The sequence below is a fragment of the Malaclemys terrapin genome, chromosome 1, assembly GCF_027887155.1.
Source record: "Malaclemys terrapin pileata isolate rMalTer1 chromosome 1, rMalTer1.hap1, whole genome shotgun sequence".
Lineage (NCBI taxonomy): Eukaryota > Metazoa > Chordata > Testudines > Emydidae > Malaclemys > Malaclemys terrapin.
Window position 1 is genome coordinate 325,386,363 of NC_071505.1, and position 144,179 is coordinate 325,530,541.

Here is a 144,179-nt window from a genome sequence, read left to right on the forward strand (position 1 = left end):
TGGTCGGCAACCTTTCAGAAGTGGTGTGCCGAGTCTTCATTTATACACTCTAATTTAAGGCTTCGCATGCCCGTAATACATTTTAACGTTTTTTAGAAGGTCTCTCTATAAGTCTATAATATATAACCAAACTACCGTTAGGGTTAGGGTCAGGCCGGAAAGCAGGCTGAGCAAGGCTGGAGATCCAGACCCCGGCTGGCAGGGGGTCAGTGGCTGGAACCCCAGATCAGCAGCTGAGGTGAGTGGAGCTGGTGGCTGGTAGGGCTGAGCAAGGCCGGAAGCTGGACCCTGTCTGGCAGGGGGTCTTCGCTGGAACTCCAAGGGGAAGCAAGGTGAGTGGGGCTGCGGAGGCGGGGACACTGGATGGCGAGGGGCCAGCAGCCAGAACCCCAGAGCAGCGACTGAGCAGCTCAGCCCACCGCTACTCTGGGGTTTCGGCTGCTGGCTCCTGCCAGCTGGGGTCTCAGCCCACTGCCAGCCTGGGGTTCCTTCCCCCAGGCCAGCAACGGGTGCTGAGTTGCACTGGCGGTGGGACCCCGGCTGGCAAGGGGCCAGCAGCGGGAACCCCAGAGCGGCGGCAGGCTGAGTGGCTCAGCCGGCGCCGCAGGCCATCAAAAATCGGCTCGTGTGCCACCTTTGGCACGTGTGCTGTAGATTGCCGACCCCTGTGGTAGTCCAACAAAGCTCCTGGAGAAAACTGGAGCAGTCAGCCCCATATTGCTAGGTGCAGTACACACATGCAATTAAAAGTCAGAGTCTGCCACAAAAAGCTTACATTCTTAGCATATGGTGAGAGAGAGAAAATAAGCAGGGAGGGAAGGTGGGGAAGGACAAGATAACAGTGAAACTATAGTGTTTGGTACATTAACAGCATGAAACTTTGCAATGATGTTGAAGGCATTTTGGAATACCCCTCTCTGTTCCACCACAACCACCCAATTCAAATAAAAAAGAGTTCCTGTATTAAAGAAACGGTCAGAAGGTTCATAAAAATGGTAAACTTTTTTATTATTATATAAAAGGCTAAATTATACCATTCAGATATTTTATGATTCTATTTTAAACAGCAAACATATGGAAAACAGAAATAAAAATACCTAAATAATGTTGATTTATTTATGGTGCATGATGGGTGAAAGCCTTAACTCTATTTGTGCATAGTACGCAAGCATTCTGGACACATGAATAATATTTAACAAAAAACAAGAGACCTCAATGTTAGTGGTTACATAGTGGAAAGAAACTAGTGTTTAGAATGTCTGTGGTTCCCTGAATGCTATTAGGTTTAGCCAGCTATAAAGGAAGCTTTAAAAGTAATGATTGAAGGAGTGTTTGTGGTACAATGTACAGTAAAAGCTGTTTTATGCGGCACTTCACCAACTGGAAAGCTCTATAAACCAGCATTTCTGATCTTCATTGAAATTCTGGTTTATAGTCTGGTTGGTGTGGAGCCAGCAGGTGGTTGGGGCGCAGGAGGGGGTGTGGAGCGCGGGCTCTAGGAGGGAGTTTGGGCATGGGAGGCAGTGTGGGATGCCAGATCTGGGGGGCGCTCACCTCGGGTGGCTCCCCACAAGCGGCGACCTGTCCCAGCTGCTCCTAGGCAGAGGCGCAGCAGGCAGCTCTGTGCACTGCCTCCGCTCGCAGGTGCCACCCCCACAGCTCCCGTTGGCCGCGGTTCCCAGCCAAGGGGAGCTGCGGAGCTAGTGCTCGGGGCAGGGTGGAGGCAGTGCATGGAGCCGCCTGCCATGCTTCCTCCTAGGAGCAGCCAGGACAGGTCGCCACTGTAACTAGCTCACACAAGTCATTGTTACTGAATGACTTCTTGAATGAGTAATGGTTGGAAGATCAGGCCTCTTATCTAGGAAGTTTTTTGTTTTGCTTTTTAAAGAACCATAAGAAAACAAAAGAATCAAGGAAACACCGAGAAACATCCCGCACCTCAAGGATTTTGTTTAACACCTTTTATCTGTTGGTAATCTGGGCATTAATCCAGAACACCATTAACCTACATTCAAAGTGACTGTCAGTAAAGTTCCCTACAAGGGCGTAGCATATTTTTAAATACAGAAGAGAAAAAATGACGTTATGCACCAAATCGAATTTACACTGAAAATCAAACTCAGTTAAATTATTTCACAGATAAAAGACTGCTTTCGTTCTGGAGTTCATCCACCAGGGTTGTAGGTGATATGAACATCCTTGTGGCAGGAATAAACAATAGCTCATTCAAAATGAGCTGTAAACATTCAAGTATCACTATATATAAGGCCTGATTCTACCACCCTTACTAACACTGAGTAAATACTTAACTTCCTGAGTAGTCTCATTGAAATCAGGGAGTAAACTACTACTCAGTGTAAGTATGGGTCACAGAATCAGGCCCACAATAAGCAGTAGTTATAGAACCAGATGACTTTCTCTTTAGTAACCCAAGGCCATATTTTTTGCTGTGTTTTGGGGGACAGAATTTTAAAGATATTTAGGCACCTAAAGATGCAGACAGGCACCTTGCTACCTAATTCAATGGTAGTTAGGCCTCTAAGTGCTTTAAAAAAATCCCAGAATGCCTATCTGCATCATTAGGTGCCTAAATACCTTTAAAATTTTGGCCCCCAAAACATAGCAATCTCATTTAATAGGATAAAGGAAGAGAACTCTTAAACTTTTGGTAGATTCAGTGGGCCAGATTCTGTTCTCAGACTGTATCAATCCAGAGTATCTCCAGTGAATCAATGGATTTGTTCCAGATTTACACTAGCACAAGCAGAATCTGGCACACTGAAAATAGCTCAACACAGAGATCCCATTATGCAACTGTTTTATCACAAAGGCTATGGGCCAAATTCTGCCCTCACGTACACCCATGCAAACCCATTGCACTCAGTGGAAACACAAAGATGATGAACTGAACGTGAAGGCATCATTTGGTCCTGCGTATTACTTTTTAAGACACAAGATTCTGTTAAAATCTCTTTAAAGTCAATATGTTTGCACACATATTTGGGAGTAATTCACAATTAGAGCTGTGTAAAATTTTCAATATGAAACCAAAGTCACGCAAAACTCACCTGTTTGGGGTTCATTAAGAGCTAGTGTCTGGGGCCTGATCCAAAGCCACTGAAGTCAATAAGAATCTTTACATTGACTTCAGTGGGCTTTGAATCAGGCTCCTCCTCCTGCTCACATTAACTATAGGGGAAGCCCAGTGAGCCCTAGAAAGTTAACCCATGTGGGTCAACATGTTCACTGAGGCTTATCAATCTTTTGAGGGAATCTAGGGCCAATAATAGGTTTTCATAAAAAGAAATGTCTGGGCTTTATTGTGGGTTTGACTAGGTTTCTCAGTGTGTTTTGCTGTTTATTTGAACCAGAATCTCCAAGCACAATGAACATGAACTGAAACAGGAGAAGAGGTTTGCATGGACCCTTTACCCTGTTGAGTTTCTCATTGCTCAAGTCACAACTCAATTCAAATTCTAAAAATAAAATTGTTTGACTACATTTTAAAGCATTAAAAGAATCAGAAGCTTAATGCATTTTATCAGCTCTCGGAGCCAAATCCTGCTTGCCTAACTCAAGTGAGCAAGCTCATTGATATCAGTGGGACCTCTCAAGTATAAGGGCAGGTCTACACTACTGCTTATGTTGATATAATTTACGTCGCTCAGGGGTGTGAAAAAGCCACCCACTAAGTGATGCAAATTACACCAATCTAAGCCCGGTGTGTCCTGAAATTAAGCGGGTAACACAGTTGGTGGGAGACGCTCTCCCGCCAACATAGCTATCACCTCTCACAGAGGTGGAGTAATTATGCCGATGGGAGAGCTCTCTCCTGTTGGTGTAGAGCGTCGTCACCAGACGATGTAGCGCTTCTAATGTACACTAGCCCTAAGTCTGAGCTTGCTCCCACTGAATTCAATGGCACAACTCTCACTGACTTCAACAGAGCAGAATCAGGCTGCAAAGACAAGCAGGATATGGTCATCAGGGCCTAAGCTTGCAGCCTATGTCACACGTGACTTACGGCTGCAGGATTGCGCTCTGACTTTGTAAACTTCACAAACATATATCTTTCCTCAATATGCCAACAATATACAATGAAATCCAACAGAGCTCCATAAACGGTCTCCAAAATACAGATTTACAGGGAATCAGTTGGGAGCGCACACTTGCGTTGCACAGACCTGTAGTGTGTCCTTTTTCTCTGACAAGTGATAAGGATGATGAGGATTAATATTGTTGCCAGAAGAACAAGTCCAACAGAAAAAAGGGCTATGAGCGTTGAGCTAGCTTCTCCTGCACCCAGAGCTTTGCCTAAGAATTTGATTCCTTCTCTGTCATCACCTGTCAAAACGAGAAGTAGCATATGAGAAATCTGTACATCCATCGGCTTAAGTTTATATTATTTAAATAAAAGGAATCCATACCCTTTACAGGAGCCCGGTGTTTTACATTAATGGAGTCATATGCTGTGGTTGTTACTCCTCCTTCTAAAGGAACTTTGTTATCTGTGTAAAAAAATTAAAGCTTACTTAGGCTGAAAACAGTATAAAGAAGCAGATTTTAGTGGTCTGAGAAAACAGTGAATGCATCATTTATTCCGCCTGGGTAACTCAAATAGAAATTCTGATTAGGCCAACAAAGTTTTGTGCAGAGATTGCCAGTAGCTCGGGTAGTTTTAAGGGCAAAATTTCCCTTTCTTATGTAAGCAGAGTCTGAATGAGCTCTCCGCTGATATCTAGTGATGGGCTGTGGAAGAAGACTTCAGGAGCTGATCTCGTTTGCATGGGCACACCCACCCTGCCTAGGTACTCAGCATGATGGGATTGCTTGTCCAAATGATCACTTTTGGCTGGTGTTGGATCCCCAGTCTCCTTGTTATTGGGGCAGGAGTAATAAAGGATTGTTCTCCTTGTGTGAATTGAGGGCAGCAGAACTGTACTTGGCATAGCCCTATGGAGGGAGTCACCCTGAACTCAATGGCACTTGCTAGGTAGGGGACATGGGTTCCACAGCCTAGTGAGTCGAGCAAGGCTAGGGAGTGGGATGTGTATTGGGGGTGGGTCTGGCTTAATGGCATTAGCTGAGCTTTCTCCTCTCCATTGTGTAATAAAAGAGCTAATTTAGATTTATTTGAGAGTCTTGTGATATGCTACAGAGCTGAAATCACTGATACCTACATCTAAGTATTAGATCTGCTTTGGGCTAGTGTGTCTGATGCAAGAGACTACCCACTGTACACCAGCAGTGAGGCTCCCGAACCAAGAACTGCAATCATTGAGAGTTGTGTTAAGTGGTGGGCTCTGAAGACATCTTGGTGAGTGGCCAGCAGGGTGGCTGTTGGAGAGGCGCAGTGAGTGGCCAGCAGGGCGGCTGGTGGAGAGGTGCAGTGATTGACAGGGTGGCTGGTGGGGAGGGCCAGAGCAGAGCCCTGCAGAGAGGTGTGGTGATTGGGCAGCTGGCAGAGAGAGGTGGCGAGTGAGTGCCTGAGCAGTGGAGCATGTAAAGTACCTCCTTGCCTTCCCCCTCCAATCAAGGCAGGAGGTGAACTCTGCAGATGCACCTCTAGGTCTGCGCTGACCAAGGATAGCAACTGTGAGTGTGGTGCAGAGAAAGAATGAGGGACTTTGGGGTTGCTGGACTTAAGAACCTCAGGGGAAAAGGACACTGCCCAACTTACTTGGGGTTGGGTCTTTTGCTCATGGTCTATGTTTATGAATCCTGTTTGCGGTGTTTTCCCGAATTAATGCTGAGTTACTTCCTTCCTTTTATTAATTTTTTTTTGCTACACTCAGACTCAGTGCTTGTGAGAGGGGAAGTATTGCCTCTTAGAGGCGCCTAGGGGGTGATGTGTAATTGTCCCAGGTCACTGGGTGGAGGCTTGAGCTGGTTTTGTGTTGTATTGTTGAAAAGGAACCCCTAGATACTGAACCCGGCCCTTGTTGCTGCCAACTCTGACTGGCAGAAGGGTTACACCTATAAACAGCAGAGATCTCGGTTGCATTAGTTCTGCATGCTTTCACTCAAATCAATAGAAGTTTCACACCCAGAACAAGTGCAAATTACAGAACTGATTCACATTGCACAGTGAAGGGGAATTTCAGCTTAATTACGCAGAACTTTTCTATGTAAAACAGGCACTTCGAAAAAAAATAATTTAGTCAAAACCCCAATTTTCCATCAAAAAAAAGTTTTGACAAATTTTCAGTCAGCCCTAGTCAACATGCAGCAGCTCCCATTTAGTAGCTAAATGTACCGTTCTATTGGTGTTTAAACTGGAAGCTCTCAGTCTAGCCATAACTTGAGGATCTAAGCATCTAATTAAGGATGATTCCAAAACTCAAAGCTGACGTACGCAGTCAAATGGCAACTCTTCTTTGTGCTAACGGCCCAGGCCAACACTGGATGAACTTGTACCACACCTAATGAGCGCTTGATCAGACTGACATTTAGGCTACATTTGCCAGGTATGAAGTCAACATTCCAAAACAATCACTTTGTATCAGAAGCTGTGACAATGATTTATAAAAATAGGCTGTTAATGTACGGTCAAGAGGCGTTTAAAAGAAAATGAGTTTAGAGCAGAAGTACAATGTTCTGAAGCTGCACCTCCTCCCATTTGACATAAAGATAGTGCTGTGCATTTACAGGGACTTTCATCAGAGAGGCTCAAAAGACTTCAGTTACTGAGGACCAGATTCTGCCAGCCTAATTCACAGAGAGCAGTCATTTACTCTTACAATCCTCTGCTCTAATTAAAGAGCCACACCCAATCCAGTGTAAAACTCTCTCTAGTTTTAAGGGCTTCTGTAATGTTAAAATTGTCATGTGTCCATTAATTTTTGGTGCCTCTGTTTCTGGGAGCCCAACTTGAGACACCTGGGCCCAGATCTACAAAAGTACTTAAGCTCCTAGCTTACGCTGATTTCAATGGAAGCTAGGTATCTAAATACCTTTGTATATCTGGGCCCCTGTGCCTGATTTTAAGTGCTGAGCTCCTGCATCTGCAACTGACTTCAATAGAAGCTGAGGAAGCTAACTGGGTCAGTTTTAGATCTCACTCTTGCATGATCTAATAGATTTTGTTCATCTCTAATTGCTATAACTGTATGCACCATATTCACTAGTTGCTTGACTGGTTTAGGCTAATAGAAACTCTTGTGATAATCCCTGGTGGCAAGACTTGTTGCAGGAGCAGGTTATGGTGACACAAAGCAACTTCAGTTCCACCTACAGGAGATATAAAACCAGCACAATCCCCAGAGTGGTTCTCTTCAAGCAGTACCCATTCGAGGAGCTCTTGTGGTTCTCCAAGAGATTTAAAATTTGCAGAGGGCAGCAGTGATAACACTGCCTGTTCACACTGCAGTGTAGGTCGACTCCCTGGAACCAGACATTGGAGGGGCATGGAAGCATACAGTAATTTACTTATCCCTACACTGGCAGTGCTGACCCAAGCCTTATGTTTCTTCCCATCTGCCATTTATCTGAACAGTCGTAATACCAGTGCACAGTCATGAAATGGCATTTTCAAATACTATACCTGATTTGCTGATGGTAAAAGTTGTCTCCATGCCAGCATGAATGTGGTCAGCTACATGACAGTGCAGAAGCCATGTTCCAGGGTTATCCGCTATGAGTTCAATTGTTTGAAATGTCCCAGGGAAAAGGTCATACACATCGGCTCTGTGATCATTATCCGTCTGGGGCAGACAAAACAGCATCATGAAGACTTCCGTTACTACACCTGAAACAACGCATTCATGTTCTGACTAAACTGTAAGCTTTTTGGAGCAGGGCTGCCCTCCTTGTTATGTGTTTGTACAGTGCCTAGCCCACTGGGGATGGGGCCCCGGGGCAATACAGATTAATACAAATGATTTCATGTGCTACGTTAGCAACATCAATTATGCCCTAAAATACCACACCATGGTATTTGTTTTAAACCAAGCTCTTTAAATAGTTCTTTCAACACATAAATACAGAACACGGGGCTTCACTGAACCCTAGAATAAGCAGGTGAAATTCTCACTGACTTCAATTTGTGTGAACCATCCTCCATTGTCCTGTAGTACATGCACACCTTAGCTATTGATATTCATTTATATTTTACCATATAAAGGCATATGAACCATGAGCTTTACAATATTCTAACTAATTCTGCAGTATTCACATGCAAATCTCCCATTGATGACAAAACGTGTGTGTGTGTGCAAAGGCTGTGGGATCAGGCTAGAAGCTAAAAGTTCTTGCAAAAATTTCCCATAAAAATGTAGATTTTACTTTGTTTTTACCAACCTTGAAGATGAAGGTCTCTGCGTGGAAATGGACTGTATGGATATCGATTTCATTTCCCATTCCTATCAAGTACCAGTTTGTGTTTGCACCTTCTTTCATTGTTAGCCCGTGGAGATTGTCATACAACCTCCCATTAATTGCTGAAAGAATTACAAAGTGAGAGTGATTCACACTAGTGGACTAAATGTGTCAAGTGAAGAGAGAGGGTGCTGAAGAGAAACACCAGTACCATACCCTTGTTCTTGCTTTGTCTTTGCAGAGACCAAGGACTGGGTTTTCCATTGTCGTGTGTCAATACTTACATCAGTGCAAAGTGGGTGAAAATGGGAAGTAAAACATTACTGAATCAGACTTCTACCCTCACTTAGGTTACTGGTAGCATTTTACACCCACTTTGCACTCACTGGGCCTGATTCATAACTGCATTACTCCAGTTTTACACCAATGTAAGTCTATTGAAATCCAATGGAGTTATTCCAGCATAAAACAAGTAACAAAGTGGTGAATCAGGGTCACTTTGCTACAGTGCAAATGGCTGCACAAGAAACAAGAAGGTGGAGAATCAGACCCAGGTCTTTAAATGTGAAGGGTTCCTAAAGTTGTTGTTCACATCTCAAAGGTTACAGGCAAAGAGACAGTACAGTTTGCATTTCAGTTTCAACCCAGCACCATAAGCAGTTTTTTGCAATGCATAAGGCAAATTTTAACCTGTCTTAATATAAACTGAGTGAGCGGGCTTTGTGCAGGGGACCAATGTGGGGATGGAATCCCATTCCAACTGGGAGTAATGTGCAGAAACAGAAACTTGGTTTTTCTATGGCTGCTGCTATAGTATCCAATCTGTTCTCTCCCCCACCCAGAGGTTTGGCCAGTCAGTTCTTGCCACTTGGCCCCCAGTCCCCAAACTTCATGATCATGCTGTTGCAAAGTGTGCCAACATGGAGCACAACTCTGCAGTGACAGGAGGTCATGGAATGGCCTCTCCACATACACTGGTTGTTTGGCTGATTTTTCTACCCTGTGCACTCACACAAGGGTGGCGGAGGAGGATTTGGCCCTTAAATAAGAACTACAAAGCAAAGTTAATGAGTGACCCAAGACCAGGAATATATCCTGACTGCTTCAGCTATCAGGGTTTTGAGCCATTCAGCACATAACGAAATATAAACTAACTCTTAAGAAAACTTCTTTCAAGGTCCCCCAAAGTCTGCTGGCTGATTCCAGGTTTGTTGTTGATGCCCAGAATGAACCCTTGTTTCTTAGTAGCAATCCGGCCCAATAATGACCTAGTCTGCTTCGTTTGTTAAGACTGTACAGCAAGATTATACAATTGCAAACCAATCGGACAGTCCTCTGAAAGGATTATATTAAAAAAAAGTATTCATTAGTCTCTTGGATAAATTGCTGCTGCAACCAATGAAACCTACATACCATGCATGATGTTACCCTCCAGAAAGTCCTCGGTGTAATTAAAGTCATCAGGACACTTATGCAGATACTTTTCAATATTTTCATTCAAATACCAGGACTCATTTTCATCAAAGACCATGAACAGAAGAGCAAATTCACGGTCAATATCTCTCCTTAAACCCTTTTCATTTAGTATTCCTTTTCTGCAAATTACTAGCGGCCCAACCAAACCACTGTAAGTGTCCTGCAATTAGATTTTTAAAAAAGACATTATACACAGTACATAACATCGCTATTAACCATAACATTGAGCTATGGTTAAATTAATAATTGTTGATAGTTCACATAACATAACTAATAAATAAATACAGATATAATATATATCAGTTAGAGCTGAACGTTATATTTTCCCATGCAATAAAGAAATGACTGACAGTGGCTATGCTTCCTGGAGTTCAGGCATAGTTCACAGACCGTCAGGACTTCAACATAGTTTTCTACTATAAACTTCCAATTTATCTCTGTTTTATAAAACCTTTTAAATAATAGGCATAAAAATAACTATTCCAACTCCAGGAGTTGTAACTGCCACCATCTTGTAAGAAGTAAATGAAAAATTTAGTTTCCATTCCTCACACCCAAAATGGATGATAACGTTTTCTACTACCCAGTTTTTTGCTATCCAATTTTGTTTCAATTCAATGTGCACATGGGAGAGCCAAGCAAGAATGCATGGAGATATCTGCATGCGGAGCACACATCAGTTCAAAAGGATCAAAGGTCTATCTACACTGCAATCAGAGGTGTGACTGGAGCACCACTAGACATACCTGAGCTAGCAAGCTCAAATAACAATAGTAGTGAAACCGTGGCAGCATGGGCTGTACGAGCCCACCTGGGACATTGGGTATGTACTCGAGACGCTAGCCTGTGCTGCTGTGGTTTCACTGCTATTGTTCTTTGAGCCAGTTAGGTTAAAGTTAGCTTGGGAATGTCTACATATGCTGCATTTCTTCTGATTGTAGACACACCCTAAGAGACAGAATTTCACAAGAGCATTGTGAGATGCTGACTCCTAAGCCACTTCATCAAATGTGGCCACTTCATCAAGGTGCCTGAGCTCTTCTGAAAATCCGACCCCTGCCATGCAACAGACTTTTGGTCAAGTGCTGAAAGGCGAATGGGGATCGTCTGCACTGGGAATCCAAAGACATTTCCATCTGATTACCTAATCAGTAAACTAGAAGCCCTTCTTCCTCTTAGCTTCATGTATTATGCGTGCTATTTATGCCTGTCTGTTACTGCATTTAGTCGACACAAAAGTCTAACATGGTAACAATGACTTTCTACCTTTTAGATTTTCATGAAGTAAAGCAAAGTCCCACACCTCCACCCAAATTGCCCTGAAGATTTTCTTGAAAATAAAACATTAAAGACCAAATTTAGTCCTGGTGTAACTTCCCTGATTTCAATGGACTATACATGGGGACGAATTTGGCCTTATTCATGCATCATCAGTACGGCTGCAAATCTGTTACGGAGGTCACAGAAGTCACGGATTCCATGACCTCCGTGACTTCTGCAGCAACAGCAGTTTGGGTGTGTGGAAGGGCGCTAGAGACAGGGGGTTGAGGGGTGCGGGAGGGGTACTTACTTCAGGGTGGGGGCTTCCACTGGCATGGCCCCACAGCTCCTAGGCGGCCGCGAGGCTGGGGGTGGGGCTCTGCACCGCATGCTGCCCGCGCCCGCATTTCCCATTGGCTGCAGTTCCCAGCCAATGGGAGGTGTGGCAGCCTGCGCTGGTGCCCCTCCACTGCCTAGGAGCTGCAGGGACGCAGAGCCGGGTAGGGAGCCCCTGCCAGGCCTGCCAACCCTCCCCCCCGTACCAGCGGGGTCCTCCCCCCAGTAACCATGGTACCTCCGGACCGCCCCCCCCCCCCCCCAACACCCGCAGCCCCCCGCCCAAGTTTTAGTCACAGGTATTTTTAATAAAAGTCATGGACAGGTCACAGGCCATGAATTTTTGTTTACTGCCCGTGACCTGTCCATGACTTTTACTAAAAATACCTGTGACTAAAACGTAGCCTTAATCATCAGCTGTCATCTTCAAAAGCATGAATTACCCAGTCCTGTAAACCCTTCCTCATGCCAATAGTCCTCAGACAAGTAGTGAATAAAGGTTCACAGGATCCAACCCCAGTTTAGGAAGCCATACATAAAATAACAACCTTTAGTTACTATTTCCCGGTTACCTTGACAAAATTCACTGTTGAATAATAAACCCAACTGATGCAGTTTGGATCAGAAGTACCCGGACCTGACCTTTCTGGGACATTCCATCTGTATGTATTTATTTCCCCTAAAACGGTAGAGAGAAAACAGTTTTACCAACAGGAATTGGATGTTATGAGTTTTTAAAATATAATTCAGATCTGACGGTCCCATAATCAGAAATGTAAAGAGCCAAATGTGCGTCATATGCATTGAGGAGAAGCTGTGTTATAATGGGCTGAGGCCCGTGAAAACAAACTCTGATAATGATGCTGAAAACATTTCTGTTTTTTATTAGACGCTAGAGACAAACTGGAAGATTCTTATAATGATTATATCGCATGAAATGATCAAGAACTATTATAGTATGATATGAGTGTCTCCAGTTGTGTGTTGATCCCTGATTTTAGAAAAACAAAATAATTTGACTGAAGAAACTGTCTGTTGCGGCCACATTAAATTCTCTATATTTAAAAAAAATAATATAGCAGATTAATTATTTTCCTCCTGTACTACTGCTTTTATTAATATTATTTTCTCTTTGTGTTTTCATAGCGCCTAGGAGCTCCAGTCATAGACCAGAACCTGACTGTGCTAGATGCCGTACAAATACAGAATGAAAAGATGGTCCATGGCCCAGAGAGTTTACAATCTACGTATTAGACAAGAGACAACATATTAATACAGTAGAGAGATGGGGGAGTACAAGGAAACAATGAGACAGTACTGGTCAGCATGTTAAGCTGTGGTCTCAGCACACCACAATGTCAAGATTATTAGTAGGCATCACAGCAAAGGAAAGTTTTAAAGTTTAAAATTGGCAAGATTTATTTATGATGTCTGTGTTTAGGGTACGGGTGAACAGAAACCCCATTTACTACTATGTTTAGTTGTATATATTGTTTTATAATAATAAATGTATACTAAAAATGGTGAATCTCAAATATGGCTCCGACCTTTGTGAATGGAAAATGGTTCTGCATAAACTTTTTTGGCCAACTCTAAATGAAGGTTCCATTTGTACTGTTGATGCACAAAGAAGCAGAGTTTATGTTGTTGGAAACCTTAACTCTGAATTCCTTGTTTTTTTTTTTAAAGTTATTAAAATCTCAGCCTTTGACCAAATGCAGCACCGGTATAAACTCTACTGACTCCAGTTGATTTGGGCCTGCTTCTGCCTATTCAGAGTTTGGCCTACTAGATGACATCACTGTTTCCACATATAACATAAAATGCCAATTGTAACACCTTCTTTCAGGTAAACATCATGTTTGGGCAGTATTACTGATCCTGATCCTGCAGCCTTTACCCAGGCAAAACTCCTGGTGTCTTTGGGCCTAATCCAAAACTCACTGAAGTCAATGGGAAGCCTTTCTATTGACTTCACTGGACTTTGGATTAGGCCCTTAGGCCCTGATCGGATTCCTGTTTGAGTAAATGGAAAGACTCCTCTTGATTTCAGTGGGAGTTGGATCAAGCCCTGATTGATTTCAGTGGGAGTTTGCCTGAGCATGGGATCGAGAGAAAACAGAAATATATTGTATACCGATTCCTATATGTTCAAGAGATCTCTTCTACTCGAGCCTGATATCTATTGTTTTTATTGGGTAGAATTTTCAGTTCTGTGTGCCTAAAGTAAAGTTGCTAAATCTATATTTAGGCACCTAATTTTAAAGTTTGAGCCACTGGTAGTATTAATTATTGTTTCTGAGTGTCCAGATGTGTCTCAGCAACAAGTGAAGACATAGTCCCTGTCCTAACAAGCTTATACAATCTGGAGCCTACTAATAATAAGAACCTAGCTAGACAGACATACAGATAGATAAATGTAGAATTTACTGTGCCCAAAAAGATGTGTAGGTGCCAGAAAGTTTGAAAAAAGGAATGTCATTTGATTTTTTAAATGACTTCTTCAGATAAGATTTAAGGAGCTCTTTTGTTGCTCAAGAATAAATGATCAGACTTACCTGGCACAGTGATTAGTGTTCCAGGTCCTTCTCCACTACCCACTTCTTCTATGCCATGTGCAGTTATTGAATAGGGCCTGATAGCTTTATTCTTAAATATAACGAGTATGGAGTCACCGACCTCTGCATGGATTAAGGGCCCTAAATGAAAACAACAAGCTATGGTGACTAATGTTGCTCTTTTAAAATAAAGAAAACTGGAGTTTGTCCAGAAGTCAGCTCAGAAATGGATATTTAATATTACTTTTACAAATTGTAGAATTTGCTCGCGTTTACCTTGGAATTTTACTTTTGTGACATGTCACTGCTGCTCATAATGAAAGTAAAGAGAAATCAGTGTAAATCCACATGTGAAATGCTGTGAGACCAAAGCTGTAAAGAGGCTAACTGCCACTTCAGTGAGAGTTAAGGATGAACGATCATTTCATAGGCTATGTCTATATAGAGACCTTACAGCAGCATAGCTGTACCGATGCAGCTGTAAGAGCTCTCGTGTAGCTGCTCTATGCCAACAGGAGAGAGCTCTCCCCTCAATATAATTAAACCACACCCCTGAGCAAAGTAAGTTTTGCCAACATAAATGGTAGTGTACACATGGCCTTAGAGAAACAATACTCTCCCTCAGAGCCCATCAGAAATGCTCAGATTCCATTAGCCTCCAGGGACAGGCCATCAAAACAGGTCCCTAACCCCAGCAGATGAGGGGTGTCCCAAATATGGTCAGTCAAAAGTCAAATTTTTCCAGTGATTTTCCAGGGGGTTTTTTTGGATTTTTTTAACAAATGAAATGTTAACAGCAATTTTTTTCAGAAACTGAAAACAACTGATTATTTCTCATGGTTTAATAATTCAAACCTTTTTTTGGTTTCCAGTTTTTCATTGGGGGGAAAAAATGAAAGTTTCCATTAACCTTTTAAAAAAAGGAATTGTTTTCATTACTTTCAAAAATGTTCCCAGAAAATCCATAGCATTTTATGACCAGCTCTAGCCCCACCCCTAAATCACAGGAGGTGATGATCATTCCATAGGACACAGGTAACGTTTCCAATTCTCCAACCCCTAATCTCAACCCAAACACCTAACATCCAGTCCAACCTGCCTGCCCACAAGAACATCGCAAAAAACCACTATGCATACGAAACTAAGGTGGATGCCACAAATGTCTGTGTTTGTCCATCCTAGCTGGGTGTACTTGTTACCAGGGACAGGCTCTGGGATAGTTTAATAAAACTTAGCACCCAAAAAACAAACACACACAATTTACACATGCCCAAATTGTGGCTGAGTCCAAATTCGGAGCATACCATACTCTGTTGCTGCAACCACACCCTGCTCCCCAGAGCTGTTCCCATTGACCTGTTCAGCAGATCTTCAATCTTTAAAGGGATAGGTAAATCTTAAACCTGGTACTCTTATATGTGCTACATACTTCCAACAAACTGCTTCCTGTTTAGAAATACCTATCTTTACAATCACTGATTAAAATGTGTGCAAAACCACTGAAAAATCTGGGACCGATCCAAGTGTTCATTGTTTCCTTCTACAACAAAACTGACACAACCTGTTTGGTTTTGGAAAGAGATGCTCTCTTACATTTGATACACTTTGTGAGTTATAAGAGCTACTCGCCTAGGATTGCTAAGTGCTCCTCCTGTGCTGATCTCACTTTGTGCTCTGTAAATTCTCCGTTTGTGTACTCTCTGTAAACCACCTTCTTATATTTTGAACCAATCCGATCTTCACCTGGGCTTACAAAAATTTTCCCGTAACTGCAAATTAAAAAGACAAAAGTTAAAAGTGCAAACTATTTAACTATCTAAAGTGCTAATGAAAGATTTACTTTATTATTACTTGCTGGAGAACACCTCTTTAGCATTCAGTTTAAGGCTTTTATGTCTTACATGTGACAGATCTGTGAATACCTTCATATTCATCATTGTGACCATTTGGGCTTAATAGCACCAGTAAGGTGATAACTCAGAGCCTTTTACGGCAATAGATTTACCTAAATCAGTATTGGAGCCTTACACACACACAATGAGCAGTTCTGATTCCAACCAGAAGAGGGCAGTGATACACACTAACCTGGGGTGGTTAAACTTTTTGGCCACATCAGGGAATAGAAATTGTATGGTGGACCATGAATGCTCACAAAATTGGGGTTGGGGTGTGGGAGGGAGTGAGGGCTCTGGTTGGGGGTGTGGGCTCTGGGGTGGGGCTGGGGATGAGGAGTTTGGGGTATAGAAGGGTGCTCTGGGCTGCAACTGAGAGGTTTGAAGGGGGATCAGGGCTGGGGCAGGGGGTTGGGGCACAAGAGGAGGCTCAGGGGTGTAGGCTCCAAGCGGCTCCCGGAAGCAGTGGCATGTCCCTTCTCCGGCTCCTAGGTGTGAAGAGGCCCCCAACCCTCAGAGCGGGGCCATGCCATGGCTTCTGGGAGCCACGTGGTGTGGCCCCTGACCTGGCTCCCCAGCAGGAACTCATGGGCTGGTTTAAAATGGCTCAGCCTGTGGGCTGTAGTTTGCCCATCCCTGCACTAGATATCCTATCTCCTAGAACTGGAAGGGACCTTGAAAGGTCATTGAGTCCAGCCCCCTGCCTTCACTAGCAGGGCCAAGTACTGATTTTGCCCCAGATGGCCCCCTCAGGGATTGAACTCACAACCCTGGGTTTAGCAGGCCAATGCTCAAACCACTGAGCTATCCTTCCCCCCCCCACTAGCCCCTGATGCTTTTACTATATGTTACACATTTCTGGCTCTGACCATAATGCCAGTATACATAAAGTTCTCCTTTTGGGGATACCAATTATCCAGTCCTCCTACTCCAGGTTTACATAATCACACTGCTTCTCCCCGGCCCCAAACCCCAGCATCTTGGACCAAATGACTAGAAAAAGTGTGGATTGGTCAGTAGGGGGCACTCAAAACAAACAAACAGGAGATTGTTTCCATTCTCTTCTGGGAGCATTGGCCTTTCATTGCAGTGTCACCTTCAAGACAGGTGCTCTGGGAAGAGTCTCTAGGTTGGCTCACAGTATGCTTTTGCAAAATGAAAGCAGAACATGTGCCAACTTTCGTACTTTGCATGGATGTACAAGAGCAATCTTTTGCCAAGGGTGGAGCTGACATTGTTTTAATCACGTTCCCTGTTAGGAGAAAGTGACTCTTTCTGGGATTCTTCCACACTGTTACATAACATACTGGCAATGGTTCTCAACAAATCTATCTTTCTTGGCTCCTTTGTACTCCTCATTTTTGTAACTGGGTACATTTTGCCAGACTGGCACATATTTCTGAAGTGGTTTGTCTTTTTGAAGTTGCCAGGTTCAAACTCCCTTTTATGTTCTTTGGAGGCTTGGAAGTAAATGGGCATTGCCCACAGATGCCTCTGAAATTCTTTGCAGAGTCCAAGTTTCCCTACAGCAGCACAATTCAGGAGAACAGTTAAAAAAAACATGGTTTGGCTGTGGCTATACTGAAAGCCCATCCTGTGTTTTAACAAGGGAGGGGGGGCTACTGTGCTGCAACCAGGGGTGGATTTTCCAATAGACAGGACCTGAGCTGCTTCATCTTCAATAAGGTCTTGTTCCTAGCAGTGGCTGAGTGATTCTGACTTAACTGGGAGTTGAGAGTGCTCAGAATCTTGCAGGATCGAGCTCTAAGGGCCTGATCCAAAGCCACCTGATGTCAACAGGAGTCCTTCCATTAACTATAATGGTAACTGAAGCAATCCTCAAATGAGCCAGTAGAATAATCAGATTTGCCTGAATTCTCGTACTTTGTAGTTCTAGTCCTGTGGCAGATTAATTTATCTGTCCAAGAATATAAAGAACTGGGTAAAACAAAATACTTATTGCTGGCAAAACCAGCTTTAAAAGAATTTAAAAAAAAGTTTGTGGAAAAGGTAAATACTTTTCTTAACCCTAAATATAAGAAAAAAAGGAGAGACAAGGTGGGTGGACCAGTAAAAGATATTATCTGACCCACCTTGTCTCTCTCATATCATGGGACCAATACAGCTACAACAATCCTGTGAACAAAAAAGATAACCAGCATTTCAAACCAAAGTGAGTTTACTTGCACTGTATCTGATTTTTATTTAGGTGATAAAGTAAAATTACTTTCTATACAAGTAAACACTATTCTGACTTCATCTTGACTGTGTGTGATTCTTAATGTCATGTCTGATCCTGCATATATTGAGGGTATGCAACTTTATTCATCTGAGCAATCCCACTGAACTCAGAGGCGGTGCTTATGGTAAGTAAAGTTAACCATGTGTTTAAGCATTTGCAGGATAAGACCTTTAAACTCCTCCAGCCAAAGGTAAATTATTTATTCACATCATCAAAGTGGAGCACCCAGGAAACACTTGCCTGTAAAATAGCATTCATGACAGAGGCCCAGAACCCACCCCCTAAGCAGATATAAAGGGACACCATCTATTTAATAATCACCCTGCTGACTTGCCATTGTTACAAGAACTGTACCTCCTAAGGTTACTAAAACAGAAAGAAATGAAAGAATGACCTTGTCTAAATTTTCAATTTGTTGACCGAGTCAGTTTCACTTTTCTTTCCCCATACTGTCAGTCAGTTTAGCTGTTTTCCCGTTTCGAGTGGGTCTTTCACACAGGAGAGAGAAAAAACATTTGAACAAATAGGAATATATGACTGTAAAAGAAAACCACCAAATTGGCAAGGGGCTCTAGAGACAAGTGTAGTTATACTGCTTAGGTGATCTTGGGCAAGTCTCTTAGGCATCGACTCAGCAAAGTGTGTGTGCGCTTCAATCCCATTTATTTATCCTGGGGTTGTTGGATTTCTTTGTTCAGGCCCCTCTTCCCTGTGTCCCATCTGTTTGGGTATATACAGACCAGAGCATGTAACTGTGTCATCCTGGGCCAGATTTTCAAAGAGCCTAGCACTTAGCAGCTCTCCTTAAGGCATAAATGAAGTGACCACACTTTCCAAAGTGATCAGCACCTACTGCTAATGGGAGCTGGTGGGTGCTGAGCACTTTGAAAATGTATATGCCAAAATGGGAGCAGAATTCTTTTGAAAATCTGACCCTCTGTGACTAAATGTGATACCAATGCGCTGGGCTCAATACTCTATTGCATTATATCACATTACTTCACTGAAGTGCCAGATGGAGATCAGCCTGCACATTGCCAGTTGCAGGATCAGGGCCTTAGATTGTAAGCTCTTCAAGGCAGGGACTGTCTCATGTGTTTGCTCAGTTCAGGGCACAATGGGGCTTCAGTCTTGGTTGGGGTCTCTAGCCACTAGTGAGCCACTACAATAAATAATAATAACGTGAAGATACTTTACATTTTAAAAACTTGATTTATAGATTTTAAGGCCAGAAGGGATGATTATGATCATCTAGTCTGACCTTCTGCATAACACAGGTCTTGGAACATCACCCAGTAACTCCTGCATCAAGCCCATAACTTCTGGCTGAGCTAAAGCCTCTCTTTTAAACAGCTACTCAATGACTAGAATTCATTTTGGTGCTGTTCCTATAATGGAGTGAAACAATACCCTGGATCCATCCCTTTGATATCCCAGCCCCACATTTTGGAAAAGTTCAGATAAGGATCTGAACGCTGTGTCCCATCCCCAGGTTATTAGGCACTACAATATTAAACTTAAAGTGATGATTTCATATTTAGCCACCAGATGCCACTGTTACACTCTCTGGTCTGTGTTTATCTATCTACTGCGCAACAGAAAGGGCTCAGTGAGCAGGGGTAAGGGCACTGAAAAGAGAAATCCAAGGCCAAAACATTGCCAGGGAATCTAAAACCTCAGCAACATCAGCTCACAAGGGAATGTCAGCCAGAGAACCGAGCTGTAATTTAATATCTAAAAATATAGAATAACATTTTCTAAAGTGCCTAACTGAGTTAGGAGACCGAGTCCCATTTTCAAAAGTAACGTAGGTGCCTGATTCCTGTGGGAGCTAGGCGCTTCATACCTTTGAGAAGAGAAGCTAGGCACTTAAATCCCTTTGATGATCTGGGTCTTAGGCGCCTCCGTGCCACTGGCTTTCAATAAGACTAGGTTCCTAAGTCACTTAAGCACTTTTTAAATTTTTACCCGGAAACCACATTATTCAGTAAGAAATAAATATTGTATTATAATTTCTTTGCAGAAAATACCTGTTTTAGCAAACATCTAACACATTCCAAAAGTACTAGCTAGCTTTTCTGAAACCCAAAATATGTTTAGGTTTCCCCATCAGAGCAGGTATGAATACCCATGAATACAGTTTGCTGTTAATTTGACTTCAGTACCTTGCATCTTTGCCACTCAGAGCCCAGGTTTTATTAGGTGCATAATCCCATTCCACTTCTTCCGCAGCAATGTAATATGTTCTCATGGTTCCATAGGGCTGCCCAGGGCGAGCTGTACTGCTACAGCTATTCACTTCATACATCTGTTTCATTCCAGCCACAAAGTGATCAAATGTTCTGCAAACCACTTTAAAAATGCCTGCAAGGGAATGCACTGAGGATTTATATAAAGGATGAAATGACAGGATTAAAGATAAACCCCATTCCTCAGACTTTAGTAACCTGTCCCCAAAGCAAACTAGACCTGCTATCACACTGAGAGCCATGCAGCCAGACCCTTGTTCTAACACAGAGCCCTGCTGAGATAAGTGGAGATCCTCACAGGTGCAGATGTACGCACATGTGGTTTTCAATGCATTCAGTGAAATGGAAATACACCACTTATCTCCTTTTGCCATTTACAAACTATGGTCTTGATCCTGCAATGTAAATCTTTTCAGGATCAATGGGAGTATTCACTCACTGATTCTGGTATGTAATGACCAAACGTGACCACTGACACAAATGTATCCTTGAGAAAGCAAGTAACTGTGTTACCCTCATGAGAACTGTCATAATCTTCCCTAGAAATCCCTAAACATCATCCTTAATTATTTCTCATTATTTAAACCTGGATAAGCCCTTTTAGCTGAGGGAGTACTGATTTACGGTCAACTGTCAATAAGATGGCTGGCTTTTAGAAATGAGCTGGCCAGCAAACCCTCACTATCCTTAAGTACCATCCACTTCGATGCGTTATCTATGGGTATAACACTTCCAACTGCAGAATTTCAAGGCAGCTATCCCAGGAGTAACATCATTTTTCTAATACTACAGTGCCATTTATTTTTCTGCAGCTATTCCTTCAAAGAATATAACGGGGACACTAGGGCATCCTACCCACTTTGTTAGGTGGGATCGGGCAGCAAATCCAACTGCAGGCTGCTGAACACCACTTTGCTGAGAGTTAATGGACTCTTGCTTAGAAGTTTCAGCTCCATTTTAGTTGGCATTCAGCTTCTGCTGACATTGGCTTGTGTTTTAGGCACCTATCCAGTGCCAGAGCTTTAATGTTAATGCCTGATCAACTGTGTAGATGTGAAGTCATTGATCAAATAGTAAAGTGAGGAACAAGAACATAGCACCTTTTATCTAACAGTCTCAAAGTGCTTTGCAAACATCAATACTTGTATTAACTGACAGATTGCACCGTGAAGGCCCAGCCCAAGAGTGGCTAGTGCAAAGCAGTCTTGTCCCAGGGAACGTTCTGGAAGGCACTGTGCCACAATGACTCCCAGAGCTCCTGAGAGCACAGTTGTTGTGCCATTCCTCTGGGCTTGTCTACACTACTGGTTATGTCGGTATAACTTATGTCGCTCAGCAGTGTGAATGAGCAACATAAGTGATACTGACCTAAGCGCTGGGGTGGACAGTGCTAAGTCAGCAAGAGAGCTACCGCCTCTCGCAGAGGTGGTTTTATTATGCTGACAGAAGAGCTCTCTCCTGTCAGCAGGGAGTGTCTTCGATGCAGCTGCGCCACTGTAGCACTTCTAGTGTAGACTAGCCCTTAGTGTGTAAGCTCTTCAGGGAAGGGACTCTTACTAGGTGTTTGTACAGCACCTGGCATAACGGGCCCTGATCTGACTTGGAATTACTGCAATACATAGGGGCCAGTTGTGCCACCCACGTATTCACCAGCATGAAGAAGGGATGAATGCTTGGGCCTATACTAAATAGGAGAGTGCAGCATCTGACCATCCCCACTGGCAAGTGCAAAGAGAGTTAGGTGAAGCCATGACTCCTCTATGTCCTTCTAGAGAGGTTCTCACCCACAGGGGCCTAGCTCTGAGCAGCTCTTGTTCTCAGGACTTACAAGGACAGTGGTGGCTTCCCATAAATGTGTGAAAGATGGGCAAGGCTTCTTGTATCCTCCTTCTGGTGTACCCAAGCAGAGACTGACCACAATCTGGCTCTGAATAGTTACATCTTGCAATACCCCGGTGAGGTAGGTAAATGTTTTCAGATCTATTTGTAGCTGGACAAGCTGAGGCACAGAGAAGTTAAGTGATGTATTCAAGACCAACTCAGTGGCTCAGTGGTCTAGCCAGAATTAGAACCCACGCTTCCTAACTCTCAGAACCTTGCTCTACATACTAGATTCCAATCCCACCCTACTGCTTATAAAGCAAAGGTTATAGAGAAGTAAAACATCCTTTAATTAAGATGAATCACAGATGTTAGAGACTGAAAAAATCCATTAAGCCATTCACTCCAGCTTCTCGTTAGTGCAGGATCATGAAAAAGGTAGATTATTGTTTGTTCAGATGCCCAAATTCTGGCCTAGATTTATACTCTATAATTCCATTGTAGATGATGGCATTGCATAGGATGCACGCTGGAACAGAATTTTCTTTCTAGTCCATACTTACACTCATCACACAATAGACCAAATCCTGCTCGCTAATAAACATTCATAACTCCCATTGATGTCACATCAGCTATGTCTACACTATAGCTACACACAGCTGTGATGGCTGAGAGGTTAGGCATTGGAGCTGAAATCCAGTGGGGTTTCCCTGCTCAGCTTTGAATCCTGCTCACAGCAAGAGCTGTGTTTTAGTTAAGCATTGGAATAAACTGCCTAGGGAGGTTGTGAAATCTCCATCATTGGGGATTTTTAAGAGCAGGTTGGACAAACACCTGTCAGGGATGGTCTAGATAATACTCAGTCCTGCCTGGAGTGCAGGGGACTGGACTAGAAGTCCTCTCGAGGTCCCTTCCAGCCCTATGATTCTATGAGCTAGGGGTGTGATTCCGGTGCTCATATACACATACTCATGAGCGCTCTCATCTAAATAGCAGTGTAGCCGCGGTAGCACAGGTAGTGGCGGAGCAGGCACAACTGAGCCATGAAGAATACAGACCCTGCTGAAACTGGTGGGTAGGAGAGCTTGCACAATTGTGTGTACATGAGCAGGGGAATCACACCCCTAGCTCACAATGCAGGTGTTTGTTAAATGCTCTGGCCAAATTCTTCTCTCAGCTACACTGTTGAAAAACTGTAACAACTCCACTGAAGTTACACCAGTGTAAAGGAAAACAACATTGGACCCTAATGTTTCCAAAGCCTCTCTGAGTGCAGAATTTGTCCCATATTAATTTTGAAAACATCACATCACTGGATGATTAATGGAGAAATGGGAAGACCTTTTATGCACACTCTGTAGATGAAACGGAGTCAAGTACAGAGGCACAAGGCTATGCCTCACTTCAGTCCTACTTAAGACTTCACTATAGATCTTAAGTGGTTGCTGGCCTTGTTCATGGGGGTGAATTTTACCTTTATTCAAAATGTTGTATTTAGAGTTATGGAACATTTTATGATGATCCTCTCTGCCTGCCTGTCAGTCTATCCCATGCCCATCAATGTGGGTGTGCTGTCTTTTGTTCCTTGGTGTACATACTTACCTGAATTCTAGCATCTTGGCAATAAAGAACTTTGGCCTGAATTAAGGCTCCTAGAGTCACACATACTCTATGGCCCCTTCACATTGCCAGAGCAATGTAAATGGGCCTTAACATAAGTGATAATCAAGCCCTTTGATTCCTGTGACCAGAGCAATACTGAGATAAATTCAAAAACATACCCACGTGGTCTGGCTGCATGAGTGCTGTCCCTGACGAGTGTGGAAACAAGGGCAGAGTGTCCCTTGTCGTCCCGCTCAAATGGATGGTGTTTCCTTGGAAATGAACTCCATGCATGTCCGTGAAGGTGCCTAGGCCAATCATATGCCAAGAAACTTTGTCATTCTTGCACATCACCAATCCTGGCAGATTACCGAACAAGTAGCCATTTACAGCTGAAGGAGAAGACAGTCCAGTTAGTAAGATGTGTCGTAATTCTGCAAATATTCTGCTAGCATGTCTAGCCAGGGAACTCTGACTGAGTATGTCACATTAATTAATTGGGAAGGGTCTTCTGCGAAGCACTGCACAGGTGGGACTTATCAACATCAAGTACAGAAGATTAATTGCCTTAATGCTGTTCCTATAAACTCCTGTCTGGGTATCTGAGCTAATGTTAGATTTCATTCTTAGTCTGTGAAATGGGATCTCTTAATAATTCTTTACACTGTGATGGCAGCTTTCATCCAAGCATTTCAAAGTGCTTTCCTAACATTAATTAAGCCTCACAGCAATTAGGAAACACCAATACACTGATGGTTAAGGCAAAGGAGTGGGTGTAAGGAGACCTAGGTTATAGTCTCAGCCTTCCCGTGTTACACAGACCAAGTCACTTAACCATACTTTGTCTCAATTTACATTTTTATATAATGAGGCTAGTAATCCCTCTTTATTTCCCAGGGGTGTTGTGGAGCTAAGATCAGTAAGATTTGTAAAGGACTCCGCAATACTTGGATGAAAAGTGCCATGTCAGCATAAGGAACTATTAAGAGATACTGTAAGAATTAAATATAATCAGCTGAACAAACCCAATTCTGAGTTTATAGGAAATGAATTAAGACAGGCATAGTTAATCTGAAGTATGTGATGCTGATAGACACCACATGCATAGTATTTCACAATATTTCCTTTATAATTAATTGATGTAGCCTGAGCAGTTGACTGCATAGGTGTAATAGATTATTTTCATTTTATAGACAGGGAAACTGAGACACAGAGAGGTTAAGTGAGTTGATCCAGGTCACACAGCTACTCAGAGTGTCTTGGGCCCATCAGGATAGTGTCTAAGAGCCAGATTCTGATCCCCTTACACATGCTGAGATGCAGAATGAGATGTAGTCTTATCTATTGCAATGGGAGCAAAGTACTATTCAGTGTGAGTTAGGGAATCAGAATCTGGCCCTACATCAGGATAGGCAATCCCAGAGCACATGCCCTCACAAAGAAACGCATTATAACAGCAGCAATGAATGATGACAAATTTGGTAAATTTTACACCTTCACTATTCATCTTCTTAAATATCTCTGGAAAGTCTTATTTACAGATTCCATACCGTGCATCTTGTTGGATTCCAGGAAATCCTCATCTTCATTGTTTACCTTTGAGGGGTCCCCAGTAAACACCTTAATATTTTTGTCAAGATACCAGCTGAGATTCTCATCAAAGACTGTGAAGAGCAGATAAAATTCCTTGTCTATTCCTTTCTGCAGTCAGGGAGGAAGCAAATGCATTAAAACAAAAGGTGCCTGCAGAATTACACATGTAAAGACTTTTTTTCTCATGAACTTCGTGATAGCAAAATAAATACTCTGCTTCAGTGGTTCTCGACCTTCTCCATACCAGCACCCCATGTCACACCAGGACCTTTTCCATTCAGCCATAAAGAAAGGTAGGTTGTTCATGACTCCATGAGACCTGTTCATGACCCCCAGATTGAGGATCCATGTTCTACTTTAGTGTGTATAGCTTCTTATACTGCATTTATCACCATGCTATCTGAATTACATATTAACTGATACACAGAGACCCACAGAGATAGGCACACACCAAAGCCCCTGATCTGAACACCCAGGAACTATGATGATGTTCAGATGCGGATCTGGATCCAAACTTTGCATCTGGCCCCAATGTCAATGTTGAGTCCAGATCCAAACACCCCCAACCATGGGGAAGTTCAGAGCCAGATCAGAACTTCATAGCTTGGGTCCAGCTCTAGTCTGTATGACAAATGATAGAAATAAACAAATGTCATGCTTCAGGGAAAATGGAAAAAACAAAGATACAGCTATAACACACTTAGCTTCCACTGATGAGCTTCCACCCTGAATAATGATATTTGTTTACCCTTTCCAATATTTTATTAATTGGGCTGAGCCCATGTTGTGCAATTCCGACCTGGATGTGACCTTCTCCACAGATCACCAAATCATGCCATTCAGGATAGGTAAACACAGTTAGTACCTGTGTTCCATCATGATTCAAAGTGTTTTTTCTACAAACTATCAAAGGTCCTACGAGGCCAGAGTTGGTGTCCATGACTGGATCAGACGCTGAGTAGTACAGGTAGGTCAGGCATGGCGGATCGCTGGCGGTTGGGCCAACGTTTTCAGGCACTCTCCATTTGTATGTGAAGGTCTCACAGGGTTTAACATGTGCTCCCAGCTTCCAATGTCCTTAAAATACAAAGCCAATAAAAGCATCCCCCCCAAAAAATTACACTTTTCTTCCATTTCCCAGAAAATAAGTAATAGTTGGAGGTCGGTCACAGTCATTAGTTTCTGAAGACACATTCTCAGTTCTAAGCAAAAAAGCAACACAAACACTATCCAAATATTCACTGCCCTTTTCCAAGGGGCTGGGCATGCCCGACTCCCATTGACAGCAGGTGGAGCTGTGGCTACTTAACAATTCAGACTCTAAAAAAAAACCAGGAGTCCTTGTGGCACCTTAGAGACTAACACATTTTTCTGATAAAGTGGGTTCTATCCCACAAAAGCTTATGCCCAAATAAATTTGTTAGTCTCTAAGGTGCCACAAGGACTCCTCGTTTTTTTTGCTGATACAGACTAATACGGCTACCACTGAATTCAGACTCTGTTATCTGTTTCTTTCTGGTTCTGCAACAGCACACCAGAAACTTTGTTATGGTCTCGGGAGTGTTGCTTGCTGTTTATATGTTGTGACTTACTTGGAAGGGGGTACTGTCATGCAAAGGTTTGGTATATTGCCATTCACAGCAAACTCAGGGACAATGTTAAACTAGTAACACACCTGCCATGGAGAATGTCAGTATCATGAGTGAAGACTTACAAAAGGGATTTTCTAGGCTGGTTAGAAAAATGAGTTGATTCTGCACCCTTCAAACACAATGGTAAAACATCCACTGGCTTCAATGTGAGCAAAAGCAGGCCCAAAATGTGCTTTAAGATTGAAGAAATCATTGATTGGGCTGGTTGTCTCACTGCAGTGAAATGTGACTGCCACTGGCAGGCTGTGTGCATTTTATTCTCACTGTGGCAGTTTATTTCAGCTGGGCTCCTGAAATATTTCATAGGACCACAGAGGATACATTTGAAGGCTTAGATGGACTATCAACGAGTATATTTATATTATTACTTGAGGCTATACTATGTGCTACGAACCACACTATAAAAAATGCAGAAGCAGAAAGTTATACTGAAGAATGAAAAATGACAGCTCTTAGTAAACAAAATAGCATCGCTTTGGAGATAAATAACCCTCTGCCACAGAATAAGAGTGAGCTGCAGGATGGGAGAATATGTCTAGATGTCATAACAAAAAAAGCTACATAATGCACCCAGGTACAGTTAGCTACTTAGGCCAATCCATGCCAAGCATGGCCACAGGAATGAGGGCATCGCCTAGGGCCCTATTACTAGAGAACTCCCACTGAGGTCAGAACATGAATGTGAGCAGACAGAGCAGAAGCACACTTCAATCAGGGGATGGTTGCTGACGTTGGTGGCAGCAGGGTCTTTACTCATGACATCAAGGCTGGCCTCAGGGTGGTCTTGTTTCAGGAGAACAACACTGCTGGCTGCCTAGATGCCCACATTACATGCCGGGAGATCAGTGATTGAAAGCGTAGCAGAGTGTGCTGCTGCTGTTTGTATTGATTTCATTTGTTTGTTTACATTTTCCCTTTACTCGCTCTGTACAACTCTCTGCTGGGAATATGTCCTGTGTGTTAGTTCTGAGTGCTGCCAGGGCAGTCGAAACAAAGCAGGTCAGCCAACAAGTGACTTGCCCTTCTCTTGAATGTTTTAAATTAGACAAAAAGTGTTACAGAGACTATGCAGAAATATTCTCAGATTAGGGAACTAGAATGTTTAGGCCTAATTTATAATGTGGGAGATTTCATATCAACATTTACGTATTTACAAGGATTAACTGCTTTGCTGCTTTCCAGTTACATTGGGCAAAAGGTACTTCCAGTGCTGCTCAATGTTCCAGGTGTATCACAATGTGCCACTGTGACTAGAACATCAAAACAGTGCTACCGTTACAGCTGGGGGTGTGTGGGCAGAGGAGAAGAGGGCAGAAAAAATAAGTAGCTCAGGCTACATCTACACTACAGGGGGGGTCGATTTAAGATACGCAAATTCAGCTACGCGAATAGCATAGCTGAATTGGACGTATCGCAGCCGACTTACCCCGCTGTAGGGACGGCGGCAAAATCGACCTCTGCGGCTTCCCGTCGACGGCGCTTACTCCCACCTCCGCTGGTGGAGTAAGAGCGTCGATTCGGGGATCGATTGTCGCGTTGATCCCTGAGAGGTCGATTTCTACCCACCGATTCAGGCGGGTAGTGTAGACCCAGCCTCAGATCAGATCCTAAATTATTAACAGCAATATCCTAAAGAACTGCAATATTTAAAAAAACAAGACAACCAAAGAGATATGGTAACAGATTCTAATATCAGTTACTCTGGTGCAAATACAGTGTAGCTCCATTGACTTCAGTTGACTTATTCTAGATTTCCACTAGTATAACTGAGATCATAAGCTGGCCCATGATTTTCATTTGACATTACAAGATGGGAAAATATCTATTAGTCTCCAATCAGGGCCGGCTCCAGCTTTTTTGCCGCCCCAAGCAGCAAAGAGAAAAAAAAAAAAAAAAAAAGCTGCGATTGGCGGCACTTCGGCGGCTGCTCTATCGCGCCGCTTCATTCTTCGGTGGCAATTCGGCGGCCGGTCCTTCCCTCCGAGAGGGACTGAGGTACCCGCCGCCAAATTGCCGCTGAAGACCCGGATGTGCTTCCCCTTTCCATTGGCTGCCCCAAGCACCTGCTTCCTGCGCTGGTGCCTGGAGCCGGCCCTGTCTCCAAGGCATTGTCTGGTCAAATCCGAGTGGAGGATCCAACACAGAGTAACTGAATGTATTTCTATGGCCTGTGTTATACAGAAGGTCAGACTAGATCAGTGGTGGGGGGCTCCACTTCCTGCAGCTTCCATTGGCCAGGAACGGCGAACCGCGGCCACTGGGAGCTGCGGGTGGCCATGCAAATGTAAACAAACCATCTGGTGGCCCGCCAGCGGATTACCCTGATGGGCCGTGTGTGGCATGCGGGCCGCAGGTTGCCCACCACTGGACTAGATGATCTAAGGATCCCTTCTGGGCTTAAAATCTTTGACTATATGAGGCAGACAAAGCTATAATGCTACAGATTAGGAGAGTTAGCTTCACATAAACCAGATCGCAACAATCCTACCTTCATCACTCACACAGCTGAAACGTACCATCTAAGTATGATGTTCCTTCTGATTGCTTGCTATAGCTCACACCATGTGGCATAATGCTATAGTTCTTCTCAGCTTTGTTGGCAAAAGTAACTAACAAAGTATCTCCCACTTCAGCCTTGATAACTGGGCCTTGAAAACAGAGCAGGAAAGGAGTCACTTAGAACAACTGCCAAGCATAAAAATATTGCCCCCTCTACAGAATGGGGCTGATTTTTCTAATAGCTACATGCACAAAATTCCCACTGAGGTGGATTGGAATTGCATGCTTACAAATGAGGCAGTGATAGGACCTGAAAATATTTACTGTACCGAGTATTCCAAGGTGCATTGTAGCCTCAGTTCGGTTCTTCTTTCTGGTAAACTTGTCATCAGTGTATTCCACATACTGAACTTTCCAATATTGTCCTCCTATTCTATCAGTCCCTTGTGTAAAGAATGATGCAGACTCACTGTGAAATAAACAAATCAGACTGATTACATAGTAACATATACATTTATAACACTTCACTTAGGGCAAAAGTCCTTCTCTCAGATGAGACAGGACACAGGACTAGATGGACAATGGATCTATCCAGTATGGCCATTCTTATGATCTACTGATGAAAAACACTATATAAAAGCTAAGTATATTATTGTTGTTGTTGTCATGTTGTTATGGCATTGTTATGTCCCAGAATTCAGGTACCATCATATGCTGAGCCTGTATCACGACTGGAAGTCCCATGGTTTTGAATGGGAGCTCTCTGTGAAGATTAACCAACAAAAAATGTGCATTATAGAGAACAGAACGGCACTGCAGATCCAGAACCAGCCCTAGAGATTGGTCTAATAGTTTGTCTAAAACTTCTTGCCTTGGCAGGTTATACATTCCAGAATTAAGTGACAGCGTCGTCATCTGATTTCGAATTCTGGAAAGGTGGAGTGTGGCTGTTGTTAGAAATGACAGGAAGGGAGTGTGAAGAACAAGATCATAGAACCATAGGGTTAGATGGAACTGTAAGGGTCATCTAGGTCTAACCCCCTACCAAAATGCAGGATTTGTTGGGTCTACACTATCCAAGACAAATGGCTACCCAGTCTCCTTTTGGATAGGAGTGAAGGAGCTTCCACAACCTCTCTAGGCAATCTGTTCCATTGTCCTACTATTCTTACAGTTAGGATTAAATCTCAGGAAAATCTTCCTAAATCTGTTGTGCTGTAGTTTGAACCCATTACCTCTTGTCCTGCCCTCTGTGGCAAGAGAGAACAACTTTTCTCTATCTTCTTTAAAAGTAGCCTTTCAAGTATTTGAAGCCTGCTATCATGTCCCACCTTAATCTCCTCTTTTCCAAACTCAACATACCCAGTTCCCTCAGCCTTTGCTCATATAGCTTGCATTCTATCCCTTTGATCATCTTTGCTGCTCGCATCTGGATCCTTCCAGTTTTTCTACATCCCTTCTATACACTGGTGACCAAAATTAGACACAGTACTCCAGTTGAGACCTAATCAGCGCTGAGTAGAGTGGTATTATCACCTCCTGTGACTTGCATGCTAAGCCTCTGTTAATGCAACCTAAAATTGCATTTGTTTTTTTTGCAACAGCATCGCATTTCTGACTCCTGTTGAGGTTGTGATCCACCACAACTCCTTCCCAGCAGTGCCGCTGCCAAGCCAGTTATCCTCCATTTTGTATTTGTGCATTTGGTTTTTCTTCCCTAAGTGTAGCAACTTACATTTGTCTTTGTTGAATTTCATTTTGTTGTCGATAGCTCAGTTCTCCAATTTATCAAGATCCCTCTGAATTTTAGCTCTATCCTCCAAAGTGTTGGCAATGCCCCCTTTGTGTCATCTGCAAATTTGGTCAGTATGCTCTCTATCCTTACATCCATGTCATTAATAAAGATATTAAACAACACTGGACCCAGAACAGATCTCTGGGGAACCTCACTTGGGACCTACCTCCAATCTGACATCATTCCACTAGTAGTTACTCTTTGTTTGTGGTTGATTAACCAATTATGTGTCAATTTAATGGTAGTTCTGCCGAGCCTGCATTTCTCCAGCTTATCAGAATGTTGTGTGGGACTGTGTCAAAAGCCTTGCTGAAATCCAGGTCTATTATGTCCACCACATTCCCCCATCCACCAAACTAGTTACCCTGTCAAAGAAGGAAATCAAGCTGGTTTGGCATGATTTGTTCTTAGTAAATCCATGCTGGCTGCTCACCTTCTCTATTGAGCAGTTGACCCACACCATCCTTGATTTTTCTTTTTCGTCTGACGTGTTTGAAAAACCCCTTCTAGTTGTCTCTAATATTTCTTGCCAGCTATAACTCATTCTTTGCCTTGGCTTTCCTGATTTTTTCCCTACACATTCATGCTATTCCCATGTATACTTCCTTGGTGACATGCCCCTCCTTTTATTTCCTGTATGTATCCCTTTTGGTTTTTGGATAGCTAAAAAGCTCCTTGTGCAGCCACATTGGCTGCCTACGGTGCTTCTTATCTTTTCTCTGTGTCAGACTAGCTTGATGTTGAGTCTCCAGTATTACATCTTTTAGGAACTCCCAGCCTTGGCAGCCAGCCTCCTTTGACTCCTTTTTTTCCTAATTGGTGTTTCCATGGGAACTTGCCTACTATTTCTCTGAGTTGGTTGAAATCCACCTTTTTGAATTCCAGTGTCCTTGTTTTGCTGTTTTCATGTCCTCCTTTCCATAGGATCTTGCATTCTATCAGATTGTGATCACTTCCTCCCAAGTTCCTGACCACCTTCACGTTCGCAACAAATTCATCCCTCTGGGTCAAAACCAGATCCAAAACGGATGACCCCCTAGTTGTTTCCTCAACTTTCTGAATGAGAAAATTGTCCCTGACATATGCTAACAATTTGCAGGACATGTTATGTTTTGTTGTAATAGTCTTCCAACAAATATCAGGAAAGTTAAAATCTCACATTAATACTAGCTCATGTGTGTTAGTTAGTCTTGTTGCCTGCTTGTAGAATGACTCATCCACTTTCTCTCCCTGATGTGGTGGTCTATAACAGACCCCCACCATAGCATCGCTGTTGTTCTTTCCCTTTTTATCCTCACCCAGAGACTCTCAGTAGGTCTGTCGCTCACTTCCTCTTGGAACTCGGAGCAAGTGTATACATTCTTGATGTGCAGCACAACACCTCCTCCTTTTTCCCCATACCTATCCTTTCAGAACAAGCTATAGCCCTCAATACTCGTACTCCAATCATGGTAATTTCCCCAACAAGTCACTGTAATGTCAATTATGTCATAATTTTATTCATATACCATGACTTCCAGTTCATCCACTTGTTCCCCATACTTCTTGCATTTGTATACAGGCATCGAAGATATTTTGCTGACTGCCCTCTTGCTTTTCCTCTTGTCTTTTCAATGCAGTTGTGATTTCTAGTCTCTTCTCCAGAAATTAGCCCCTTTCCCTTGTCATTCATTATTTGAGCATGGATGCACATTGGATGGATTTTTGTCACCATCCCCTGTAGGACCTAGTTTAAAGCTCTCCTTATCAAGTTTGCAGTACTCTGTCACTGAGTAACATAGTACCAAGGCTGAAGTATGTAACATTTGGGCATTGACACCCCATGTTGCTCCGGCCAGTTTTCCAAGCAGGTTGTTGCGCGTTTTGACCTTAGTTGTGACCATCTTAAAAAGACAGCGACTAAGGTCAAAAGGCACAACAACCTGCTCGGAAAACTGGCCAGAATGACATGGGGCACCAACACCCAAACGCTATGCACTTCAGCCGTGGCACGCTGTTACTCAGCAGCAGAGTAGTGCACTCCAGTATGGGCTTGCTCATCTCACACAAGGATGATTGATGTATAACTTAATTTCACCATGCATATTATTTCAGGCACACTTAAATCTACTCCTCTACCATGGTTACGGGTTCTCTGCAATATTATTCCATCCAGTGTTTGCAGAGAGGAAAGTGTAGCAAAGCTCATGACAAAATTGTGTAATACGCCACATCTACTGTTAACTAAAGCCTTGTTTAATCCAGCATATGGTTGTCTGCCTTCACAGCGCATGTTGTGGATAAATTTACAAGGTAAAGGATTTACGGTAGAGGACACGTGGCAAGCTTCATGGTGCGCAGAGAAAGAGACAAATAATTATCTTGTCTCGGACCCCACTCAACATTAACTCGCATTTGATTTGCCATGAAGGCAATGGAGCCTTCTCAACCGGTTTTGACATGGAATTTGTGTTGCAGCAGAATTTCAGTGGCATTTTAGAGACAGTCCACCATGTCAATGTGGGCAGCCACAAACCATGACATGCATTGGTGAGAACTGCAAAATGACTCCACTTCCTAGAGGTCTTCGTGCCTTGAATACTGTTGATAAGAATGCTGTGGTTTGGCTTGACCAGATTGCATATGCCAAATAAAATAATCAGGTTAGCCAGACGATGTCCAAAGATACTCTTCCCACTATTTGATAGGTGGAGCCCATCCCATCACAGTAATCCTCTTTCCTGGAACATCAGCTCATTGTCAAAGAAGCCAAAACCCTCTCACCAACACAACCTGAGTAGCCACACATTTACTTCCACTATTCGATAGTCCCTGCCCAGGCCTTTTCCTTCAACAAGGTGTGTGTACTGAACCAGTGCTCCAGTGTTGCGTTGGGGTGTAGAGCAACTGGAGGAGTCACTTTTTAGATGAGAGGTGTAGTGATGTGGTCACTTACAAAGCACTCCCTCGTGGCCAGGGGTCCCATTACAGGTACCCTTCCCTTACTGGCCCCCTCTTAGGCCCCTTACCTTAGGGCAGTGGTGGGCAACCTGCGGGCCGGGGGCCATACGCAGCCCGTCAGGGTAATCCACTGGCGGGCCATGAGACAGTTTATTTACATTGACCGTCTGCAGGCACGGCCGCCCGCAGCTCCCAGTGGCCGTGGTTCACCGTTCCCGGCCCATGGGAGCTGCGGGAAGCAGCGCGGGCCGCAGAGACGTGCTGGCTGCTGCTTCCGGCAGCTCCCATGGGCCAGGAACGGCGAACCCCGCAGCCACTGGGAGCTGCGGGCGGCCTTGCCTGCTGATGGTCAATGTAAACAAACTGTCTGGCAGCCCGCCAGCGGATTACCCTAACGGGCTGCGTGCAGCCCGCAGGCTGCAGGTTGCCCACCAGTGCCTTAGGGTATGTCTACACTGCAATCAAAACTCCATGGCTGGCCCCTGGAGCTTACTCAGGCTCACGGGGCTCAGGCTGCAGGGCTATTTCACTGCAGTGTAGACTTCTGGGCTTGGGTTAGAGCCCAGGCTGTAGGACCCTGAGACATAGGAGGGTCCCAGAGCTGAATGTCTACACTGCAGTAAAACCGCCTCTTAGCCCGAGCCCAAGTCAGTTGGCACAGGTCAGCTGCGGGTGTCTAATTGCAATACAGACATACCCTTACACACTCCAGACAGTCTCTGCTGTGGCTCACAGCAGCCCTTTCTGGGACTGATTTCATGTCAAATAAAGTTCACACAAACCTCAAGAGTCCTTAATCACAAACGAATCCAAAAAGTCCTCAATGAGACCCCCGCACAGAATCCAAAACCGTAAGCCCCACCCATCTAACTGGAGCTCTGGTACTGCTGTCTTATGCTTACTCTCTCAGCCTGACACTCCTGCTGCTTCCCGCTGCCTTTTACCCTGGAATCACCTGATTCAACCCATGGGTGGTTCATCAGGGCTTCACCTGATTACATTTCATGGGTGCGCAAAGTTTCTATATAAATTGGGTTTGTAACACAAAGGAGTGAGATGCACGCTATTTGGCATGAAAGGGCCGGTTACATGTATTAATACACCTCTACCCCGATATAACGCTGTCCTCAGGAGCCAAAAAATCTTACCATGTTATAGGTGAAACCGGTGGATCAAAGCAAGTTCGATATAACGTGGAGTGCACAGCCCCCCCCCTCCCCGCCGCACTGCTTTACCATGTTATATCGGGTCGCGTTATATCGGGGTAGAGGTGTATATCTAGAAAACTAAGTTAACAAATCTGTGCTCACTCTGTGTTACAGTTTAATTCAAGGCAAGACATAAGCGAGTGTAAATATTAGAGGGCAGGACCTGTGTCATCCTACGTGTCTGTACAGCACCTAGCACAATAGGCCCTTGATCCTGATTACGGTCTCTGGGCAATATCCTAGTACAAAATCTCATCATCATCATCAACAGAAATTTAAAAAAAAATTTCACATTATGGCAACCTATGACACAATGGTTGAGATTGTCAAAGGCACTTAAGGGAGTTGGACACCCATTTTAATGAATGGTAATCCAGCGTACAAATCTGCTACGGAGGTGTGAAAATCCACCCATACTCTTTACATTAAAAGTCTGAATGAAAAGCTGGGACACATACCTGCCAGTGGTATTCAAGGCCTGCCCCGTGAATTTATCATAGCCTTCAGGGCCGTAATTCCATAGCACGGTTTCAGCAGCAATAAAATATCTTCTTTCCTGACCAGTCAACGAAGGCTGAGAAACATTTTTATGGCAGATCTGAACGTTATACAGCCCCTTCATACCAGCTAAAGTGTAGAAAAAATCCACAAACAGTTCTTAAAACAGTGCAAGTTCCACCATTTCAGGCATCTCTTTGGTGCAAAGTTAATGTACATTAGTTTCAGTAGAGGAAGGTGAACAACATGGACTGGGAGAAATGACTTGGATTGTTTGGACAAATTTATGTTTTTAAAGAGTTCCCCAGTTTATATGGGGTTGAATTCTGCCACTGTTACTCTTTTTAGCATGGCACATTATTTCACAAGTAATACCATTGAAATCAAAGGGACTACTCATGGAGCAAGGTACTAGTCAAAGGCCTAGATCCTCAAAGGTATTTATGTGCTTAACTCCCATTGATTTCAGTAAGGATGGCAGAATCTGGCCTTTAGGGTCTGGTCCTTTGAGACACTGAGCACCTCCTGAAAGGTATGAAGTATCATCACCTCTCATCCGAAGAAGTGGGCTGTAGTCCACGAAAGCTTATGCTCTAATAAATTTGTTAGTCTCTAAGGTGCCACAAGTACTCCTGTTCTTTTTGCGGATACAGACTAACACGGCTGCTACTCTGAAACCTCACCTCTCACTGACTTCAGTAGGAATGGAGAGGGTGGGCAGCATCTTGTGGGAGGCACTCAGCACCTTGCAGAATCAAGCCTTGATTGCCTGATCCAAAGTTCATAGAAGCCAGTGGGAGTCTCTGGATCAGACTGAGATTGTAAGTTCTTTGGAACAGGGACTTTCTCTTATATTAGGTCTGTACAGTGCAGACGGAGAGCCAATTGGGTGCTTTTGGGCTCTTGTTTTAATACAAACAAAACTTAATAATAATAGTAAGTTCTTTCATGAAAAAGCCTCTCACTGGCCTTCTAGAAACACAGACCATTTTTATCAGATTTCATTAAACAGAAAAAGTATGAAATGTTTTAACTGACATGACTTTTTTTAAGTGTAAAAGACTCTATATCAGGGTTGGGCAAACTACAGCCCATGGGCTGGATCCAGCCCGTCAGGGCTTTGGACCCAGCCCGCAGGATTGCCACCCCTGTGGCGCTACGGGAACTGCACCACTCCCGGAAGCGGCTGGCACCACGTCCCTGCGGCCCCTGGGGGAAGGGGGACAGAGGGCTCTGCATGCAGCCCTCGCTTGCAGGCACTGCCCCCTGCAGCTCCCATTGGTTGGGAACGGGGAACCGTGACCAAAGGGAGCTTCGGGGGAGGTACCCGCAGGGGAGGGCAGTGCACGGAGCCCTCTGTCTCCGCCCCCCTGGGGCCGCAGGGACATGGTGCTGGCCACTTCCGGGAGCGGCGCAGGGCCAGGGCAGGCAGGGAGCCCCCCTGAAGCCACTCAAGGTAAGCAGTGCTAGGCCAGAGTCCTCACCCCGAACCCCTCCTGCACCCCTCACCCCAACCTCCTGCCCTGAGCCCCCTGCCACACACCGCACCCCTCCTGCTCCCCAACTCCCTGCCGCACCCCGCACCCCTTCTGCACCCAGACCCCCTGCCCTGAGTCCCCTCCAGCATCCTGTACCCCTTCTGCGCCCCAACCCCCTGCCTTGAGCCCCCAACCGCCTGCCCTGAGCCACCTGCTGCACCCCGCACCCCTTCTGCACCCCAACCACCTGCCCTGAGCCCCCTGCACTCCTCCTGAGCCCTAACCCCTTGCCCTGAGCCCCTTCCTGCACACCACACCCCGCACCCTCTCCCATACCCCAACCCCCTGCCCCAGCCCTACATTCATGGCCCTGCTTGCAATTTCCCCCTCCCAGATGTGGCCCTCAGGCCAAAAATTTTGCCCACCTCAGTCTATATTCTACAAGACAGTGCATACAAAAGGCCTGACCCTGCATTCATTGCTCACCAAAAGCCCCAGTATGCACAAAAGTACTGAGCTAGGGCTGGATCTGGCAACCCCTTCTTGTGTGAATCATCCTCACTCACATGAGTCTCTGAAGTTTTACACTCGCTGATGATTTGGCACCATATAGCTTTTTGTCAATGACCGAAATCAGACTCACAAGATTTATTTGATGAAACAAGTCAGTGTAAGATGTTAATGTCCTGGGAAAATGTAGGCCCGCAATCCTACTTCTGCTCGTTGAGTTCTCTTTTTTAGTCTGAAATATGTACTATAAATTATCTAACTTGGCATCTTGCTGGAAGGATTTGCCAGATCTGTATCACTGTACCTTGTAAATGTTCATTTACTTGACAGGTTAACAGCCACTTCCCAACATTTCCTGCAATCATTTCCACTGTAATGAAGGTTGCTGGAAATAGGTTGACGACGTCTGCCCTGTGGCCTTTGTTAATGATGGTGTGGCCATAGAAATACGCAGAGTGGATGTCTATCTCGTTACCCATCCCAATCAAATACCAGGACACGGATTGACCAGCACACATCTCCAAGGTGGGGAGATTTCCAAAAATGTAACCATTAATAGCTAAAAGCAAAACAGAACACAACCCATGAGATACAAAGGAGAAGCACAGATTGCTAGTAACTCTTATTTAAAGAATGTAAATGCCTGGTCCTTAAAATAAACCCGCAGAATGTCCATGCTGAGACCATATCCGAGCTAGGCAGTTAAAACCCCCCTCAAAACTCTCCTTTTCCATTATGTCTACAAAAAACTTGACAACGGTTAGGCCGCTAATGTGCAGAGACCTCATGCTGACCAATATTGTTTCATTATTTCTTTGTGCCCTCCCGTCTGTGCCTCTGTATCCATCTAGTCTATTATTTCTTATACTTAGAGTGTGAGCTCTTTGGGGGCAGGGACTGTCTGTTTGGTTTATGTTCGTACAGCACCTACCACTGTGGGGTCCTGGTCCATGACTAGTCACTACGATAATACAGATATAAATAATTAATAGCATGTATTAGTTGCGGCTGAAGAACTGTTCTGAAAAGATGAGCGGCTGCTACGACTGAAAACCAGAGTGCAAACATTGCGGCAATAGTTCCAGGTGGGAAAGAAGGAGCACTTTGCAATTAGATCACAGGCCTGGGCATCAAGAGACCTGGATTTCTATCGCTACTTGTTGCAAACTTCCTGGGTGATCTTGGGAAGCCACTTAGGCTACGTTTTCACTGAAATCTGTAAATAAATGGCCTGATTTTGAAGTTAATGGACACTGTGGGTATGCAACACCTCTGAAAATCATAGAATAATAGAAATGTAAAGCTGAACAGGACCTTGAGAGGTCATCTAGTCTATCCCCCTGTGCTCAGAAAGGACCCAGTATACCTAGCCCATCCTTGACAAGAGTTTGTCTAACCTGTTCTTAAAAGCCTCCATTAATGGGGATTCCACATTTCCATTAACTTCAAAATCCGGCCATTTATTTAGGTGTGTAAATATGGGTTTAGGTGCCTAACTCTGGGCACTCAGATTTGAAACTGATTAAGTTAATCTCTCTCTACCTCAGCTTCTCCACATGCAAAGGGACTACAGTGCCACCTACCTACATTGCAGGGAGCGAAGAGGCTAACTTCATGAGACCAGATCTTCAGCTGATACAAAGAGCTGTCATTCCACTGACTGCAATAGTGCAATGCCAATTTATACCAGCTGAGGATCTGGCCCATTATTTGTAAAGCACTTTTGAGCCTTGGACACTCACCACTTCCAGTAGTGTTTTTATGCACTACATCTCACAATGCTTTACAAAAGGTTAGTCTCATCATTTCTCTTTTGTAGGTGGGGAAACTGAAGCCATTTGCCAAAGTTCAAACAGCAAGCCAGTGGTAGTGATGGGCACAGGAGCCAGGCACCTTCCTCAGATCCTGTGCCCTACATACCATGCTGCTTATAGACTTGAGGGGAGGCTTTCCGTAAGTACAATGGGTTAATAGTCTGGCCCACCCTCAGCCTATGCTTTCATTTCTTCCCAATTAACAAAGAAAGGAAAGACATCTAAAAAGCATCTATAAGGAACAGCAATATATTGCAGACATGAAAAGAGTCTAGTCGCTACTGCATGACAAGGTTGTGCTTGATAGTGGCTGCTCACCATGCATTTTGTTGCTGTTCTTGAAACCTTCATCCTCTTTGTCAACCGTGGTTGGGTCCAAGCAGAAAGCTTTTATATTTGCATCAATGTACCAGCTGAGATTTTCATCTACAATACTATACATCAGGGCAAAGCCTTTAGCAGCATCAGTGCTTTGTATTGAGGAGTCATCTAAACTTCCTAAACAACAAACAAACAGGAAAGTACTAAAAAATAAACTCAGAGTTAATTAAATTTTAACATGTTTCTTCTTACAGTAAGTCTGAATGTACAATATTTCTGAAGTACTTTATTAAGCTGCAAGACTTTTACAGACCAATTTCAGCATAGTTATTTGAATGAATGACCATACTGAGAATGTTAATTCAGCTTCATATATACAGGCAGATGGGACGATTTCATAGGCTACCCTATGAAGAATGACTCTGAGGCACTCGAATGAGGCAGGCGGGGTTTGAAATTAGGTTAGCCCCTTTCATAGCAAAGTCTCCCTCTTCCTCAGGAAATACAAAGATTGTCCCAAGGTAGGCATACATTTTGTATGTAAAATACATGGGCCAGGTTATCATTTCAGATGTACAGAGCACATTCCCGTACACTGAAGATTCGACATGCATGAAAATATAAAGATATATTCCATACAAAAAAGCCTGCACTAGAAAAACATTAATATTTCTAACTGAAGCACTCTGTAAATCATAGAATCATAGAACTGGAAGGGACCTCGAGAGGTCACCTAGTCCCATCCCCTGCACTCAAGGCAGGACTAAGTATTATCTAGACCATCCCTGACAGGTATTTGTTCATCCTGCTCTTAGAAATCCCCAATGATGGAGATTCCACAAGCTCCCTAGACAATTTATTCCAGTGCTTAACCACTCTGACAGTTAGGAAGTTTTTCCTAATGTCCAACTTAAACCGCCCTTGCTGCAATTTAAGCCCATTGTTTCTTGTCCTATCCTCAGAGATTAAGAAGAACAATTTTTCGCCCTCCTCCTTGTAACAACCTTTTATGTACTTGAAAACTGTTATGTTAAGGTTGCCTGCACAACTTTAACACTTGTCCCTTGTACGACAGTCATAGGTGCTGGAGCACCCATGCAAAAAAATAGTGGATGCACCCACTAGCTACCTGCTGACCAGCTGTTCAGTGGCAGGTAAGAGGCGCTGAGGAGGGAATGGAGCAGGGGCGGGAAGAGGCGGAGCGAGGGCAGGGCACACTCAGGGGAGGGGTGGAGCGGGGACGGGGCAGGAAGAAGCAGAGCAAGGGTGGGGACTTAGGGGAAGTGGTGGGGAGGGGGGTGAGGCCTCTGGGCAGAGAGGGGGTGGAGCACCCACCCAGAAAGAAGAAAGTCAGCGCCTGTGATGACAGTCTTTCATGATATGATCACATGCCATTTTTCCACAAAACCACTGCCCTGTTCAGTTGGCATACTGGATGATACTCTGTGAATGAGGCAGATGTTTAATATTTATTTTTGTCCTCATTTTTAGACATGTGGTCTCATCTGCAATGCACTGCTCACTATGCAACCTCTGCCCTAACTGAGGCAAGGATCTGTGGATGTATAGGCTGGTCACAATTTACTGTCCTCTGAAGCATGAGGGAAGCAGCAAGGGAATGGTCCCTGAGCCACAATTCCAAGCTCCTAGAGTGGTACAACTATAAACTGCCCCTTACTATGAGCTACGTACGGACACAATCAAGCCCATAACATTTACACCTGTAAACAAAAACAATTATTAAGAAGCTAAAACAGGCAGAGGGGCTTTCTCAGTATTTTCAGCTCTGTACCTTTTTTACAAACCAGCAGTGGTCCGATTAACCCAGAACTGATATCTCGAGGTGTATCAATGTGCGAATGGTAAATCCAAGTCAGGCAGGTTGGGTCTGCCAAAGTGGGGGCATATTCTTTCTTCACTGGCCATGTATATGTATAATTTCCACCAGGAACAACAATATCATCCTCTTTGCTTTTGCCACTTGTTCCATCTGGGTAGAGGGCTCCTAATGGAAGAAAAAGGGCGTTTAAGACCAAACATATTGGAAAAACGGGTTACCCTAAATAAGTATGGAATTTCTTCTGTTTGTTACATTTTTTGGAAATAACTTAACAAAGTATTTCACAAACAGACCAATGACAGCAGCAATTGCAAACACAGAATCATTTATAAATCAAGACGTAATTCTGAGAATAGCCTCCAGAATAAAAAGCCATCACAATATTAGTAAGTATAATTTTCAAAAGACATCATGTTCAACAGACTGGTAATGTTGATTTACATCTGAGCTGCTTTGAGAGGTTGCCTCTACAGATTAAAGAGTAAAAGATAAAAGAAGCATACACAATGCAGAAAGGTACATCAAAGAAACTCTGTCTGATTCCATGTTAGTGCCATGCTAGTAGCTGTGCCTGCTGCTGCTAGTATAAAGAACTGCACAAGCTACCTGAGACATCTGTGATGGCAGCTCTTCAGCTGACAGCAGGACTGGTCCATGCGCCTGGCTCCCACACCCAGATGAAGGCATACACTCCCATGAAGCATCCTATTCCCGGCCATTTAATTTGGGGTATTTAAATCTGGGGCTTTGGCCTAGCCTGTTATCACAGATGTGATTTACGGAGGCACAATCCAGACTAATAAATAGCTGTGTAACCCAGGGTGCCCTTTAGAAGTAATGGTCCATCAGCCTTGTTTACACCTGGCTGAGCTGTCAGCCTGCCCTTTGTCTCTGAGAAACTGGTTTGGTCACTCCCCAGACTTATCTGGGAAACATACTTTTAGACATCTCAAGTTATGTTTATAACTTCACATATACAATGCGGCCATGGTATTACTCATCAGCAAATTACGATTTTTTAAATGATACCTCACATGGCATACCTCGCCCAAACATTATTACAATAGTATGTAGGGTGTGAGCACAGGGGTACATTCCGTCACAACAGATAGGGGCCATTTTCAAAATTTAGCTACAGAGTTGGGTTTTGAATTCAAATACTTTCAAGATTTGGGGTGTTGGGTGGGGAGTTTTGATTCAGACCCATTTGTACCCACATTTGCTAAAAAGTTCACAAAACAGAAAACTTTTTGGTGACCCTGGCATAACTTTGGGGTTTCATGATGAAAGTTTTGTACACGTTGTTCCACTGTGATACAGAAACAGCCTCTAGCTAAACTCAGCATCTTGCAGTTTTTCACTGGAACTGTCCAAAGAAGCCAGGTCAGGTCTCACACACTTCTGTGATGCTGAATCTGAATGATTTTCTTTCAGTTATAAATAAGTGGCAACTAGGGCTGTCAAATTATTAAAAAAAATAATCGCAATTAAGCGTGAGATTAAAAAATGGTTCTGATTAGTTGGAATTTTAATCACACAGTAACAGAATACCAATATAAATTTATTATAAATATTTTTGGATATTTTTCTACATTTTCAAATATATTGATTTCAATTACAACACAGAATACGAAGTGTACAGTGCTCACTTTATATTATTTTTGTTACAAATATTTGCACTGTAAAAAAGATAAAAGAAATAGTATTTTTCAATTCACCTCATAGTTCAGCCACAAATGATTGAGCTTGGTGCAGAAATTACTGGGTAATATTCTATGGCGTGTGTTACGCAAGAGGTCAGACTAGGTGATTGTAATTATCCCTGCTGGCCTTAAAATTGTTGAAAATGTTGATGACGGAGGTGAGGAGAAAATGCACACAGCATGTAATTCTGCATTCAAACCAATATCCCTCCTTGTGCAAATGACATCACATGTTATAGCCCCACAAAGAGCTATTGAAGCTTAGTCATTTGCCCCTGAGAGAACACATCACTGGAGCCAAGATCTAGACTAGAGAGGAGGATTTAGACTGTCTCACATTTTTACTAAGAAAAGTAAGCAAGGCAGGAAGAAACTATTTTTCTAAAAATGAAAAACATAATAAATGAGAATTTTCCTTTTTTAAGTTACTGGTTAATGATACTGGTCAGTTTATTAGGAACTGATACAAAGTTCATTAAGGTCAATGGAAAGTTTCTCATTCACTTCAATCAGCTTTGGACCAGGCCCTTATCCAGTGTATTCACTGCATAAAGGGAAGGGGGGTAGAAAAAGAGAAATGAGAAAGAACAAAAATGGTTATGTATTTATTATTTGCATGAGTGCAGCACCTAGAAGTCCCAGTCATGAACCATTGTGCTAGGTGCTGTACAAACACAGAACAAAAAGATAGTCCCTGCCCCAAAGAAATAAGCAAAGAAATAAGCAAAGATAGGGGAATACAAGGAAACAATGAGACAATATTGCTGAAATAGACAAGGCAGATAACTGGGTGGGGGAAGCGGTATAACACATAAATAGAGTGAATAATGTGATGGTGGCAAACATCAGGTTAGCGCCACAGGGTTTTTTGGGGTGGGGTGGGGGCAGGAGTTACTTAGGAACAGAAAGAAAAGAGAGGGGCAGCAGAGTGAGGAGGACAGGGCAAGGAAGAAGAGGGCAGAAGGGGCAGGTGTGGAGTGAAGCTGAGAACTGGTTTTTACCTTCAGAATCTTTGTCGTAGAAGAGACCATGTGGATGCAGAGAATATGGACGGAAAGCAAAGTTCTTTAAGTGAACAACAAAGATATCCTCTTCTTGAGCCTTCATGACTGGACCGAGGAACCCCAGCCAGGATGGCTTGGGGATCTCCTGTGTGTAGGTACCATCTGTGAACTGTTTATAAACAGCTTTCTTGTAAATACGTCCTATTCTGTTGGCTCCTCTCTTCACAAACTCACTCGCATGTCTATAGAATGGAGGGGAAAATAGTTTAAAGACAGAAATACTCTTTTTTAAATTTATGCAAAAGTTGGTGCTTACTATTCATGCAAGTGGTTCCACTGAACTCAGCGGAACAAATCACAGAGCTACTCAACCCGAATAAAGGCTGAGGAGTCAGGTCCTACCCTACTGTACTACAATGATGAAAGTTCCCTCTTATGCAACAGTAGTTGTCATGCTATCAGGGCTGGCCTTAAGCACAAGCAAGGCAAACAACTGCTTGAGGTCCTGCCATTTAGGGGTTTCTGTGTAATGCCAGCAGCTCATCACTCAATTTCCGCTTTGGCAAAAAGACCAGAAGGAAGAAAGTCCATAGCTTAATCCTCAACTGCTCAGGAGGCCCCAAAAAAGAAAGCAAGCAAAGCACACTTCCCACTCTAGCAATGGGAAAAGAGAATGAATTAATTCAGGCACCAGTTTAATAGATTTCATAGCTTTTAAGGCCTGAAGAGGCCATTATGATCATCTGGTCTGATCTCCTGCATAACACAAGTTAAACAACCTCAGCAATAATTTCTCCTTCAAGCCCATAACTTCCATTTGATCTATGGATGAGAATAGGAGGATGAGAGACCTGAATTAGCATTGCAGCAGTATTTATAAATTGAAATATTTGGGGTTTTGGCTGAAATTTTTCAGTATTTTAATTTCTGCCAAACAATCCAAATTTTGCAAGGAAAAAAAAGAACACAATTTTTGACCAATTCTAGTCAAGTGAGTTACAGAAATCTAAGAATATTGTGTCAACCCAGTTACCTTTAGCAGCCAAAAATGCTGTCTGTTTAACAAGAACTATTTTCCATAAAACCATATTAAACTAGCATTAATTATGCCATCTTTTAAATTTTTACTGATTGTATCCCTTATAAGCCTTTCCATGATTTTGCCCAGAATCTATGCTAAGCTAACTGGCCTATTAGTTTCCCAGGTCATCTGATTTACTCCTTTTAAAATACTGGAACAACATTAGCTTTTTCTAGTCCTCAGGAACATTCCCAGTGTTCCATGATTTGTTAAAAACCATCATTAATTTTAGAGTGCTCCTTGGCCAATCTTTTACTACTCTTCTGTGAAAGTTATTTGATCCTGCAAATTTAAACATGTTTAACAGTTGCAGTTTAACATCCTTCATAGCTACTGATGAAATAGAAAGTATTTCATTTATCACTGTATAATATGAATACATCATCCTTCTTTTTAAATACAGAACAGAAGGATATGTTGAATACTTCTGCATTTTCTACATCATGATTGATAATTTTATCATCTTTGTCTAGATCGAACCTATACCATTCATTGAAACTAGGGGTAGCATTAGACCTCCAGCATATGTTCCACAGACAGAAATCTCCCACAATAACATAATTTTTCTTTCTACATGTTGTACATAGATGTTTAAAGAACTGCCCATCTGTTCCTTCATCTGATTTGAGGTTTATAGCAGACCCCTGGTAGTGCCGATCCTGTGATTTATCAGTTAGTTTGTGATGCATAAACATTTCAGATCCTGTCCTTCTGAACTATCAGTAACTCTAAAGCCAGTAATGGTCTCTTTAATGTAAAGTACCACCACCCCTATTCTCTTCTACCCACTCTATCCTTTCTGAATAGAATGTATCTAGTGATTTTGACATACCAGTCACATGAATGATCCCACCAGGTTTCAGTAAGACCAGTCTCATCACATTTCTTTTAATAAATTAGTATTTTTAATTCCTCTTTTTTATTATCCAGGGTGCTAACATTGGTGTGTGAACAACTGAAGAATTTCTTCTCTTTACATCCTTTGATGCCTTGATTTTTTACATTCATGGTATCCTGAGTATGAGTTTTATGCTTGAGCTTACTGTGTTTTCCTCCTTAGCACCCTGTCCTGTAGATGCTAGTTTAAAATTCTCCTACCTACTTTAGCTGGTCTGCTACCCAGAAGATTGGTTCCCCTTCTATTCAGAGGGAGATAGCTCAAGTCACATATCCTCCTCTCCCCTTAGGTGGACCAATGTTCCATAAAACCAGACTGCTCTATTTTATACCACGTAATTAGCCAACAGTTTATGTCCAGGATCTTCTTGCTGTCTATATTCTCTCATTCACAGGAAAGGAAGGATCCCTGAGAAGATCATTAGACCTTTCCTCTTCTTTCTAAGATCCTGGATGCTTTCGATGCTCCATGAAGCAGTGTCATTCATGCCAATGTATATCATCATAAGGAGATGGTGGAATCTCCATCCTTAGAGGTTTTTAAGGCCTGGCTTGACAAAGCCCTGGCTGGGATGATTTAGTTGGGGTTGGTACTGCTTTGAGCAGGGGGTTGGACTAGATGACCTCCTGAGGTCTCTTCCAACCATAATCTTCTATGATTCTATGATAGCCAATGGATTCTTGCCCACAGTCTTCAGAATACCATCCAGTTTTTCAATGATGTGTATTGTCTTTGCTGCAGGAAGACAGCAGACTATCTTGCTGTCCTTCTGTCCCCTGCAGAATGTCTTGTCCACTCTCCTTAATATCAAGTCCTCACTGAGGTTTGTCTGTCTTCTTTGGAAAGTCTGTAGTCTTCATTTGGGTATGCTTGACATTCTCAACAGCTGGGCTGAGCATCCATACTCAGGTGTGTCCTGTGGAGATCCCTGTTCTTTCCCTTCAGCTGAATCTTCCAATATATTCTTTGTGGCTACTGCATGAAGTGCCTGAAAGCGATTAGATACCTCTACATGCATTGAATTTCACCTAGTCCTCTTTCTTCTGGTGGGCACAGATTGCCCATCTGCTTCTGGCTGTGTAAAATCCTGCTTCTCTGTCTTTGCTTGGTTACAAACAGCTAATTCTCCTCTCTGTTTTCCACTCTCTTCTGTTCCCTGGAAATCTATTCATTCTACAGATAGATCTGCAGTGGTGCTGCCTCAATCTGGTTGTCCAAGAGCTCTTTTGCTTCTCTAAGGCTAAACAGGCTCAATAGCTGCCTTTCCGGATCTTGACTCTTTTCCTCCAATACAGCTACCACCTTGCACTTTTTGCAAAGGACATCTCTTTCTTCAGGCAGGACCACAACATGGCACATCCCTTGCAGATCATGATAACATTCCATCATTGGCAATCCCTTGTTGGGTATGTAGAGTTGTCCCTGTAGACAAAAATTCCTATACTCCCTGTAGAAAAAATATCCTACATTCCCTCCAGCAAACATCCTCAGGAACTTCCTTGTTAGCTTCTCTTGTTTGCCTGCTCAGCTGTTTGCTTGGAAACTGACTGCCACTGGTAGTCCCATTGACTTCAATTGGACCATTCACTTATTTAAAGTTATGCACATGCTTAAGTGCCTTGCTAAATCAGGCCCTAAAGGCCTCGTTCAGACTCTGGCAGCAAGGGCTCCATGCAAATCCTTAGGCCATTCCTGATTTCATTTCCCCAATTTATCCATTTCTAGCAATTCTTAAGCCCCAGCAGGCAAATTCTGTTTACACACATGGATGGAGGAGGAGAATGTAGCTTCAAGGAGTTATCAAAAGGGAACAAACTGCAGCCCTTTAGAATCTTACTGATTTAATTTCAGCTTGCCATTCCCCAAAATAAGTGCTATAACTGATATATTAATTCCAAAAGGAATTGTAGAGTAAAATGCTACAGCAATAAATATTTCACCCCGAGGACACTAAGACTAATGCTGATAATCAGGCCATACAGTAAATGTTTATGAGTTACATGTAATGTCAACACCTATTTCACCCATCAGTCACAAAGAATATTTTGCCAAGGATTGTCACCTTAAATGATATTTATGTTGCCTTTGATCTTAAAGAGTCATAATACTTGATTTAAGATTGGCAAGTTTCACAATCACAGTATAGGAATCATCTGTTAACTCATAGAGAAACAACTGCACCAGCACAGATATGTATTAAACAGGCATTTACATGGGGGGAGTTTTGAGTATGCAAGTGCTCAGCATGAGGACCTTAATTTGTTACCATTTTTCTTTTATAAATGTCAACTTTTATTGTAGCAAAAATTATGTGGATTTCAAGTTATGCTGTTCATTGAAGCTATCATAGTGAAGAGTACTATAGAAAACCCTAAGAGAGATAGACCTTGAACATGACAAAAAACAAGACTAGCCCAGTATAGATACAATAGCTTCTAGAGATTTGGAGCAACATGCGGGGGCGGTGGCAGGTGGAGGCTGGGGCCCGCTCCAGGCAGGGCCGGGGGAGAGACCCAGCTCCAAATATTGCTGGAGCAGGGCCCCAGGCCCTGGATATTGCTGGAGCTCGGGCACCACAACATAATATAACCCGCCCACCCCCCCACCCCATATTCGCACCCCCACAACTCCCGACCCATCCAACCCTCCCCCTGCTCCCTGACTGCCCCCCGGGACTCCCCTTACCATACCCATGCCGGTCAGATGCTGGCTCCTCCACGTGGAGGCAAAACATGCCTCCCGCGCAGAGTGCTGAGGCAGCAGGGGAGGAGCAGGAAAGGGGCTCTGGCTGCTGGAGGCCAATGGGGGCGGCTCAATCAGGCCCAGCCGCCCAATCAGCCATGCCGCACTCTGCACGGAAGGTAGGGAGGGGGGAAAATCCCAGACCTTTTAACCTTGTTACCAATTCCTCCCGGACGGCTATTTAAAGACAAAAAAGCCGGACATGTCCGGGGAAATACGGACGGAGGGTAACCCTAGGCAAGATGGTCAGGGATGGAACCGCATGCTCTGAGTGTCTCTAAGCCGCTGACTGCCAGATGCTGAGACTGGATAACGGGATGGATCACTTGATAATTGTCCTGTTCTTTGAAGCACCTGCCATTGGCAAGTGTTGGAAGACAGGATACTGTGCTAGATGGTCCTTTGGTCTGGTCCAATATGACAATTCTTATGTTCTTAGGGCTGTGCTGGATGAGAATTCAGGCCAGCTTTGAAGACCAGCTAGCTTCAAAAGGAACATTCCCTAACTTGTGTGCACTAGCTCCTTTTAAGAGAACCAGTTTAGGTTGCCTCCTCTATGTCTTAGATTCCTCATCAGTAAAACTGGGGTAATAATACTTACCTGTCTACATCAGAGGGATGTTGTGAGGATTAATCAGTCAAGGTTTGAAAATGAAAATGACTGTGTATAGTAAGTACTAAGCATTATTATTTGCAGAACGCTGCCTTTTCAAAGAGTACTGCCCTGTTGTCCAGGTCATCTGGAATGGCATGAATCCAAAGGTTTTATGGGACTGGATTATCCTGCCTGGCTTAATAACTTTAGCAATCAATTTCTTATTTAAAAGATTTAACAATTACTCTTAGGAAGTAATGTCCTGTAAAAATTAGACTATAAAAATAAGCAAAGAGTTAACTTAAAATCCTTAACAAATAGTTTCTCTGTCTTTGAAATAGGTATGTAAATTAATGTCACTGACTTTAAAGTACATGCAACCAAATTCAGAGAGTGCTGTGCATGAATGGGCATCCTGCTCCAAACAGCAAAGTGTACAGCTTAGTATTCAAATAGTCCCCCAAGGGCAGACAGCAAAAATACCATTAACATTACATTCTGCAGGACAGATACAAACTCTTCCTGGTGTGTGAGAGATTTATAAATATCTGCACCCCATCTGAAGTTAAATTCCTTTCATTGGAGCTCTTCCATCTTAGGAATGAGAGCAGGGAAGCAATCCTCCGCTATCTTGAGCAGGGCAGTGAGAAATTCCAATATGTAACACAACTGCAGTAGCCTTCCCAGTGAAAGATTTTGCCACCCTACTCCCTTCCAAATAACAAACTCTGAAATATATTCACGTGTGGAGAACAAACCACCACCATGCAGTCTAGGTATGTGTAATGACTCTCTTGATAACTCTAGGCAATAAAACCTGGGACCTCCTGAACTAATTGCACAACCTCCCCGCTTGAGCAAAAACACAAAGCCCTTTCTTTCCTCACTACTGTAGCAGACTCATATTATTTATGAATCAGTCACAGCAGGGGAAAATGTAACAGGCAATCAACAATGGGTTGCACCTACAAAGTTCTTGTGAAACTAGTAGAAAACAACCTCATTGTGTTTCTTAAGTTTGGATGCCCATTAGCAGAGTGGGATGAAATGGTTGCAACACTGTTCTAAGTACTCAAGTACTGAACATTTTGTTGCTAAATCAAAATTGGTCCTGTTTTCCCAAAATGCTCACAGGAACATGGAACCATTTTCAGTTCTATCACCCTGGCACTATTATTTTTTCTCACTAAGAAGTCAGGAAAAAAGTCCATTTTTCAGTGAAGTTGCTGTTTGAAAACGTGTAGTTTTACAGGTTTGCAGTCAAACTACTGTTTTACAAAATTCTGCAAAATGGAGAGATTTCTGGGAGTGTGAATGAATTTGCACAACATTTTCTTCACAAGTTTGAACAGTTCCATTTGTTAGTCATTCCTCTTTTACCAGAAACAGTGGTTATAGAATGTTATGCCATTTCTTCTCTCCTTCTCCATAACCATCACATCCATGCTAAAACAAAAAGTGATAAGTCCATTTTTTTTCACTTGCTAACACTGCATTTTTGGTACTTTTATGGTAATTATCTGTAAAATTGCATACGGCTTCCACCTAAAGTTATTTAAAAAAAATATTTTTCTTGTATTGCTTGAGACTTTTCAAACTATCATGAATATATCACTAGGGATGTAGGGAACAATCCTGTATTGGCTTGGCATTGCCTAGATAGCTTTTCCATAGGTCTTTTCCATCTCTAACTTCTACAACAATACAAAGTTCTGAACTGGCATCAAGGTCTACTAGTGTGGACTCTTACACCTGGGCAGAGCCCTATTTTCTCCCAAGCCCTACCCACATCCCTGTGCATAGTCCCACACCTGCTCTCTAGAGTAGGGGGAAGGTCCCTTCATTTTCTTAATTAAGAAACTAAAACTTTAATATGTCCCCATGTGGACTTCAATAAACACACAATGTTCAGAAGTATAGTCAGTACGCCAATTCCCAGGGCCTCAGGGATGCCTGCTCCTCTAGAGGTCTTCCATGGATGTAATGGATGGAGAATCAAGTTTAGCTGTGTGTAGGGTGACCAGATCACTGACATCAAATATCGGGACGCAGGGTGGGGAGGGATGGGATATTGGGACACGCAGGGGGGTGGGAGGGGCGGAGCAAAAAAAAAAGTAAAAAAGCTGTTTTGCAGGTGCCGGCCACGCCGTGGCCGCTGCCCCCAGGCCCCGGGCACATGCAGCACGTCCCACCGCCCCGCGGGGAAGGAGCCGCTGAAGCGAGAGGCGCGGGGCTCCGGACCCCAGCAGCGGCGGGGGAGAGCGGCTCAGGGCCGCGCGAGTGGGCAAGTAAAGTTTATCGGCTGGGGGGGGACCCCGGCCGGCTCCTCGCCCTGCCCTGTAGGGGGGTAGCGTCCCCGCCCCGCGCCAGCATGTTTCACCGGCTGCCGCAGGCCAGGTAAGGAACCGAGTCCCTCCCTCCCCTTGGCTCCTCAGCTGAGTGGCATTCCTCCTCCCTCCCAGGCTTGCAGCTGGAATGCTGGCGCAAGCCTGGAGGGAGGGGGTGGTGGCCGGCTTCCAGTTCCTGCAGCTAGTGAGTACGGGCACCGGGCGGGCAAGGGGGGCTAGCAAGGGTGACAGCGGGGCTCAGCTGAGGAGCCAGGACGAGGGGGGAGGGAGCGACTCGGCTCCTTACCTGGCCTGTGGCGGCCGGCGCAACATGCTGGCGCGGGGCGGGGAGCCGGCCGGGGTCCCGTCCAAGCCGATAAACTTTACATGGCCACTTGTGCGGCCCCGAGCCACTCTCCCCCGCTGCTGCTGGGGTCCGGAGCCCCCCCTCTACCTCCTGGGGGAGCAGCCCCCTGGCCAGGCCCCCCTTGCCCGCCCAGTGCCCCTACTCACCAGCTCCAGGAACTGGAAGCCGGCTACCACCCCCTCCCTCCAGGCTTGCCCCGCCATTACAGCTGCAAGCTTGGGAGGGAGGAGGAGTGCCACATGCATGGGGAAGAGGTGGGGCCAGGGCGGGGATTTAGGGAGGGAGCCAATGGGGGATGGAGGGGTCAGAGTCAGGGTGGAGGGGGGCAAGAGCCCTTCCGGGAGGGCAAAATTGCTTGTTTGTCCAGTGTCCCGACCGCACATCAGTCAGGATGCAGGACAAACAAGCAAATATCGGGACAGTCCCAATAAAATCGGGACGTCTGGTCACCCTAGCTGTGTGTGTAAGAAGAATATACACATCACAATACTATGGTCACAGCTCAGCAAGGTACTTAGGCACATGCCTAAATTTAAGCACATGACTTCAGTGGGAATACTCATGTGCTTAAATTTAAGCACTGACTTCCGTGGCTCCCTGAACCAAGGCCTATATGTGCAGTATACACTATGTTTGTATGGACCATCTTCTTCTCATCCCACTTGTACATGTGCTTTTGAATCTTGAATAAGTCTTTCCTATCTCTAACTTCTGTGGTTCCACAAGGAATCATAAAAATGTAGAGTTGGAAGGAACCTTGAGAAGTCATCAAGTCCAGCTTCCTGCGCTCAGCCAGCACCAAATAAACCTAGACCATCCCTGACAGATGTTTGTCCAGCTTCTTCTTAAAAACCTCCAATAATGGTGATATCACAACCTCCTTGGAAGCCTATTCCAGAATTTATCTACCCATATAGTAGAAAGATTTTCCTAATATCTAACCTAAATCTCCCTTGCTGCAGATTATGCCCATTACTTCTTGTCCTACTTTCAGTGGCCATGGAGAACAATTCATCACAGTCCCCTTTATAACAGCCCATAACATATTTGAAGACTCTTATCAGGTCTCTCCTCACTTTTCTTTTCTCAAGAGTTAACATGCCCAGTTTTTTAACCTTTCCTCATAGGTCAGGTTTCCTAAACTTTTTGTTGCTCTCCTTTGGAATCTCTCCAATTTGTCCACATCTTTCCTAAAGTGTGACACCCAGAACTGGACACAGTATTCCAGCTCAGGCCTCACCAGTACCAAGCAGAGCAAGACAAATACCTCCTGTGTCTTTCTTATCATATCTCTGTTAATACACTCCAGAATATTAGCCTTCTGTGCAACCGCATCACATTCTTGACTCATATTCAGTTAGTGATCCGCTATAACCCCCAGATCCTTTTCAGCAGCAGTACTACCACCTAACAGGGCCACCCGGGGGGGGCAAGTGGGGAAATTTGCCCCAGGCTCTGGGCCCCGCAGGGGCCCCCACGAGAATGTCGGAGGCTCCCCCCCGCCTACACCTTCACCTTCCCGCATCGCCTGGCGCCTCAACACGCCGCGTCCAGGACAGCACTGCAGTGGCTCGGGTGGGGCCTGAGGTCCTCCCGCTCGGAGCCGCATGGTAAGGGGGCGAGGCTGCGAGCTCCAGCAGGCCGAGCGGCAGGAGCTCCTGGACGTGGGTCGCTGAGGCTCTGGGAGAGGGGGGAGGTGGGGGTAAGTGGCATGGTAAGCCCCTCTGAGCCGGGCACCCCCGGACCCCCACCCCCGAGCCCAGCCCCTCTGAGCCGGGCACCCCCCTGACCCCATTCCCCCCCCAGCCCTGACCCCCAGCTCTGAGCCCAGCCCCTCTGAGCTGGGCACCCCCCCCAACCCCATCCCCCCCCCCAGCCCTGACCCCCCGCTCTGAGCCCAGCCCCTCTGAGCCAGGCACCCCCCGACCCCATCCCCCCCCAGCCCTGACCCCCAGCTCTGAGCCCAGCCCCTCTGAACCAGACACTCCCCCGACCCCATCCCCCCCAGCCCTGACTCTCAGCTCCGAGCCCAGCTCCTCTGAGCCGGGCACCCCCTGACCCAGAGCCCAGCTCCCCACCCAGCCCTGGGCAACAGTAGCACCACCCCCAGGCAGTGACAGCCCATTGGCACCAACCATCACCATCACCCAGCGACAGCCCATTATGTAATTGCAAATGTATACATACCATTAAAGCATTTAATGTTTTTAAATAATGTATTTCATGTATTTTCAAATTATTAAAAAATAATTTTTGAATGTATTTCACTGGATATTTTTTACATTTCCAAATACATGTTACTATAGTATTGCAACTTTTTTTTATGGAAGGGGCCCCCGAAATTGCTTTGCCCCAGGCCCCCTGAATCCTTTGGGCGGCCCTGCCACAGAACCAGTTATTCCCCATTTTGTAGTTGTGCATCTGTTTTTGTCTTCCTAAGAGCAGTACTTTGCATTTGTCCTTATTGATTTCAAACCAGTTTTTCCAATTTGTCAAATTTCACCAGTTTACAAAAGATTCTCTTCAGTTTTCATTGTGGAAAAGCTGTGCTTAGTGGTGGCAGAACTGTGACGTCACCTTGGGCCAGCGCTCACCGAAATACCTGATTTCCCACATGAATCCTTCTAAAGCAAAGCTGCAATAAAAAAACCCTTTAAGTCCTTTTTGAGAACTGTCAACACCTGAAATTCACCCTGCAATAAACATCACTGCACGTATCCAGTTCCTGCACCCCACCCCTATTTTATCAGTAATAAGGGAGAGAAGTCATTTTAGACAACAGCAGAGGCCTGATCCAACTCCCATTCAATTCAGTGGGAGTCTCTCCACTGACTTGAACAGGTCATATCCAGCCTTAAATGTATATTGCAGCCACACTAGCAAAAGTTTGTTGTTTTTTTAACTAAAGTCCAGTGACGGCATAAACTTAAGACATTTTAAGACAACATCGGTGACCTAAGAATTTTTCTTTCAAGACATCATGAGATCTGATTTACCAGAAACCTGAGGGACTTACTCATCTTCTGTGAGGTTTTGTCCTGTAATCAGATTCTTCCCAGTTGGTGCATAGTCCCAGTTCTCCTCCACAATCCCAACATAATAGGTTCTGGTAGTTGCTTCTACTAACACAAACAGCCAAAGGAATTTAAGAGCCAGCATGCAGCCACCATACAACACAGAAGGCATTTGTAGGTGTAATTGCAACTCAGTCAGCAAGCGTGCAGCAGAGATGGCTCACCCCTCCCTCCCCTTAGCTCTCAACAAGTTATAAATAAGGAATGGACAAAGCAAAGCTCCTCCTATTCAGCAGTTTGGGGGTGGGATAGACAAGAAAGCTTGTGCAAGCAAAACAGGCCCATTGAGGGGGTTGCTATGGTGACAGGACTTTTGCCAGCCCTTCAATGAATGTGTAACTGGCTTATTTTTGTTTGCCTTTTAGGCTACAACAAATCAGTGTTTTGGGAAGTTTGGATGCTTGTTAGTCCTTCTTCCACTTTTACCAGAAAGTGTGGTTTGTAGTGTTAGGCCAGGTTTTTTCGGTCCTCAGCACATCCACATTTTTTTTTAAATATTTGCTTTTCATCATTTCTTTAGACCTTTAAATCTAGACTCTTAGACTTTGCTTAGTAACTTTAAGTCACTAGAAATTAGGGTCACCAGGTAGCAAGTGTAAAAAATCAGGACAGAGGGTGAGGGGGTAATAGGCGCCTATGTAAGACAAAGCCCCAAATATCAGGATTGTCCCTGTAAAATCCGGACATCTGATCACCCTACTAGCCACTGCACAGTTGAGAACAATCCTAATTTTCATAGGGTGGATGCTCAGCACTTTCTAAACATCAGGCCCCTTTACATTTTTTCAAGTTGGACCCTAAAAATGGAGACATCCAGCATAAGGTTGTCAACTTTCTAATCACAGAAAACCAAACACCCTTGCCCTGCTCCGCCCCCCTTCCCCGAGGCCCTGCCCCCACTCACTCTGTCCCCCTCCCTCCATCGCTCTCTCTCCCCCACCTTTACTCACTCGTTCATTTTCATCGGCTGGGGCAGGGGGTTGGGGTGTGGGAGGGGCTGAGGGCTCCGGCTGGGGGCGTGGGCTCTGGGCTGGGGTAGGGAGTTGGGGTGTGGGAGGGGGTACAGGCTCTGGGTTGAGGCCAGAAATGAGGGGTTCAGGGTGTGGGAGGTGGCTCCGGACTCAGGCACAGGGTTGGGGTGCAAGAGGAGGTGCGGGCTCCGGGAAGAAGTCTGGGTGTGAGAAGGGGCTCAGAACTGAGGCAGGGTGTTGGGGCCCAGGAGGAAGTTGGGGTGCAGGCACTGGGCGGCACTTACCTCAGGCAGCTCCCAGAAGCAGCTGGCAGGTCCCTCCAGCTCCTAGGCCACAGGGACTCCGCACGCTGCCCCCACCCTGAGCTCCGGCTCTGCAGCTCCTATTGGCCAATGGAGCCAGCGCTCGGGATGGGGGCAGCATGCAGAGCCGCTGTGGCCCTCCCTCTGCCTAGGAGCTGGAGGGACGCTTCCAGGAGCCGCGCAGAGCCGGGCTGGGAGCCTGCCATCCCCGCTGCGCCGGCAGTGCTGCTAATCGGACTTTTAGCAGCCTGGTCAGCAATGCTGAGCGGAGCCGCCAGGGTCCCTTTTCAACCAGATGCTCTGGTAGAAAACCGGACATCTGGCAACCTTAATCCAATATTATTAGTCACTTTTGAACATCCAGGCCTAATTGTCTATAATAGGAGAATACACACACACACACAATTATATATGCAAAATATATTTGGAATACAACAACAAACAAACAATGTTAAAAGGACATTATTAAGATTGCAATGACAAGCACTCAAGTTAGGAAATGTCAGAATTAAGGTTGGCTGTTCTATTTTAATTTAGCCCCTTTTACATATTCATTTTGATACAATCTTTAATTACATGATCCCCTATTTTCCATAGAACTATGCCTCACTCGGTGTGCAGGATGGATGATGCTCACTTAATGCACAGCTGTTCAATATTTTGTTTTTCCCCATTATTCAGCGTGGGGTCCCAGGCCTTGTTTACTGTGCACTATTCAAACACTTCCCTGAAAACAGTATTATTAATTTCCTCCTGGGCTTTTCTGTAGTGCTCAACACCATGGTATCTGAGTGGTTTACTAACATTAATGAATTTATATTTACAACACGCCTGTGAGATGAGGGTGGTTGTCTTATCCCCATTTTACAGATGGGGAACTGAGGCACAGAAAGGAATTTTGGGTGCCGCATCTGAGATTCCCAGGACCTGATTTTTCAAAGGAGTTAATATTATATAGTATTTCATATGTTCAAAGTGCAACTTTCATTGCAGACATGAGTACTCAGCACTTCTACAAATCAGTCTCCAGGGTCTCAAGTTGGGCAACCAGAAAATAAGGAACACACAATGAGTGACCACCTGTGAACAGTTTGGTTTGCCCAGCATCACATCTAGAACTCTGGGGCAGAGACAGGAACAGAATCCAATTCTCTAGGTCAGCATTCAACTGCCTTAACCATGAAATCATAGGCGCCGAGTTTCTAATCTGCTGGGGGGTGCTGCCCCGCCCCCACTCCACCCATTCCCCCAATGCCTCACCCCGCCTCTTCCCCCATGTATTCGCCACGGGTATTTCTTGCTGCTTTTTGCAGCACTCAGCAACTCCCAATCTTGTTGTACAGAGATGAAGTAATAAGGGACTGTTGGCAACCCTAGGGCTCTACCCGAAAGATACACCCATGAGTACTAGCCCCCTGTTGTTGAAATACTGGATAAAAGATGTCCTGTGCTGATTTAGTACAAGACAGGCAATTTTCTATTTAAACAAGGGATGTCCCTTGTAATATGAGACTGTTGCCAACCCTACATGTAATTAACGACTGTATCACAATGAATACATGCAAAGGGGTCAAACTGAGATTGCACAAGCAGTTTGAATTCTTACATTTCCTTACTTTTGGGTGCTAGACTTTGCAATCTTAATCGTGTTCTTTTAATGTGGTGCATGTACATAATTTCCTAGGTTTTAAAAAAAGCAAACTGAAAAAACAGAAATTCCCTCATGTGGCATCATATTGACACCAAAATGGTTCATCCGCAGGGTTGGAACATTTTAGATGCACCTCACAGATCTTTACCACTTGAGCTAATGATGTAACTGATAGTAATAGTAGGTTGTAATCCTCCATATGGACCAGCACTAGTGAGCACTGAACCATGCATTTTGACAGTGGATTGCACAGAACGTTGCTGACAGCAGAAGAATGGTGCGATTCAGGAATATTGACGGAGAGAGGGGGAGTGAAGTGTTCTCTAGGGGTCACAGACGCTTCTGCCTATTCTCCCCAAATGTGACCTCTTCTGCCCCATCCCCTCCAACCTGTCCCTGTCCCAGTCCTGTCTGTTCCCCACGTGTAAAATGTGCACAGTATTTGTGACGGGTTTCCCCTATGGTGCTGCCTGGAACTGGGGTGCCACTGAGCCCTCTGACCCACCAGCCTGGGCTCCCTCTTTCATTGTGCTGCTGTGACAAACTGCAGACCCGCTCCCAATCCTACACTTCCACCAGCATTCACACAGGTAGGGACACACCAGCTGCAGTTACATGTAGGCTCTTTGACCAGCCTCTGCATGAAGCAACAGTAGAAATGCTACAGCCAAGGTAAGTCTCAGCTCCCCAGGCATGAACCCACTCTGGAGCATAAACCCAGAATTATACCGTCTTGCACTGCACAGGGATTTGTACAGTATAAGCTCATAGAGTTCAACCCCTTTCCCCCAAATGTGGAGAGGAATATGCAATAGCCTTTGCCCCTTGACCTATGATTTCCCATGCATTTCACTCCAACTCACTGGTTTAGATAAAGCAAAATCAAGTTTTTTAACTACAAAAGATAGATTTTAAATGATTATAAGTGATAGCAATCAGATCAAAGTAGATTACCTAGCAAATACACAAAAACACAAACTAAGCCTAAAATAATAGAAAGATGGGATACGAATTAGCAAATTCTCACCCTGGCAGATGATACAAGCAGGCTGAAGATTCTTAAAGCACAAGCTGCAGTTGCTTTGCAGCTTGGAATCCCCAGGTTCTCATACACAGGCTAGAAATCACTTTAGCCTGGGTCCAGCACTTCTCCCAGTTCAGTCTTTGTTCCTCAGGTGTTTCCAGGAGTCTTCTTGTGTGGGGAGTGAAGAACCAACGATGATGTCACTCTCTGCTTTATATAGCTTTAGCATACGGTGGGAACTCTTTGTCCCAAACCTCGGTTTGTGGAAAAACACTGACATCCCAAGATGGAGTCCAGAGTCACGTGGCCTGGTCACAGGCCTTTGCATACCTTGCTGAGTCATAGCAACCATTACTTACAGGCTGTCTGGAACATTCACAGGAAGGTGAATTTTTTCCAGTGTCCACTGTCTTTGTTGATGGGCCATCAGCACTGTCTGGCTTCTTCATTGTTGTACCTGAAAGACTGGCTGTGAGTGTTTTCCAGAGTAAGCCCATTTGAAATACAGATCCTTAGTCAATATTCCTAACTTCAGATACAAAAATGACACATGCATACAAATAGGATAATCATATTCAGCAAATCATAACTTTTTCAATGACACCTCACATGACTTATCTTGTACAAAATGCATCATAATTATGCCATAATCATATCATAATAATATTACTATGACGAAAATGGGATGCAATGTCACAATATTTTTTTTCTAAAACATCTCATGCCCTCCCAGAATACATTCCTTCCCCAGAGGTGGATTAAGATTTATTGGGGTCCTGGGCACAAAGAACATTGCCCCCCCACACACACACCATGGGGCTCTGCCCACTGCTCTTCCCCTTCCCCCCACAGCCCTGCCTCCTAGCCTGTCTGGAAGTCAGGCCATGGGTAAAAACTGCCCAGGGAGCTTGGGCTGCTGTGGGGAGCCCTGGACCCTCCACCTGTTGTAGATGATGTGCCCTGGGGGCAGGGACATGGGCCAGGGGCTGCTCTCAGGTACCCTGGCTCCTCGCCCAGGGCAGGTGGAGGGTCCGGGGCTCCCCACAGCTACCCGGATTCCCTGGGCAGCTCTTACAACAGTCTTGGGTGACCACACATCCTGTTTTGGCCAGGACAGTCCCCTTTATAAGCCCTGCCCCAGACTTCCCAACCTTTTTGGCAAAACTGGGCATTGGGGGGGGGGGGCATGTCCTTAGGAGGGAGCGGCAAAAGAGGAGTTTGGGGGACCCCTAGAAGGGAAGGTCTGTTTACAAATACAGGGAGCAAAGCAGCAATGTGTATATATATTTAAAGGAGAAGGGAAATTTTGGCTGTCTAAAAGACCCATTCAAATAGAGAAGGAATGAATCTGAGAGAGGGTGAGAGGAGAGCAGAGAAAAACCTAGATAGCTTATATACAATGTACTGAGCTGTCTGGAAAAGTGTTTTTAAAAAAAAACAGCTATGGGGGAAACCAACTATTTATTGAAGACAACAAAGGAACCATGTACAGTTGCTGCACTTTATTTTACTGACTTTATTGTTTTAAATGATTTAGAACGGCCTATCTTATTGCAACTGGTTTAATAAAGAAAAACATGTAATGACTTAAAATACTTCAATTATTCCTGTGTAACTTAGATATGAAATGTAAATTTTCCTTTTTAAGTGGTCTGAGAAGCTGATGTAGTCAGAGCGTCTGAGCATAGGCTGTGGAGCCAGAAAAATGAGTTCTCTTCCTCGCTAGATGATCTTTGCTCATTGCATAACTTTGCATTGTCTGAGTTTCCACATCATAAAATGATTTTTACTTACTTACCTCCCAGCAGGGAGTGAGGAGTAATTATTTAGCTTTTATAAAGCAGCCTGAAGTTTTCAAACACTGACTATAAACTACGTATTTATTGGAAAAATACTAGATTGTAAGCTGCTCATGGCAGGAGCCTTCTCGCTTTACATGTCAAAGAATCAAACACTACTATAAAATAGGCAACATAGAAATAAACATGAATAAAAATAAATGGTTCAATGCACTTAAAGTTGTCCTCTTGTCAATGCATTGTTTGGTTTTGAATGAATAACCCTGCTGATACTTGTGTCAGTAGTTTTGGAGCCTGTACTTTCAGGTGAGTGTGGACAGCTGCAGCAGGCTGTACACATAATACAGCATTGTGCCAGAGAACTCTGTCTAAGTGCCAAGCATTGTAATAGCTGAGTCATGAGGTTTTTCATGAAAACAGTAGTGTCTATTGGTAAGTGTTGGAGACGGGCAGTGATACTTGATTCACTTTGTGCTTGAGTGTAGGCAATTCACTTAACCTCTGTGTGTTTCACTATACCCATGTGTAACATGGAGGAAAGGAGAGGGACTGGGGAGGCGGGCAGCTCCATGCAGGAAGGAAGAGGGGAGGAGAAGGGCTCAGGGGAGGGGAGAAGGAGACGGACTTGGGGCGGGGGGAAGGAGAGAGGTTTTGCGGGGGCAGCTCAGCACAGGAGGGAGGGAGGATATGCTTACTTTACAGCTCCTGCATCTGGCCTGGCCGGGGGAAGAGGAGGAGCAGGGCAGCAGGGCCCCGGGGGGAGGGAGAGGAGGAGCCAGAGAAGATGGAGCCAGAGTTCCGGCTTGTGGGGGCCCCCAGGCATGGGCCGATGTGGTAATCCACCACTGTCTGTGCCCATCCAGGGTGACCCGCCCCTCACTTTGAAAATGTCTGATCTAGATACATAGATGGCCCCCATCACTGTGATATCTGAGTGCCTCATAAACATCAATAGAGTTATCCTCACAAGAGAACTTTGAGATAGGGGAGTATTTTGTCCATTTTACAGATAAGGGAACTGAGGCACAGAGAGATTATTATTCATTAAGGTACATGAGGAAATCTAGTCGGAGCCAGGAACTGAATCCCGGTGTCCAGCTCATCAGCCCAGCTGGCTCTTGCTGAACTTATAAATGACCAACTTGGTGAATGCCTGGAAGAGGTTGATGAGGAAGTCTCTGGAGCTATAAGGTGGGATTTTCATAAGTATTTAGGGCCAGATTTTTAAAGGTATTTACACAGCTAAAGATGCAAATAGGTATCTACTGGGATTTTTGAAAGTGCCCAGGCACTTAACTACAATTGATTTCAATCCCATTAGGTGCCTATCTATATCTTCAAGCACCTAAATACCATTAAAAGTCTGGCCTTAGGCCTTGGCTACACTTGCGAGTTACAGCGCTGTAAAGCCGCCCCCAGCACTGTAACTCACTCCCCGTCCACACTGGCAAGGCATTTGCAGCGCTGTATCTCCGTGGTTGCAGCGCTGCATGTACTCCACCTCTCCGAGAGGAATAGCGAGTGCAGCGCTGCGGCGCCAGTGTGGCTGCCCAATGCGCTGTGAATGGCCTCCAGAATTATTCGGCAGTATCCCACAATGCCTGTTCTAGCCACTCTGGTCATCAGTTCAAACTCTACTGCCCTGGCCTCAGGGCATGTGACCGACCCTTTATATTCCCCAGGAATTTAAAAAATCCCCTTCCTGTTTGCTCAGCCCGGCGTGGCGTGCTATCAGCGAATCTTTCCAGGTGACCATGCCTCCACGCGCCAAGCGAGCCCCAGCATGGAGCAATGGCGAGGTGCTGGACCTCATCAGTGTTTGGGGGGAGGAAGCTGTACAGTCCCAGCTGCGCTCCAGCTGTAGGAATTACGATACCTTCGGGAAGGTATCAAAGGACATGATGGAAAGGGGCCATGATCAGGACGCCCTGCAGTGCAGGATTAAAGTGAAGGAGCTGCGGAGTGCCTACCGCAAAGCCCGCGATGCAAACGGCCGCTCAGGTGCTCCCCCCGCGACCTGCCGATTCTACAAAGAGCTGAATGCAATACTTGGGGTTAACCCCACCTCTACTCCGAGCACCACCATGGACACTTCAGAGCTGGTGGGGGGGGGGTGGAGGAGGAGGAGGAAAATGGGAGTGATGATGGTGGGCCGGATGGAGACACCCTGGAATCCCTGGAGCCATGCAGCCAGGAGCTCTTCTCGAGCCAGGAGGAAGGTAGCCAGTCGCAGCGGACGGTACTTGGTGGAGGACAAACAGAAGAGCACGCTACTTGTAAGCGTTTTTTTTTTTTCGGGAAGAAATTTTTTCGGTGCGGGCTCTTTGGGAGAGGAGGGTTAGGCATGCATGCCTAGATGCGGAATAGTGCATTGATGTGGTTTATCACATCGCGGTAATCGGCCTCGGTAATCTCCTCAAATGTCTCATTCATAACGTGTGCAATGTGCTTGCGCAGGTTTATCGAGAGAGCCACCGTGGTCCTTGTCCCAGCCAGGCTAACGTGTCCGCGCCACTGTGCTGCGAGGGGCGGGGGGACCATTGCTGCACACAGGCAAGCTGCATATGAGCCAGGGCGGAAGCCGCATTGCAGTAGGAGACCCTCCCTTGCTTCCCAGGTCACCCTCAGCAGCGAGATATCGTCCAGGATGAACTCCTGTGGAAAATGTTGGGACAGTGTTCAGTGTAGGTGCCCCCCGAAGCTGTTGGCTCTCCCCAAGGCACAGAAACCCAGAGGACAGTGCAGCCCTGAAACAATCAGTCCCCCTTACTCACCATTTTGAGGCTCCTGTGGGATATGTGTGCTCTGTTTCGGACAGGAAAATTATGCTATTGTATAGACCCTGTGTGTTTTCTACTCCTTAAGTGCGGGGGGAATCATTACTCTGTCTGGTATAAACAATGCTGCTTCTGTTAAATGTTGCGTTTTGCCTATACAGCTGCATCAACCTTGAGACCTCAGCAGTCCCTCTTATCGCCTGCTCAGAGACTGCAAAGACTCAGGAAGAGACCGCGAAAAAGCAAAGAAGACATGCTGCAAGAAGTGATGCGGCAATCTATTAAAGAGAATGAGAAAGCACAGGACTGGAGGGAGAGAGAAAGCAGGATCCGCCAGGAAAACGCAGCACACTGGCGGCAAAGCACCGCGCACCGGCAGCAAAGCACTGATAGGCTCATAAGCATCCTGGAGCGCCAAGCAGATGCTATCCAGGAGCTGGTAGCCATGCAGAAAGAGGAGCAGTACCGCAAATGCAAACACCCCCCCCCCCACAGCCCTTGTCCCAAAACTCTTTCCGTTGTGCCCCACTGTCACCTCCAACCCACTTTCCCCAACTTCCGTGTTCTTCACAACACCCGCTGCCTCCAACACCAGTATCTTCACACCCAGCCCTGAAAACCACGACCCTTACCCTCTGCACTCAACCCCCATCCCCATGCAGTATAGCTGTCCTGAAGTGCAGCACTCACTGCACAGCACACCAGACAGGACATACACGAATCTGTGATTGTACCATTCCCCACTCCACCCCCTTGTTTCTTTTCAATAAATGGATTCTTTGGCTTTGAAAACATTCTTTATTATTGCATAAAGTAAAAGACTCCTTAGCCCAGGAAATAAACAGGCACTGCAAGTCTGCTTGTCTGCTTAACAAACACTGATTCCTAAAGATTGGAACTACTGCACTTCACTCCCGTGCAGGGCACCAGATATCACTGCTGGTTTTCAGCCTCAAATTGCTCCCTCAAGGCATCCCTAATCCTTGCAGCCCCGCGCTGGGCCCCTGTAATAGCCCTGCTCTCTGGCTGTGCAAATTCAGCCTCCAGGTGTTGAACCTCGGAGGTCCATGCCTGAGTGAAGCTTTCACCCTTCCCTTCACAAATATTATGGAGGGCACATCATGCGGATATAACCGCGGGGATGCTGTTTTCAGCCAAGTCCAGCTTCCCATACAGAGATTGATGGCGGCCCTTTAAACGGCCAAAGGCACACTTCACAGTCATTCGGCACCGGCTCAGCCTGTAGTTGAACCGTTCCTTGCTGCTGTCAAGGCTCCCTGTGTAGGGTTTCATGAGCCACGTCATTAACGGGTAAGCGAGATCTCCAAGAATCACAATGGGCATTTCAACTTCCCCTACCATGATCTTTCACTCTGGGAAAAAAGTCCTGGCCTGCATCTTCCTGAACAGCCAAGAGTTCCAAAAGATGCGTGCGTCATGCACCTTTCCGGGCCAGCCTGTGTTAATGTCAATGAAACGCCCACAGTGATCCACAAGCGCCTGGAGAACCATAAAGAAATACCCCTTCCAATTAACATACTCGGATCCTAGGTGGGGTGGTGCCAGAATAGGAATGTGTGTCCCATCTATCACCCCTCCACAGTTAGGGAACCCCATTTGTGCAAAACCATCCACTATTTCCTGCACGTTACCCAGAGTCACGGTTCTTCTGAGTAGGATGCGATTAATGGCCTTGCAAACTTGTATCAACACAATTCCAACGGTCGACTTTCCCACTCCAAACTGGTTTGCAATTGCAACCGACCGGTAGCTGTCTGGAGTTGCCAGCTTCCAGATTGTAATAGCCACCCGCTTCTCCACTGGCAGGGCAGCTCTCAATCTCGTGTCCTTGCGCCACAGTGTGGGGGCAAGCTCCTCACACAGTCCCATGAAAGTGGCTTTTCCCATCCGAAAGTTCTGCAGCCACTGCTCGTCATCCCAGACTTGCATGACGATGTGATCCCACCACTTGGTGCTTGTTTCCCGAGCCCAAAAGCGGCGTTCCACAGTGCTGAACATATCCGTGAATGCCACAAGCAATTTCGTGTCGTACGCGTTACGCGGCTTGATAGCATCGTCGGACTCCTCACCCTCACTCTCACTGTCACTTTGGATCTTAAGGAATAGTTCGACAGCCAAACGTAACGTGCTGGCGAGACTCGTCAGCATATGCCTCAGCAGTTCAGACTCCATTTCCCGCAGACAGATCGCACTGCACAGAAACCGTTGAAAGATGGCGCCAAAGGTGAATGGAAACAAAGGGATTTCTGGGCTGCAAAGCGATGCATCACGGGGCATTGGGACAAGACTCAGAATCCCCTGCACCCACGCCCCCTTCCCATAACCCACGGCTCCAGAATGGGAAAAGGTGCTCTGTGGGATAGCTGCCCATAATGCACCGCTCCCAATAGCACTGCAATTGCCGCAAATGTGGCCACGACAGTGCGCTGGGCAGCTGTCGGTGTGGACAGACTGCAGCGCTTTCCCTACTCAGCTGCATGAAGTCAGGTTTAACTCACAGTGCTGTACATCTGCAAGTGTAGCCAAGGCCTTAGGAGCACAAGCCCCACTGACTTTCAGTGGGGACTTAGGCTTGTGTTCCTAAGGCCTTGTCTACACTGGCGCTTTACATTGCTGCAACTTTCTCACTCAGGGGAGTGAAAAACCATCCCCCTGAGCATAGCAAGTTTCATGCTCTTTTGAAAATCTCACCCATAATGCTCAGCCAGTTTGACCTCAGTCTGCTGTAGGTAACAATCCTGCATTGGCAAGGAGGTGGATTAGATTACCTAAAAGGCCTTTTCCATCTCTAATGTCTGTGCTTCTCGGAATCACCAATAGAGCAATTGAAAAAAAACAAGTAAACCACAAACCAACCCAGTTTCATAGCACTTGAATGAGACTGACCTCATCTGACCCAGAAACAATGCAGACTGCTTTTACTGAAGTAGCTTTATGAGTTTCTTTATGTTAAATATTCCTATTTATAATGCATATATATGTATCTTTAAAATAATCTCGAAAGCCCAGGAGGCGTAGTTAAGTCCCAGGAGAATGAAAATTAAAACCACTGTTGTTAAGAGAAAGACAAGTATAGTCCAAAGGATGAGCTATCCTCTTATTTTCAAGATCAGACAATTCTCCCTCTTATTTTCCCCCCAACCACTTTTGATTCAGTGCTGCTGATATGGTTTAATGTTTAGCTATCAGCGCTGCTGTCCCCTGATACAAATGAAGTTCATTATCCCAATCAGTTAACTGATAAAAGAAATGCGGAGGATCTATTTATTACTGATAACATTATAAAGGCTGTGCAAACAGGAGGCTTGATCCTGAGAGCTGAGGTGCACCCACAAATTGCATTCCAGTGCTAAAAGTCTTGCTCCTTTCTCACCTCTTCTACTTCAAAGACTTCTGTCTGGCTTCCTAACATCTCACTTCATTCTACTCCAGCCCATTTAAAATGCTGTTGTTAATAATCACCTTCCTCTTCCGCTGCTTAAAGCTCATCGCTCAGCTATTCAAATAATCCCAAATTATATTACTATGTTTCCAACATTCATCATTAGAAAGGAAGAAAAAATGGGGGAATGGAGATGGCAAAGCTGTCAGAAAGTTAACTTAGGGTTGTTACTTCACATTCAAATTTATAAGAGCAAGAAAGAGAGGCAGACTCAGGATCAAGCAAATCCTAACTCTCATGAATACCCCATACTCCGGCAAGTGGTTTCATTGAGCTCAATTGCACTATGTGCCTAAGTCTGAGTTACTCATGTGAGTCACATTTCGCAATATTGGGTCCTTACTATATAACCTATGAAAACAAGGTCTGTTTATATTTTAGTATGAAAACTTTATATACAGCATTTCTCTGAGGGTAAAATGCAACCTGTGCACTATGTAAATTTCAATGAAGCCATCAAAATACAGCTTAAGTGGAACTAAAGCAGGGCATAGGCCATGTACTGGCATCCGCATAGATTGAATTTCACCCCGGCAGCTTTACTATCTCCTTTCCTCTTTTTTTAAACTAATGAGTTTTACATATTTTAATTTCAATTTTTATTAACCTTCATATATACAGCTACAGGAGGGAAGAAGAGGGGCTGGGGGGAGTGGGCGGCGGGAACAGCTCCACATGGGAAGGAGGGGAGGGAAGAAGAGGGGTTCCGGAAGGCAGCTCCAAACAGGAGGAAGGAGAGGGGCTTGGGGGAGGGCCAGCTCTGCGCGGGAGGGAGCAGGGAAAGATCAGGGATCAGTAAATTCTAGTTTTGCCACTGATTATCATAAGAGCAAGATTAGGCCCCAGATGTATATTTGCTGGAATAACAACTGAATTGTAAATCAATTTCCTTGCTCCTTTCTGTGATAGTTATTTGCATAACAGCAATAATGTGTGGATGTGATTAGCACCATATATTGGAAAACACCTTAGTCCGGCTTCAGCAGTTACTAGACCTGGCAGTATTGTATACATTAATGCTTCACTACCTTGTTGCATCATTAAACTGAGGCATGTCTAACATTCCTTAAGGTGCACATTATGATTCAGAAAAAGATGAAAGAACAGTTGTTTTGCCCTGACATCTGGGAAATTCTTGGGAACTTCCCCAGGCAGTGAAGCAATGGATTGAAATTGTTTTGTCAATCAGAATGTCCTCAGATTTTTTAGAAAACAGTCATGGAGGAGCCATCCTACAGCTTTTTCCACACGTTTCAAATCCAAAACTTGTGCAGTGTTTGGGTATTTTTAAGTTTTGTTAGAGAAAAAAAAAAACATTTTAAAGTCATGAATGACTATGTTTCAAGCATCAGTTTGGAAATGAGCCTTTAAAGGAATTTCAAAACTCTGGTATGATTACCTGACTACAGGAACTGCTTTTCTTCAACCACATCTATTTACAGGAAAGCCCCAGATTTTTGAATTCCCAAAAGGAAGACCTTGACTTCCTAAATGTCATTCTCATATATTCCAGTAATTTGCTTTATCCAATCCACTAAGTGACTTGCAAATTTAGTTCCCATCAGTTTCCTCTCAAAAATATTAGATATATTGTTTTTAGAGAGTATTTTTTTAAATAGTTTCCTCCTTTTTCTTTTTGTGCTTCTGAAAAAGAGGGTTCAAGATTGGCGCTTCATTGTAGTAGGTGTAGTATATACACATGGTAAGGGACAGTTCCTTCCTTGAGAAAGTTACAGTCTAAACAGACAAGACAAAGAGTGGGAGAAAGGAACAATTTGGGGAGAGGGATAGCTCAGTGGTTTGAGCATTGGCCTGCTAAACCCAGGATTGTGAGTTTAATCCTTGAGGGAGCCACTTAGGGATCTGGGGCAAAAGCAGTACTTGGTCCTGCTAGTGAAGGCAGGGGGCTGGACTCGATGACCTTTCAAGGTCCCTTCCAGTTCTAGGAGGTGGGATATCTCCATTTATTAATTGAATTATAACCCACTTTTTAAAGAAGAGGAACTGAGGAAGAAATAGATTGTGATTTGTCCACGGTCACACAGAAAGCTTGTGTCAGAGTCAGGAATTGAATGATTATGTTCCAAATCCTTAACTGCAAGAGCATCCTTCTGTCTCTGTTTTCCCAGGCACAGACACATACTAACTACCAACTCTTACATTAATTAAAAATAACTTCACTCACTATATTTAATTTTAATTATTTTTTGCGGGACAGGCATTACTGGCAGTGCATGAACTTCAATATGTTCAGAGGCCAGATTCTCTTTGTAGGCTGGGATGCTTAGGCAAAGCTTATTTGAATTACTCCAACCTTTTTGACTTTACACAATTCAGATGGAAATCTCATGAAAACAGCCATTCTCACAAGAATTCCAGCACTTCTACGTTTAATCCTGGATAGAAATTCTGTGAGAAAAGCTTTTCTTGCAATATGGCTATTTCCAGGACTCGTTCCTGATTGAACCTGGCAGTGTAAAGGTTACTGGGACCAAAGGATTAGTGCAAAGGAAGTGTCAAAAGTGTTATATAAGCATATCAGAACTGCAAATAATAATATTTAACCTTTTTCATAAAAGGCTTCAAAGCACTTTACCAAGGAAGGTATCATAACCCTATTTTACAGATGGTGACGTTGAGGGACAAAGAGGTGAAAGGACTTGCCCAACGTCACACAGCAGGTCAGTAGCAGAGCTGAAAATAGAATCCAACTCTCCTGGTCCCAACTGAGACCCCTTAGCTGCTGGACAATCTTGCCCCCTAAAAGCTTTAGTTCAACTTGTGTTCTAAAATAAGCTAAAGGCTCAACTGTGTGGAGGGGCAGATGGGAGGGAGGGAGAAAGCTCCAATTTTATCTGAACCAATCGCCCAGTCCTACAGGTCTCTTCTTTTCTAGTGCATGACCTACCCAAGCCCAGTAACTACTACAATGAGGTCCAAGAGAGATACACCCACTTATGCCAGGGCTGAATTTAGACCCAAGTTTTTAGAATAACTGATCATAGGAGAGAGAACAACTTGGATTTGAGGATTGTAATGGAATCAATAGTCCAATAACAAGAAAGAAGGTGTTTAATATAGTTTACTAGAAGGAACTGCATGTTCAAAGGAGAGATTATATTAAATTGCCAAAAGACTGAGTAAGTGAAGTGCATTCAGCTTCAAAAGTCTATTTGAAAAAGAACAAAATCAGGGAGTTGTGATCCTAATCACTTGTGGTAACTCATGTATCTATAAATAAATAATAAATAAGGCTGATCCTTGTACAGAACTTCAAGGTACATTATTTGTAGGCTTCTCTATGGTGATAATCATTGTATCTCACAAACATTAAAGAGTTTAACTTTACAACGCTACTCTAAATCAGGGAAGTATTATCCTTATTATACAAATGAGGAAACTGAGGCATGAGATAGTTAAGTAACTTTCCCAAGATCACACAGGAAGTCTGGGCAGAACCAAGCAGAGAATCCAGATCTTTTGCCTCCCAGTCCAGTGCTGTACAACAAAACCAACATTTCTCTCTTTCTTGTTGCTTACTTTCTCAGATTAAGAGCTATTTGGAGATGAAATTGTTTTCATGTGTGACTTTTTAATGAGAGTATTGTTTGAAAGAAGCTTTGTTAGAATGACTAGGCCCCTTTTATACCAACCATGACTTTTTAAAGGAGGAAATCTGTGTCATTAGACAGGGTAAAGATTTTCTACCCCAGTTGGCATGTTGTCATTACTGTCATTACTAAGACTAACGGCACCATGTATGTGTTTCCCCTTTGGTGTAGTTGGCCAGATCTACCTGCAGAGACACAGTGAGATCTATATGCAACTCCATTTATTGTGCTGGAAGTTAAGGGCAACTGCTTGTTGGGTGGGTTAGTCTGCTAGTGTTTGTGATCATTCAAAGGCAGCAGTGACAGGACAGCATGGACCTCTATGTGGACAAAAGTATATGGCGGCAACTTGTGTTTTCCCTAAGGGCAGAGAAGACAGCCTGGACTAGAGGATTTTAAAAAAACTATATTGACCTTCATTGCACATATTGTAGTATTTCCAGTGCTTTAATGACACTGGGCCAGATTCACTATGGGTATAAGTTGGTGCAGTTCTGTTGACTTTAATGGCATTGACCCACTCAATGGAGTGGTGAATTTTGCCCACGGGATTTCAGATTATTATACTGCCCCATTTTCTCTCTCACACCCACCTGGGAGTTGTGGCCAGCGTTTCAGGAACTGAAAAGCCCATTATAAATGTTTAAGGTAGATAACTGAATAATTGAGGGTGCAGAACAGCCTCCCTGGGGAGGTAAGACAACTCCCACCTGTTTATGCTCTCTGTATGTGTGTATATATATCTCCTCATTATATGTTCCATTCTATATGCATCCGAAGAAGTGGGCTGTAGTCCACGAAAGCTTATGCTCTAATAAATTTGTTAGTCTCTAAGGTGCCACAAGTACTCCTGTTCTTCTTTTTGCGGATACAGACTAACACGGCTGTTACTCTGAAACTTGTCATTATGCAAGGCACTGCATTTAGCCGTATGGAATGGAAATCCATCAACCTCATGAAAAAACTCGTACAGATACAGACAGACATCATCTTCCTTTCCAAATGCAAGCAGATGGACATCATACCAAAAGGACTAAAGGTAAAAAATCCATTACAATCTACATATCACACAGACTATGCTGAGAGACTGTGTCACACACTCTCAAAGAAACTGCGAAACCACCTGATCAGCATCCTATACAGCAAACAGGGAAAGATTAAGAATGAGCTCTCAGAACTGGATACTCTCATAAGAAACCAACCTTCCACACAAACTTCCTCATGGATAGACTTTACAAAAACTAGACAAGCCATTTACAAGACAAACTTTGCCTCTCTACAAAGGAAAAAGGACACTAAACTATCTAAACTGCTAAAGCAGCCACAACAGTAGTTCCCTTAACCCACCCAGCAATATTGTTAATCTTTCCAGCTATACTCTTAGCCCAGCAGAAGAGTCTGTCCTATCTCAGGGCCTCTCCTTTTGTCCCTCCAGACCCATGAATATGATACAGTTCTGCGGTGACCTAGAATCCTACTTTCGACGTCTCCGACTCAAAGAATATTTCCAACATACCTCTGAACAGCATACTAACCCACAGAATCCTCCCTACCAGCACTACAAAAAAAAGGATTCTGCATGGACTCCTCCGGACGGTCGAAACAACAGACTGGATTTCTACATAGATTGCTTCCGTCGACGTGCAAAGGCTGAAATTGTGGAAAAGCAACATCACTTGCCACATAACCTCAGCCATGCTGAACACAACGCCATCTACAGCCTCAGAAACAACCCTGACATCATAATCAAAAAGGCTGACAAAGGAGGTGCTGTTGTCATCATGAATAAATTGGAATATGACCAGGAGGCTGCTAGACAGCTCTCTAACACCACATTCTACAGGCCATTATCCTCTGATCCCACTGAGGATTACCTAAAGAAACTACACCATCTGCTAAAAAAACTCCCTGACAAAGCACAGGAACAAATCCGTACAGACACATGCCTAGAACCCCGACCAGGGGTATTCTATTTGCTACCCAAGATCCATAAACCTGGATATCCTGGACGCCCCATCATCTCAGGCATTGGCACCCTAACATCAGGCTTGTCTGGTTATGTAGACTCTGTCCTAAGACCCTACGCTACCAGCACTCCCAGCTATCTTCGAGACACCACTGACTTCCTGAGGAAACTACAATCCATCGGTGATCTTCCAGAAAACACCATCCTGGCCACTATGGACGTAGAAGCCCTCTACACCAATATTCCACACAAAGATGGACTACAAGCTATCAGGAACAGTATCCCTGATAATGTCACAGCTAACCTGGTGGCTGAACTTTGTGATTTTGTCCTCACCCACAACTATTTCACATTTGGGGACAATATATACCTTCAAGTCAGCGGCACTGCTATGGGTACCCGCATGGCCCCACAATATGACAACATTTTTATGGCTGACTTAGAACAACGCTTCCTTAGCTCTCGTCCCCTAACGCCCCTACTCTACTTGCGCTACATTGATGACATCTTCATCATCTGGACCCATGGAAAAGAAGCCCTTGAGGAATTTCACCATGATTTCAATAATTTCCATCCCACCATCAACCTCAGCCTAGATCAATCCACACAAGCGGTCCATTTCCTGGACACTACTGTGCTAATAAGCGATGGTCACATCAATACCACCCTATACCGGAAACCTACTGACTGCTACACTTACCTACATGCCTCCAGCTTCCATCCAGGACACACCACACGATCCATTGTCTACAGCCAAGCTCTAAGATATAACCGCATTTGCTCCAATCCCTCGGATAGAGACAAGCACCTACAAGATCTCTATCAAGCATTCTTAAAACTACAATACCCACCTGCTGAAGTGAAAAAACAGATTGACAGAGCCAGACGAGTACCCAGAAGTCACCTCCTACAAGACAGGCCCAACAAAGAAAATAACAGAACACCACTAGCTGTCACCTTCAGCCCCCAACTAAAACCTCTCCAGCGCATCATCAGAGATCTACAACCTATCCTGAAAGATGATCCTTTACTCTCACAGATCTTGGGAGACAGACCTGTCCTCGCTTACAGACAACCCCCCAACCTAAAGCAAATACTCACCAGCAACCACACATCACTGAACAAAACCACTAACCCAGGAACCTATCCTTGTAACAAACCCCGATGCCAACTCTGTCCACATATCTATTCAAGTGACATCATCATAGGACCTAATCACATCAGCCATACCATCAGGGGCTCATTCACCTGCACATCTACCAATGTGATATATGCCATCATGTGCCAGCAATGCCCCTCTGCCATGTACATTGGCCAAACCGGACAGTCTCTACGCAAAAGAATTAATGGACACAAATCTGACATCAGGAATCAAAATACTCAAAAACCAGTGGGAGAACACTTTAACCTGTCTGGTCATTCAGTGACAGACCTGCGGGTGGCTATATTACAACAGAAAAACTTCAAAAACAGACTCCAAAGAGAGACTGCTGAGCTAGAATTGATATGCAAACTAGACACAATCAACTCCGGTTTGAATAAGGACTGGGAATGGCTGAGCCATTACAAACGTTGACTCTATCTCCCCTTGTAAGTACTCTCACACTTCTTATCACACTGTCTGTACTCGGCTAGCTTGATTATCACTTCAAAAGGTTTTTTTTTTTTCTCTTAATTAATTGGCCTCTCAGAGTTGGTAAGACAACTCCCACCTGTTTATGCTCTCTGTATGTGTGTATATATATCTCCTCATTATATGTTCCATTCTATATGCATCCGAAGAAGTGGGCTGTAGTCCACGAAAGCTTATGCTCTAATAAATTTGTTAGTCTCTAAGGTGCCACAAGTACTCCTGTTCTTCTTTTTGCGGATACAGACTAACACGGCTGTTACTCTGAAACCTGGGGAAGGAGTAAGTGGTGTGATTGCTTCTAGACTATAGGCTGTTGTATTTGCTGAAGGAGTTTAAAATGACCATTATTCTCCAGCTGATCTGTTCAGTGAAGTTCTCTCACTTAGAAGAAGTGGTGGAGGAGATGTCATGGCATTTTGGAAGCTTGATATCTTGCCCATACTGAAGCAGCATGATTTTACACAACTTGTGGGATATTTTCAGCACTCATAAAGTTCTTTATCTGTCTAAAGAACTTTGTAGTAAAGACCAACCAGTTTTAGCTGATTTTGCTGCTTTCTAGTTGAAGAAAATTGTGTTGTAGCAGCAGTAGAGGCCTCCCAAACTAGTATTAAAAAAGAATCAGCATTGAGTAAGGGGATGAAGTGTGTGTGTGTGTGTGTGTGTGTGTATTTCTCCCTTCTCTTAGCCCAAATGCTACACAAGTTAAAGCAAACACTCCTTGCTGCTCACCTGAAAGCAGTCACTGCTCATTCCCAGATCATAATTTGCCTTTAAGGTCAGTTCTTAACCCCTCCCCAGCATCCCTGCTGCTACTGCTGCTGCTTTTATCCAGGTCTCTACCAGGCGAATGACCTCTGCACATTGGCAGTCACCCAGCTCTTACTCACTGCTTGTTTCCCTTTAAGTGCTTGAGCCTGTGAGGAGCTGAGCACCTTCAATTCCAACTGATTTCAATGAGATTTGAAAGGGCTCAAAACACAACAGAATCAGACCCTTAAATGCCATCACTGCATTGATTGTCTACAGACTCATTACATATAATTTGGAGTCATAGAATCATAGAATCATAGAATATCAGAGTTGGAAGGGACCTCAAGAGGTCATCTAGTCCAACCCCCTGCTCAAAGCAGGACCAATTCCCAGCTAAATCATCCCAGCCAGGGCTTTGTCAAGCCGGGCCTTAAAAACCTCCAAGGAAGGAGACTCCACCACCTCCCTAGGTAACGCATTCCAGTGTTTCACCACCCTCCTAGTGAAATAGTTTTTCCTGATATCCAACCTGGACCTCCCCCACTGCAACTTGAGACCATTGCTCCTTGTTCTGTCATCTGCCACCACTGAGAACAGCCGAGCTCCATCCTCTTTGGAACCCCCCTTCAGGTAGTTGAAGGCTGCTATCAAATCCCCCCTCATTCTTCTCTTCTGGAGACTAAACAATCCCAGTTCTCTCAGCCTCTCCTCATAAGTCATGTGCTCCAGACCCCTAATCATTTTTGTTGCCCTCCGCTGGACTCTTTCCAATTTTTCCACATCCTTCTTGTAGTGTGGGGACCAAAACTGGACACAGTATTCCAGATGAGGCCTCACCAATGTCGAATAAAGGGGAACGATCACGTTCCTCGATCTGCTGGCAATGCCCCTACTTATACAGCCCAAAATGCCGTTAGCCTTCTTGGCAACAAGAGCACACTGTTGACTCATATCCAGCTTCATATCCACTGTGACCCCTAGGTCCTTTTCAGCAGAACTGCTACCTAGCCATTCGGTCCCTAGTCTGTAGCAGTGCATGGGATTCTTCCGTCCTAAGTGCAGGACTCTGCACTTGTCCTTGTTGAACCTCATCAGGTTTTTTTCTGCCCAATCCTCTAATTTGTCTAGGTCCCTCTGTATCCGATCCCTACCCTCTAGTGTATCTACCACGCCTCCTAGTTTAGTGTCATCTGCAAACTTGCTGAGAGTGCAGTCCACACCATCCTCCAGATCATTAATAAAGATATTAAACAAAACCGGCCCCAGGACCGACCCTTGGGGCACTCCACTTGAAACCGGCTGCCAACTAGACATGGAGCCATTGATCACTACCCGTTGAGCCCGATGATCTAGCCAGCTTTCTATCCACCTTACAGTCCATTCATCCAGCCCATACTTCTTTAACTTGGTGGCAAGAATACTGTGGGAGACAGTATCAAAAGCTTTGCTAAAGTCAAGAAATAACACATCCACTGCTTTCCCCTCATCCACAGAGCCAGTTATCTCATCATAGAAGGCAATTAGGTTAGTCAGGCACGACTTCCCCTTCGTGAATCCATGCTGACTGTTCCTGATCACTTTCCTCTCCTCTAAATGTTTCATAATTGATTCCTTGAGGACCTGCTCCATGATTTTTCCAGGGACTGAGGTGAGGCTGACTGGCCTGTAGTTCCCCGGATCCTCCTTCTTCCCTTTTTTAAAGATGGGCACTACATTAGCCTTTTTCCAGTCATCTGGGACCTCCCCCGATCGCCATGAGTTTTCAAAAATAATGGCTAATGGCTCTGCAATCTCACCCGCCAACTCCTTTAGCACCCTCGGATGCAGCGCATCCGGCCCCATGGACTTGTGCACGTCCAGTTTTTCTAAATAGTCCCGAACCACTTCTTTCTCCACAGAGGGTTGGTCACCTTCTCCCCATGCTGTACTGCCCAGTGCAGCAATCTGGGAGCTGACCTTGTGCGTGAAGACAGAGGCAAAAAAATCATTGAGTACATTAGCTTTTTCCACATCCTCGGTCACTAGGTTGCCTCCCTCATTCAGTAAGGGGCCCACACTTTCCTTGATTTTCTTCTTGTTGCTAACATACCTGAAGAAACCCTTCTTGTTACTCTTAACATCTCTTGCTAACTGCAACTCCAAGTGTGATTTGGCCTTCCTGATTTCACTCCTGCACGCCTGAGCAATATTTTTATACTCCTCCCTGGTCATTTGTCCAATCTTCCACTCCTTATAAGCCTCTTTTTTGCGTTTAAGATCAGCAAGGATTTCACTGTTTAGCCAAGCTGGTCGCCTGCCATATTTACTATTCTTTCTACACATCGGGATGGTTTGTTCCTGCAACCTCAATAAGGATTCTTTAAAATACAGCCAGATCTCCTGGACCCCTTTGCCCTTCATGTTATTCTCCCAGGGGATCCTGCCCATCTGTTCCCTGAGGGAGTCAAAGTCTGCTTTTCTGAAGTCCAGGGTCCGTATTCTGCTGCTCTCCTTTCTTCCTTGTGTCAGGATCCTGAACTCGACCATCTCATGGTCACTGCCTCCCAGGTTCCCATCCACTTTTGCTTCCCCTACTAGTTCTTCCCTGTTTGTGAGCAGCAGGTCAAGAAAAGCTTTGCCCCTAGTTGGTTCCTCCAGCACTTGCACCAGGAAATTGTCCCCTACACTTTCCAAAAATTTCCTGGATTGCCTGTGCACCGCTGTATTGCTCTCCCAGCAGATATCAGGGTGATTAAAGTCTCCCATGAGAACCAGGGCCTGTGATCTAGCAACTTCTGCTAGTTGCCAGAAGAAAGCCTCGTCCACCTCATCCCCCTGGTCTGGTGGTCTATAGCAGACTCCAACCACGACATCACCCTTGTTGCTCACACTTCTCAACTTTATCCAGAGACTCTCAGGTTTTTCTGCAGTATCATACCGGAGCTCTGAGCAGTCATACTCCTCTCTTACATACAACGCAACTCCCCCACCTTTTCTGCCCTGCCTGTCCTTCCTGAACAGTTTATATCCATCCATGACCGTACTCCAGTCATGTGAGTTATCCCACCAAGTCTCTGTTATTCCAATCACATCATAGTTCCCTGACTGTGCCAGGACTTCCAGTTCTCCCTGCTTGTTTCCCAGGCTTCTTGCATTTGTGTATAGGCACTTAAGATAACTCAACGATCGTCCCTCTTTCTCAGCATGAGACAGGAGTCCTCCCCTGTTGCGCTCTCCTGCTTGTGCTTCCTCCCAGGATCCCATTTCCCCACTTACCTCAGGGCTTTGGTCTCCTTCCCCCGGTGAACCTAGTTTAAAGCCCTCCTCACTAGGTTAGCCAGCCTGCTGGCGAAGATGCTCTTCCCTCTCTTCGTTAGGTGGAGCCCGTCTCTGCCTAGCACTCCTTCTTCTTGGAACACCATCCCATGGTCGAAGAATCCAAAGCCTTCTCTCCGACACCACCTGCGTAGCCATTCGTTGACTTCCACGATTCGACGGTCTCTACCCCGGCCTTTTCCTTGCACAGGGAGGATGGACGAGAACACCACTTGCGCCTCAAACTCCTTTATCCTTCTTCCCAGAGCCACGTAGTCTGCAGTGATCCGCTCAAGGTCATTCTTGGCAGTATCATTGGTGCCCACGTGGAGAAGCAGGAAGGGGTAGCGATCCGAGGGCTTGATGAGTCTCGGCAGTCTCTCCGTCACATCGTGTATCCTAGCTCCTGGCAAGCAGCAGACCTCTCGGTTTTCCCGGTCAGGGCGGCAGATAGATGACTCAGTCCCCCTGAGGAGGGAGTCCCCGACCACCACCACCCTCCTCCTCCTCTTGGGAGTGGTGGTCGTGGAACCCCCATCCCTAGGACAGTGCATCTTTTGCCTTCCAATCGGTGGAGTCTCCTTCTGCTCCCTTCCCTCAGATGGGCCATCTAGTCCACTCTCCGCATTAGCACCTGTAGAGAGAACATGGAAACGATTCCTCACCTGTATCTCCATTGCTGGTGCATGGACGCTCCTCTTTCTTCTTCTGGAGGTCACATGCTGCCAAACCTCCTCACAATCCTTCTGTCCCTGCTGCGCCTGCTCTGAATCTTCAGAACATTGTGGCCGTAGAAGCATCTCCTGACGTCTGTCCAGGAAATCTTCATTTTCCCTTATGCAACGCAGAGTTGATACTTGTTTCTCCAGCCCTCGAACCTTCTCCTCCAATATGGAGACCAGCTTGCACTTTGTGCAGACAAAGTCGCTTCTGTCCAAGTCATAGCTTTAATCTGTGGCTACTGGCATAGGGAAGTTGTGTGATTGGTAGTTAGACTAGGAAAGTCTCAGCCAGGTTGCTTGATTCCTGCACATACTACTGACTTGCTGCGTGACTTTGGGCAAATGATTTAAATCCACATTTTCAATTTGGGAAACCGAAATTAGGCATTTAAACCCATCTTTAGGCACCTAAACAAATGGCCTGAGTTACAGAGGTGCTGAGGTCCCAGTGATTAAATGTGGATTTAGCTGTTTAACTTTAGGCACTCAAATTTGATCATTCTAGATTTAGTTTCTCTCTGGACTTCAGTTTACTCATTTGCAAAATGAGGTATAATTAGATTTAATTACCGCACAGCAATGTTGTGAAGCCAATGTAATAAATGTTTGTCAAGCACTTTAAGATCTACAGATGAAAAAAAACCCACAGATGGGCAAAATTATTATTAATTATTTATATTATGCAATTGGACATGAAAGCAGAAAGTATGATGACAATGATTTGTTTCTGGTACACTCACAATGTGTTTGGAGCTGTACAAACACATAGGGAGACCCTGTCCCCACCCCAAAGGGCTTGCAATGTTACAAGACAGACACCCCAAACAAAGGGTAGGGAAAAGGGGTACAACATCCTGGAAAAGTGGTCAAGGTGGTGACTGGCTATAGTCTGAGGATACTACAGATACACTACTAGACTTTTTTTTTCTAATTTAGCTAGCAAGGTCTGCATTACCACCCCTACCAGCATTCAGAAATCATGACTCAGGAGCCCAACAAACCATTACAATTAAAAAAATAATACATTTAGAGTTGTTCTTTTTTGCCTTCTGCTTTGAGTCTTTAGGGCTCATGTTTTTGAGCTTTTCTTCACAATCTTGAGGGCTAAAATTTTACTTTTTGTTTTCAAAGCTGAGAGTCTCACATGATTCCAGGAGCTGAAGCTTTAGGAAACATACCAAATATTATGAGACTTGTGATGAAATTGCAAAAGTTGGGCTCTCTGGCTTCCCATACACATGCATATACAAATACACACAAGGCAGAGAGAGCAGGTTTTAGGTTGGAATATAACTGTACATTATCTCTCAGGGAATAGTTGAATGCCTCCTGTTGTTAACAGACAAAGTTGTCACTCTCTGACCACATGCATTCTCCTAGAAGGAATCTCAGCTTGTGCAGGGCTCTTCCCAAGACCCCATACACCACTTAAACTCTGTGTTAAAGATTGAAGAGTAGCATAAGTCCTCATGTGTGACTTTCACCCTTGTAGCACCTGTCCTACTCTGATCTAGGGTGAAAGCCCTGGCTTGATTAGAAGTTCTTTGATTTCAGAAATACCATAGCCTTATTTCCTTTGTGACGTTGTTATTAAATACTAATTGAGTTTCATATAAAATGCATCTTGTGATATTATTGGTATTATTCTTATGATGGTAGCATCTGCAGGCCGCAAATGAGATTAGGACCCCATTGTGCTTGGTGCTGTATGAACTCATGTAGCCCCTGTCCCAAAGAACTTACAATCTAAATAGCCAAGACAGACACAGGGCAGGAGGGGAAACAGAGAGGTGAAGTGTCTTGCCCAGGGTTCCATAGCAGGTCAATGGAAGAGCCAGGAACAGAAAAGATACTATCCCTTTCCTTCCCTGATGTTCCTTTCCGCTTGTTGTAACAGGACAATATGCAGATTTAATTTTTTTTGGTATCTATTCTTATTATATTTTTAAGAAGTAGCATTCTGTACGAACTTCTAAACTGAGAATTGCTTCATTGCATACATCTCTCAGTATGAGCTTCTCATTTACGTGATGGTAATGTAGTTCTTCTGAGGCAGGTGTTAGCCGGTCTTGTTTAGCACTACAAAGAGATTTTAAACTACAAGATTGGTTATAACCTCTCACCAAATCACTTCCTTGATTTTCATATTGTCATGATTAAGGCTGTGTTTGGCTTCTGAGCTAGAACTATTTGCCTTGATAAAATCAAAAGTAATTTAATTGTAAACAATAGAGACTGAAGGAAATGAAGTGGCTCATGATAGCAGGGGATGATTCCGCACTGACTTGTCAAATCACTTGGCAACATGGTGACTTACAAAATAGGACCCAATTCCTGCATTGTGATCCATACAGCCACATTGCTGTACCCCCATGGAACCCCACTGTGTTCAATGGAGCTCTCAACAGGCACTTTATTCAATTGTACATGGAACTATCTATGGTACTTTTATTGCCTCAGTATCGGAACACCTCACAATCATTTGTACTTCTCCTCACAACACCCCTGTGAGGTAGGGTAGTGCTACCCACTCAGTGTCTTCTCCAAGGCTATATGGGAAGTCAGCAGCTAAAACAGGAATTGAACCTAGACCTCCTTAGGGCTAGTCCATGACCATTTCCACAGAGACCCTCTAGCTCATGGGGCCATTTTGATAGATCCTACTATAAAGCCCCGAGGAAGGTGTTATCACCATACACTGGTTTGTGTGCAATCTCTGAAGTGCCTATAAAGAAAAACAGAACATGCATTCCTAGGGCTGCTGGGGGCATAATGAAGTATAGCCTATTTGTTGCGGCATAACTATTCAAAATAACCAGTTTCTTAAAAATCAGCCACCAGCGTTTCTGCCTGTCAACACTGGAGAGCATAATTCCCTCAGCTTTCTGGATTTATAGGGCATCAAAAAGCTAGGTTTACAAGATGAACGAATTATCCAGCACGTACAACCTTCACCGTAAGGTGCTAGCTTTTATTCTTTGGATGCGGGACAGGCTCCCTCTAATGGCCGGAGATGAAGAGTTTTCTTATTGTGTGGTAAGAGTCACAGTACAGTCACTTGGGTAGGGTGACCAGATGTCCGAATTTGATAGGAACAGTCCCGATATTTGGGGCTTTTTCTTATATAGGCCTCTATTACCCTCCACCCCCTGTCCGATTTTTCACACTTGCTATCTGGTCACCCTACATGTGGGTGAAATTCAATGCTACCTGGTACACAGGACAAGGGACAAGATTTAAAGGATTGGGTCCTCCAGTTATCAAGTGCACCTTTCTCCTAGTTCCTTTTTGATCCTGTCTCTACCTTAGCATCTTCCCTCTTCACCTGACTTCCTCTGAGGGCTTGACTGTACTTGCGAGTTAGAGCATATTAAAGCAGCCCCGGGCGCCCCAACTCATGACACATCCACATTGGCAAGACATGTAGAGCACTCGGACTCTGCAGCTGGAGCGCTCCTGGTAATCCACCTCCACGAGAAGCATAACGCTTGCTGCATCCCGGCTGGAGTGCTGCGGCACCAGTGTGGATGCCCTGGTCTATTAATGCACTCTGATCGGCCTCCAGAAGTGTCCCACAAGGCCTGTTCTAGCCACTCTGGTCATCACTTTGAACTCTACTGCCCTTCCCTCAGGTGACCAACCGTCAGACCTGCCCTTTAAATTGTTTGGGAATTTTGAAAATCCCCTTCCTGTTTGCTCAGCCAGGCGTAGAGTGTTCTCAGCGAATCTTTCCCGGTGACCATGCCTCCATGTGCCAGGTGATCCCCAGTATGGAGCAATGGCGAGGTGCTGGACCTCATCAGTGTTTGGAGGGAGGAAGCTGTCCAGTCCCAGCTGTGCTCTAGCTGTAGGAATTACGATACCTTCGGGCAGATATCAAGGGACATGATGGAAAGGGGCCATGACCGGGATGCACTGCAGTGCAGGGTTAAAGTGAAGGAGCTGTGGAATGCCTACCGCAAAGCTCGCAAGGCAAACCATCACTCCGGTGCTGCCCCCGCAACCTGCTGTTTCTACAAAGAGCTGGATGCAATACTTGGGGGCGACCCCACCTCCACTCCGAAGACCACCATGTTCAGAACCCAGTTCAACAAGACAGGAGGAGGAGGAGGAGGAAAGCGGGAGCGAGGGTGCTAAGAAGGAAGGGGACAGCCCGGCATCCCTATATGCAGGCAGCCAGGAGCTGTTTTCAAGTCAGGAGGAAGGCAGCCAGTCGCAGGGGACAGTGCTTGGGGAAGAACAAACACCAGAGGAGGTGCCCGGTAAGCAGCTTTTATTTTGGGAAGGAAATTGTTTGGTGCAGGCTCTTGGGGTGAGGTGGGTTAGGGCTGCATGCATGCCTAGATGCGGAATAGGACATTGATGTGCTCTCTCACATCGCGGTAATCGGCCTCAGTGATCTCTCCAAAGGTCTCATGCAGAAGCTGGGCAATCCACTTGTGCAGGTTCCTTGGCAGAGCTACTGTGCTCCTTGTCCCAGTAAGGCTAACATGTCCGCACCACTGTGCCACGAGGTGCGGGGGGACCATTGCTGCACACAGGCAAGCTGCATATGGGCCAGGGTGGAAGCCGCATTATAGTAGAAGACCCTCCCTTGCTTCCCAGGTCACCCTCAGCAGCGAGATATCTTCCAGGACGAACTCATCCTGTGGAAAATGTGGGGACAATGTTCAGTATTGGGGCCCCCTGCAGCTTTTGGCTCCCCCCAAGCCACAGAACCCCAGAGGACAGTACGGCCGTGAAACAATCAGTCCCCTTTGCACCTGTGTCTACTCACCATTTTAGAGCTCCTGTGGGTTATGTACACTCGCTTTGGGACGGGCAATTTCTGCTATTGCGTACGCTGTGCTTGTCTTTAAGTATGGCCGAATCATTGCTCTGTCTGGTGTGAACAATGCTGCCTCTGTTAAGTGTTGCATTCTGGCTTTACAGATGCAACCTTGAGATCCCAGCCGTCCTTGTTATCAATGGCCGAAAGACTCCAAAGAATCAGGAAGCGTCCGCGAAGAAGCAAAAAGGACATGCTGCATGAAGTAATGCAGCAGTCCCTTAATGAAAATCAAAAAGTGCAGGAATGGCAGGAGAGTGAAAGGAGGGTCTGCCAGCAGAATGCGGATCGCCGGCAACACAGCACAGAGCAGCTGCTAAGCATCATGGAGCCCCAAGCGGACTCGATACAGGCGCTCGTAGCAATCCCCCCCCATAGCCCTTGTCCCAAAACTCTTTTCCTTGTGCCCCCATGTCACCACCAACCCACTTTCCACAACATCTGGGTTCTTATCGCCACCAGCTGCCTCCAACACCTGTAGCTTCACCACTCAGCCCTGCAAACTACGACCCTTACCCACTTCACTCAACCCCCATCACCATGCATTTTAGTCAGCCTGAAGTGCCGCACTCATTGCACGGCACTCCAGACGAGAAGGCTGAGTATGATAACAGGACATATGCAAATCTGTGATTGTCCCGTTCCCCACCCCACCCCCTTTCCTCATCCCAAATAGCACAGATGTGTCACGCCCTTTCTGCCCAAGCAGTTGTGTTCATTTTCAATAAATGATTTTTTTAGCTTTGAAAAATTCTTTAATATTGCACTAAGTAAACAATGCGGTAGCCAAGGAAAGCAACAGGCACTGCAAGTCAGTGCATCATACGTAGCAAACACAGATTCCTATTAACATTGGAACCACTGCACTTCACTCCCGTGCAGGGCACCAAACATTACTGGTGGCTTTCAGCCTCAAATTGCTCCCTCAAGGCATCCCTAATCCTTGCAGCCCCATGCTGGGCCCCTCTAATAGCCCTGCTCTGTGGCTGCTCAAATTCAGCCTCCAGGCGTTGAACCTCTGAGTTCCATGCCTGAGTGAATCTTTCACCCTTCCCTTCACAAATGTTATGGAGGGTACAGCACGCAGATTTAACAGTGGGCATGTTGTCATCGGCCAGGTCCAGCTTCCCATACAGACAGTGCCAGAGGCCCTTTAAACGGCCAAAAGCACACTACACAGTCATTCTGCACCGACTCCGCCTGTTGTTGAACTGCTCCTTGCTGCTGTCAAGGCTCCCTGTATAGAGTTTCATAAGCCACGGCATTAAAAGGTAAGCGGGTCTCCGAGGATCACAGTGGGCATTTTGACTTCCCCTATGGTGATTTTCTGGTCTGGGAAGAAAGTCCCGGCTTGCAGCTTCTTGAACAGGCCAGTGTTCCAAAAGATGCATGCGTCATGCACCTTTCCAGACCCACCTGCGTTAATGTCAATGAAACACCCACGGTGATCCAGAAGCGCCTGGAGAACCATAGAGAAATACCCCTTCCAATTTATGTACTCCGAGGCTAGGTGGGCTGGTGCCAGAAATGGAATATGCGTCCCATCTATTGCCCCTCCGCAGTTAGGGAAATCCATTTGTGCAAAGCCAGCCACAATGTCATGCACATTACCCAAAGTCACGGTTCTTCTGAGCAGGATGCGATTAATGGCCCTGCAAACTTGCATCAACAGGCTGAGTCATTACACAGATTGAATCTATTTCCTCATGTTAAGTATCCTCACACCTCTTGTCAACTGTCTGAAATGGGCCATCTTGGTTATACTACAAAAGTTTTTTTCTCCTGGTGATAATAGCTCATCTTAATTAATTAGTCTCTTAGAGTTGATATGGCTACATCCATCTTTTCATGTTCTTTATGTATATATATCTCCTTACTATATGTTCCATTCTATGCATCTGAAGAAGTAGGCTGTAGCCCATGAAAGCTTATGCTCAAATAAATTCATTAGTTTCTAAGGTGCCACAAGTACTCCTGTTCTTTTTGCGGATACAGACTAACACGACTGCTACTCTGAAAACTATTTCAACGGTCGACTTTCCCATGACAAACTGGTTAGCGACCGATCGGTAGCTGTCTGGAGTTGCCAGCTTCCAGACTGCAACAGCCACCCGCTTCTCCACCGGCAGGGCAGATCTCAATCTCGTGTCCTTGCACCGCAGGGTGGTGGCCAGCTCATCACACAGTCCCATGAAAGTGGCAATTCTCATCCGAAAGTTCTGCAGCCACTGCTCATCATCCCAGACTTGCATGACGATGTGATCCCACCACTCAGTGTTTGTTTCCTGAGCCCAGGAAGCAGCGTTCCACAGTGGTGAGCATGTATGTGAATGCCACAAGCAATCTCGTGTCGTAGGCGTTATGCGAGTCCACATCATCGTCGGATTCCTCACTGTCAGTTTGTAGCTTAAGGAGTAACTCGACTGCAATTCATGACGTGTTGGCGAGACCCATCAGCATATTCCTCAGCAGTTCGGGATCCATTCCCGCTGAGCGAAAGGGAAGACAGAGCGCGCAGTACAAAAAACTTTGAAAGACGGGGCCAAATGTGGACGGAAGCAGAGGGATTGTTGGGATGTGAAGAGATGCATCACGGCGGGTTGGGAGAGGACCCAGAATCAGTACCGTAGCAGGGGGGTGCAGGGGAAGCAGCCGCTTCCCCTCAGCACATTTTCAAAAAGCGGCGCCTTAGTTAGGGGTTACCATGGCGCCAGCGGGCAAGGCCCATGCTCCGCTCTGAAGCTTGGCCTGCTGGGCCAGCGCTGGGCTCCTGCAGGCAAGGGGGCGGCAGCACAGCCGGAGGAGCCATGGGGAGGGGGATGGCGTGGCCGGAGGAGCGAGGGTGGCCTCGGGCGAAGAAGGGGAAGGAGAAAGGTGAATGGAGCTGGCGGCTCTCGCTGCTCCGGGGTGAGTGAGGGGAAGCAGGCGGGCCCCGGGGAAGAACAGAGGCGTGCGGGGGTGTCAGCCTAGGCAGCAGCCTCTGGCTTTTTGCCACCCGGCCTGAGCCAGGCAAGCGGGGGATGAGTTTGGGGTGGCCGGCACTCAGCCTGGAGCGCAGAAACTCCCCCAAACTGCCCCACTGCCCAAGGGGCTTGGACCCGCCATGAGCTGCGTTCCCAGTCAGCCATGAGGGGTCAGAACCCCTGAGCAGAGCCGGGCCCTGTAACCCCAATCATGGCTGTAATCCCCTCTGTTCCCTGCACACTCACGGGGCTGGAACTGGGGGGGGGGGCTGCCGTACCCCAAGCTTGAAGGGGGTCACAGCATGGCCGCAGCACAGCCGGAGGAGCCATGGGGGGGGGGGCCGTGGGGACGGCACGGCACAGCCGGAGGAGCCAGCCGAGGGGGGGCGGGGGCGCGGAGCGGCTGGAGGAGCCAGCCAAGGGGGCGTGGCCAAAGGAGGAGCCGGGGGGGGCGCCTTTTTAATGTTTGCTCCCCCTGCTCTTAGAACCTGGCTACGCCACTGCCCAGAATGCTCCACACCCCCGCCCCCTTCCCACAAGCCACAGCGCCAGAATGGGAAGAGGTGCTCTGTGGGATAGCTACCCATAATGCACTGCTCCCAATGCTGCTGCAAGTATCGCAATTGTGTCCATGCCAGTGTGCTTGCAGCTGACAGTGTGAACACACTGCAGCGCTTTCCCTGCTGCGCTCTCTGAGGGCTGGTTTAACTCACAGTGCTCTACATCTTCAAGTGTAGCCATGCCCTAAGTCTTGCCCCTTCCTCAGTCCTCTGAGGGCTTGTCTTCACTACAGTGAAGTCAAGTTATACCACAAATGCTGTCCCTAACTCAAGTCCTGTCCACACACAAAACTCCTTAACTCATGTATGATTATGTTTTTAACTCAAGTTGGCTGGCCCATCAAAGGGTACTGGTTAAACCCGGAGCCAGCACAATGCACCAGCTGCTAACAGGACTACCTCTGCAGCTCAGGTGTTATTTTACAATGGGATCGCTCATGCCTGAGGTAGGCTAACTCAAGGGGAGTGAACTCGAGTGTAGATAACTTGATTTAGTTTAGTTCATAATTCATTATACTTCATGGGCCAGATCCTCAGCTGAAGTAAATTGAAGTCAATAGAGTTATGTTGATTTATACTTGCTAGCAGGGCCGACTCTACTGTTTTTGCCGCCCCGAGCAGCGCGCCGAATTGCCGCCACGGACGGCAGGGGCAGTCTGTGTGCCATTAGGGCAGCACACGCGTTTCTGCGGCGGCGGCAATTCGGCAGCAGCTTCTGTCTTCAGCCGGAAGACAGAAGCCGCCGAATTGCCGCCGCGGGCAGCTGAACATAAAAGCTGCTGCCAATTGCCGCCGCCGCGGAAACGCGCGTGCCGCCCTAATGGAACACGGACTGCCCCCGCTGTCTGCGGCGGCAATTCGGCGCGCTGCTTGGGGCAGCAAAAACACACGGACTGCCACCCCTTGCAGATTGCCGCCCCACCTGCTTGGAATGCTGGTGCCTGGAGCCGGCCCTGCTAGCTAGGGTGATCACTTGTCCCTAATTAGGCAGGACAGTCCTGAAATGTACATTTCAAGTCTCAATCCCAGGCTGAATGACTCCGGGATAACATTTGTCCTGAATTCCCTGCAGCACCATTCCGCGCCTGCCTGAGGCTCAGTGGTGGTGCCAGCCTCTTCCCAGTGGGGGGGTGGAGGGATGGGGCTGACACCCCACCCCTGGCCAGGCCAGAAGCAGGAGCCGGGCAGAAGTTAGAGCCACCCAGAGATCCTAGGCTGCTGTGGAGAGACTCAGACCCTCCACCTGCCTTAGGCGGCACAGCCGGGGGGGCAGGGACATGGGCCAGGTGCTGCTCTTGGACAGGTGGAGGGTCTGGGGCTCCATACAGCAACCAGGCTCCATGGGTGTCTCTTATCGCTGCCTGGCTCCAGCTTCTGGCCTGGCCAGGGGGCGGGGCCTCAGGAGGAAAAGGAGAAGCAAGAGGCAAGGTCATTGAGGGAGCGGGGCTCCTGCATGTGTCCCATTTTTGCATTTTGAAAAGGTGGTCACCCTGATAATTACCAGTTGAGGTCTGTCTCTGTTATCTCTGTGGGTCTGGCCTCAGCTATAAGTTCTCTTCACATTCTCCTGGACACCTAACAGACTATGGCCTACGTTTTTCAAAGTGGCCTCTGATTTTGGGAGATTCAATTCAATTTTCAGGAGCCCAACCTAAGACATTTTCCAAAATCAGCAGCCACTTTTGAAAATTTAGGGTTATCACTAAAAACTTAAACAACGTGGAGTCCTTGTGGCACCTTAGAGACTAACAAATTTATTTGGGCATAAGCTTTCATGGGCTAAAACCCACTTCATCAGATGCATGGAGTGAAAAATACAGTAGCCAGGTATATATATTACAGCACATGAAAAGATGGGAGTTACCTTACCAAGTAGGGGGTCAGTGCTAACGAGGCCAGTTCAAACAGGGTGGATGTGCCCTATTATTTATTTATTATTTTATTTTATTTTATTTATTAATTGGTCTCATTAGCACTGACCCTCCACTTGATAATGTAACTCTCATCTTTTCATGTGCTGTAATATATATACCTGCCTACTGTATTTTTCACTCCACGCATCTGATGAAGTGGGTTTTAGCCCATGAAAGCTTATGCCCAAATAAATTTGTTAGTTTCTAAGGTGCCACCAGGACTCCTTGTAGTTTTTGCTGATACAGACTAACATGGCTACCCCTCTGAAACCTGTCAATAAAAACTTAATGACTTAATGAAAAGGCAGCATTGCCCAATGAACTCCAGATCACCAACATCATTTATGATCACATCTTTATGGATCTTTAAACTGCTGTATCATTTTAAAAATTATTAAAACTTTGCATGAACCTATTATTTAAAGATTGCAAGGTGCTTTACACATTAATTAAACCTCAGTCATAACAGCCTTGAGAGGTATCAAGTACTGTATTATTATCCCCATTTTACATGTTAGTAAAGAGAGGCAGAGGGGTTAGCCACAAATTTTCAAATGCGGCCTCTAAGTATGGGTGCCTCCATTTTCAGGTGCCCAGTTTTAGACAATAAAAGTACAATATAATCCAATGTCTGGAAGTAGAAGCTAGACAAATTCAGACTGGAAATAAGGTATACATTAAAATTTTAACAGAGAGTAATTAACCACTAGAACAATTTACTAAGGATTGTGGTGGATTCTGGATCACTGGCAACTTTTAAATCAAACTGGATGTTTTTCTAGATGGTAAGCTCTAGGAATTATTTTGGGAAAGGTCTGTGGCCTGTGTTATACAGGAGGTCAGACTAGATGATCACAGTGGTCTCTTCTGGCCTTGGAATCTATGAATCTACCTTAAGTGTCTTGAATTGGGATCCTGAAAATGGAGTCATCCAAAATAAAAAGCCACTTTTGGAAATCTGGCCCTAAGTGCCTTGTCCAAAATAACACAGTGAGTCAGTGGCATAGTGAGAAATAGATCCCAGTTCCCTGCTTTATTCACTAGATGCCACTCCTCTGTTGTTGTTGTTGTTGTTGTTGTTTTAAATTAAGTGTATGATCCAATTTCCACTGAAGTGAATGGAAAGACTTCCAGAAGTCTTGGATCAAGTTTACAGAGCCAAATTCTGCCCTGATTCACACATTGATTTTGATGGAGTTATCTGGGGTGTTAGCCAAGACAGAATATGGACTAGACAGTAGTCATTGAGTACAACGGTTAGCTACATATGCTCAAGCTTGTAGGAATATCTAGGAGAGGTCATTACTGAAGGCTTCATGGGAGAAGCAGTGCATTATAAGGATGAATTTGAAGAAAGAGAGGGGATTTGGAACTCAGGAAGAGGCAAACCAGGCAAAACCCCCTGAAACCAGGCAAAACTGGGTATTTCTTCTGTGTATTGCTTTTAGTTTTTCAGTTCAGTGCACCCAAGTGAACAACAAATTCAAAGTGAAACTCAGGGGTGGTAAACACATATGAAACAAAGCCAGAAAAAAGTGTTGCATTGAAATCCTGCAAATTGAAAGCTTAAAGTTTTGCATAACTCTAATTATGAGAGGAAACTACCTGTCAAACAATTTTGCATACAGCAAGGTGTACAAGCAACCCTTGGCCATGGGTCAGAGTTCACCAGATAGTACCATCTCCAAAATATTTTCAAGCTTGCACAATGTTGTCTCAGCAACACTTCTGTGTAATTAAGTAAAATGGGTTTTGAGACAAAGCAAGTGGACACATAGTCACATAACAGATCTTTGGATAAACATTTGGTTGTACTGAGTCTAGCTCACAGAAACCCATGTCAACCCTTCCCCTACCCCCTCCCTTTTTCTCTAACTACTCACCTTGGCTTTTGCAAACAACCATTGGCTGTGCAAACAACTGAAGGTTTCAGTGAGATCACACAGCAGGCAACATACTGTTAATGGATAAATATGTGGCTTGCTTCCCAAGGTCTGTCTCCTAGTTGTATCATTGCTGCCTGTTGAACCATTGCTGTAAGAGTAGATTGGGCTAGCCATTTCTCACCGTAAGCCAGGCTTTGTACATTGTCTGAGTGGAGAAGAGAATGGAGATAGGTGCATAAGGGTATGGGAAGGGATTCAAAAAGGAAGAGTATGAGGAAGAGAGGGAAAAAAGGAGAGCAGTTTGAAAGAATATAATGGAGACAGGTACATTAAAGGTGATGAAGTTGTTACAAGCACATGTACATTCAGAGAACTCTATATCAGTTTAACAATAACAATATTAACGGAAGCCAAGACATCTTTATAAGAAAGAGATTGTAGCACACACACTTATAAAGAGGGTAGAGTGCATGTTTAAAACCTAGTCTGAAAGTCCTCTTATTCCATATATTAGGATTCATGTTCATTCTTAATTTAAACAAAGTAGTTTGCTGTGTTATATTGTTTTATTGCATGTATTATTGCCATTTCTGGTAGCACCTACACACTTTCCAAACAGAGAAGACATTGATCCCTTCTGTGAAGAACTCACAATCATTTCCCTATATGTTAGAACATGAGGTGGCTTTGTCCCCCAGATCTGGGGGGAGGCAATGGCAGACCCTTCCCCAGGAAAAAACAGCCCCTCACTTCCCCAGAGTTGAAGAAATACCTGAATAATAGAAGATCATCATAAGATTGGAAAAACCAAAGTGTTTGTGATGATGCCAACACTAGAACAAATTCTGCTTTCAGTAATACAAGTGTCAACCTGGAGTAATGCTTCTGACTTCACTCCAGATTTATACCGGTATAAATGACAGCAGAATTTGGTTGTTTAAATATAATGTAAACAACTAAGAGGACCAGTTGTAGTTAGTACACAATCTCTACATTAATAATAGAACAGAGCTATTAAAGGAGTAAGTGGACAATCAAATATACCCTGCAAGACAGAATGATGGCATAATTTGGTTCCAAATCACATATTATACTATACAAGGTAATATTACAGCTGGTATTCTGATTCTTAATATGGTGTAGATATATATATTTGTATATGTTTACATTTCCTTTCTCATGACTTGTGCCACTGAGCATAACTGGAAAATTAATAAAGAGTTTATGGTAAAAAAAAAATACAGCACTGATGTACAGTTGATCAATATAACCGGGGACATTGATCAGTGGAACAGAGCAATGCTTTCATTGCCTTAAAAATCAATACTGGGGGGTGACAAACAGACACACACAATATATGTACTTAGTTTGGTTACCGGCCACTCCACAGACAAAGTTCAGGGTTTTTTCTAAATAGTTTAAAGCAAATTCTTGGTTTGTTTAGGGCAAATTAATCACTCCAGAAAGTTTGAAGGAAGTCAGCCAAAGACTAACACAGACAGACTTTTGGTTTGGCGATTGGAAGCATAAACAGCCATCCTGCTGTCTTTGAACCATCCTATGCTACGTTTTTGTTTTGACCAGCACAGGAAGGTAAGTTGATCTATCTCGGTTTAATGGGGCAGATCCTCAGTTGATGTAATTAAAGTTCTGGAGCTAGTTTTCTAGGAGCTGTGACAATTTACACCAGCAAAGGATCTGCCCCCATGTATTTAACAGCCTTTCCCTTTGAGCACAAAGGGTATGGAAGAGGAACAACAATAAAACAGAGGTTCTATATTCAAACTGAACCTTTTATTTGCTTTTAAGAAGCCTTAAAGGGAATGTGTTGCTTATTGCTCTTCATTTGGTAGTGAAGAAAAGAGGGAAATAATCAGTATTTATAGAACTGTTTGGGTTTGTTTGGAACGTCGCCATTTTGATTCTGTATTATGTCCAAACTAATTGGCAAAGTACCATTTCTTAAGGCAAATGTTAAAAAGGCAATTTCATGTGTCACAATCTAGCTTGGGATTTTTACAATGCTGTTTTTCTTTGGTGTTTCTATTGAATACTCTACATATTATTAACTAACCTTCTGAAAAAATAAAGATCACTACCTTCAGACCCAGACTGTGAGCTGGATTCAGTCACTCTGACTCACGCAGAGCAATGCTTTCTGTAGTACCATCAATGGGATTACAGACCCAAAGAGATCCATTTTAGAAATGAGAAATGCACTCTTATCGGCTCCTCATTTTACATTACAATAAAACCTGACTAATTCTCACTTCACTAATCCTCAAAACCTCATTGTCTTCACCAAAGAACTAGCCTTCTCTACTGCCCTCTCAGCAAAGATCGATAGTAGGTGCTGTAATAGTCTCACATGCCTGAGATTTCATTACTTACACAATGCACTCCTGCATATTTCCTGTTATAGTATGCTATTTATCAGAAATAAATAAATCTAAAGTACAAAGACATTTTTGATGCATTAAGCCAGACTTTTATTTGGTTGCTTCTTGCTTTCACAATAGATCTCCCAGTTACTAGTGAAAATGAGTGAGGTGCTATTGTTTACTTTATCATTGGAAAATATGCATTGCATTGCATTAGCACACGTATATTTGCTCTGTGCTTTTTATGACTTAAGTTCTTTCTTTCTTCCCTTTCTTTGGTCTTTGAGCACTTCTGTTCTAGACATCCAAGGTGAAAATCTGGCCCTACTGACGTCAATGGGAGTTTTACCATTGATTTAAGCGGGGTAATGATTTCACCCTCCCATTTTTTGAGCCAGTTTTGTCACTTGCAGACCATATGCAACAGCACATTATTTCTGTTATCTCAGGTAAAAAGTTTCTTGCACATTGAACACCAGATCCACAGCTGGCTGTAAGTTGGCGTCGCTTCATTAAAATCAATGATGAGTACTATAGATAATAGCAGCATAGGAGACTGTCATTTTAGCAGTGTAGTGGGAGGGTAGGTACAGGCAGTCAGGATTGTAGGAGGCTAATCCTGTGCTGGACAGGAGGGCTGCTGATGGGTCTAGCCAACACATGACATCACTACCCTATACTAGACCAAGGATAGCTAGAATTAAGAAACTGAGGTTGCTGTGCAAGAGAGAGAAAGAAGAGACCTAAAGGTAAAAAAAGGGTAGGGAATGGCAACTGATTGATATTCCTATCTAGAAAATAATCTGTACTGGTCTGAACACAAGATCCTCTTTAAGAAGCTTACACCTGGACTGAGTTAGTCATGAATCTGGTTGCTGTTTCGAATCTTTATGCAACAAGCACAGGTGACGTGGGCCATATAAATGCATGAATGGATGGATGGATGGATACCATAGAATGGTAGGACTGGAAGGGACCTCGAGAGGCATCTAGTCCACTCCCCTGCACTTATAGCAGGACTAAGTATTATCTAGACCATTCCCGACAGGTATTTGTCTAACCTGCTCTTAAAAATCTCCAACAATGGAGATTCCACAACCTCCCTAGGCAATTTATTTCAGTGCTTAACCACCCCAACAGGAAGTTTTTCCTAATGTCCAACCTAAACCACCCTTGCTGAAATTTAAGCCCATTGCTTCTTGGCCTTCAGAGGTTAAGGAGAATAATTTTTCTCCCTCCTTCTTGTAACAACCTTTTAGGTACTTGAAAACTGTTATGTCCCCTCTCAGTCTTCTCTTCTTCAAACTAAACAAACCCAATTTTTTCAATCTTCCTTCAGAGGTCATGTTTTCTAGATGTTTAATCATTTTTGTTGCTCTTCTCTGGACTTTCTCCAATTTTTCCACATCTTTCCTGAAATGTGGCACCAGAAGTGAACACAATACTCCAGTTGAGGCCTAATCAGTGAAGAGTAGAGTGGAAGAATTACGTCTCGTGGTTTGCTTACAACACTCCTGCTAATACATCCTAAAATGATGTTTGCTTATTTTGCAACGGTGTTACATTGTTGACTCATATTTAGTTTGTGATCCACTATGACCCCCAGAATCCTTTCTGCAGTACTCCTTCCTAAGCAATCATTTCCCATTTTGTATGTGTGCAACTGATTGTTCCTTCCTAAGTGGAGTACTTTGTATTTGTTCTTATTGAATTTCATCCTATTTTCTTGTTTCCGGACCATTTATTCAGTTTGTCCAGATCATTTTGAATTTTATCCTCCAAAACACTTGCAACCCCTCCCAGCTTGGTATTGTCTGCAAACTTTATAAGTGTACTCTCTATACCATTATCTAAATCATTGATGAAGACATTGAGCAGAACTGGACCCAAAACTGATCCCTGTGGGACCCCACTTGATATGCCCTTCCAGCTTGACTGTGAACCACTGGTAACTAGTCTCTGGCAATGGCTTTCTACTTTATAATTACTCCATCTAGGTTACATTTCCTTAGTTTGTTTATGAGAAGGTCATGCAACACAGTATCAAAATCCTTGCTAAAGTCAAGATATACCACATCTACCGCTTCCCCCTTCTCCACAAGGCTAGTCACCCTCTTGTCTGTGTTAAACATTTTTAACATGACATTGGAAATGACACAACTGCCATTTGTAAGGACAAATCTTGGCCCTGTGGTGTGCTTCACTGAAGGAAGCAGTAGCTCCTGACCTTCCTATCTTGGATGCACACTGACCTGACCGATCCTGAGTATGAGACCCAACGCACAGTGGGGCACTCACTCCAACACTGGTAAACTGTCACGGTTCACAGGGGCCAGGAACCCCCCTTAACAGTCCTTTGTGGATCCTGACCTGCTCTTCTACCCGATCCTCACTGAGATCACATAGGTTATTAATTAAAGCTGTAGGATGCCATCACCTTTTACAGGTCTTGCCTAACACTTACTGTGTTATGTGGGGTTTGGGGTGTAGCAGGAAGGCTAAGTCCCCCTCCCTTCATGACTGGGTTTGGAGGAGTAGTTTTACCACAGTGGAGCCCATCCTCTCCCTGAGTGAGATCATTTTATGGGCCATGCACTCTGTTCAGTTCTCCCTGGCTGTCAGTCAACCATGGGGAGGACTGTCCTTCCCCTACCCCGAGTCATGGATATTGGGGAGCTCATATATGGCAGTTTGAAGCCAGAGTCACAGACTCTGCCTGTGTGGAGTGAGGGGACTTTGCACTCAGAGGGGGGCTCCTAAACCCTTAGAAATCACAGATGTGACTGTGGAGCAGGCCTAGGCAGCTAGTAAAAATATTGTTTGAGCAGGGGATGGGCTGCAGAACACTAAAAGCCACCGGAGTACAGACTGGAAAGGTTTCATATCGCTGGCATTTTCCATTACAATATTCCAGTTAAAAATAACCTAGCTCTCGTATAGATCTCAAGGCACTTCACACAGGAGGTGAGTATCATTATCCCCATTTTACAGATGGGGAAACTCAGGCAAAGGGAGGTAAAATGGCTTGCCCAAGACCACCCTGCTGTCTAATGACAGAGCTAAGAATAAAAGTCAGGCCTCTTGAGTCCTTGGTGGTGCGTTATATATTAGGCCACGGTGCCTCCCACTATGTATACCTATTTTATTATTTCAGTGATTTGTGCTGTGTGACAAATAACAAATCAAACACACTTGCTAATGCAGGTGTGAAGCAGCAGCAGCAGCACCACTACCACAACGCTGTCAGAGTGCTATCGCCCAGGCAGAAGGAAGCAGAAGATATAAGATGGTCAGTCAAGTGCCACCTCTCAGCACTACAGTTGCGCTAGGGGCAGGGATTATCAGAGAGCAGGGAGCTCTCAGATATTTGGTGGTTGTTAGTGGGCTGGGCTGGTGCAAGTCCAACCATGGCCTGTTACTTACAGTGTTTTATGTGTATATTTTACCAATAATTTGATATCACATTTTCTATCAAATCAAGTACCTGGCCATGCTCCCCTTCCCTCAGTGTGTCTCTTCTCTCAGTCTAATTTGTCTGTATTTAACATTTATTTTAAAATTTCATGGCATTATTTTTCTCTTGTGTTCCTTCAAGGCCTTTCTTTGCCCTCTGTGCCCCCACTTTCTCCTGCCAACCCCTGTGTAGAATTTCCCTTCAATATTCTCACTCTCTCCTACTTGGGACTGTGCTCTTGCTTCCCTCCCACACCCTGCACACACACACACACACACACACACACACACACACAATCAAAACTCTACCTCTTTTATATCCCTCCACTCCCTCTTTCTTTCCCTGTCTTCACTCACACTTTCTCCCTCTTCACTTCCACGGCATAGGCACCGTCTTTCCCGCTTTCCCCTGTGTGCTCGACCCCATCTCTGCCCCCGGCCCTGCCCCCACTCCACCCCTTCCATGAGGCCCCACCCGGGCCCTGCCTGTTCCCACCCCTGCCCTGAGGTAGGCAGAGGAGCGGGGATGCAGGACGCTGGGTGGGGGGGAGAAGGAGGTGGGGCGGGGGGTGAAGGGAGTTTGGCTGCTCTGCACCCACTAATTTTTCCCTGTGGGTACTCCAGCCGTGGAGCACCCATGGACCCGGCACCTATGCTCTACAGCTCACCTCGTCCCACCCCGCAGAACTGCATGCCTTCACCACGCACCTTTGTGCCCGCCTCACAAACACTTGCACACAAATGCTTCTGTTGCATTCAGACCAGTGAGGGGTTATGCCACTGCCTGCCCCTTAACTCTGAGTGCCTCAAACGCCCTGCTGCTGCAGCTCACAACTTGGACACCAGCAGACCAGTATGCAGGTCACACCCTGAGTCTCTGTATGTGGTACATCCCTGGATCAGCATGACAGCCACACCCTGGCTTTCACCAGCTGTGGTTACTACCTGCAGAGTGACCCCAACACACACCCTGTCCTGAATTTTCCCAAAACCGTCTGCCCTGAAGTGTCCGGCCCTCTCCTGGGCCACGCAGAGAATTGATACATCTTGTTTGCTCCTTTAAAGAGACAAAAGCACATCACAGTTTATTAACTTAACTGAGGTAAATCCACCCTCCCTGCAAACATAGCACTGAGTTGGTTTATAGTAAAAATAAAACCAGTTTATTAGCAATACGACATAGGTTAAGTGATGCCTAGTGACTAAAACTTAACCTAGTAAGGTACAGGCTTTGTTCAAGATGTTTTTTTCTTACCAATGTTCCTTTTGTCCCAGTCATGGCTGAATTTCTCACAGTCAGGACCTTCCACAGAAGGACAAGGTGCTGGCTTCCCATGGTTTCCTAAGTAAAAGATCTTTGCCTAAGCTGACGAAGTGGGTATTCACCCACAAAAGCTTATGCTCCAATACATCTGTTAGTCTTAAAGGTGCCACAGGACTCTGTTGCTTTTTACAGATCCAGACTAACATGGCTACCCCTCTGATACTTGCCTAAGCTGGTTTCTCATCTATATTCAGTAGAGACTTCACCCCTCCTTGGTTGAAGGACCCATCTGTCTCAGCTTGCAAGAGCGCTGTTCCCTTGTGTCTGTCTAGCGATGGATGCCAAAGATGGCTTCTGTCCTTGCTTATATCTTCCAAAGTTCAATGATCTTGTTTCAAGAGGCAGGATGACCTCATGCTGTTCTTCCCTTCCTGTGGACTTCCCATCCCCCTGCTGATTTCTATATAAATGGGGCTTCTGTTGTTTTTGGTCATACCTTATTTAATTTCATGTGGGACAGGTAGATAGCTGCCTTCCCTCCTCTCTGAGTAAAACCTGTTTTTCCCTTTGTTTGGTCACAGACTGTAACGCATCATATCAATGAGTATCCACAATTCCTTAGGTAGTGTTAATACATACAATTCACAATTACGTATATTAATCACCTGTGTGTCATAGGCTTTCATAAAACACCTCACTAGGTATACTTTTCTAATACAGTAATATTGTATACAAGCAGCTGATTCAGTTGCTTGCCACTTGAGGTTCAGACCCCCTGTCTTTATAGACCAGATAAAATTTCTCTTCCTCCCCTGCTTGTTAGAGGAGCACACACATTCCTTTGTCTAGGGCAATCTATTTACCAACTCCCCCTGACATGCTCGGTTTAAACATTAGTCAGGATCCCAGCATATATCCATGACTCTTAATACCCACCAACTACATACAACATACAAGAATATTAACAATCGGTTAGTTATTAGTTTTCCAATGACACATTACATGACACCTTTTAGATTCAGATTATAATCATAGTGAGTTGGGGTACACTGACTTGGTCAGGCCATCTGAAACTCATTACCTGATACCAGTAAGCCCCTGGCCCTCTGGCCATGGGATGCTGTTAGGGTCACACCCTTCCGTCACACAAATGAACCACCCTACGCTCATCTTATACACTGCCAACATATGCACACAACCTAACTATCAACCCTCTGCAGTATCTGCCTGCTTTCCCCAAGCTGCAGTTCCCCACCTCCGCCATCCTACAAACCCCTATTCTCTCACCTGGCCCAGTGCTCCAACCGCCTCACCCACATCTGAGATCCTATCTGCTGTTTCTCCTCCTTCTCTTCCCCCCTCCTTGGCTGGTCTTTGACCAATCGGAAGAGTCACAGTTCTGGGGAGAGGCTGGGAGCCAATGGTACTCCTGACCATTCTGCAGTGAGAAGCAGAATTCCTTCCAGTCCCTGCTCAGCAATGGGCCTTGCAGAAGAAGTGGAGGAAGAAGCTGCTGCCTCTTGTGTTTTCCTTCCTAATAGCTATAGAAGATATTGCAGGGAGCATTAGCAGTTTATTGGACCCAAAGGTGATCAAACTTCTTGGGGGCCTATGCCCCCACGTATCAGCTGACTATGGAACCAGCTCTACACGACAGGCAAAGACTGGGTCAGAATTTGACCTATTGCAAAACTGCTCTGTGAAAAAGACTTTCCTCTAAGAGCGTCTCACTGTATTTTGCCATCATCTCGTACGTTCTCTTGGTTTAATACATTCATATTTATTTTGTGCATTGCATTTGTTTCTTTTCTTGGCCTTCCAAATTTGTGACATCACGCACAATTTAAAAGGTTGTGGCAGGAAAAAGGACTGCACCGACCTACAGCAAATCAATGAGACCTGGGGGGGGGGCATTGACCAGTGGAACAGTGCCTTAAAAAAATCAATACTGCAGGGTGACATGCAGCCTGTGTACTGGCCAACCAGGGATAGTTTTGGGTATTTCCTCATTCTTTGGGGAGAAACTTCTGTTTGTTTAATGGAATCTATCACTCAAGAACATTTCTGTACCTCTCTGAGGCTGGTACAGGGAGAGGGGAAATATAAAACTTGAAGCCAGCTGAAAAATCACTTTGCTATTCGGCGCGCTGAAGCATTGGTAGCTATTTTAATCCTGTATAGCCAGGTAAGCCGAGATATTTTCTTACTTTCTTCAGCTTTACATAGGTTAATGTATTGAGAGCTCTAATTAAAAAGCAGAAGGCCACTGCAGACACAGTCTTGTTCATTGAAGTTGAAGGGAGCGGGTTTGATTCTTCTTTGTAAGATTGGCAAGATGTTCAAGCCTCTCTGGTATGTCTTCTCTTCTGTAACTTGATCAGATTCAGCCCTGATGTGGGCAGGTGCAAGCTGCTCTGACTTCAGTGGGAGAAGCAGTCGCTGAACTTGTCGATGCTTAGGTTGATTCTCCTTGCAGTCTGAAGGGATAGTCAGACATTGCAAAGATAGTGCACTGGAGCCTCATCTGGTGTAAGTCATTTTAGCTCCACTGAAGTTGATTGAGCTATGTTGATTTACATCAACCAATGATCTGGCCCTATGGGTATATCCAAAAGCTGCACAAGGGGAATATGAAACTTCCCTCCATGATCTGACTTTTACAGAAATGTAGTTAAGCTGTATGTGCTTATTTTGAGAAAATGGTAGTGCAAACAGACAAGGGTTGGCATGCACAGGAAGAGAGCAAGGGTTAAAATGCAAAGTAAGTGCAGATGGGCAAAAGTTAATTAAAAAAAAAAGGCAAATACACAAAGCTGACATAGGAAAAATATCTACATCCATTTTCCCTCCCTCTTCGTCCTTCCTTTGTATGTTGTCTATCTATTTAGATTTTTTTTTCTCTTTGAGCCAGGAACTGTCTTCATAAATTATTGTAAAATGCTCTGCCCAATTTTGGGCACTGTCTGAATAGTAAGTAATGATAGTGAGAGGCAAGAATTACCTTTCTTAAAGATCTCTCTCTAAAAGCGTTTAATTACAGATAACTTGTTTTAAAGCTGAATTACTCTATGTAATGCTTGTAAAATGCTCAGAAGGTACGGTACGTAAATGCTAAGTTTTGTTGTTAAATTTGTAGCAGTGGCGAACAATGCACATTACACTCTGCAGAAATGCAGACTGACAAAAAGACTGGCAATCTCTACTATGTGATAGCAACATCCTGCATTTCTTGGAATCCCTTCACTGTATCCCTCAGTTCCACTGCACCAAGTTCAAACTTCATGTCATACACAACTCACTGGTCCTTTCTTCTCTCTTAATTCATTGCCCTGATGTCCCTTCTCTGCCAGTAATGCCAGCTTCCACCATCAGCTTGTCTGCTTCTCCCTCAAATATTTTTCTGCTTTCTTCCACACTGCTCCTTATGCTTGGGACACCCTCCATGAACTGATCTCTAAAGCTATACGCATTCCTCCTTCACATCCCTTCTCAAGACCCACTTCTGCCACAATACCAATGAAAAATCAGCCAATGTATAATGGCTAAACTGAGGAGCATTCCAGGCACGCAATTGTGGGAGCAAATGGGTAATTCTGATATTGACTTTTTTTGTTATTCCAAAAATATTTGCACCGTATATATAAAAATGTATGTCTGTGTATAAAAATGGCATATAGTTTGATCATTTCCCCTTCCCCTCCACTTTATAAATCTCTCCTCTTTTTAGATTATAACCTTCTTGAAGGCAGAGATCTACCTGCCTGTATCTACTTCTATTTTATACAGTGTTTGGCACAATGGGTCCTTGATCCTTTTAGTCACTATGACAATATGAATATTTATTTATAATAGCAGTTATAATAATAATTGTGGGTTTCTACTAGATGTTAACAGCAGAATGCAAAAAATCAAAAAAACCAAAAACCCAATCCCAATAATCTCAAGCTTCAAACCTCTCATGGAGAACTATTTGTGGATCAGGTTCCAGTATCAATCAGACCTCCCTCCTTTGGGAACTGGTGATATCTGTGAGTTTAGTATTAAACCTCTAATCTGTCTCTGTTCTTTATTTAATATTTTAGCAACAGCCTTTGAAAACTGTGGATTGTGTATATAGTGCACTAACCCAGATAGGGACATGTTATCCAAAGATTTCATTCTGATTGAACCAGCTGATGAAGAAGCACACCATACTGAAATGCAATCAATCTATCTTCTGTACATAGGGCCGGCTCCAGGGTTTTGGCCGCCCCAAGCAGCCCCCCCCCACCCCCCCCACCCCCAAAAAAGCCACGATTGCAATCTGCGGCGGCAATTCGGCGGAAGGTCCTTCGCTCCGAGCGGGAGTGAGGGACCGTCCGCCGAATTGCCGCCAAATAGCTGGACCCGCCACCCCTCTCCGGAGTGGCCGCCCCAAGCACCTGCTTGCCAGGCTGGTGTCTGGAGCCGGCCCTGTCTGTACAGTACTAAAGTGGGTCATATAGCAGTCCTCTCACATCAGAGGCGTTAGGATAAAGACATTTCTGAGGTGGGAACATCATGGAGTTTCCCTTTCCCTTTGTCCCTTTCTATGGGTTTCATCTTGAGAGGATGCTGTCTGGCCTGGGATATGGAGCCTTTCTTTTCTAGATCAATGGTGTGAATCCAACCCAAATCCACAGTGACTGAAAGTTACCTTTCAGTATCCTATGTGAGAAGGACTGGAACTATGAGTTCACTTCTTAGTGGATATATTTCCATGCCGTAACCCCCTCAATCACCATTGGTATTATCTTGTAGTGTTGTTATAGCTGTGTTGTTCCCAGGATATTAGAGAGACAAGTCAGGTTAATATTTAAAAATAAAAAAAATCAAATGAAGATTTGTTGTATTGCTAAGACAAGGTGAGTGAGGTAATATCACTCCACACCACACCACTGACCTAACTTCTGTTGGAGAAACAGACAAGCTTTTGAGTTTACAGAGAGCTCTTCTTCAGGTATGGGAAAGGTACTCCGGTAAATACAAGCTGGAACAGATTGCTTAGCAAAAGTAGTTAACACATATTCTAAGAGACCATTCAAGGTGGAGTGGCCTGTTAACACCTGACCATGACTCATGACCATGACTCATCTTTTGAAGGATTCCTTTAGAGGACTGAGAGGTCAGATACAGAGTGATCATTTTGTGAAAAGTGTTCACCCATGGGTGATATGGGCTTTTTGTCTTTTATGGTTGTTCTGTGTGAATTTGTTTGAGAGCATAGTAATCAGGTTTCATCCATATAGTTGTTATTGGGACATTTAGTGCATTGGATAAGGTATGCCACATGTTGGGATAGGCATGCGTAGGACCAATGGATCTTGAAAGATGTGTTGTGGGGCAGTGTTGATCATCATAGCAGTAGAAATGTGTCTGCAGGTTTTGCATCTGGCAAGATCTGGTGCTGCTTTGAATTGGTGGGTTTGATCTGTGGGGACCTTGCTTCTGATGATCAGCTTGGCAAGGTTGGGGGCAGAAGTTGGTCCAGAAAAAGATATTACCTCACCCATCTTGTCTCTGTCTTTTTTGTTTTTTGTTTTTTGTAGCCTGAGTAGAGAAGCAAAGAAATGAATGGGCATGAAGTCTAAATCATGCTCTACCTCTGAGGTTTGAGCATTGGCCTGCTAAACCCAGGGTTGTGAGTTCAATCCTTGAGGGGGCCATTTAGAGAGCTGAGGCAAAAATCTGTCTTGGGATTGGTCCTGCTTTGAGCAAGGGGTTGGACTAGATGACCTCCTGAGGTCCCTTCTAACCCTGATATTCTATGAAAATGAAGGTCTTGTCTTCCTTGGAAACTTTCTCCAATTCTAGCAGTTAATAGCCATCTGCCAAGGTAGCTGCACTGGTGCAGTGCTCAAGGGTAGACAAGGAAAGCAGTGATTTGCATGGTGGACTTACCCAAGTTTCAAGCAAGTATAAGTGGTGCTGGTGCAAACTGAGGCTTTCTTTGTCTGTACTTTGGGATTAGACCACTGCAATTACATCAGTGGCTGTCCCTTGGTTGCTGGCATCAGGGGAAATTCTCAATGTAAACAAGGCCTTAGAGAGAATCCTTCCAGGATTAGCAGTGTGGGGAAGCTTTACCGTTGTTGTTGATGCCAAATGTGTGCTGTGGAAAAATAGTGACCTCCAATAGCTTAACTATGGAGTAAAGATTCACTGTTGAGTATGAGATACCAGGCATATTTTTAATATAGAATGGGATATCTTAGCAGAAAAACCTGACAGCCAGAAAATATAGGGCCGCTGCTTTTCACAATACAATGGTCTTTGCACTTTCCTGAAGATGAGATGACCTGGCACTATTAGCTAATGGGTGTCTCAGGCAAATATCTGCTCTCCACAAATACCCACAGAACTAAATGTACCTTTGCACTGGTTTTCTTTTAAATACGTTTAGCGCTCATACAGGGACCAGTCGGACAGTCCTATAATACTTAGTCCTGCCTTGAGTGCAGGGGACTGGACTAGATGACCTCTCGAGGTCCCTTCCAGTTCTATGATTCTATGAAACTGAAGTCCTCTTCCCGAACAAGCATACCCCACAGGCAACAGCGATGTAACCTGCTCCAAACCATGCTATCTATGTACCTCACACTGAGCCTGAAGATCTAACCAATTGAAAGTGAGGGAAATCCCTGCAAGCTGCATGGACACTTTTCAAATACACCATAATAGAGGCCCAACTTAAATGTATACCCCAAATTAAAAAACACAGTAAAAAAAACTAAAAAAGAGCCACCGTGGCTTAACAACCATGTAAAAGAAGCAGTAAGAGATAAAAAGGCATCTTTTAAAAAGTGGAAGTCAAATCCTAGTGAGGTAAATAGAAAGGAGCATAAACACTGCCAAATTAAGTGTAAAAATGTAATAAGAAAAGCCAAAAAGGCGTTTGAAGAACAGCTAACCAAAAACTCAAAAGGTAATAACAAAATGTTTTTTAAGTACATCAGAAGTAGGAAGCCTGGGGCCTCTGGACGATCGAGATCCAAAAGGAGCACTTAAAGACGATAAAATCATTGTGGAGAAACTAAATGAATTCTTTGCTTCAGTCTTCATGACTGAGGATGTTAGGAAGATTCCCAAACCTGAGCCGTCCTTTGTGGGTGACAAATCTGAGGAATTGTCACAGATTGAAGTGACATTAGAGGAGGTTTTGGAATTAATTGATAAACTTAATAGTAACAAGTCACCAGGACCAGATGGCATTCACCCAAGAGTTCTGAAAGAACTCAAATGTGAAATAGTGGAACTATTAATATGGTTTGTAACCTGTCCTTTAAATCAGCTTCTGTACCCATTGACTGGAAGATAGCTAATGTAACGCCAATATTTTAAAAGGGCTCTAGAGGTAATCCCGGCAATTACAGACCGGTAAGCTGAACGTCAGTACCGGGCAAATTAGTTGAAACAATAGTAAAGAATAAAATTGTCAGACACATAGAAGAACATAAATTGTAGGGCAAAAGTCAACATGGTTTCTGTAAAGGGAAATCATGTCTTACTAATCTATTAGAGTTCTTTGAAGGGATCAACAAACATGTGGACAAGGGGGATCCAGTGGACATAGTGTACTTAGATTTCCAGAAAGCCTTTGACAAGGTCCCTCACCAAAGGCTCTTACGTAAATTAAGTTGTCATGGGATAAGAGGGAAGATCCTTTCATGGATTGAGAACTGGTTAAAAGATAGGAAACAAAAAGTAGGAATAAATGGTAAATTTTCAGAGTGGAGAGGGGTAACTAGTGGTATTCCCCCAGGGTCAGTCCTAGGACCAATCCTATTCAACTTATTCATAAATGATCTGGAGATAGGGCTAAACAGTGAGGTGGCAAAGTTTGCAGATGATGCTAAACTGCTCAAGATAGTTAAGACCAAAGCAGACTGTGAAGAACTTCAAAAAGATCTCACAAAACTAAGTGATTGGGCAACAAAACGGCAAATGAAATTTAATGTGGATAAATGTATAGTAATGCACATTGGAAAAAATAACCCCAACTATACATACAATATGAGGGGGACTAATTTAGCTACAACTAATCAGGAAAGAGATCTTGGAGACATCGTGGATAGTTCTCTGAAGACGTCCACACAGTGTGCAGCAGCAGTCAAAAAAGCAAACAGGATGTTCGGAATCATTAAAAAAGGTATCGAGAATAAGACGGAGAATATCTTATTTCCCTTATATAAATCCACGGTATGCTCACATCTTGAATACTGCGTACAGATGTGGTCTCCTCATCTCAAAAAAGATATACTGGCATTAGAAAAGGTTCAGAGAAGGGCAACTAAAATGATTATGGGTTTGGAACGGGTCCTATATTAGGAGAGATTAAAGATGCTAGGACTTTTCAGTTGGGAAAAGAGGAGACTAAGGGGGTATATGATAGAGGTATATACAATCATGAGTGGTTTGGAGAAAGTGAATAAGGAAAAGTTATTTACTTGTTCCCATAATATAAGAACTAGAGGGCATCAAATGAAATGAATGGGCAGCAGGTTTAAAACAAATAAAAGGAAGTTCTTCCTCACACAGCACACAGTCAACCTGTGGAACTCATTGCCTAAGGAGGTTGTGAAGGCTAGGACTATAACAAGGTTTAAAAGAGAACTGGATAAATTCATGGAGGTTAAGTCCATTAATGGCTATTAGCCAGGATGGGTAAGGAATGGTGTCCCTAGCCTCTGTTTGTCAGAGGGTGGAGATGGATGGCAGGAGAGAGATCACTTGATCATTACCTGTTAGGTTCACTCCCTCTGGGGCACCTGGCATTGGCCACAGTCGGTAGACAGGATACTGGGCTGGATGGATCTTTGGTCTGACCCAAAAGTCTGGCCATTCTTATGTCCTTATGTTATGTTCTAAAGAGGATGCCTCAGTCTCCATGCCTATTCAGTCCTTGACCCCACTCCTGAGACCGTTAGCAAGGGTGCTAGTCACAGTGATGATCTTAATGATCTGAACAGCTGTTCTGTAGGAACTAGAATGAAATCACCAATTCATTTCACATAGGACACAGCCATTTCACACAGGACAATGAGCAACCAGTATTTGTTTACTACTAACCTGCGCCAGTTTTGAACTGGAGGTGAAAAGCTCTACATAGTAGCGCCTTTCTTAAATAAATGGTTAATTGAAAATATTTTGTTTCATAACGAGTGTCACATACTTTAAAGTTCTCTCCAACAAAGAAAGAAAATTATTGCCTTGTAAAGTCTCACTGTTTTTTAAACTGTGCCATAACCCATACTTTCCTCTCTCATTTCTTTCCAGAGGGGTGAGCTACAATGTGCACTGGAAAGTGTTCAAAGTGCATTGGGGTCGTGTTGTTCCCATTAGCTGTATGTGCCATAATCTCCAATCTTCTCCTGTATTTCCCCAATGGAACTGTTATAAAGCCCGACCAGATAACTGATTTGGTTTGGTTTTTCCATGGCATTCTTGGAGCTGGGATACTGGTAAGAGAGAAGTTTTGTCATTGTTGTTGTTGTTGTTGTTTTAATTATTTCAGCTTTTTAAAGCTTATCAATGCCTCTGTCAATTCCAAATAACAATCCATGGGGGCTGTCTTTACATTTGAAGATGACACAACTTATCTGTGGGGAAAAGTCTAAAACTATCTGGGGTCTAAAAAAGGCAGATTTCCAGAGGACTAAGGGGAAATCACCTATATACAAAAATATAACTTCTTTATGAAAATCCTGGTGTACAAAGAAATTCAAAATTCCAATTATTAGAGGAAACAAAAACGTTGGCTTTTCATTATTTATGTAGTAAACACACACACAAGTTTCTTTGCTGTTCACATTGAGGCTCAATGTGTAAATTCAGCTTCGGGTTGTAAGTTCTCACATTTATTGAGTTGTGTTGCCTTGTTGCTCCTTTCATTGATTTTATTCTCACCTTTCATGAGGCACTGAAGCTTGTTTGGGCTTGCCCTTATTGGAGCTGTTGTCAAAATCAAGTAGTGCTGAACCGCGCCTCTATTTTGTGAGCACTGTTTGAATTCCAAATAGCTGTTATGAAAATGATTGGACCTATTTTTCTTTTGGTCATTTTTCTGTGAACATGTGTGTGACCAGGTATTTGTCCACATGCATGTTTGGGGAATGCCTGTTCTTTGTGTGAATTCCCACAGTTGTATATGCATTGTGTTCAAAGAGATCATATGAAGTGCTTGTCCTTGTCTATACATTTTCAGTCATGCAATCAAGGAGCAGGAAAAAAAGCCATGCAACCGAGGTGACCAATCATATACCACAAATAATGAATAGTAAAGAGTCTAAGTGAATAGACCACAGACATTAAATAGGCTGTCATCTCCTCACATAAAGGAGGAGATGAAATGTACTCCTCACTGAATATGTATGAACAATAAATCCATAAAAATCAAAGTCTGTTCTCAGTAAAGCCCTGATCCAAAAGCCACTGAAGTCAATGGAAAAACTCCTATTAAGTATAATGGGCTTGGATCAGGCCCATATTTCACAAACAGAAAAATGAGTAAATTCTCTGCTATGAATAGCTTGCCTGGCTCTTCTTGTATACCATCCACCTACTCGATAGGCCTATCCCTCATGCCGAGCCTGGATGTATGAACAGGGAGTCTGAACAAAGCTGAAAATTGTACCACAGGTACTTGTGAAAAATTCAGACCATTCCAAGCCCAGGGGCCACTGGCTTTCAATGAAAGAAAAGATTAATGTTCAGAATGAGAGCCCTGTGTCATGTTCAGAACATGACTTCTCTTAAGGGGTCTAATAAGGCTAGGCTGTGGCCAGGATGGTGCGCATCAAAAATAGACACTGCGAGGGGAAGAGGAATTTGCACTGATCTCCAGAACACTGACAACAGCACTATGAGTAGTTTTTGATCAGCAAAATAGTGCTGTTAAGTGTATGAGTTTTCCATGAAATTATGTGATAGACTGAGAAAGAGATGTGAATAGACAAAGCAAGGGAGAAGGGGGGTATTATCCCCACATGTCAGCAAGGGATCTGAAACATGAAGAAATTAAACAACTTGTTCAAGGTCACACAGAAAGTCAGTCTCACACTGGGAACTGAATCCAGGTTCCTGTGTACCACGCCAGTGCCTAAACCACAAGAACAATCTTCCCATTTAGTAGCCAGCTTTGGCTCATTTCAACTTTGCTCTCTCCTTGTCTCCCATGGCTGCTTTTTAAAAGACATGCCCTTATAAAAACAGAACAGAGAACTTTATTTTGCTTAAAACCCATCAATTTCCTTATTTTGCAAATCCAGACATTTAAAGAAAGGAAGAATGACTCATTTGTTATGAGTACTCGATGCTGCAAACTCATCGTGAGTCAATCTGCGCGTAGAATGGCACCATTGTGAAGTGACTGAGCCCCATCTAACACATAGACCCCACCTCACTGACACCAGCGTACTGGCAAATTTTCATTCTAACCCCAAAAGGCAGGAATTACAGATGCTCAAAAAAACGAGACGCAACAAACAAGCCCTGCACTCCAAACAAATGAACTTGCTCCAAGCAGAGACAAAATAACCCACTCACAGACTGGCTAGGAGGCCTTCAAGGAAAACAAAGGTAGTGAGGGAAGCAGGGCTGCTGATTCAGTAGATGGCACTCTTGACTCTCAGTCAATACGCTAAAATGGCTGAGCAGGGTACTAGAGGACACTATGTTGCTGGGGTTGCACTGTTGACTACCTCATTGCACTTTTCGCAACAGGAGGATTTTTTAATCCCAATGTCCTAGCCAAATTCCAGCAGAAGTATTTTCATTCTGTTCACATAAATTCCCCACTGAGGTTCAGTTACAATGGACATTATATTCTTTGCTTTCTGCCCATAGCACTTGTGGAAGTGTTGCTATGAGCTGTTAAAGGGGCACTGTCAGGCTGAAATCTAGTCAGTTAAAAAAAAAGAGTTAATAGTAGTTTCAAGTACTCCATCTGCCCCCGAGTCCGTCTTTCTTTCCATTCCCTGGTTTGACAGCCACAGTTAAATGCTTTTCTCTCCCATGTTGCTGCATGAAAGAGTTACACAAAAACAACAGCGGACTCAGCTGTTTTATGAACATAAAGGGCAATTCTTTATGCTGGTTACTGGACACAGACAGACCGTGTAGTTCTACAACCGGTGTTGTCTAGGGCAGCATTTCTCAAACTGAGGGTCCATGAGGGTATTCTAGGGGGTCCGTGGGCCCCGCTGATCAACTCTTCCCCCTTCCTCCCTCAAATCCTCCCCCTCCCTCCCAGCACCTCTTGCACACCAGAGAACAGCTCTCCCCCCTCACCCTGGCGTGCAGGAGGCGCTGGGAGGGAGGGGAAGGAGGGAGGATGGGGGCGCTTGGGGGAGGGGGTGGAAAGAAGCAGGAAAGAGGAGGGGCCCGGGTGGAGCAGGGGCGGGAAAAGGTGAGGCGGGCGTAGGGCCTTGGGGGAAGCGGTGGACTGGAGGCGGGGCCTGGGGCTGAGCGGGGCGATTGGGGGTCCCCAGCAAAATTTTAAAATCAAAAAGGGGGTCTTCGGGTTACTAAAGTTTGAGAACTGTTGGTCTAGGGAGACTCTATGTGGCATGATAGGACATCCTGCCATGGCACAGTCATGGACGGGACTGCTGGCTACACCCTATCAACTTGACTCCAGCTAATAATTACCAAGGATCAAACTGAGCTGAGCTCAGAGAGTGCTGACTGAATTGTGTCGTTTGCACCATCCTGTGGTCTAATACAAAAGGTCAAATTCAGGGATGATGAATAAGATGGCGCAATTTAAATTCCCTCACTCTAATTTAGGACCAGATTCTCAACTGGTGTAAATTGGTGTAGTTCCACTGAAGTCAATGGAGCTACATTGGTTTACACTAGCTGTGAATCTATCGTTTAGTCCCCTTAATACTGTACTGAACTTCCTTCGAGTCAGTTGGAATACCATAGAGCTACCTAAAGTCACTCTTCCAGTGCGCAAGAGAGTCTCAGTTCATGTAACGTACAGTGAAGAGCCAGCAGAAGCTAAAGTAGCTTAATCCTATGACCCCCCTTAATTCACACATTGTTGTCCAACTAAAGCTGAGTACGCGGAGACCTCACACGTTCATTCAATATGTTCTTAACTTACAGGTTATTTTGCCAGCGTTTATGATGCTGGGCGCAGGTGGAGCTGGATGTTGCGCTAACAGATGTGGGGTAAGCAACAATTTACATGCTGAAAAGGGCAATCACTGTGATCCGTGAACAACAGCCCTTAAGTGGGAGCTGAGCAGATGGAGAGGCACAAAGCACACAACCACTGACAGTCCAATCCCCCCAATACAGAAATAAGGCTTGACTTGCAGAATCCCTGTGCTTGGCCTATGATTGATTGACCCCATCACAGGAGCAGCCTCATCTAGCAAGCAAGAATGTTAATATATAGGAGCTGTTTATATAAACTACACCGCTACCTCGATATAACGCTGTCCTCGGGAGCCAAAAAATCTTACCGCGTTATAGGTGAAACCGCGTTATAGGTGAAACCGCGTTATATTGAACTTGCTTTGCTCTGCCAGAGTGCGCAGCCCCGCCCCCCAGAGCACTGCTTTACTGCGTTATATCCAAATTCGTGTTATATCGGGTGACGTTATATCAGGGTAGAGGTGTAATACCTATCCCCAAGACAGATTTGGGGCATTTAGCCACAATAATAAGTAGAGTGGAGTGGGACAAAGCAGCACTACCCCACTCCATGTGGAACAAATCACTGCTCCAGTTTGCTGGTGAACAGGGGTAGTTGGCAAACTATACCATCCTCTAGGGTAGCACAGCCTAGCCCCTTTCCTGTGGCTGTTCATGGGAGGACAGTGCCAGGGTCTCATGCCTCATGATGCAGAAGTAACATGCCATAAAACTTCTTTGCTATACATCATAATGCACAAGGAGGCCAAATTAAGAATTGCAACCTCAATTCTGGCATTTCCTAATTTCTGAGTGCTTCACGTTTCAATCTTGAATGTAAAGCTTTTGTAGCTTCCTACGTTTTTAAAAAAGCAAGCTGAAAAAAAAAAAACCCCAGAAATTTCATCATGTGGAACCATAATAACCTCCACATGTTTCACCAATAGGTTTGGAACCTTTAGATCTACAACACAAAGCTCTGCCATTTGACCTAAGGCAGTAACCAATAGACATCCTCTATGTAGATCAGCCACTCAAGGAAAATAAGACACATTTTACCAGTGGGTTTTACAGATATTTGCTGACAGCAGAGAACATTGAAACTCAGGAATCCCAGGTTCGATTCCATGTTTTGGACTGGAGAGATCTCTAGTGGCTAAAGACCCTTCCCCTTCTGCCCCTTCCTGTCTTAGTCTTCATCTCCCTCCCCAGCTTTTGTAAGTCTCCACCACAAAGCTACTTTCTTCTCCTCCACCACCAATGCAACTGGAGCATTAAGATCACTGGACAGACAATCTTCCTAGTGACACCACAGCAGCCCCCAGTAGCTCAGAGGGGCAGCTGCAGGGAAATTCCTGCTCAGCCCTTCAGCCCCAGCATGGAGCATGCTCAGTCATGGTGGAAAAACAATGTATTTTCCCTAATGTTGTTCCTGGAATTGGCTGAACCATTTTATCCAAAACTTTCTAATAAATAAATCCAGGCTGAGCCAGACACCCAACATGAAAATTTTTATCCTAAATGGTTAAAGTTTGGCAAAGTTATAAGCAACCAAAACTGCATCTTATAGCAGGAAGTATTAGGCAACCCTAATTAAAGGCACCACGGGTAGCACCACTTATAAAAGTTTTCCATATACAAACAGCAACCAGATACTTTTAGATTATTAAAAGTGGCTGGCTGAGGGAACCCAGGAGATGCAGTGAATCAGTCTTATGGGCTGCCACCACTGGCGGATCTGCTATGGAACCCCAGACAATTAAAGCCATCAAGGAGTAAACACCAGGGAAGGAGAAGAACTACTTGAGCTAAAGGACAGTGCTAATGTAATGCCGGTCATTGGTGGGTGGGATCGAACCTGGGGCCTCTAGGAGTTTAAAGCATGAGCCTCTACCGCATGAGCTAAAAGCAACTGGCTCTTAGCTAAGGCTGAGAACAGACTCATTAATTGCTCTGTAAGTGGTCTTGGTGGCACTAGATGGGACAGAACACCACACCCAGAAGGGGTGTGGGTTACACTAGCACTAGAACAAATGGGTATAAACTTACCATGAATAAATTTAGGCTGGAAATTAGAAATAGGTTTCTAACCGTCAGAGGAGGGAGGTTCTGGAACAGCCCCCCCAATAGGAATACTGGGGGAAACAATGTAATTAGTTCTAAATTAGAGCTTGATAAATTTATGATTGGGATTATCTGATGGGGTTGCCTGAAAAAGCAGGAGATTGGACTCGATGACCAGTATGGATTCATACCTGAGGTCCCTTCAGGTATGAATCCATAAATTTGGGGGTCATACTCTATGACTGGTGAATTGCTAATATAGTACCTATTTTTAAGAAAGGGAAAAAAGTGATTCTGGAAATTACAGGCCCGTTAGTTTGACATTACAGCTTACAATGGGTCATACTGAAAGGTGAACTGTCAGGCTGGAGGGAGGTTACTAGTGAAGTTCCTCAGGGATTGGTTTGGGGACCAATCATTTAACATTTTCATTCATGACCATGGCACAAAAAGTGGGAATGTGCTAATAAAAAGTACAGATGACAGAAAGTTGGGAGATATAGCCAATACGAAAGAGAACCAGAATATCATACCAGAAGATTTGGAGGACCTTGAAATTTAATAGTGCAAAGTACTAGGTCATGCACTTAAAGACTACAGTGAATATTTCTGCTATAAGCTGGCCTCATATCAGTTGGATGCAACAGAAGAGAGGAATGACCTGGGTGTATTGGTTGATCCCAGGACAACTATGAGCCGCCAATGTGATGCAGCCATGAAAAAGGCTAATGCAATCCTAGGGTGCATCAGGTGAAGTATTTCCAGTAGAGATAGGGAAGTGTTATTGACATTAAAAAAAGTCACTGGTGAGACCTCATCTGGAATGCTGTGTGCAGTTCTGATATGTCATGTTTAAGAAAGATGAATTCATACTGGAACTGGCACAGAGAAGGGCTACTAGGATGATCAGAGGAATGGAAAACCTACCTTATGAGAAAAGCTTGGCTTGTTTAGCCTAATAAAATGAAGGCTGAGTAGAGATATGATTGCTCTCGAAATACATCAGAGGGATAAATACCTGGGAGGGAAAGGAATTATTTAAGTGCTAATGTTGATGTAACCCATGCCTGTTGGGTGTGGTGCTCTTTCCCCCTCTAGTGGCACCTAGATCACCTAGAGATTAATGAGTCTGCTACAGCCTTGGCTAGGAGCTTTTAACTCATGCAGTAGAGCAGTGGTCCCCAAACTTTTTACCTCACGTCCCCTCTTACCCCTGTCCTCACACACTCCATGGAGGCGGGAGCGAGGCCATGGCTCCGGGAGAGTGGGAACATGGGCAGGGGTAAATAGACCAAGGCTGGGGCCAAAGCTGGGGGTTGGCAGGGGTAAGTGGACCCTCGGCGGGGGGCTGACCCTTGTCCAGAGGCCAAGGCCTGCAGCAGAAGCTGGGCACAGAGCCCCAGGCATAGGATGGGCAGCCAGGACCCTGGGCACAGAGCCGGTAGCCATGGCTGGGAGCCAATCCCCGGGCACGGGGCCAGCACGCAGGACCCCAGATATGGAGCAGGCAGCCAGGAACCTGGGCACAGGACCAGTAGCCATGGCCAGGAGCAGATCCCCGAGCAAGGGGCCAACAGCCGGGACCCTGGGCACAGGGCCAGAGACAGAAGTGGAGCTGGGCAGTGCTCCCTCCCTGCCCCGCTGTGGGGGCTGGTCCGAGCCCCAGCCACACAGCCCGGAACATTACTCTGCACTCCCCTACGGGGCGCACCCCCAGATTGTAGACCTCTCCAGTAGAGGTTCATGCACTAAGCTTTTGTGCAGGGGTGGGGAACCTTTTTTCTATAAGGGGTCATCAAGCCACAGAAAAAGTCAGTTGTGGGCTACACACAGCCTTGGGGGGGGGCGCAGAGGCTCGGGGCTTGTCTCCACAGCACAGTGAGCTAGCGCTCATGACTCCAGCCCCGCGGGAGGGCACAGAGGCTCGAGGCTTCCCCTAGGCTCCGGGGTGAGGCCAGAAATGAGGGGTTCAGGGTGGAAGAGGGGGCTCTGGGCTGGGGCAGTGGGTTGGGGTGCAGAATGGGGTAAAGGCACCAACTGGGGGTAAGGGCTCTGGGGTGGGGCTGGGGATGAAGGGTTTAGGGTGTAGGAGACAGCTATGGGCTGGGGCCAAGGGGTTTGGAGTGCGAGAGCAGGATCAGGGCTGGGGCAGGGGGTTGGGGTGCAGGAGGAGGTTCGGGGTGCGAGCTCCAGGAGGGAGTTTGGATGTGTGTGGGGTTCCAACCTGGGGCAGAGGGTTGGGGGGCAGGTGGGAGTGCGGGGTCTGGGAGGGAGTTTGGGTGCAGGAGGGGGAGACTTGCAGCAGGCTGGATTAAATGAAGCAACGGGCTGGATCCAGCCTGCAGGCGTAGGTTCCCTATCCCTGCTTCAGAGGTCCCAGGTTGGATCCCACCTGCCAATGACCGGGGTCTATCAGAGTTACATCGACACAAGAACAAATGGATATAAACTGGCCATCAACAAGTTTAGGCTTGAAATTAGACAAAGATTTTTAACTAGCAGAGGAATGAAATTTTCAGAAGCTGGGAATGGGCGATAGGGCATGGATCACTTGATGATTACCTGTTCTGTTCATTCCCTCTGGGGCACTTGGCATTGGCCACTGTCCGCAGACAGGATACTGGGCTAGATGGACCTTTGGTCTGACCCAGTATAGCTGATCTTACGTTCTTATGTTCTGAAATAGCCTTCCAAGGGGAGCAGTGGGGGCAAAAAAACTAACTGGCTTCAAGATTGAGCTGGATAAATTTATGGAGGGGATGGTATGATTGCCTGCAATGGCATGTCGTCAATCTGCGACTGCTAGCAGCAAATATCTCCAACGGCCGATGATGGGACACTAGATGGGGAGGTCTCTGAGTTACTACAGAGAATTCTTGCCCAGGGTCTGGCTGGGGGGTTTTGTCGACATGCTCAGGATCTAACTGATCACCATATCTGGGGTGAGGATGGACTTTTCCCTCAGGTCAGATTAGGAAAGAACCCAGGAAGGTTTTGCCTTCCTCTGCAGCCTGGGGCTTGGGTCACCTTGCTGGTTTAAATGAGTGTAAATGGTGGGTTCTCTGTAACTTGAAGTCTTTAAATCATGATTCGAGGACTTCAGTAACTCAGCCAGAGGTTCTGGGTCTATTACAGGAGGGGCTGGGTGAGGTTCGGTGGCCTGTGATGTGCAGGAGGTCAGACTAGATGATCACGATGGACTCTTCTCGCTTTACAGTCGGGGAGTGAGCCTCCCACCCCAGGTAGACAGACTCACACTAGCTCCGCTCGAGCTAGCACGCTGAAAATAGTAGCATGGGTGGCAGCTCAGGCCAGCCACCCGAGTCCAAGCCCACCTGGCCCCCTGATCTGAGCGTGGGTTCTAGCCTGAGCCGTTGCCTATGCCACAACATCCACACTGCTATTTGAGCTAGTGCAAGTCTATCTACTTGGGCTGGAAGCACGCTCCCAGCTGCAGTGTAGACATACCCATCCAGTGCTATGTTCCTAAATCTGGGCCTCATCCATCTCTGCAGGCAGGTGGGATGCAATTTGCACTTTTCTTCAGCCCAGGGGGTAGCTGCACCAGAGTTGGAAAGATTCAACAACTTCAAATTCCTGCCGCAGTGAAGCAAGCCCCAAATTATGGTTGTTATTATTTATTGCCTAAAGTGCAAAACAGATAAAGAGGGATTCCCTTTCCATTCACAGTCTGAGGTGTCCATAATACTCTGTATCCACAGAGATGATGTTCAGGGTCTTCTCCCTTTCAGATGCTGCTCTCTGTGCTGCTGGCTGCGCTGGGAGCTGCAGGAGGGGTATATTGTGTGGTCATCTCATCCTTGGGATTAATTAGTGGGCCTCTTTGTGACACTGGTGATGGACTCTACATCTACCCTTTCCGGAATGACACATTGACGTAAGTATGACGTACTGACTCTTTCAAATTGCAAGGGCCAATTTTTGCACTCTTCTAACAGGAAATCTAGGTTTTTCTTAAACGAATTGATGTTCTGCGCTATCAAATCCTGAATCTGTATTATTCTGAGCGAGCAGGCCCCAGCCGTCCTTCACTTGGTCCAAGTTCTCTGGCTCATTCTCTGGGAAGCTGCCTGCTTTAGTTTTGGAGGACATGGGTGCTTTGTTTCTGTTGCGCTATTGACCAGACTTGTGTGATGGCTGTGCAATACTTTCATGGGACTGTATGAGACTTGAGCCTTGACTCCTATTAAAGTCAAAGGGAGTCACATGGCTAAAACATCACACAGTTGGATGGGAATCTGCCAAATTGAGCTCTCTCCCACATCCCTCTGAAAAGCAATGCAAAAATCTCTCCATTAGCTTTTTGCAAGTGAACCCTGACAACATCTTGTAAAGTAGACTGGAGAATTCTGATGAAACTGGGTGAGATATTGCAACAGATTATGGGCACATTTCTGATATTCTGTGGACTTCTGTATTTTGCCATTAAAATTGTCCTGAAACAAAACACAGGATCTTATGCAAGCAGCCATGTAATGCAAGCCTAATGCTCCATGGCCCTGCACCTTAAGTTGTCAATTACACCTTTCCAAAGTGGGTACAATATGCTACCAGACCACTATGTTAGAGTTTAACATTCACTTTACACTTTGAAAATGACTTCTAAAGATACCAAGGAGAGAATCAGGCCCAATCTTTGAGGTACAGCTCTTAACAGATGAAGTCTTTTTGAATCACTCTTCATAATAAGTTGTCAATTATTTTTTCTACTTACAGAGACAATTATTTGTTTAATCAGACAACATGGAGCATTTGCAAAGAACCTGAAAACGTTATTATGTGGAATATTGTCTTGTTCTCTCTTCTCTTGGGGATTGGTACAATTGAAGCTGTTCTTTGCTTTATTCAAGTCATCAATGGACTTATTGGATTCATATGTGGCACATGCATGAGGAAAAGAAAGGTGAGTATCTGATGTAAGATATCACAAAGTAAATATTATTTTACTAGTTTTTCAGACTCTATAATTTTAGCCCCACTTTTGACAGAACCATAGTAAATTGTCCTGATAGTGTATAATATCAGATATGTAAACAAATGATGCAAATCTCAAGGACTTTTTAAATAGTTGGACAAATAATGAAAAGTAATGCCCCATTTAAAAAACATAACACTATTTATTCCCACATGGAGAGGGGACAAAGGGTCTGATGCTGTGGTTATTTAGGACTACCTTTTCAAAAGCGACTAGTGATTTGGGGAATCTCAATTTGCAGGTACTGAATTTGAGCTACATAAAAATATCTGATTTTCAGATAATACTTAGCACCCACCCTCTTAAAAGCAAGTGTCTGAGGGTGGGCACTCAATAACTGAGGCACCCAAAGTCATAAGTCACTTTTCAAAATGTAGGGATTAAAGCCCATCTATGGACATACAGGTTTCAGGGTCATGTTATCTGTGGGTTGTAATGAGGCAGAAAGCTTTTCTTGGCTTGCAAGTCTCTTCTTTTGCAAGAAAAACACCTTTACATTTTGATTTCTCTCCACAAGGAGGTTGTGTGTTTTTTTTTTTGCCATTCATTTTAACTTACTAAGATTCCTGTAGCAAGCCTGATATCCATCTGGAACTTTAATTAACTTGACATTCTTTCCTTCCTTGCCTTTCAGACACATATTGCTGGAATGTAAATCACCTACAAAGAATGCTAGTGACAAGCATAGACCTGCGAGGATTCACGTATAATCATAATGTGTTGTGCTGTATTTGTGGGGAGAGAGGGACCTCAAGATGTTCAGGAGTTTCAGAACAACTCCAGAATATTTTATAAAGATATCTGGATGGGGGGTGGATTATCTAGAACTTTTGAGGTCAAAGATTCTTTTTTGTCTCCTCTAAGTACCCAGACTAAATCTCTGGTATTGGCAACATGATGCTGTCTTTTCAAGAGTGCCTGGCATATATAAACATTCAATCACAAACATTCTCCAATTAAAATTCACTGCTTACCCCGCAAGTGCTGCCCTATGTAGTAAGCATGTCACTTTGAAGTGCTGACTGTTGTATATGGGAATCTGGACTGAATGTAATCATTGCCAATATAAAGATTTATCAGCTTTACTGAATTCATCCATGCTGGTTGGATGTCTAAAGTTGCTTATTAATACTCCCCAAACCCTGTCCTGGCCCTGTGTAAAACTGGAATGGATTCTCTGGCAGTGCTCTGTCTATGTTTGCAGTGTCGTTGTAACCGTGTTGGTCCCAGTATATTAGAGAGACAAGGTGAGTGAGGTAATACCTTTTATTGGACCAACTTCCGTTGGTGAAAGACACAAGCTTTCGAGCTTACACAGAGCTCATCTTCAGGTCATGCTCTGTCTGTTTCTATCACTTTGGTACATAAGCACTGGTCTTCAGTCATTTAAAGGTCTGGCTCAGAAAGGGTATTTTCAGGACCTAGCAGTAGCAATGTTGCTTAAATAGTTCCAATATTTGTAGCACATGGAGGCCCTGTGTAGCAGGCAGTTGGCCAGTATCTAACCTGCTTTAACCTCTGTGGAGCCAGCCTCCACTCACACTTCTGTGTGTGCTGTAGTAGGCTGTGGTGGTCTATAAAGTGCCAATGCTCCACTGAAAATCAACACTTCAAAGGCATGTTATATAGCAACCAACTAGTCAATAACTAGCCTCCTAAAAATGTCAGACTCACTTCCAGGGGAGTCTGATATGAACATCCTAGTGTAGAACATTTTCATACTCAGTATTTAATTTTTTTTAAATTGCATTTCTGATCATTCTTGTGCACGCTTTTCTGAGAAGCTAGCCCCAAATGGCATCATTCTCAGTACTACAGCAAGCATTGAACCCACAAAGTGCTGCGTGTGAGATCAAGCCCTAAATGCTAAATCCGTGTGATTGCTAAAATCTGTGATTTCAGGAGTGAATTCTTTGTCATTTTATTGGCCACTTCAAAGGTTACTTCCTACAGTTGCCACTGATTCTTCTGCTTAAGACAAAAAGTAGTAAGATATTTTACATATATATCAGAAGCTCTTCAAAACTGCATAACTGTAAAGTTAGGTTACTTTGGATCTGTTTTGCAAAAGGAGAAACCTTTGTTTCCTCTTTCAAAAATGTTTTGACTACGGCATTTGATCACACAAACGGGCATTTTTCCCTGTGCCCATTAGGAATTTGCACACAGAAGTATCCGGTCACTTGTGCTGTCACCTGACATATGCATGCAGATCCCTCATTTGAACAAATAAATGCTGGTTATGTTCAGGCAACAGGTGTATTTTAGGGGGTGCAACTTAAGCACCAATATTTGAAATTTTTGCCCATCATGTTTTAAAGTATATTCTCTTAAATAAAAAGCATGAGAGAAATACACAGGTTGGCCGAGGTTTTCAAACACAAATAAAGGATTTGGATGCATCCAAATTCTTTAAGTGGCTCCGAAAGTTCCACCTTCACATGCAGTGAAGTATGCAAGGGGCTATGATCAGAGATGAGGGTCACAGTACTACTGTCCCTTTTACTGCAGCAAGCTTTTTATTTTAAAACTGCTGAAAAATGAAATAAAATGCGGCGCTTTCTTTGGCTAAATTGTGTAAATTTTGTCCTTTCACTGCATGAAAACCCACTGCAGATTACCCTACATTTTACAATGTAAATGGGTTGCTTATTATCATGTCCTGAGAAATGTACTGCTGCTGTAGAGTGACCTGTATGAACGTTCTTCTAGTGTATTAAACCCTTTGAGCCTGATTCTCAGTTACACTAAGGGGCCATAGTGTAACTGAGAATTCAGGCCTTTGTTCCTAGCACTTCAGCAGTGCTTCACAGCCAGTGTGCGATCAAATGGTTCACAGCCACTGTGCTGCAGCCATTCGTTTATGCAGACAGAACCTGCTAGAAACCAGCTCCTTTCACCCACCTCTCCTCTTCACGCAGGTCCATGTGTCTGCCCCACCCTACACAAGTGTCATGAAGGCCCTCTCCTAGGCCAGCTGGCCTGACCCTCGCCTGACTTTAAGCCGATTCCCCTTTCCTTGCACCACTCAACTCTCCAGACATGCCCTTAGTGCTGCTTGCTTCACTACTGCCTGCCTGCTTCAGCAGCATTTACTATCTGCTACTCCCACTCTCCTGTTTCTTGCCTACCCCTCTGCTCTGGCTTCTGGCTGCTCCTGCTCCTAGACTCACCCTCCTCCATCACTCCAGCTCTGACACAGCCAATCATCAGCCACCTGACCACCCCGCACCCACTCTACCCCAACTAGCCTCCCACTTAATGCTATTTCTCCCCACCTCCCAAGGAAACCAGACATTAACTGGCTGGAACAGGTTACACTCTATTATGAAGAGCTGCCTCGTTAGATGTTGTTGCTTCAAATGAGTTTCTGCAGTGGAAGCAAAGTAAGTGAACAGGCGGCTTGCTGCTAAGAGTTCGGTTGCAAAGAGGGGAGATGTTAGGGAAAAGCCTATCTTGAATATGGGTCAGGCAGGAGCTTTGGCACAGGGGAACTGCTTTGTATGTGTAGCTGTGACAATGAAACTTGGGAGAACTTATTGGAAAAGCGTTTTCAAGGAAAAGCTGCTTTGAAACTCATGTAAAGAAACAATAACTAATTAGACAACTCTTCATAAAACACTATAATCTCTTACATTGCATCACAGCAAGGAGGAAGGATAAAACAATCACTAACAAACTCTACTGAGCCTGTAGGAAAAACGTTAACTCTGTTAACAAGGGAACCTAGACTCTGTCGGAACTGGGCAAATTATTCATTGTGAATACAATTTCTTTGCAAATTTACCCTTTTCTTCTGTTTGCAAATTATTCCTGTGCTGACCCTGACTTCTGTCGCTTTTTTCATTCTTCAGATGTATTTGTCAAGTAGTTTAGGCAAACAAATTTCAGCCTATCAGATATTCATGAGGAATCTACTAGGACTGGTCACTTGAGTCACATGGTATCATTTCTGCTCCCTGATTGGATGACTGAAACTTTTTAAACAGGAGGAGAAGAGATGATGAAAAAAACACACTTCTAATGTTCTGATGAATATACAGACACTGTGGTCACTAGTGGGGAGTAGGGTTGCCAACCCTCCCAGTCTCGCCGTGAGTCTCCCAGAATCAGGCTCTATCTCCTGGAAGCTATTGAAGCCAAACCAGGAGATTTTAGGTGCTAAAAGTCTGGCGGCGCAACGGGGCTAAGGCAGGTTCCTTGGCTGCCCTGGCCCCGCACTGCTCCCGGAAGAAGCCAGCATGTCCCTGAGGCCCCCGGGGCAGGGCAAGGGGTCTCTGCACGCTGCCCCCACCCTGAGCACCTACTTTGCAGTTCCCATTGGCCGGGAACTGCGGCCAATGGGAGCTGCGGGGCTAGTGCCTGCGGGTGGGTCAGTGCACGGAGCCTCCCTGCCTCCACCCCCACTTAAAAGCCGCTGCCAGAGGGATTTGCTGGTCATTTTCGGGAGCCACCCAAGGTAAGCGCCTCCCACACCCCAACTCCCTGCCCCAGCCCAGAGCCTGCACCCCACACCCAAACTCCCTCCCAGAGCCCGCACCTCCTCTGCACCCCAACTTCCTGCCCCAGCTTGGTGAAAGTGAGTGAGGGTGGGGGAGAGTGAACAACAGAGGGAGGGGGGATGGAGTGAGTGCGGGTGGGGCCTAGGAGAAGGGGCGGGGCAGGGCAAGGGTGTTTGGGTTTGTGCGATTAGAGAGCTGGCAACCCTAGTGGGGATGAAACCTAGGTCTTTTAGCACCAAACCCACAGGCTCTACCATTTTACCTGAAGGAGTAACTCCTTCAGCTGTGAGTATGTAACAGGCTGTTATAATTGCTGGGGCCAGCTATTAGAGGGAGGCACAATCACACACCACAGCCAGTGCATTACACGCATATTTCTGAAACCTTCAGCAATCGTGAAGTTTAAATGAATTCCCAGTAGCCACTCAAACACTTGAGAATGATTAATATTAGGGCCCTGTACATGACTGTGAACCAAACCCAACATTTTTATTCACAAAAATATATGCCAACTACTTTGTGGCTTATTTGACCAGCTCTTCTCCCAGCTCAGGAATAGTCTGTTAGAGCCAGGCAACCAGACATCAAAGGGAAGATGGCAGCCCCTCGATTCAGATAGTCGGAATCCACATGGCTATTGAAGACAGTTTCTCTGACCTCGGACAACTCCGAGTGCGATGTCGTTATTAAGAACTGGTATAGCCAGGAGATCAAACAATTCCCTCACGTAAAGGGGTCAGGGAGGCAGATCAGTGATTACACAAGCATGTATTCAGAGTGTGAGAGAGAGAATCCAGCAGACATGTGCAAGCTCCAGGGGTTCTACTGACCTTAACAAGCCTAAAACGTCCATCCTGATCAGCTCACATAAACAGTCACTGAAGGTTTTGCTGCCTGGTGACCGTCTCTATGCACAAGTCAGCCCTGCTTGTGCCAGCACTCAGAGAAAGAAACTGACCTGTTTGATCTCTAGCATAAGTAAGAAAAGCTAAGAGTATTTCTGTAATCTCTCTGTTACAAGTTCTCCTGCATTAGAGGTGTTTAATGTAACGTGTATGTGCTCATGTAAATCACTATTTGTTTGTCTTATCCACGGTGGGATCATTTGTTTTATGAATATCTGTAAATATTAAATATTATTCTAAAGGTATTTTCTAATTTGATTTGTGCTAGGGTGACCAGATATCCCAATTTTAAAGGGACAGTCGCTATATTCAGGGCTTTTTCTTATGTAGGCATCTATTATCCCTCACCCCCGTCCCAATTTTTCACACTTGCTATCTGGTTGCCCTAGATCCTGATGGGAACCTTGGCTGTGATCGTTTCCAAAGGGAGCTAGGGGACTGAGTAAGAACACAGTCCCCTGGGATTTGCGTGTGTCTAGAGCTCAGGCCTGTAACTGAGTAGCTGATCCATTATATGAAACTGGGCTCAGCTCCACTGTTCCAGTTCAGGTGCTCCCAGATGGGCCAAATAAGTGGGCAGGGCAGCACCTGGGGTCTATAGGAGACCCGGTGAGAAAGAGACCCAGAGAGGCTAAAACAAAGGGAATGAACTTTACTAGCAGAAAGTTTAAAGATGGGTGTATTTATATCTTTATGGAGAACAGGTGCACGCAGTTTTAAATTTTGGAGTATATGGTTTGATAATAAACCTACTTGGAAGGGCCATATAGAAAGTATTATAAACAAATGTAAAGGTAGGATTAATCTACGTAAAAGTATTGCTGGTAGCAGATAAGAAAGTCCTGATGATGTTAGATAGAGCGTTAATAAGATCAGTCATAGATTACGGGTGTCAAGCATTGAGTTCTGCATCTGGATTGGACCTTAAGAAGTTAATCAGTTCAAGCTCAAGAGCTATGAATTGCAGGTAGTGCATTTCTTAGGACACCTCTGGGTGTAATGTAGGTAGCTACTGGAGAAATTTAAGAATGAAAATATCAGATCTGACACTTTGGGCTGAAGTGAAGGGAAATAGTGCAGATAAGAACACTGGACAAATATACGAGGAATCTTGGGAATAAGGCAGACAACATTTTGCCCAATCCAATAAACTCCTTCATACTTCTAGGGTTAAAATGTGGGTAAAAGAGTTAAGTGAAAAGGAAGAACTAGGAGAGATTAAAATTATGATTGTGGGGCAGTAAATTATACTGGGAAAATTGTCCCTCTGGATGTGGATTTAGAATTATATAATAAAATAAAGGGAAAGAAAGAGTCGTCCTATATAACAGATAAAGTGTACGAGTGTGAATACAGTAACAGAGCCACCATTGATGACTATATACTGACAGATCTAAAGATGAAAAAACTGATAGAGTGGGATCAGCCTTTTGCATCCCTGAGATGGGAGTTAAGACATCTAAAATAATAACTAATTTGGTAACTATTATGACAGCTGGGTTGATGGGAATGGTGTTAGCATTAAATACAGGACTTATGGCCTACTGGAGCTGTTACCTTTTCAGATTCACGGACCAGCCAGACACCTGGGAAAGAATTCTCTGTAGTAACTCAGAGACCTCCCCATCTACTGTCCCATCATTGCCCATTGGAGATATTTGCTGCTAGCACTCACAGATTGGCTACATGCCATTGCAGACAATTGTACTATCCCCTCCATAAATTTATTAAGCTCAGTCTTGAAGCCAGTTAGGTTTTTTTTCCCCACTGATCCCCTTGGAAGGTTGTTCCAGAACTTCACTCCTCTGATGTTTGGAAACCTTCACCTAATATAAAGCTGTAGTGAGGCAGCCTGGTTCCCCGCCGCCCCGGAGGGGGACGAGCCCCTCCGAAGGACAAAGTGGGCGGAGCCAGTGGAGCTTGCGCCCGCCCGCCTGAGGTCAGGGCGCAGGACAGGAAGTACAAAAGTCCAACCCCAGAGCTCACTAGAGGCCCAGCCACCGGAGAAGCCAGATGCCTGTGGCCTAGCTCCCGGTTGGGAGACTCATGCAGTTTGTGGCCGACCCGAGGACTGGCCAGATGCTGACCAGACCCCGGAGAAGCTGGTAAACCTGCCTGTGGCAAGTTACCCAGAGGAGCTGCCAAGCCTACCGCTCGCTGGGTACCCAGAGGAGCCCATGGTGCTTGATTCCTTGGAAGACTCCGTCCAGATGCAGGTACCTCTAGAGGGGGGAGGTAGGAAGTAGCCCGGGGCAGCCGACTCTAGTCTGGCTGCAGCACACCCAGAGCCGATGTCAGTGTGTTGCAGCTAGGATCCCCACTGACGCAGCAGCGAGTCTTCTGCCGCTGCTAGTGCCCCGGGCTGGGACGCAGTGGAGTGGGCGGGCCTGCGTCCCCCCCCGCCACCCACCTTACGGGTGGCAGTCTCCCCCTCTCCCAGGCCGCTCGGAGCCAGGACCTGGGCCTCCTAAACTTATTTGTTTGCTCAGGCTCTGCCTGAGGGCCTGAGCTCCTGACTGTTTGTCGCCCCGCCCTGACCGAGGGCCGGTTATTGAATTGTTTGCTCAGCCCCTCCCTGAGGGCCTGAGCTACTGACTGTTTGCCGCACAGCCAGGCTAATTCCCCGACTCACCTGACCTAAGTAGTGAGGCAGCCTGGTTCCCTGCCGCCCCGGAGGTGGACGAGCCCCAGCTGAACCCCTACAAAAGCCTAAACTTGTTGATGGCTAGTTTATATCCATTTGTTCTTGTGTCCACATTGGTGCTTAACTTAAATAACCACTCTCCCTCCCTGGTATTTATCCTTCCGATGTATATATCTGTACTATGTTTTGTTAATAAACTATGTTGATGGAGTAGAGGTCATGCTTCAATAGAATTACTGGGGACCCAAAAGGGAAACTGAGGCAATGAGCCACCTGCTGACCTGCCCCAGGCCACACATTTACAATACAGACCAAAGTGGGGACATGTAATCTAGAATTTATGGGGCAAGCGCTCAAGAAGATAACCAGATGCTTTGCATTGAGCATATCTGCACATTACAATGGAGGGTAGGTGCCACAGGTCAAATGGTAAGAATATATCTGTCTATATTAGGCATTTATTATTCATTTTCTTAGTGTCGTCTCTCAGCACTCTATATAAAAGACTGAAATAAAGCATGTTCCATTCTGAATGGACTATACTTTCCTTGCTAGGCTGAAGCTCACGCATAGTTACATTCAGACTCTGAAATGCACTTGGAGAAAAGAAAAGTTCCTAGAAATGATTTGAGCCTTATTATTATTTAATAATCATTTGGGCCTTATTAAATTCTTTTGGGAATTTTCTATGGTCTGCACTATACAGGAGAACAATCTAGATTATCACAATGGTCCCTTGTGGCCTTAGACTCTATGATGTCCTTCTATTAACAGAAGAAGGTCAACCAGGAAGACTAATGAAATACCATACTCAAGCCTCAAACTATACCTAAAGAGGCCAAGAACACCAGATATTACCCAAGCTGCTTCATCACAACATGCTCAGTAATGTACTTCATAAAAGGAAGCTTAGTGATAACAGCTGCCAAAACTGTCATCATCAAAAGATGGTTTCTTGAGCAGAAACCATCAGTCACTCGCTATATAAAGGCATATTGGTTGTAGTCCACCTGTTACAAATTTTTCTGCCTTAACAAATTAAAAAGCAATTCAGATCCAGGATACTAGTATGCCAGGAGGAGCCAAGGTGGCTTCCTGACACATGTACTCCTCTTCTTTGGCTACCTGCAAGCCAAATGACTTTTCAGAGACCTTATTATCTTATCTGTTTCTGTATGCACCTGTCACTCCTGTCACCCTGAGCATTTATGGGATGAAGGAGACATTGAGATATGCAGAATGCTAAAATTTATTTTTCTCATAATCTCATATGTGACATAGATATCATGCTAGTGATACACACCTAGTATTCTTCTTCTAGGCTCAGATTAAATCCAACTGATTTCAACAATAGGCAATTAGCATTAATCGTGATAATGATTTTTAAGATCTGGACACCTATCCACTACTAAGAACCGGACTGAGACCTCACATTCATTTCACAAGGGTATCTCAAAGCAACTATCAGATGTCAGGAACATTCAGTAAGCTCTAAGCTAGACTGAATTTGACACAGCGACCTATTGGTGACATTTCCATATCCATTACCAGTCTGGGCCACCCACATTTAGCCTCCAAACCTTGTTTAAGTTCAGATGTTATTAGAAACTACAAGTCAGTGCTTCAGAGTCATGTTTTTCTCATAGAGGAGCAAAGATATACGGTGAGCTGCTCGTCACACAAACCTCACTTGTTTAAAAGTCAGTAACAACATCCTCATTGCTGTTACACAAGTGATGGCTTTGCACCCCCACACATTCTATTGTCAGTAATAAACATTGTAGGAACATAGGGATTTGCAATACTGGAACAGACCAATGTTCATGTATTCCAGCAGCATCCTGCTTCCAACAGTGACCAAGATTAGTTGCTTCAGAGGAAGACATAACCTTCCCATAATGTACTTAATTGTGTAATATTACATTGCTATTTGAGGAAAAAAACATAGGCTTTCTGTTCACTGCTTTGCCACTGATTTCCTGTGTGCCCTTTGATAAGTGACTTCAGTTCTGTGTGCCTCAGGTTTTCCCAGCTATAAAATTGAGAATTAAGTTTTTTCCCCTCTTCATATGAGGCTTAATTCATTGGCGTTCATAAAGTTCTTTGAGACCCTAAATGGAAGCAATTGATCAGTTTATGCCTTGAAACTTTAGGAATGATTGCTCTTGTAAATGTAGCCCAGCTTATATAGCTACAGATGCTGTACACCATCATGCAACTGTCTAGTCCTTTGAAAACCGTGTTGGTATGTATCTGAGGTCCAATAGAAAGTAGACAGGGAAGGGCCCCTCTAAAAACAGTGGAGGAAGATGCGGATTTTACCTCCAAGACAGCAGTGACTGACTATGATAAGAACACACTTTTTTGTAGAAATATGTAAAACACAATGATTAAACAGAATTAGACATTTTGGAACTTTATATCACTGCAAAGACAAAGAGAAAGAAAAAGTTCTAGGGACAGAAATGATCAAACAATAAGTTTTCTAAATTGGAGAAATTAAAGACTCAAGAAGAGATACGCACTGTTTAGTCTGCTCTTCTGAAGGACAGAGGAGGTTTAGTCTTTCTACAGAGGAGTTGCCTATATTCAGAGTTAAACAGAAAAGAAGAAAGCATTTGGGTCTTAAATCAAGAATTCTTGACTAAGGGCTCATCTTCACTGCTATGGCAGTGCTTTAACATGGCTTGTGTAGTTGCGGCACCAGCACTGGGAGAGAGCTCTCCCAGCGCTCTAAAAAACCCACCTCCACGAGGGGCATAGCTATCAGCACTTAGAGCGCAGCTTCCAGCTCTGGTGCACTGTCTATACTGGCACGTTACAGCGCTGAAACTTGGAGTGTTTTTTCACACCCCTGAGTGAGAAAGTTGCTGCCCTGTAAAGTGCCAGTGTAGACAAGCCCTAAGGTAAAGGCTTTACTTAGGGCTAAATTATGCCCTCCAAGGCTCAACTGCTATTGAGTTCAAAAGATTAAAATCTGGCCTTTAATTTGACAAATTAGTTCACATTTCTACTGCTCTTTGAAAATGTAAATTGCTGTACAAATGCTAAGTGTTCTTATGCAATAGACTCTTCAGCAAGCAAATCACCTTTGACTTACTTTTTCTCCTTGAGATGCAATTTCATCCCAGCCCAATGTGTTTCTCAGTTACATTTTTTTAATCCTCATCTCCAATAACTACATTTTTTACCATTGTGTGTATGTACCAAACCCCACTGTGTGACCAGATCCTCTAAATAAAATCTGCCTAGAGACAGTAAAAGTAGTAACCTTAGCCCCCTCACTAAAAGTAGATCTTTGACACTTGTGTGAGTATATATACTGCTCTACATGTGAACAAACCCTTCTCTGTAAAGAAGTTACCATGCATGAGCACAGTAGCCACTTTTCCCACAAAGTACTCATGTGCCTTTTTTAAAAAGGGTTAAAAGATTAAATAGAAAGGGAGGACAATACAGTACTTTAAATATTTTTTATTTGTTTTAAACATTAGCCACATTATTTATAGTCTGAAACCTATAGAAAGGAAAGAAAATGTTTGGAGACCCCTAGGTTTTAATTTGGACAGATTCAATAAAAGCAGTCACTCTCATTTGGAAAGCTGGTACAGCTCCAAGACGGAATGAATTTTTACAGCTGTGTTATTATTAACCCCTAAGGCTCCAATCCTGCAATTGGCTCTGCTCACGGTCAGAGGGATCAAAGACAGCTGAGAGATCTAAGAGAATCAGCCTGGACATTTGATTTTCCACCATCATTACCCAGCACCACCCAGCTTATGCAGGGACAGCTGGCACATTGTGAAGCAAATCACTGAAAATTAGAGCTGGCAAAAAAATGTCCATCAAAACTGTTTTCCACCAGAAAAATGGGGGGTTGATAAAAAATTCCTACTGAAAGTGGCGGCTTTCTGTCGAAAATTTAGATTTTCTTGTTGAAAAAACTGAGCACCCAAAAACCAAAATATTTCATCCAAACACAGAAATATTTTGATTTGCAAATGCTGCAGTGTAGTTCAGTTGCCCCATATTCCAATTCTCTTCTATGGGCTGGGCTCCCTGGCCAGACTACATCTCCCGTGATGCACCATGGTCAGTACTTCCATGATGCACTGCCTCCACTCTCCAAGAAGGGGATCATGGTGAACAGCTCATAGAGAACAGTAGCTTGAGGCACACAGACTACTGCTCCCATGAAGTACTCTGACAGCATTTCTAAATCAAAATATTTCAGTTTTGGCCAAAGTTTTTGAGTATTAAAATTTGCACCAAAAAAAATGTCCATGGAAAATTTAGACTCTTTTTTTTTTTTTTCTTCAATGTTTTCCAGGTCTGAGGAGACATTTTTAAATGAGCTCTGACAAAAATCTCCAGCAGCAAGTCTAATGTTTTCTTGCTGGCTTTTACCATATAGGAAGGATATGCGTTCAGCTCCCAGGTTATTTTACCTCTGTATTTGGCAGCAGTGCAATCGCTGTGACAAATTGGAGAGGGTTCAGAGATAATGAACAAAGAATTAGAAAACACACGTAAAAGTGATAGACTAACGGAACTCAGTCTATTTAGCTTAACAAAGAGAAGATTAAGGGGTCACTTGATTACAGTCCATAACTACCTCCATGGGGAGCAAATATTTAATAATGGACTCTTCAATCTAACAGAAAAAGGTATCACATGATCCAATGGCTAGAAGTTGAAGCTAGACAAATTCAGACTGGAAATAAGGTATACATTTTAAAAAGTGAGAGTAATTAACCATTGAAACAACTTACCAAAGGTCCTGGTGGATTCTCCATCACTGACAATTTTTAAATCATGATTGGATGTTTTTCTAAAAGATATTGTCATGCAGCAGGTCAGACTAGATGATCACAATGGTCCCTTCTGGCCTTGGAATCTATGAATCTAGAAGTTATGTTTAAATATAGCAAATACAATTTCTTGACACTGAATTTAGATCTAAAGCCCACACAGGCTGGATCTTGGTGACTTATCCAAAAAGTAACATGAAAATTCTTCACAGCAAGAAAAACTCTACTCAGTAAGCAAGAGAAGACAGCCCAGATTCACCATGCTATTCATTACCTGGAACAGTTTCACTTTCTAGGACTTTGCAGATGCTATGATGAAGGTGAAAGTTGGTGCCTCTTACTAACATACCACACTGAAAATGTATATTTAAAATGTACAGTATTTCTCACCTAGCTTTTTATATCTATACATTTAGGGCCAAATTCTGATACTCTTATTCAGGCTGAATAGTGCCAGATTTTAATAAGATTACTAATAGACTACAGTACTATTCAGCCTAAGAAAAGGTATCAGAATTTGGCCTTTAGGCTTTTTCTTTTTTAAATGAAAACAACCACACTATTTTTATTTGTACAAATCCCCCTGTCAGATTGAAGCAAAGTTTACACAAATCTTGCTTCCTCTGCTATTTCTAACGAATTTTTCATATTACAGTTTGATGTCAAATTCATCTGTTTTGTCAAAAATTTAGTTAAAAACCTCTCATATAATTGCACTTTGAATGCGTCTCTCACTCAAACAAAATGTTTGCTGTTAGATTAGGATTTTTGGGCCACAAACCCAGCAACATGAAGGGCCTTGAACTGGCCTTCATTCTGCTATCAGTGCTATCAGGACAGCTTCATACTGCTTCCAGAATGTTTTGAGAACACTGTACACAGAGGGATTGCCGATGGACTATTTACAGAATGCTATAATAAAAAAACAAAAAAAACAAGGTTCTCCTCAGGTCTTTCTCTTCAAGACTTTCCACAGCCGCAGTCAATGTACGTTAGTTCTTAGTGTGTATTGTTAAACTAAAGGTCATCTTTGAGCTGTGCCATGTGAGTTTCACAAAATTGCTGCCTCTTGATCTCTGTATGAGGTGGAGTGTTTAGAAGAAACTGTTCAGATGTTTTGGACTTATAAATTCCAGCTAAGCATGCAAATGAAGGACTGTTCAAGAAACAATCTTTGATTTACCATCAAGGATCTACTTCTAGGATAAATTCCAGTTTTCAGGAGAGGCACAGCAAAGAACGTACGCCCACTACCCCAAAGAAGGAACGTGTTACCTGGCATCAAGGATCATATCTCAATGGACAGAAAGAGAAAGACTGAAAGTCTACTGCCCAGAGCAGGATTTCAGCCATAGATCAACCAAAATGCTGACGTCTAAACTACATAAATTACTCACATCCTACCATAAAGGGGTTCCTATTGGAAGTTTGTTATCTGTTTGAAGGACAACTTCTTAAATTGATCAAAGAAAGATTTCTCTTTCTAATTACCTGAGAAACATTCTAACAGGAGTTTGTTAAATTCAGTCTCCAGAGAAACAGCTGTGTTACCTGTTGTTTTATGGTACGATGCAACACTGTCTACACCCCTGCTTGCCTTTAGCAATGAAACTGATGTGAGCTTGATTTGAATAAGGGAATGCTACTCATTCAGTTGATCACTGATTTTTTTCTTCCTGAATTTCTTTTTATTATAATGATTTTTTTTTTAATTTCAGTCAACTTTGTTCAGATGAGATTCTCATCCACATATATGCTGACCTCATAACTAGAACCAAGCAAAATGGATTCTGATTATTAACATGCCAATGCATATCATACAAAATATTACATTTCCCCTCATTGATATCAAACTGGCATTATACAACACATAAATGCTGATTTGCCTAAATCCCAATCCCTTATCTACCCCACCCCACTTCCACCCAGAAGGCAGGATTGGATATTTCCTCAAGAAGGGTGGAGACTGAAAGACAGAGACATAGTATCCAGTACCTTGACCAAAATTTTGGCTCATAATTCTTTTTGGTAGTGTGGGAGCACTACTGAATCCATATTTATCTCTGTGGTCCAGAATAAACTGCAGAAAATGGCTCTGAATATACCTGGCTTGGTTGCTTTGATTGTGTTTTATGCAATAACTTTAGCCATTGGAATTTGGGCTTCTTGGAAAAGCAAAAAGTACCAGAAGAAAGGGAAACCAAGTGAGATGATCATAGTGGGGGGCAGGAACATGAATTTTTTCATTGGATTATTCACTGCAACAGGTAAGTGTTCTTAAAGGAAATTCTTTTATCTTATTAAAACATTCAGGTTGAGTTTTTCTCATTCACAACATAAATTTGCTCTTTTAAGACTGGGATATGGAATTAAAGTTTTATTAGCATTATGGGCTAGATTGTGCCAGCCCTACTCACACTGAGTAGTCCCTAATGTCTTGAGTAGTCTCACTTAAGTTAGTGGGACTCACTGAGGAATATGATACTACTCAAGAAGATAGAATGTGGTTCTAATTTAGGGCCAGATTCTGCTACCTTCACTCATGTTGAATACCTTACTTGTTATGTGGGATACGGTGCGACTCATCATGAGTAAGTCTATCAAAATCTGCCTGTAAAGAAGGATGTATATATAGTTCTTTGAGGCATTTACATACTATGCTTCTGACGCCTCTTCTATTTCTTCTGTGTTTTCCCATTGTCAGAGATTTGTCCCTCTTACCTGTCATTAGGGGAATGCGGTCCCAAGTGACATTTGTCTGGCCAACAGATTTGCTTGGTTTAAATCTAAGCTGAAGACTCGCTTTTTTGAATGCAATATGTGCTTGACTGTTGTTTTAAGGGATTTATTTTCTTAAGCACACATTTACTATTGTAAAGGACCATGATACATGGGAATTATGTTCTATAAATCATTAAGGAACAATAAATGTAACGCTATTTGCTCTTGCCATCTGCTCCAGCCAGTGTCTACCATTAACAAAAACAGATATAAAAATAAACCTACTCAAATTGCCTAGAAATATTCTGAACATTCATGAGTTTTCCATGCAAATGTGGCTATTCACTTTTGAATATCGCCTCTCCAGAATTTTACTCAGGCCAAGTCTACACTGCACTGTTTTGTCAGCATAGCTATGTCAGACAGGGGTGTAAAAAACCCTCATCCCCCAGCCATCACAGCTATGCTGGCAAAACCCTCGGAATAGATTCAGCTCTGCTGACACCAGAGTGCTTCTGTTGTCATCCAGGAAGGTGATGTTACTATTCCGGCAGAAAAAAACGACTGTCAGCCTACGCTGCATCCCCTGTAGGGGCTTTTGCCAGTATAAATGTACCGGTATAGCTGTATCCACAGAACCTGTGTAGTGTAAACTAGCCTTTAGGGTCAGATTCTGATCATCCTATCCACATTGCATAGTACTTTATTCCAGAAATAGTGCCATTGGAGTAAATGTGAGTGTGAGTAAACACTCACCAGTGTGAATAGAGGTTCACAGTCTGGCCCTGTATTTTTCAACATGTTTTATGAGAGTGGTAAGGCAATATATGTCTCATCGCTATTTCTCCTGGCCCCCCCCCCCTTTGTTTTTCAGCAACATGGGTCGGAGGAGCATATATCAATGGTACAGCTGAAACTGTCTATCTTCCCACAAGAGGACTAGTGTGGGTCCAGGCACCAATAGGATTTGCTTTGTCCCTTGTTATTGGTAAAAAAAAAAAAAAAACATGTTATAAATCTTTTTTTTTTTTTAATCCAGTGTTATGGATCTAAAAATTTCAGCCTCTCCCAGTGTCGACCGAGTCTTTTCCCTGCTACCTAGAACACACAGGTTCACAGAGAGGCTCTTGAGCTAAAGAAGTATGTCGTTTATTTGCTGATTCAGTGAGTGATCAGTGCACCGGAACAGGGCACAGCATAGGGTTAAATGCAAGCGCATACCCACATTCAGGTGCCCACCTTAAATACATTGTTACAAAATCAGTCATTATAGATATAAACCCTTTTCTGCCTAACACTAAGATTAGTTTGCTAACTCAGTTGTTTACCTGATCAGGTTGTTGACCAAGATGTTCCCCTGATTGAATCGCTGACCAGTTGTTCATCTGATTGACGTGCTGGGTCAGCTTTTCACCTGGCTGTTCTACCTCCCTGCCAGACAAGCAGGCAGCTTTTCACATGTCCCAACTCCTACAATATACATTTGACACATTACATATTCTACACTCAGGTAACTGTCAAATACTCAGGGCTGTTTAAATTATTCTGAATGAAGTGTCAGATAGTGGACATCCAAAAAGTGATATCATTGGCCTTTATTGGACTATTCTGCATACATACAACAGATTCAGGATGAGAATTCAAGGGATTAATAATTGCAGGATCCGGGCCTAAAATGCAGAACTCAATGGGGCTCTGTGCAATTGCAGAGATTCACCTGCATGAGACAATCTACAGCAAAATAATCTTACTTGTGTGTTTTGCTTGCATGTGATATTCTGTTAATAGTGTTTTTCTCCAATATCCTTTTGGCAGTAGGAACATCAGGCCCTCAACAAAATGTAATTCTTTCTTTGAAATGTTTGTGGAGCTAAAAAGTATCACCAGGATTTCCCCACCAAAATACATTCTCCTAACACCTTTAATCTCAATGCATGTTTGTTATAGAAGACCTGGCGAAGTCCCTTAGTGGACAGTCACCAGTCAGCTGTAATTGTACCTATTTTGGAGCCCATGTGCTTCCAAGCCAGCTGGATCTGGTCAGCATCCAGTCACTGCTTCTAACTCTGGGCCTCTCAGGGTATGTCTACACAGCAGTGCAAGCCTAAGATTAATGGGACTCAAGTTGACCTGACTCAACCTTGGGCTTGAGCTTTTACAATGCATTTTAACCCCAGGTTAAGGATTTTCTGACCCCTGGTGCGCACACTTGTAACACTCACAGATCCTGGTTGGCCCTCATGGCCCTTAGCTAAGGCTGTAGAGCAGATTCATTAATCTAAGTGGTCTCGGTGCCACTAGCTGGGACAGAACACCACACCCAGGAGGTGTGTGGGTTTTACACACACACACACACACACACACGCGCGCCAGTGTTGACACTCTAGGCTTAGTAATGTGTTGCACTGTGAGAAAACTCTATTGCCCATGCTGTTTCCTAACTGTGGAAACAGAGTTATTGACCGGACTCAGGTGCCCATAAGGATCACATGAGTACATAAGCTCCATAATTAGCTCCTTTGGTGGCTGTCTCAATAGAATGACTGGGGATTGAGAAGGCTTTACACTGAGCTACCATCTAACCAGACAACTAGGCTGTCCACCTCTAGGCTGAGTCACTTTGGCAGGAAAATGCCCATGTGCAGCTATTCTGAGGAGAATTAGCACATCAGGCTCCCAGGCTGTCAAACTATGAAAGTGAAACTTTGCAATTCTTAATTTCTAAAATGGGATGTTCAGTGCAGGTGGTTTTGTTTGGCTGTTTTTTTATTTACCTTTGTCTGTTTTTTCAAAGTTTGACATAAAAGGCGGGTTTCAGAGGAAAAACACTCCAGCCCAGCTGGCAGCAGAGCGGTGAATACATCCCCAGGGCTGGGGTACCGTGTGCTCGAGCACCTCTCAGGATCCCTTATCCCTGCCCTGACACACCCTGGGAGGCAGGGATAAGAGATCCCTGGGAGGCTGTGGGGAAGTTTTGGGGCTGGCTCCCACTTACTGCCCTGACAGCACACACTGCCTGCGCACTCTGCACATGCAGCCCCAGAGGGGCCAGAGAGAGGAGACCAAGCAGCAGCCCTGCAGGGAGTGAGAGCAGTCAGGGTAATGGGGGTCATCTGTCCCTGGGCCATGCTGAGCTGGGAGCTCCGGTCTCCCCTCTCCCTGCAGGGCAGTCGCTTGATCCTTGCTCTACTCTCGAGGGCCCCCGCCTTCCCTAGGGTTGCATGTTCAGTAGACAATGGGTTACCCGCTGATTCGACCTGCTGCCATTTGCAAAGGGAGGTGCAGCTTCCATTTGCAATAGAGTGCAACAGATGACATCACAGATTGTCAGCATAGAGAAGACTAAGGAAGTTGCCCCAAGGAACTCTGGGATACAGCCGGAGGACTTCCAGGACCCAAATCAGGCTGGGACCCCGTGCACATAGGAAAGCAATAGGGCTCGAACCCCAGGTCCCAGTGCCAGCTTAACATGGGCTCCAACCCTCCAGCCCTGCAGGATCCTGGGATCCTAGGTCCGAGCCCTAGGTTAGCACAATTGGTGTGTGGACGCAAGGGGAGTTAGATTTGAGCCCAGGATCAAGCCTAGGCTTATACTGAGGGGTAGACATACCCTAAGGCCCACTACTGGGTGCAGACCTCTTGTCTGGCCCCCACTCTAGGTGCTCTGGATTGTAATTTAACTCTTTGGGGACACATGGCAGGTAAAGTAAGGAACACAGGCTTTGCTTTGGAGTTTTTAAAATCACAGTAACCTTTGCTGTCAAATCATACAAGAGTTACAGATCTCTAGGAAAACAACAGGCGCCTGAATGCTCTTTTCCCTGTGTCTATGCTCATCCCTTCTTGTGAGTCCTTAGGCCTAGTCTGTGTGTCCAACAGTTAGGCCCCGTGGGCCCTTTACCTTCTGCAGTATCAGTTGTCCAGCAAGAGAGTGAGAACCAAGAGCAGATCTTGCCTTTAAATAAGGTTTCAGTCCCCTTTGTCATGCTATCTACTGACCAGCTTCATCATCTCAGTCAGGTGGTTGAAGTCCTACTCCCCTGGGAGACAAACTAGGAGAACCAGTTTCCTTTAGCCTGGCCACTGGTTTCAGCAAATCCATTGTTCTGACAAGCACCATTGATGACTCTTGTGTTAGTTGCTTCAGAGGGGCTCCCTGGATTACAATAAGCTGCCTTGGTCTGTCTTTGGCATCTCTAGGCAGGCACAACTACACACTCCAATGCAAGTCACATTCTTCAAAATGGCAGTTACAATGTCAAGGGCAGGTCACAATTAGATACAGCCATACACCAGCCCATCACATAAAGCTGGGGTAATGGGTGTGCAACAGTGCCATTTGTGGGCAGTTTCCCCCGGAAGTGTGTAGTAGGAATTTAGCAGAATCCTACAAGTAGAGACAAGGAAGAGCTGCTCTTACACTGGGAAATATCTGCCCCCTATGAGCATGAGCCAAAGCCCATTGAAATCAATGGAAAGATGCCCTTTGACTTCCATTTCAGTCAGGCCCTAAAGCAGTAGCCTGTGGGCACGGCAACCCTTTCTCATGTGAGTAATCCTTACCAACACAAGAAGCCCCATTCAGAGACTGCAGGTCCAGTCCAGCACCCCTTCCTCATGTCAGTAATCCCCAGACAAACAGTCCTGTAGGCATCAGGATTTGGCACTACATACATTCATCAATTGTAATGGGACTACTTGTTTGAGTTAGGAGTGCTGATATGAGGAAGGAGTGTAGGACTGGGCTCAGTTCATGAGATGCTGACATTAAAAACAAGATAATTTAATTTTGGAGGAGGCATAGGGGAGCTGCAGGTTTCATTGTATGTAACTGAGGGCAGCATTTATCTCAGTACATTGCATGGCATCTAGCATTCACAAAATCAAGGACAAAGCTATTGCCTTCTATTGACCAAAGCGGGTAGCATAGGCAGGGGAAGGCTGTGCCTCCCCAAACAGCCTGGCATGGCCCTGCCCAGGCTTCGCCCGGAAAGCCCCCTCCTGCTTGCCCTCGTCCTTCTCCCTTAACCCCAGCCCAGCTGGGCACTCGTCTTCAGGGAAGCATTCTGGGGCTGGGGCTGGGGCTAGGGTGGCTGTGGCCGGGACTTGGGGTGGTTGGGGCCACCCAGCACTGAGGGGCCCCCGGGCACTTGGGCCGCGCCGCCCAGTGCTGGGGAGGAAGGATGCCAGAGCTTGGACTGTCCACCCTGTGCTTGGGGGCACTCAGGGGCTGGGGGGAGGGGCTGGCGGCCATGTGGAGGGGGGCGCTCTGGGATCCAGCAGGGCCTCGGGCAGGGGCTAGCCTCCCTGAGCCAGCGGGTCACCCACCACCCACCACCCATGCCAAAGAGCATTTTTTTCAGATAATGTAAGACCCTTTACAGTGAAAACTCTTTAGGGCCTTGCATTGCCTGAAGGAGATGGTTATTGATGAGAAATGCACTTTAAAAAGCTTGGTAAATGTGGATATTTAATGAATTGTGGAGATGATCAGCTGCCGGACATTTTAATGGGGAACATTAGCAAGTTATTGCATTGTGACCTGTGAACATTGACTAATGCTGGCTTTAATATAGATGTCATTTAGAACAAGAGGACAGTTCTGACAATTTCTTAGGAGATTGCATAAAATTCAATGACAATATTATCATTTTTGATAGGTGGCCTCTTCTTTGTAAATCCAATGAGATCCAAAAATTATGTGACAATGATGGATCCTCTCCAAGAAACATACGGGAACGTGATTGGAAGCCTTCTCTTTATTCCACCATTAATAGGAGATATATTCTGGTTTGCAGCTACTCTTGCTTCATTAGGTAAATATATTTGCTCTGCTGTTGTATTTGATAGAAAGACGATGTAGCAAAACACAGAGGACAAGGGAAAGCCAGCCACGGATAGCTCTGCTTTACACCACCTTTTGCGGATTATGTGTTCATCGCTCATTCGTGAAAATATATTGTTTATTCCCTTTCCTAATGTTTCTTGTGCATGTTTAAAGTAAAACTGATGGAAATATAAAATTCACATTTCCATAGTACTAGGTAATGCTGTGTATTTATTTATTATCATCCTGATATTATAAATGGGGACTGAAGTGCAGAGAGCGGAAGTGACTTGGCCAAGGTCACAAAGTTAGTTGGTGGCAGCATAAGAAATAAAACTCCGGAATCCTTGGCTTCTAGCCAGGTACATAACCACTAGATTGCATTGCCATTGGTATCATTTAACCACTTATTTGTATAATAAGAAACTTGCACATATAAAACCTGTTATGATTGTTCAAAACTGTCTTTGTCTGCAGGGGCAACAATGAGGGTCATTTTGGATATCAGAGGCTATTTGGCCATCATCATATCGGCATGCACTGTTATACTCTACACTTTACTGGGAGGACTGTACTCAGTTGCATACACCGATGTGATACAGCTGATTTTTATTGTGCTCAGCCTGGTAAGTTCAATGCATTTCTGGGTTTTCAGTTTTCTCAATATTGAACAACTAAAGATGAGACACAAAATTCCTCTCGCATTTTCACCGGTTTCAGTCCAAAGTAGGTCCATTGACACTGGTCTCAGACCCCAAAGCTCTACTTTAAGTGTAAAAACAAAAAAGGCCCCAGGACTACATTAAGCCAGTTTTCCAACTCTTACTTGGGTTGAGTAGCACTTACTCATGGGTGTAGTCTATTGTCTATTCACATGAGTAAATGCTAATCCATTTAAGTAAAGATTGCAGAATCTAGCCCATAATTATCTTGGTTGGAAATAAACAAATCTCAATAAGACGACTAGCTAAAAACATCAATTAATTTAAATAAAGCAACCATGCTCTTAACTACATGATGCAAGACACGAGACGTAATTCTTCCAGTCTACTTTGCATTGATTAGGCCTCACTAGAGTATTGGGTTCAGTTCTGGGAGCCACATTTCAGGACAGATGTGGACAAATTGGAGAAAATGCAGAAAAGAGCAACAAAAATGATTAAAGTCTAGAAAACATGGCCTATGGGGGAAGATTAAAAAATTGGGTTTGTTTAGTCTGGAGAAGAGAAGACTGAGAAGGGGACATGTTAACAGTTTTCAAGTACATAAAAGGCTGTTACAAGGACAAGGAGGAAATTTATTCTTGTTAACCTCTGGTTGGACATTAGGAAAAACTTCCTGTCAGGGTGGTTAAGCACTGGAATAAATTGCCTAGGGAGGTTGTGAAATCTCCGTCATTGGAAGTTTTAAAGAGTAGATTAGACAAACACCTGTCAGGGATGGTCTAGATACTTAATCCTGTCTTGAGTGCAGGGGATTGGACTAGAAGACTCTCGAGGTCCCTTCCAGTCCAACACTTCTATGATGACCAGGCAGATGCAGGACTGGGCCCAAGAATGGGGGCAAACAAATGACACTTTGCACCTCCTTTGTGCCTGGTTCACAGCTGAGAATGTGCTCAATCTCTCTCTGTCTGAGTTTATCCAACATTACAACGGTGATAATAATTCATATATGGTGGCCCTTTCTGATGGACTCTACTTTTCCTGTTGATAACTGAACATTGACATACCACATTCTTGACATAGAGAATATGATACATGGAGTGAAGATTTTAACCTTAATGCATTAGTGAATTACATTGGGCTGGCACTAGGGTGACCAGATAGCAAGTGTGAAAATCAGGACAGGCGGTGAGGGATCATAGGCACTTATATAAGACAAAGCCCCGGATATCGGGACTGTCCCTATAAAATCAGGACATCAGTCTAGCTGGCACTGAAAGGCCTTGTAGAACAAGAAGGAATTTGAATGAGCTGGAGGGAAATGCTTAGGAAAAAGGAGAGGGAATGAGATACAGGAACAGGAATAAAGGGTGGCATGAAATGAAGATGAGCAGGAGGAGGAGGCAAAAGGGACAGTTAGGCAGCAGGCTTGGGATGTTTGTAGGAGGCAGGAGTAGGAGAGGAGAAATTAGAGCAAAGGCAAGGCCAAGAAGCTTGAATAGGATATAGAAGTGAGAGGAAGCTAGTGAAGAGATTCAGTGTTTCCATTTTAATCCCAGTGGATCTGTGTCCCATTTGCCCTGCTCAACTCTGCAACAGAAAGCATTTATTACACTGCTGCTCAGGAATCCTACCAAGCCCCTTGGATTGGGCAAGTACAAACAGAATATCTTGGACGGTGGCTGGATGACTTCTTATATCTGGTAAGAAATCTTTCTTGGATGGGCTGGTGGGGTGGGAAATTGGACTGGGTGAATGGTTTCATCATCCATTCCAAAGCCAGTCCACAGAGTTGGCAAAAGACTCATCCCTGAAACAAAGGCCACCGCCCTGCCAAACTTCAACTCTCTGCTCCCAAGCATCAAGGCGCTAAGAAAGAGTCACAAAAAAGGCATTTTTCAGTGGCCACATTCTCAGGAAATAGTTGGACCATTCTGGCTGAACTTAAAAAAAAAAAAAAAAATCAGCTGGTGACAAGAATTTCACCCTAAACAGTTAAAGTTTGTTAAAGGTATAAGCATCTTGAAACTAAGCTCTTATAATGATAAGTGTCTGGTAACCTTGATAACAGAAGGTGCTACTAGCCTTACCAATAAATAAAATAATACTAATAGGCAAGGAATGTTGTCTCACTGCATTAACATTTGAACCTTTCAGGTTCTTGGTAGTATCCCGTGGCAAACTTATTTCCAACGAGTTCTCTCAGCGTCCTCACCAAGACAAGCAAGGCTCATTTCCTATCTCTCTGGACTGGGTTGTTTTTCAATGGCCATCCCCTCTGTGCTCATAGGGGCCGTAGCAGCATCCACAGGTAAAACTAAATCATGTGGCTTTAAGAAATGTACTTTTTTGCTCAAGATTTAAAATCAGTGGCCAAGATTATTAAAATAGGGCCTAAAGATAGGACTCCATTGTCCTAATTTAGGCACCTAATAAAGCAGCCTGGTTTCAATGCTGAGCTTCTAGTAGCTCTTACTGACATCAGTGGGAGCTGCTGGATATTTAACATTTTTGATACTCAGGCCACTTATTTAGGGGCCCGAATCAGAATGCTGGAGCCTTCCAGCTTCTGATTCACGTGTTCAAGTCCCTAATATATATTTAAATCTCAGTTGTGGGATCTCCATTAGAGTATCAATGTCTTCCTTATGTTTTATGTTAGGTAAAGAAGGGGGCTGCCACATTTCTATTCTGTGCACAGTACAGTGCATACACTTGAGCGCAAAAAGAAAAAAAAAGACCAATAAAACTTATTTTCGCTCACTGCTTTATACTCACGATCCTCACTGGGTTGTGTCGGTATCATTGATCATGTTCAGGGGAGAAAACGCTCAAAGGAATGTAAAGGTTCAGTGATAAAACCAAAAGAAACAACTCCCTCTCCCTTCCCCTCCAAAAAAAATCGCAACCACCCTAGTTGGAGCAGGATCAAGCTCTTGTGGAGGTAAATAGCTTAGTAAGAGTCAGAAAAGAATTTG

General features: G+C 44.5%; 3 protein-coding genes across 6 annotated transcripts in view; 2 read left to right on the plus strand and 1 right to left on the minus strand.

Annotated features, from left to right (window-relative positions):
- Window positions 1-991: 991 nt before the first annotated feature.
- On the minus strand, window positions 992-55,845 carry HEPHL1 (hephaestin like 1). 2 transcript variants are annotated; one of them, XM_054015633.1, is made up of 20 exons: window positions 55,634-55,845; window positions 44,605-44,849; window positions 41,853-42,065; window positions 40,058-40,237; window positions 38,230-38,484; window positions 35,898-36,066; window positions 29,826-29,965; window positions 29,514-29,645; window positions 26,211-26,422; window positions 25,303-25,453; window positions 23,932-24,144; window positions 20,246-20,444; window positions 15,576-15,715; window positions 13,947-14,087; window positions 11,961-12,067; window positions 9,730-9,952; window positions 8,299-8,438; window positions 7,544-7,703; window positions 4,428-4,508; window positions 992-4,344 (listed from the first exon to the last, which is right to left on the minus strand). In XM_054015633.1, exons 1-20 carry the CDS (start codon window positions 55,801-55,803, stop codon window positions 4,142-4,144), a joined length of 3,474 nt encoding a protein of 1,157 aa, XP_053871608.1. In that variant the 5' UTR covers window positions 55,804-55,845; the 3' UTR covers window positions 992-4,141. The 2 variants fall into 2 exon arrangements, with proteins under 2 accessions (XP_053871608.1, XP_053871609.1); XM_054015634.1 differs by lacking the exon at window positions 44,605-44,849 and having other exon boundaries at window positions 55,634-55,646.
- Window positions 55,846-93,198: 37,353 nt separating this feature from the next.
- Window positions 93,199-124,778, plus strand: LOC128830026 (transmembrane 4 L6 family member 1-like). Of its 3 annotated transcripts, none has more exons than XM_054015638.1 (6): window positions 93,199-93,400; window positions 108,200-108,384; window positions 112,034-112,099; window positions 117,883-118,028; window positions 118,868-119,054; window positions 119,761-124,778. In XM_054015638.1, the coding sequence occupies exons 2-6, from the start codon at window positions 108,214-108,216 to the stop codon at window positions 119,779-119,781; spliced, it is 591 nt and encodes a 196-aa protein (XP_053871613.1). In that variant the 5' UTR covers window positions 93,199-93,400; window positions 108,200-108,213; the 3' UTR covers window positions 119,782-124,778. The 3 variants fall into 3 exon arrangements, with proteins under 3 accessions (XP_053871613.1, XP_053871612.1, XP_053871614.1); XM_054015637.1 differs by lacking the exon at window positions 93,199-93,400 and adding an exon at window positions 100,949-101,090; XM_054015639.1 differs by lacking the exon at window positions 93,199-93,400 and adding an exon at window positions 103,812-103,883.
- A 9,296-nt stretch (window positions 124,779-134,074) lies between these two features.
- LOC128841484 (high-affinity choline transporter 1-like) overlaps window positions 134,075-144,179 on the plus strand; it is a 13,588-nt gene continuing 3,483 nt past the window's right edge. The window contains exons 1-6 of the mRNA XM_054036553.1: window positions 134,075-134,255; window positions 135,584-135,697; window positions 140,370-140,525; window positions 141,014-141,162; window positions 142,761-142,904; window positions 143,359-143,512. Coding sequence (XP_053892528.1) covers window positions 134,078-134,255; window positions 135,584-135,697; window positions 140,370-140,525; window positions 141,014-141,162; window positions 142,761-142,904; window positions 143,359-143,512 — 895 coding nt within the window. The 5' untranslated portion in view covers window positions 134,075-134,077. The remainder of the gene's footprint in view (window positions 134,256-135,583; window positions 135,698-140,369; window positions 140,526-141,013; window positions 141,163-142,760; window positions 142,905-143,358; window positions 143,513-144,179) is intronic.

Bases quoted from the DNA above. Each gene is read 5' to 3' on its own strand.
- HEPHL1 (XM_054015633.1), bottom strand. From the start codon at position 55,803: ATGCCTTCTGTGTTGTATGGTGGCTGCATGCTGGCTCTTAAATTCCTT. The intron at 44,850-55,633 runs GTAAGTCCCTCA...TCCATTCTATAG, and splicing joins CAAAACCTCACAGAAGATGA to ACATGCGAGTGAGTTTGTGA. The intron at 8,439-9,729 runs GTATGTAGGTTT...TAATTCTTTCAG, and splicing joins GGAGGGTAACATCATGCATG to CAATTAATGGGAGGTTGTAT.
- LOC128830026 (XM_054015638.1), top strand. From the start codon at position 108,214: ATGTGCACTGGAAAGTGTTCAAAGTGCATTGGGGTCGTGTTGTTCCCA. The intron at 112,100-117,882 runs GTAAGCAACAAT...TCTCCCTTTCAG, and splicing joins GTTGCGCTAACAGATGTGGG to ATGCTGCTCTCTGTGCTGCT. The intron at 119,055-119,760 runs GTGAGTATCTGA...CTTGCCTTTCAG, and splicing joins CATGCATGAGGAAAAGAAAG to ACACATATTGCTGGAATGTA.